The sequence below is a fragment of the Cryptomeria japonica genome, chromosome 9 (assembly GCF_030272615.1).
Source record: "Cryptomeria japonica chromosome 9, Sugi_1.0, whole genome shotgun sequence".
Lineage (NCBI taxonomy): Eukaryota > Viridiplantae > Streptophyta > Pinopsida > Cupressales > Cupressaceae > Cryptomeria > Cryptomeria japonica.
Window position 1 is genome coordinate 402302595 of NC_081413.1, and position 144179 is coordinate 402446773.

The 144179-nt window shown below is 36.1% G+C and overlaps 1 protein-coding gene across 1 annotated transcript; it reads right to left on the minus strand.

Moving 5' to 3' along the window:
• Nucleotides 1–68777: 68777 nt before the first annotated feature.
• On the minus strand, nt 68778–70677 carry LOC131073170 (cytochrome P450 703A2). Its single transcript, XM_058009576.2, has one exon. It carries the CDS (start codon nt 70633–70635, stop codon nt 69121–69123), a length of 1515 nt encoding a protein of 504 aa, XP_057865559.2. The 5' UTR covers nt 70636–70677; the 3' UTR covers nt 68778–69120.
• Between the last annotated feature and the right edge of the window lie 73502 nt (nt 70678–144179).

The window sequence follows — 144179 nt, forward strand, 5'->3', positions numbered from 1 at the left end:
TACTAGATGGTATTAAAATGATTGATTTTAACCAAAATAACAAGATATTAGTTTGCTATGCTAAATGCTCTCTAAAATGCCTATAGGTTAAATGCATACAAGTTTTTCAGGATCTGGATTATGAAGAAATGGGCTCTATTTATAGGAAAAATGGAGCAATGGATGGTTGAGATTGAGCAATCTCAACAAGGGTCAGGATTGAATGATTTCAAATCCATATGGGGGTTTTCAACCCAATCCCAGGATGACAAGTGTCAATGTGAGATAGGTTGAGAGGAGAGGGAATAAGCATTAAATGCTTGATATGACCTTGGGAGTTAAGGTCAAGGTTAGTTGAATGAATAAACTCTTTATTCAAAGAATAAAGCTTTTATCCAGTGGATAAACTCTTGTGCAAAGGGCAAGAGGGATAAACATGGTCAAAGCAATAAATTTTTGGGGAGACAAGTTTGAAATAACCATAAATGGTTATGTAAGAGCCATAAATGGTCATGTAAGAGCCATTAGTGGTTTTGGAAGACTTTGGAGGTTAATTTGTTGAACACACAAAGCATTAAATGATTTTCAAAGACTTTTGAAGTCTTTGAGAAGTGACTTTATTTTGCTTAGGAATGTGACAATAATTAGGGGATGGATTAGGTTAATTAAGAAGGGGTTTAGAAGAATCTAGAAGGGGATTTAGGAATGCAATTGGATTTGGTGGGTGAGGGAAAATAGGATTTTTTAAAAATAAAAATTCATTTATTTCAATAAATGTGTGCAAGTTGCATTTGTAGGAAAATGCAAGTGGGGGGGGGGGATAATGATTTAAAAAAATGTTTTATTTAATTTATTTAAAAGAGGAAAAGGGGGATTTAATTAAATAAATAGATTTTATTCATTTAATTGATTGTGAATTTGGTTTAATGAATTAATTAAAAATAAATTGAATAATTTATTTAATTAATAGGAGAATGTTTGGAGATGAATTAATTAAATATTAATTTAATTAACTGATGGCTAGTGGATTTTTAATCAAATAAATAACAAATATTCATTTAATTAAACTGGACAGATTTATGTGACTACATTTGCCCCTCTTTGAGACGGTGCGGTTTATCGTATCGTTTCAAAGAAAGAAAAAATAGGTGAGAAGAAATGCCCCATAAAATATTAATTTAATGGGTGGTATGCCCCCTCGAGAGATGGGCCGAATTTTTTTGAAAAATCGGGCGATCTCTCAAAAAAGAATGAAAATTGGCAGGGTGTTAGAAGAGAAGAAGTGAGCAATACAGGTGAAAAATAGAAGAAATCGGGAGAAAAATGGAGAAATGTGGGGCTCGGGAAGTTCACGGGGACCACGACGGTGAGCGGGGGGAAGTTATGGTGATGGCGAAGGGTTTAAATGGGGTGAAAGGGATGAAAACAGGATCATTTGTGATTGCGACTAGTGTGAAACCAGAGCTCTTGATAGTGACATTTTGGAGGAGCGAGCAACAATCAGGATGCCCGTACCGATTACAGAGCACAGATTTGAGCGAATCCGTCGGTTCCAGCGGCCAGACGACTACGAACCAGCGGTACGCAAATTTAAATTTTGAATTTTTATGCATTTTTTATAGACTTTTTGCTGAGTCCAAGTTGAGTTGGAGCAATAGCGTTGCAACTATGTTTTGGCGCTATTGCTTAATTAACTAGCGCTACTATGCCGCAATAGCGCTATTGGCCTATTGTTTGAGCGCTTTTGAAATGTTTTAGCACTATTGTATGCATGTTTAGGCGCTATTGATTAATAAGCACTATTGAGTGCTTATTTGAGCACTATTGTTCTGAATTAGCACGATTATGTGGTTGTTTTAGCACGTTTGTAGTTTGAGCATTGTTGGAGAGGTTATTGAGCGCTTTTGTTAGGGGTTTAGTGCTATTGTTGATAAACTAGTGCTTTTGTTTTTAGGATAAATAGATACCCTAGTTTGGATGAAGAAAATCTCCTGATGCCAATGATGGATGGATGGCGATGTGAAGTGGGAGTTGTTTCGAACCATAGCAGCTTGATGAGACTTAGGTCATTTTTAGGATAAATGCCTGTTGAAGTCGAGGTTGCCATGATTGCTTACCTGTTGAGACCCGAAGATACTTGATCAAAGTATCTGTTGATAGTCTAGGTTTAAACTTAAGAAAGTTTGAAACAAAACAACTGATGATGATTGATGAATGTCCATATGCAAGAGGATCTAGGCATGTTGCAGTTATGCGAGAGACATCCGACGACACAGGGGTTGTGGGATCGGTTGACAGAGGCGGAGATAAATTGTATTGCCGTGACTGGATTGTATGAGGTGATGCACATGCCCATGATTTGGATGAATCACGGATTGATTACAGCATTAGCCGAGCGGTGGCACAGTGAGACGTGCACCTTCCATCTGGCATAGGGGGAGATGACAGTGACCCTAGAGGATGTGTGGCGCATCCTGCAGATTATGATTCGGGGGGAGCTGGTCACGTATGACAGATCTTGGGGGACCCTTGCAGTTTAGAGGTTCTTTGATGATGATGTTTTTATTGATGATGGCTCTATTGCCTGGGAGGAGATAGCTGCATTATGTGAGCCTCTACTAGCAGTTCTATTAGGTATCGTGGGAGGACTTCTGTGTCCTGACAGGTGATCACATGGTTTGGCTGTGGGATGGGGGCAGGTGATAGAGATGATGATTACCGAGGGGACCCGATTTGCTTGGGGGCCGTGCGTGCTGGCGCACCTTTACCAGGAGTTGCATGAGGTGGTTTACCGGGGGAGGGGTTCCTTAGCAGTGGGAGTGACGCTGCTTCATATTTGGGCCTGGGAGCACCTACCAGTGACTTGACTAGTGAGTCTGAGGTTCTACGCAGTAGATCAGCGTATATGTTTATGTATAGCGGCATGATGAGTCAGCTGCACCTGGGGAAGTTAGAGTGGTGGCGACGGGCATTAGATGATCTAGATGCAGTCATATGGTGACCATACCTGGAGTGTGAGCCTTGGGATGATGATGTAGAGGCACTGCTCTATGTATTTATGACCCAATTCCTCATTGGGAGGACCTCATACCATGTAGAGAGACAGGTGCCGGGGAGAGTGATGAGGCAGTTTGGACGGCAGCAGGGACTGCCTAGTGGATCAGGAAAGTATGCTCGGGTGATTTAGGAGAGGTACGCATGGGGCCCAATGCTGTCGTATGACCAGGCACTGGCAGAGTTTCAGACGCTACAGGCGAGACCATGGGACATACGACCAAGGGTCGTGGATGCAAGGGTAGCAGATGAGTACACGCAGTACCAGGCGGTGCACCCGATCCTATAGATATTTGATCCAGCAGAGCCAATTCTGAATTTTGAGGATGAGAGGGGATGGAGACGGAGGAGGGCAGGAGGTCGAGGACCGAGGGTAGGTGGAGGAGGTAGAGGAGAGGGTGGAGATGGAGGAGGTGGTGGAGGAGGAGGAGGTGGTGGTGGAGGAGGTGGTGCCTTGGGGATGCGGATTTAGCGGAGGGGTAGAGGTGGACTGCCACTACGGATAGCACAGGGACCACTGATACAAGGAGGAGTTTGACTAGGTGGTAGGGGTATGGAGAGGGAGATCTCGATGGATAGAGGGGAGAGAGCTACTAGAGAGGGTGGTACAGGTGAGGCTACTATGGATACCGGGGAGGGAGCCACTGGAGATCTTTGGGACCACATGATAGCACATTTGCAGACCCGGGTAGAGGATTTGGAGGCGGAGGTGGTGGCTAGGGATGTACAACTATTTGCATGGGAGTCAAAGCTGGCTGTAGTGCTGTAGGAGAGGGATAGTGCAGTGGAGAGATTAGCAGAGCTGCAGGAGAGAGTCCGGGTTGGAGTAGGAGCACAGGGTCCTAAGGGGGAGGTGATGAGGGAGATGCGGCGAGCATAGGCAGAGATAGAGTACTGGCGGGGGTTATATGAGCAGGTAGTACCATCTAGTCAGTGAGCATTGAGCTATTCGTAGATGCGACAGGCTAGATTAGAGCAATCGCAGAGGATGTAGAGTAGTGGGGGTGTGATGGGTCCTCTGTGGAGGGAGAGATTAGGGGATGCAAGAGTGAGTGGGGTTTCGATGAGGCCTCCACAGAGAGATGGATCAGGTGGCATGGGTACCAGTGGGGGAGCAGGTGGTGATGGTGGTACAACATTTGGCCAGAGTGGCATCTGAGAGAGCATTTTTGCATATATATATTGTATCATTGTTTATTTTTGGACTGTATCTTGGATGGCTCTTGGTAGCCGATTTTGTAGACTTCATTGTACTTTGATACATGAGATGATATATATGAGGATATCCCCTATTTTGATGATATGCATTTGATTTATATGGATGTTTATGCAGGATGATGAGTTATTTCTTAGATGGATATGTGTATATGTATGCATTTGATGAGATGTTTCTTATATGCGTGTTTTTATGATGATTTATGATGTTGGATACTGACATATGAATGCAGGTTTATATATGTATGAGTTGTTTGATTTTTGATGTAATGCTTTATGTATGTAATGCCATGATGATGATGTATGTTTATGATGATTTTAGGATTTTGGTATTTCCTATTGTGATATAATGATGAGATAATTTATGCGATGATGTTAAGGCAATGTTTGAATGAATGATGTTTATGTATGGATATGTATCTAGATGTTTTTAAATGAATGGAATATGGATAAACAAAATGTAAAGTACAAATGTTTATATGAAAATGTCTAAATGAATGCATATGTATAATGGATATATAAAATGATATGAACCAATGTTTGGAAACAAATGGATTTATGATTCTAAATGCTTAAATATGATTAAGTAAAAAAATGATAATGTGATGATAATGCAACTCCTGGTTTTAATAACTGCACCTTAATGCAATTAAAAAAGAGGATAATGAATGCAATGTGAATGAATCCTAAAAATGATCATAATAAGATACTTAATAATGGATGAATGAATGCACCTTTTAACTATAAATGAATGTATGTAATGATAAATGATAAAGGATAATGAAATGATGATGGATAATTGACACTAAATGAATGCATAGTAAATGGCTTAATACAATCAAGGACAATTTGATCCCATGAATGAATCTAATTATTTATGATTTATGGAATGATGCAAATGATTAATGAAAACTAATGTCAAAAATGAACTATATGCAATGTTAAGTTTAAAAATGACATGAATGTACTTAATGCAAGATGCAACTAAATGATATGCAAGGTTTTTGAGACTTTGTATGATGCATTGATGATGTATCAGAGTACTCAGTCATGATTGTATCCAAGACCAACTCAATTCTTACATAACTGTTCATACGAACCTTGTTCACTTTTGGCATATAAATCATACATATGAATGAGTGAATGGATGGGTGATATGCAACGGAATGCAAGATATAAACAGATGAGATGAAATGACGATCCATAGTGCTCTATTTTCATCATTGAGCTTTAAAATGTTGGAAGAGAATACAATCATCTTGACATAATGATTCAAGATGACCTGAGTATTCCTTACATGGATTTTATATAGCAAGTTAATACCAACGACTTGATATAAGGGTTAAGTCGACCAGAGTATTGCTTGCGGAACAGACAAGGATTATCTCCGTTCATGCATGACTTGGATTGTCCTCCTTGATCTTAGGCTGATCATATCCTGAGACAAGTGCATACCGTAATAAGAGATAAAACCTTTATCCAAATTGGATGAGGGGGGAAGGAATCAAAGGAAGAGCAATGTTCCTACAAACAAACAGTATATACATAAAGAATAAAGAATAAGGATCCTTGGTAATGGTTCATGCTCATATGGTCGAGGTATACGCTATAGTCAGCAAGTCGTAATGATCTATGACTGCATTTTGCATAAGATCACGTAGCTTGGTGAACTTCCCACGTAGACACCATTAGTACATGCCCTAGTACTTCATCGAAAATAATGCGCAGACGACACACACAAAAAAATAAAAATGCTAAAAGATCCCGATACAGATAAATGAATGATTTTACTCACAAATCAACCAAGTATTTGATAGCTTAACAAAATTTTCTTGTCAAAGAAAACGTCACTTTTGTCTTTGTTTTGGTAAGGAAGGATGCATCCTTGTTAAAGACAGTTTTGATTTGTTGATGTTGATTGTGTGGTTTGATTGATAAGTGGTCATCGTGTGAGTATTTTGTCAATGTTTGTTTTGTATCTATTCGGATGAGTATGTACAAGGTGTTGCCATGGTTTTGTGTGATTTTCAATGGTTTTTCGTTGTTTGTGGATTTTGTGAGACATTTTTGAATGTTTTTGGATTTTGTGAGACATTTTGGAATGCTTTTGGATTTTGTGAGACATTTTTGAATGTTTTTGGATTTTGTGAGACATTTTGGAATGTTTTTGGATTTTGTGAGACATTTTTGAATGTTTTTGGATTTTGTCAGATATTTTGGAATGTTTTTGGATTTTGTGAGACATTTTGGAATGTTTTACCCAATGAAGCACAAGTAATGTAGAATCCACTACCATCAACTAGATTTTAAGGGCATTGCCCCCAAGTTGGACATGACTATGAAAAAGCAGGATGTCAGACGCATGAAGTACTTTCTTTGATTACAGATCAAATAACAAGCCATGGTTTAGATGGATGGATGTGTGTATGCACTGAATGTGATCGCAACGAGCCTGAAAGATACTGGAGCCATTGTCTTTACGAGTGGCACCTGTTTGCCAGGTTTTCACCATCGCATTTACCCAAGGTGCCACCGGAGTGTTTGTTCACCATTTGGATGCATGATTTTTCCTTACTATTTTGATTTTTTTGTATTTCTTTAGGACATTTTTCTGAATGTTTTTGATATTTTCTGGTATGCAGGGGAGCCTGATGCTCTGTGCAGCTTATGTGTAAAACCGTTTGATGTGCATGCTGTTGATTGGATCTGCGAGTGGTTCTCCTTCTAATGTAGCCAACTGATATGCCCCAAACCCGAATACAATAGTGACAACATATGGGCCCAGCTAGTTTGATTCAAACTTGCCCTGATGTTCTCTATTTGGTTGGTTGCGAGGATTCTCTTGAAGAACAAGATCACCTACCTCAAATGTATGAGGTCTAACTCGGTGATTGCAGCTTCTGCTCATGCGCTGCTGATAGGCTTTGAGATGGTTGTATGCAGCTTGTTGCTTCTCATCAAGTAACTCTAAGTCCTGAAGATGGGATATTCGATAGGCTTCATCATTAATGAGATTATGCAAGGAAACCCGTAGTGATGGTATCTCAACCTCAATAAGCAAGATAGCTTCTGCACCATAGACCAATGAATAAGGAGTTGCACCTGTAGGGGTTCAAATGCTAGTTTGATATGCCCATAGTGCTGGATTCAGTTGAACATGCCAATCACGGCTGGCATCATTGACTGTCTTCTTTAGGATCCTCAATATGTTTTTATTGGATGCTTCAACCTGACCATTGCCTTGTGGGTAATAGGGAGTGGAAAAGTGGTGTTGGATATGAAATTTCTCACAAAGTTCATGGACATCCTGATTTTTGAAAGGAAGACCATTATCTGTGATGATGGACATGGGCACACCATACCAGCAGATGATGTAGTTGAGGATGAATGAGGCGATCTGCTTACTGGTGACTTGGGTAAGTGGAACAACTTTGATCCACTTTGTGAAATATTCGGTGGTGGTAATAATGAATTTATGGCCATTGGATGAAGATGGATGAATCTTACCCACAAGGTCAAGGCCCCATTGACAAAAAGGCCATGGTGTTGTGATTGGTTGCAGTTCTTGGGCTAGTGCATGTATCAGGTCGCCATGAACTTGACATTTCTTGCATTTTCTGACAAAGTAGTAGGAATCTTTTTCCATAGATGGCCAATAGTATCCATTGTGCAGGAGTTTCTTGGCTAGTGATGGACCACTTGAGTGAGTCCCACATATTCCTTCATGTATCTCTTCCAAGGCCTTTGTTATCTCACCTTGTTCCAGACATCGAAGGAGAGTACCATCAAGACCGCGTCAGTATAGGGTTTCAACAATAATGGTATATCAAGCAGTTTGGTGAATGAAGGTTTTACGTTGGTTATTCGATTGGTTGGGAGGAAGGGTGTGATCATGGAGATAGGTGTAGAACTCACCATACCATGGGGATTCAAAACCGACAAGGCGACATATCATTTCGGATTCGGGGATATCATAAGCGGGAATCCAAAGCTGTTCTACCAAGAACTCGTAGCGTGTTGAATTCTATGGAAGATCTAGGAGAGATGCGATGGTAGCCATAGCGTCAGCAACTCGATTCTGATCTCTTGGTATCTGCTCAAAAGTGATAGTAGTAAATGATGTCTTTAGATTGTCCACCATTTGCTTATATGGCATGAGTTTATCATCCTTGGTCTGATATTCATCTGTTGCTTGTCGAATGACCAGTTGGGAGTCGCCATATACTTGTAGTTCTTGTAATTTCCATTGTACGGCTAGCCTGAGTCCTGTGATCAAGGCCTCATACTTTGCTATGTTGTTGGTGCATGGAAATGTGAGCCTGTAAGACTTCGGGATGCTATCACCTTGAGGTGTGATAAACAGAATGCTTGCCCCCGAGCCATGCCTAGTGTATGAACCATGAAAGTATAGTTTCCATGGTTGTGTTGGTGTGATCATGAATATCTCTTCATCTAGAAAATTGGAAATGAGAGGATGATTGCCTATGAGAGGTGCATCGGCCAACTGATCTGCAATAACTTGACCTTTGATAGCTTTACGGTCCATGTACTTGATGTCAAATTCACTTAGAATCATCACCCATTTGGCCAAGCGGCCTGTCAATGCTACTTTGCTGAGTAAATACTTGAGTGGACCAATCTTTGCAATGAGTTGTACTTTGTGTGTTAACAGATAATGCCTCAATTTAGTGGCTGTTAAGATTACTGCTAGGCAAGCTCACTCAATAGGTGTGTAATTGAGTTCATAGCCCACCAGTGTGAGAGAGATGTAGTAAACAGTACACTCTTTTCCTTCTGCATTATGTTGTGCTAGTAGTACACCCAATGCTATACTTGTTGCTGAGATATAGAGTAACAATGGTCTACTTGGATCTGGTGGGATCAATAATGGTGGATTCATGAGATAGTCTTTAAGCGTCTGAAATGCTTGCTGGCATCGGGCATCCCACTGAAAGCGGATGTTCTTGTGTAGCAGGTGTGTGAATGGGTGACACTTATCAGCCAATTATGCAATGAATCTTTGGATGGATTGAAGCCGCCCTTGTAATGTCCTTAGCTGACTGATATTCTTTGGAGGTGGCATGTCCATGATTGCTTTTACCTTTGCTGGGTCGACCTCAATACCTTTGCTTGAGACAATGTATCCTAGAAGCTTCCTGGAGGTTACTCCAAAGACACATTTCTTTGGGTTGAGTCGAATATGGTATTGTTCCAGTCTATCAAATATTTTATCTAATATGTTGAGATGCCCTTCTCTGGTGAGTGATTTTGCTAGTAAGTCATTAACATAATCTTCCATCATAGTATGCATCATGTCATGGAAGATGGTGGTCATTGCTCGTTGTTAGGTTGCTCCTGCATTCTTGAGACCGAAAGGCATTACATTCCACCAATATGTACCCCATGGACATGTGAAGGTTGTCTTATGTTGATCTTCTGGTGCGATCTTTATCTGATTGTATCCTGAAAAGCCATCCATGAGTGAAAGCATGGCATGTCTTGCTGTCAGATCCACTATGATGTTGATATTTGGTAGGGGGAAGTTATCCTTAGGACATGCCTTATTTAGATCTCTGAAGTCAGTACAAATGCGGATGCTCCTTTTAGTTTGCCGACAGGCACAATGTTGGAAATCCATTCTGCATAATCAGTTGGTCTAATGAAACCAACATTTAGGAGTTTCTTGAGTTCTGTTTTGACTAGCACTGCAATTTGAGGATGCATCTTGTGAAGCTTCTACTTGATAGGTTTGGCTCCTTCTGTGATGGTGAGGTGATGCATGACTAAATCAGGATCAAGCCTAGGCATGTCTGCATATGACCATACAAAGTTGATTTGAAGCTGTTGAAAGAACTCTATAAATTTTGGTTGTTCCTCTGGAGTGAGAAGAGATGCCAGATGTATGAGGTGAGGATTTTCAGGAGTCCCCACATTGTATTCTTTGGTTTACTTGATGAGAATTGTTGATTGTTCCTATTGTGTACTAGCAGGGAGGATGTCAAACCCTTCATCCTCAGGCGCGTCAGAGAGGTTTTCACCGTTGGATACGCTCTTTCTTTTTACTTTTGTCTGATCAAACAGTACCACAGTGTGGTTTTCACTGTAAGATCCATGTTTTATCCTTATATTTTTGCAGCTGAAGGGTTTGGCATCTGCCCCAAAGTACGCTGCACTATTAAGTTTAATGGCAAATCCAGCTTTGTGATCCCCACTTGGTAGGTTATCCCTTAATTCCAAAAAGTCAATGATGGCCTCATCATTTTGGAAGAAGTCGAGACATGGGGGATTGGGTTGGTTCCATTTGATGAGTTCAGGGTTGAATAAGGGGCATTACTTTATCAATTAGGTTAAGTGTGTTAGATGTATCGAAGAGGGTTAAGACGTTGTGGTGAAGGTCGTTAATGGTACTCTCCCTGTCAGAATCAGGCATAGGATGAGACGTAGGGTCTGTGGAAGATGTTTCCAATTCAGGAACCCAAGTGGTCTTTATCTGTGCTTCTCCGTAAATAGGGATGTCTTTGCGTGGTGGAGGTAGTGATGTATCTTCCTCATCTGAAGTGTTAAGCTGTACATAATCAAATTCCCACTCATGTGAGTCAGTCTCTGAGTCACTTTCCAGCACTCGATTACTATACCATACTGGGATGTCCTTTGAGTTAAATACTGCAGGTGTGATTGGTTGATGTACCTTTGTAGTGATCGGTACTATAGGAAGGTCGATGGGGATTAAAGAATCTGGTACGGGGAGTATCGGTAGTGTTGACTCAGTGGCTTCTGCTAGAACTGCCGGTGCCATAGATGCTACTGCGGGTTCTGATACAGTTGCTGCTACTAATGGTGCTGCTGATGGGATTACTGGTTCACTTGCTAGGATGAGTGACATTGGTGATGGTTGTGTTGGGATTTTGAGCCTCAGTGGGGCAGTTGTGATGGTGCTCGATGTTGCTTTGATAATGAAAGGTGTCCTTTTTGCAGTAGGCTAACATAATGGTTTGCTGGGTTTTCCTTTGAATTTGAGTTTAGGAAAGATCTCTTTTTCAAAGCCTAGGCCTACATTACCTTTGGGTTTTAATTCCAGCAGCAGAGGTTCATGTCATCCTTATTTGCAATATCCCAAAGCACTCTGACCATCATACCCCATTCTTTGCATAATGAGGAGACCTTTGCCATACTGATCCGTAGGAAGTTTAACTTGCAGTATATCAGTGGTGATGGGATCTTTATAGATCCATTCCGCTAAGTCCTCATCTTGGGTTTCTTCTTCTTGACTCTTTCCAAGGATGAAAGGTGTCAAAGCACATGCTTGCATGATTAGTGGTTGCTGGAGTAACTGCTGTGGTTTACCATGTGTTCTAGGAGAAGTGGGCATTTGTCCCACACAAAAGAGTTGACTCAAGTTGTATTCCCTAGGACCTTCCTCTGCTATTTTCATCTTAAGCTTTTCTTGCTTTGGTATAGTGGTGTTCAAACTGGCAAGAGAGGTGAGACTTATATATGATGTGGAGGAAATGGCTTCTCTATTATTAGGAATGGTAATCTCTAGTTGATGGCTGATATTATGGCAATACGCAAAGGGATTTGCATCACCCAAGATTGGGATCTCTACACCGTTATGTGGGAACTTGATACATTGATGGTAGGTAGATGGAACGGCTTGCATGACATGTATCCAAGGTCTTCCTAACAATAGATTGTATGGCAGAGGAAGGTCCAGAACTTGACAAATGATGTGCTTTACCACAGGGCCCACTCGGATTGGTAGTACCACAACTCCTTTGGATGAACGCTCCGCATCATCATAGGCTTTGATTGTGATCTTCTTGCGAGGATCCACTAATTCTATGGCATATCCCAATGCTATGACCAACTGTAGTGTACAAATATTCAGGCCTGCTCCATTATCAATCAAGACTCACTTGATCCTATGCTGGTTGATAAAGCCTTCAATGTGTAGTGAAGCGTTATGAGGTTGTTGGAAGGAAGAGTTGTCACTTTTGGAAAAAGTGAGACAAGGTGATGACTTTAGACTTCCAACCATGGATTGAAATTGGTCTGTATTCAGGTTTGCAGGGACTGACGCCTCTTGGAGTGCTTGATCCAATATATGAGATGGCGATAGGCACAATAGTTCTAAAATGGATATAAGCGCAGGCGTTTTGTCTAATTGTTCCACAAGATTGTACTACTTTGGGATGGAGGTGGTGCCTTGTGGAGCTGCTTTTATGGTAACCTTGTCGTGACGTGTAACAACATTGCAATTTGAGTTGGGATTTTTGAAGGTTATAGTTGTAACTTGTTCACTAGCATCATACAGATGATTTACAATGTAATTATATGCAGCCTGTGTATAATCAGTGGTATCAGTGCCTCACCTGGAAGTGGAAGGACCCCTTTGATCTTGTGATGGAAGTGGATTTTTGAACATCAGATGATCATTATTTGTTTTTTTTGGGTCATGTCCTTCTATTTCAATTTCTCCTCAGTCAATAAGATCCTGAATAAGATCTTTTAATCGGTGACAATTACTTGTCTTGTGTCCTCTCCCTTGGTGGAAATCACAGTGTTCAGTATCTCTCCACCATGCAGGTTTGACTTGAGGTTCATAGTTTGATGTTTTAGGGAGAGTGACCAAATTTTGAGAAATGAGTTGTCGCAATACTATTTCAATGGGTTCCCCTAAGGGAGTGTATGTGCGTTTTTGTTTTTTCTGACGAGGTCTTGGTTCATCGTGAGATGTGATGCGACCTTGATTGGAAGGAACATTTGTGTTATTCTGAGGTGGAGGATTCTGTCCTGCAAACTGAACCACAGGTTGTGCACTTTTTATAGTCCTGGCATCCACAACCCCATCGTTGACGATATTCTTGTTTTTGTTCCAGAAGCTTGGTTTATCACTATTGAAGCATGGGCAAGGACCATCCTTTGGTTCATTATAGATTTTGATGAGTCCTTGCTTGATGAGGGCCCGTTCACATTTCAAACCCTTGGTGATCATATCATTAAAAGAGTCTATGTCTTTGACATCCAGGTGAAATTCCATTTCTTCGTTTAAGTTGGAAATGAATATTTCCACTAGTTCTCATTTAGGTAACTAAAGAGAACATCTGCTAGACATTTGACGCCATCGTTGCAGGAATACTAAGAAAAGTTCACCTGGTTTTTATTTAGTGTTGCACAAATCAGCCATGGTGATGTCGCGTTCAATGTTATGAGAGTAATGAGCGAGGAATTTCTAGATAAGTTCCTCAAATGTTCTAATGCCACTTGATAGTCGGGAAAACCATGATGTGGTTGTTCCTCCCAAGCTTTGGGGAAAAAGGTGCATTAGGTATGTGTCTTCATATGCTACTTCGAGACAAGCGGAATGAAATTCTCTGACATGATCACGAGGATCTCCCTTTCCTCTATATTTTTCAAATTTGGGTGTTTCGAATCCTCATGGAAAGGGTGGCATATAAAGATTCCGATCAAAAGGATAGGGAAAAATGTCATTGAGTGAGAATTGGTTAGTTTTGACACCACTATGAAGTTGTTGGGTGAGATTCTTGACTTGTTGCCGCAACATCTCCATTTCATTTGGAGGAGGAGGTGGTGGGTTACCTCGAGGAATGTTATATCTGATGGGATCTCTACCTCTTTCCTCTTCATGGTGACTTTGTCATTTTGATGCTTGTCTTAATTGGGCAAGATCAAAGTCAGAGGGGAGTTTTGCTCCTTCTTGAGTGAGCTTTAAAAAGTGAGCATTCACATTGCTCCTGAGTATTTCGTCAAAAAGTCTGCTAAAGAGAGGGTTATGCTGGGCCCTTTCTATTGTTGCAGGAGTGGGAGTACTTGGGTTTTCGTCATTTGCATTTCCTCCAAGTGCTTCTTGAAACTCATTGAGATTTTCCTCTTCTTCTTCTTCCATTTCTATTTCTCGTTGCCTTGACTGTGATTGGGTTTGGGCCATTTTGCTTGCAAGCTTTTGAAGTTGTGTGAAAATGATGATGAGTTTCTGATGAAATGAGAGATTGAGGGTTGGTGAATTGTGTTGCATGTAGATCTCTTAGCACTTTTTAAGGTAGATATGACTGAAATTATTTCTTTGAATTGCTTGTTTGTTTGATAAGATTTGATGTGATAAGGTGTAGAGAAATCTGAGATGTGTTATAGATTTAACTACCTAGTAATGAGAGGATTCACTCATGAACTAGTTTTAACCTGCGTAGATGTGTCTCTTAGGATGAGTTTATCCTAGATGTAGAAACAATCTAAAAAGGGATGTGATGCATTTGATTCAAGCAATATCCAAAAAGAAGAGAACTTGGGGCAAGAACCTCTTAATGTTTTGAGAGTTGGAACAGATTGATGATGAAGTGATGATGTATGAATAAGATGATGGATGAAAATGTTTTCAACTTCAATAAAAACTGTGTCACAAATGGGACAAACTCTACCTCTTCCCTTTCGGGTGTTGGTGGTATTTCTCGAGCTACGTTGTATGTGATACAGACGTGTGGGAAAAAGTTGGGATTAATCTTACCTCGGTTTTTGTGATAACTTAGAGCTCTATATTGCATAAAAGCTCTGTGGTTTAATGATTTTGAATCAAATTCGTTTGTTTTGCCTTGAAGGTAGAGACGCATGTGACGCAGAAAAACTCTATGGGAGACAAAGATTTGTCTATTTAGATAGAAGAATTTCCTCCTTTTGATTAAAGCTTTTGAGCTCAATGGTCTTCTTTTCAAGTTGATATTCTGATGACGCTTCTTCTTTTGCAAGATGTGAAGAATGGTCATAAAATTTGACTCTTTGTTGTTTGTACTTTGTTTTTGATATTTTTGGTTTTTTCGAAAGGTGTTTGGTTGGATGAATACTTTGTTTTTGGAAGTGATTTTCTTTTTGATGTTTCTTTGACAAGAAAACAAAGCAAGCACACAAACACAAGAATGTAGCCTCAAAGGCACAAATGAGTATGGGTCTAGATCAACCCAATCCTTGGACTTTTTATATGACCCTTCCTTTAGATGTATTTTAAGGTGTATTTCCAAAGCTTGAAGTCGGCTGAATTTGTACTTGGTCTTGACTAAAATGAACACACTTCAAACACTTTTTATCCCTAAGGTCAAATGGCCAGTTGTGATAAATTTAGCCCACATCTTGATATTTCTTCGACTTTGGTACTACATACCTTATGAATCCCGCCTTGGCAGGTAAGGATGTGATATACTAAGTCTTGCATAAGCATAACAAATAGATGATCCCTATGATGGGGGAGTCACCACTTTTATCAAGCCACAAGTGACTTTTCAAAAAGCTATGTTTCTACTCAAGGAAATATGTATGGTGAGTATCTTGGGAGCAAAACCATCTATGCTCTTGCACTAAATTATATCACAAATATCCTCAATCAATAGAATGGGTGGGCTACTACTTAAAGGTGTTTAGTCATGTTTGATGTTTTTGGACATAAGTTCATTCTGCAGTGACTCACTTAAGAGCCTTGTAACTAGTGGTGGGGCCCATATGTCCTTTCGGCTAGTTAAACTGTAGGAACAACTATACCCAAGGCTACAACTGTCGCTCTCACCTGATTTCTATAGCGGCTCAAAGGATTTACCGTGTGAGGTCATTCCCAAGAGTGATGTGTCTCTTGGTAGGCCTCTCTTAAAAAGATAAAAAAATTTGAGTGTTGCTAACACTTTTCTCTTGCACCTAGGACCATGAAAGCCAAGGGAGAGGATAGTGTGTGTTAGAAGTGGGACCACTTGACCGCCTTTTTGCACAAGTGTGCCAAGCATGAAAAACACTTGTTCTTTTTAATCTACCATTACAATGTGATCTAACTATTTGGAGATGTTGCTCCAATAGTCATGGTGTTCTTTTTATCCTTCAATGGCAAAATGTGTTGTCATCTAGAAATTGGAAATCCTGGTCAGTTGAACTTGAAGCACGTATGCATGAAAAAAATCGCTTTGCAAAAAGTTTTAAACAAGTTGATTGTGTATTTTATGTGCACCAAAAATAGAAGTGTGGATTGTAAATTCTTTTGATGCAAGAAAAATGGAAGTGTTGATTTTAAGCACCAAATGAAGTGTGTTTCCTAACTTGCAAGAAAACAAATGTTTGTTTTGTTCAGTTTTAATGCACCAAAGAAACAAGTGACCCTAACTAGAAAGAAAGGAAAGTTTGTTTGTTCAAGTTTTAAAACACCAAAATAAAGTTTGTGATTTTAAAGGGTGAGTTTTTAAACCTGCACAAACAACAAGCGGTTAGTAAAATCCATGTCTAAGGGGGGCTTCCACAAGCCTAAAAACTTTCACTTTTTCGGTTACAAGGTCCTTTTTACAACGTTCTGTTACAATAGCACTAGTTTGTGTTTGAACAGAAGCACTATTTAACACAAACGCGCTAAAAGAAAAAGAAAGATAGAGAAGGCAAAAGCGCTGAAACAGGATCAATAGCGCCAAAACAGGGTCAAAAGTGCCAAAACAGTGTCAAAAGTGCTAATCTTGATACAATAGCACTATTGTAAGAACAATAGCGCTAGAACAACAAGTATCAATAGCGCTATAACGCGATCAATAGCGCTAAAGCGCAACCTATGTGACAATTTCAACATTCAAACATGTTATTGGTTTAAAAAAAATGATCTCTTGGGTGTTTGGATTCACGTCGGGTTCACCAAATGATGCACTGTGAAATGGACAAGGTTAGCAAATGACAAACAACACAAGACACAAGAAATCGTTAGTGTTAGTCAATCAAAAACTAATGTAAATAGGCATATCAAAAGAGATACTAAAATCATGCTAATATATCTAACAAATGAAACAAAGATAATAAGGCATCCCCAAATGCCTCTTAGCATGCTCTTAGCTCCTTCTCCCTTGTTCCTCTCCTCTCCAAGTTCCAAAATAGTGTAGCTCTCAGTAGCTTTTTGCACTATGGATGCTTATGGAGGATTGAGATTTTAGTATTTTGCTCCAAATGTAAAATGAAAAGCTAAAATACTAGATGCTATTAAAATGATTGATTTTAACCAAAATAACAAGATATTAGTTTGCTATGCTAAATTCTCTCTAAAATGCCCATAGGTTAAATGCATACAAGTTTTTAGGATCTGGATTATGAAGAAATGGGCTCTATTTATAGGAAAAATGGAGCAATGGATGGTTGAGATTGAGCAATCTCAACAAGGGTCAGGATTGAATGATTTCAAATCCATGTGAGGGCTTTCAACCCAATCCCAGGATGACAAGTGTCAATGTGAGATAGGTTGAGAGGAGAGGGAATAAGCATTAAATGCTTGATATGACCTTGGGAGTTAAGGTCAAGGTTAGTTGAATGAATAAACTCTTTATTCAAAGAATAAAGCTTTTATCCAATGGATAAACTCTTGTGCAAAGGGCAAGAGGGATAAACATGGTCAAAACAATAAATGTTTGGGGAGACAAGTTTGAAATAACCATAAATGGTTATGTAAGAGCCATAAATGGTCATGTAAGAGCCATTAGTGGTTTTGGAAGACTTTGGAGGTTAATTTGTTGAACACACAAAGCATTAAATGCTTTTCAAAGACTTTTGAAGTCTTTGAGAAGTGACTTCATTTTGCTTAGGAATGTGACAATAATTAGGGGATGGATTAAGTTAATTAGGAAGGGGTTTAGAAGAATCTAGAAGGGGATTTAGGAATGCAATTGGATTTGGTGGGTGAGGGAAAATAGGATTTAAAAAAAATAAAAATTCATTTATTTCAATAAATGTGTGCAAGTTGCATTTGTAGGAAAATGCAAGTGGGGGGGATAATGATTTAAATAAATGTTTTATTTAATTTATTTAAAAGAGGAAAAGGGGGATTTAATTAAATAAATAGATTTTATTCATTTAATTGATTGTGAATTTGGTTTAATGAATTAATTAAAAATAAATTGAATAATTTATTTAATTAATAGGAGAATGTTTGGAGATGAATTAATTAAATATTAATTTAATTAACTGATGGCTAGTGGATTTTTAATCAAATAAATAGCAAATATTTATTTAATTAAATTGGACAGATTTATGTGACTACACTTAGTATTGCGATCCAATTCCAAAAGCCAATTAACTCTAGATTTTTGTTGCCAAGGAATCTCCTCCATTATAAGGACTCTTTCTTGCTGACTCAACTGGGCCTACTCTTTCTCCTTATACTCCCGCCCATAGCCTTCATTTGCAACATTCTTCTCTAATATCTTGAGTTCCTCACCAATTCTGATTTTCTCCTCAAACAAATTCCCAATAACCATTTTATTTCATCGCTTAACTTGTATCTAAACTTTTGCTATCTTTTGAAGCAAAATATACCTCTTATTCCCTTTAAAATCCTTTTTCCACCAATTTTGAAGAGTGTTACCAAAATCTGGGTTCTCATACACAAATGGTTCCATATTAAATGGAATCCCTAAAGACTTAACAATACTTCCAAATTCCAAGGATACATGCTAGTATCCACTTACAACCTATTCCTTCTTATCATAAATACTTCTCATATCTCTAATTTAATCCCAATTCCTTGCTCTATCATGAAATAGATTAGGGTCATAGACATTTAAAACCAATAATCTCCCACCATCTCTAAATTTTTCTAAATCCACAAAAGGAAAACATGGAGAGTCATCAATCAATTTACTAACCAAAATACTAATATCTCACAAAACAAAAAGGCTACCAGTTATGCCATTCAATTCCACAACAATACCATCGCCCCACTTGCATATTCCAACCAAAACTTCTTTCAATTTCAATGCATTTACCATCATTTCCTTAATGAACACTACATCTCAAGCTTCCATCATAATTAACCACTTCAATAAGTGGCACTTATTTAAGGCATTAATCCCCCTAATATTCTAAATTATTGTTTTCATAAATTCTCCCATGAAAGGAGGCGCTTGCCTCAAAATTTCACAAAGCTCTTAAAGGATCTCTAAGAACCATTTTCCAAATTTTCTAGAGCCCGCAATTTAGCTTTGGTTGCATTTGATTTTCTCCCTTTAAAGTTTGGACCTCCAACATCCATGATAGGTTTGCCATCCATCTTCTTAGCCCTTTTGGTAACTATGCTCCAAGAATATTTTTTCTTCATAGACTTAAACCCACTATATTCTTGATTAGCAACATGAAGGGTGGCATTAATTGGAGATGACAACCCATAATCAACCTCCAAAATTGTCTCAACCACATTCTAGAGTTCTTGAAGGACCTCTTTCTATTTCTAACTACCAATCTCCCCTTGCTTCAACTATTTAGTCCCTTAGTTGGATTCCAAATTTTTACTCCTAGAGTTGTTCTCCATACCTTGTGTAGGCAAATATTTCCCAGAAGCATCCAAGATAGGAGTGAATTATCTTGGCTGAATTATGTCCAAACATTGCCTTGCAATGTGCCCAATTCTGCCACATTTGAGGCATTTGATATGAAAACCCTCATCCCCACCTCCATAATTGCATCTCCTAGTACATAATTAATCTTTATGGAGTGTAACAACGACTTTCCAAAATTAATTTTAATGCATATCCATGTTGAGTGATCCATCAGACATCCATTAGATGCATGCCCACTGTACAAAAACTTCTCTAATAAATTCCTAATAATTCATAGAATATCCAAAGTTCAATTGGTATCTTATGCAATTTGATCCAAATTGGAACATCTTTAATCACCTCACCATGATGATCGAAGCCTAGAGTTTAAGAGAACATGAACAACTCAACACTCCCTAGAAACCATGAACCTTCATTCAGAATTTTGTCACACTCTACCTCAGAAGAAAAAATAAAAATCACATAAACCCTATTGCCTAATAACTCATTTCAGGATTGCATCCTTTCCATTGATATCCTATCCAATTATTCACCCTTTCCAATGATGAAAAAAACCCTACAAATTTTGTTATCACCACTTGCTTCTTCAACATCTCCACCTCCAGATTAAGCTAGCAATCAAGAATATGGATGGAAAGGATATCTTTTGTCATCTTCAAAATAGATTTTGTTGAATGAGCACATGAAATGGGGCCTTGACCATTATATCAATTCTTAATTACTACTTTGGGCGGTGCTTGAGACCCTTCCTGCTCCTGCTCACATGCAACCCCATTTTCCTCGACTTCTTGTGCACATAGACTGCTCATGATTGCCTCTTTTTGTGGTTGAATTCTAAATTATTGTAAAGAAAGATATTTTTTCAATTAAATAAAATAATGTAAATAAAATATTTCTTAAATAATCATTAAATTAAACTAAATTAAATTTATATCTTTTAATTTTTTTTAAATAAATATATTAAAAATTAAATTATTTTTATAATTTATATTTAATTAATTAACTTAAAAATTATTTTTATTTTAATAATCACCATTTTATTATACTAGAAATATTAAATAAATTTTAATATGAGTACAAAGTAAATCAATTAAAATATAAAAAAATAAAGATAATACCCCTCCTTGAAATGACCAATGTCTAATATTATTGATAAACTTTACACACACTAAATATTTGCCTAACTTTATTCAAAGCGTTCATCTATCCTCAAGTCTTTAAAATTGAATTGTAATTTCAGAACACCAACCATATGAAGGATAAACCATATTTTGAGGATGATTATTAATATAAGACACACATTCAGGATCTCTAAGGAAAAGTTTTCTTCTAAAGTCATTCAAGGGTGAGGATATCCTTCCTTAACAACAATATCACATAATCACTTTGATTCACAATAGTAAAATCCTGCTTCTAGTAAGAGTCATTATCAATTTGAACTAAACCAAGTCAATTTAATCATTATATATATAAAAAATTCTTTATTGTAGCAATAATAGCATTCTTAGCCTTTGATTTGGTTTTAGAAACATTAACAGTACGCAAGTCTAATCTTTTACATATTCACAAGTGATACTTAAAGTTATAGAACTCTTTGTGTAGAACATCTGTTCAGTTTCATCGCTTCAAATCAAGCTGAACATCTCGCTTTTCATCGGTTTGTGATCCATCAAGTTCAGAACTGATATCTATTTGACATCAACTATTCTTTGAACCAACACGCTACTCACACATTAATTCAAAGAGGGGCAAATGTAATACCCTAAAAATGGTCTCCTAAACCATGGGCCCCTAATATTGACAACATCCCCAAGATCCTAACCAAAGCCAATTAAATCAACCTTGAGCATCTAATTAATTAATTCTTCAATCATTAATGTTACATGGCAAGTTAATCACTCTATATTAATTAAAAATTTATTTAATTAATTAAATATTTCAAGTAAATCATTTTAATCAATATCCTATTTATTTAATTAAATATCCTAGCATATTTAATTAATAAATAAATTTGTCATTTAATCACAAAAAGAGGAATTAATTTACAAAAAGAGATTAATCACAAAAAGAGGAATCAATTTACAAAGAGAGATTTATCACAAAAAGAGGAATTAATCTGCAAAAGAAAGAGTGAAATTGAAAACAAAAGAAAATAATTAAATTGAGAGAAGAAATCAAACTTAAGATATTTCTTTTTCTAAAATTGAGATAACTTGATAAATTAGAAAAGCAATTAAATTGAATTAATCATTTTCTCTAAAAATAAAACTCAACTTTTCTTGAGGAAAGAGGTCCAGTTGCATTGAAAAGGCTTTTTCTAAATAAAAAATCTTGAGCAAATTAAAGAAAAGTGCATGGAATCACCTATTTTTATCTCAAGTGCATGGAATCAACTAAATCTTATCTCCAATGCAGACTTAGACTTATAATCTAAATGCATTCAATCAAGCTATAATTGGAATCTATCTCAAGATTAACTTAATCTGATCTCTCAATTATTTCAATTATCCTGAATTGTGCTTTTTCTTGAGGAATCTCAACCGCTCATTGTTAATCGACCTTGACCATTGGTCTCTCTTTTGAGTCTCTATAAATTCAACCTTCATCTCTCATTCAAAACACCCTGGAGATTCACTGTTATTATGCAGCTTTTTCTCTAGAGTCATTGAAGATATTGTGCTTTGAGATTATTGTATCTTAGTTTAGCTTTTTGTATATTTTGTTTAATCATGATTGCTTGAATTCATCTAGCTTATTATTCATTCATGTAGCTTATTATTCATTCATGTAGCTTAATATTCATTCATCTAGCTTAATATTCATTCATCTAGCTTAATCTTGCATTCATCTAGCTTAATCTTCCATCCATTTAGCTTAATCTTGTGTGCATATAGATTAAATCCGTCGTCTTGGTGTAGTCTAGTCATTGGTATTGCTTATACAAATCTGAGAGCAAGTCTATACTTGCATATTTTCGAAGGCAATAGCTCGATTTGTTATGGTTTTTAAATTTATGATTATATCTGTCTAACCATGCATGCAATAACTTAATTGAAGTGTTGTGTCTTACAACTTGCAGATAGTTATCCACTTTTCACATACACATTTTTGGTGCCCACTGTGGGGCAGAAGACTACATCTTTTGGCCTTGCAGATTAGCTTACTTTTATTTTTTAGATTTATTTTTTGGATTTTTTCTGTACAGTTTTTGCAAAAACTCATACAAGTTTTCACAGAGGCTCGAATGAGAAACTGCAGGTATCATACGGTCTATTGCAAATTATCGTACGACTCGGTGAGAATACTCTAATGCTATTATGGATTTTGGTATTAAAACATACTGCATTTGTTAGGATTTTTTGTTGAATTTTTATGGTACTAATGCTGACCCTGGCTTATTGTCTGTCTGCCTGAGATATTTTCACAACCTAACCAAATTTTTTTATAATGCTTGTCGAAGAACACGCCCGTTGCACAAAAATAATATGATTTTTGATTCATTGTTTTTGCAGGTTGTCTGAGGAGATTCAACTGAACATCGTGTATTCTTTAAATTCATTTTTAGGCACTTCAATTTCTATTTGGTTAATGAAAAAATCTATCTTTTGTGTTTTAAGAAAAATCTAAGAGGTAGGAGAGTATGCTCTTGTTTGCACAGACAATCAAAAATCTAGACCCTCTAAGCTTTTTCTAAATTTGAGATTTGTGTACCTTTAGCAGGCCTGTCATAGTGGGAAAAAGTAATCACCCTGTGAGAATGACCCAAGTGAGTACAACTGGACCTGGGCATTCCAACTCACTATAATAAATAGGCCTCTGGTGATTAAAGTCTCAGAGGATGAGATTATTTGAGTTTTCTCTTTGAGATCTCTCATATTGAACATTTTGTAGGGCCTCATGGTCTTAATCATGTTTACATGACTACAACTTGTTTCGATACCTTGTCGGGCTATAGGCCTCAATCATGCTTGTATGACTTCTAGGGGTAATTTCGAATAGAATTCCTGACTAAGAACTATAAGATAGAGGCTACCTGATTCACCTCCAAAAGAGGGATAATCTTTGTGTAAGAGAGATAGTAACTCTCCCAAGATACTTGCCATTTCGTGCCCCCATTAGTGTTTGGAGTCGACTAATACAATGTTGAGAATCCATTGCATGAGACTCAACATCCATATTCTGATTAGCTATTGGGTGTGTACCTGAGTTTGCAAGCAAAGGTTTTCTTCTCTAAGACAACTTCCATAGGGTTAGCGTGTTGTTCTTGAAAGTCATTATACATCTTGCATGTTTTCATCCTTAAAACTAAAACTGAAATATTGAAACTGGAGAAAACAAATCAACAACGTCAAAAACTCAATGATCAAAAACTCTGTCCTAGTCAAAATTTGGTCTCTGTCAGTCATCAAAACTCTGTTTGTGTCAAAAACTAGTCTTTGTTAGTCATCAAAATTGTCTGTCTGTGTCATAATCTTGTCTCTGTCTAGTCCCTCTGTCATACAAGTCTATTGAATTATCATCTGGCCATATACTTGTTGTCGTACAAGTTTTAATTGGTCCATTCAGTTTATCGTCTGGTCCTGTCAGAATTGTCGTCCGGGTCTACAAAATTATTGTTTTGTTCCTAGAGAATTGTCGTCTGGTCTTAGGTAAACTATCGTATGAATAATCATAATCCTCATTAGATTGTCATCTGAAGAGCACTAAACTTTCATGCAAGTTTAGGCAGCAACTCGTATGAGAAACTTTATGTCATCTAGGAACTATTAAATTATTGTCTGGGTTTGAATACTCTGTCGTATGAATTTCTAATTTTGTCAGTTCAGAAACTTGTCTGTTTACACACTTTTCCAAAACTGTCATAATTGCCTAATCAGTCTACAACGAGCGTAAATATGGTCATCATAATCCTGAGCATAAATAATCTCGATAGTGTACCCCTGTCATTGTGTTGCACGACTTTGTCGATTATCTCCCAGCTAGTTCAAATCAATCTATTATCAAACTTATCAAATTGCTTATCAATCGCTTATCAAACTTAATCAACCTAGGTTGCTTAGATTACATCTTATACAGGATAGATCGTTCCTGAAACTAGACTAGGTCTTAGTCACCTTTCTCAATAACTACGTTAAACGCGTAACTAGCTCTGATTTAATCTTGACTTTTGCATCACATCTACCTCGTGGTCCCATTGGTTGTAAATGCCTATTCAAACTAGGAGCTCTCCTAAAATTTTTGATGAAAGTAAGAAGCCCATGACTACCCCGGCCCATCAAATTCAAGATCTCAAGAAATAAATATATGACATTCAAGCCCAACAAAAAGATTCAATGACACCTCTTGAGATAAAATTTCATGATATTAAGACCACTAGACTTCAAGAAATGCTAAAACAATTACATAAGGTGGAACAAAAAGTAATTGAAAATCAAAAGCCAAATCTCATACAAGATCACAAGACATCTTCACCAAGATAAAAATACATCTATCCCCTAGATAGACAGTTTACACCTTTGGGGCAATCTATTGAATCAGCTTTGGAAGAGCTTCTTAAGCACAATTTTATCATATTTCCTAAAAAGACCACATGGGGATGTGAAATTTTGAGTTATTACTGTGCATACCATAGGAATAACAAACATAATACTTCAATGTGTATGAAATTAAAACATAAAATTCAAGACCTCCTTGATGATGGTGTTATTGAAATTGAAGATCAAAAAAATTCACCTAAGGAGAAACCAGATGTCATTACCAAGCATGATCAAAATTATGAACCTGTGTCTAGAAATGGCCCACATGTAGCCTCCATCTCTTCCATGATTCCTTCATCGCCTAAGGCTTCTCAACAACATTTTATACCATATCACTCAAATGATGAACTTAATGATGAATCTTCTCATGTTGATCCGCAAGGGCTATCTCAAGGGCCATCCCATCCAATGGTTGAAAATGATCTTACCTCCATAGAATCCCATGATGATCCCATTATACCTTTCCATTTCTTCCAAGATGACCCCCTTCCATCTCAAGAGCAAAGCATCCTTCCTAAGAAAGATCTTGATGCCTCTTCCACCTTTTCAAACAATCCTATTCAAAATGAAGAGTCAAACACCCTTCCTACTCTATTCAATGGTCCTCTTGGATGTCAAGATCAAAGTATACCTTCATTTCCTTGTCATAATCCTCCATGTTCACCTCAAGGATCCATCATGTCTACAAAGCCCTCTCATGATCCTACAAGTCAAAATATTTATAAACGCAAAGGGGTAGACCTTCACAAGCAAGAATCCCTCCATGTTAAAGAAACTATTAAGAGTCATGGTCTTAGTGACATTCCTCGAAATGTTGGTACCCTTACTAAACCAAAATCCAAGTACACGCCTTCCCCTTCATCTCTTCCATCCATTTTAGGACCCTATATTCCTCCATCCCTTGTGCAGGATCAACAAAGACGTACATCTTCACCTACCTTCCATCCATCTAGAAGGACACAAAGGCTCGCTGAGCAAAAGAAAGAAAAATCAAAATCTATATGGGTTCCTAAGGCACTTGTAGAAGTAGTGTGTTCCAAGAAAGTGCAAAAGCATAAAAAATTAGAAACCATGTGGATTCCTAAGCATCTCCTTGAAGCACAACAGTCTAAAGAAAAATCCAAATCAACATCCCTGGTTGTTCCTCCATCCAAACCTTCCAAATCTATTTCTCCATCACCTCCTTCATCCATTTTGGATCCTTATGTCCCAAAATCCCTGGTTGTTCCTCCATCCAAATCTCAAAATCTGAGATCCACTTTTCCTCCATCAATCCACCATCCCTCAAGATGTGTGCCAATGGTGATCCCGCAGATGTTTCCATTCACTCATGCACCAAAATTTCAATATTTGGTCCATTATCCAACACCTCTTTTTCATCTTTCCATACCCGTTATTTGATCCTTTGCATAAGACTTTACCCTATTTTCATCACCAAATCCAAAAACTAAGGAAATCAACATTGGAGATGCTGAACATGTATACTTAGCCGAGTCCTTATATCCTATGGGAAAAGACATCTTTATTCGACTCTTCAAATAATGACCAATGAACTACCTACACAAAAGTCCCTGACCCTATGAACAACATGGATCTTAAACGATATTATATCTAAGGGATGGGTTAGTTTAGGTTTTTCTTTTTGCATTGTATATCATTTTATTCAAAGCACTTCATCACATATAGTTTCTTTTTAAATGCATCACATTCACAAAGTTTCTGTATTAGCACATAACAACATTAATTAAACAAGGCAATTGTCCAAGTTTATCATTTGTTTGCTTTCAAGGCAACTAAGGGTCATCTCCTTTCTTAGATATTCAGACATGAAGTCCTTAAGGTCATTCATTTTCAACACTACCCTATGATGATGCTTTACTTATGGTTTGGTAGTGATTTCACTATTTGAGACTTGTTAACCCAAAATCTATCAATTGTTGTATCTCAAACACATTGACAAAATCTCTAATTCACTCTAGACACCTAGCTGATCATATGACTAGTAAAAAATCTAAAATACTTCAGCGCTGCTATAATTGTCACATCCAAGTAGGTTTCATTACTTAAGGGTCAAGGCAAGAAAAATAAGATAAAATAAAAAGTCTTATGCCAAATATTCATCTCAAGGCAAAAGAGAAATGATATATAACTACAATATCACGCATACAAGTGTGACAAAAAGCTTGACTATGGGAACATACGAGTAACTCCATCAAGGCTATGAACGTTTGTTGGCAATGCAACAATATTTGATAAATTATAGTCTATAACCTCGTCGGAGCTCTAAAAGCTTGCTGGTAGCGAGGCTCTATTCGGGATGCTTTTGAAGTTAGGATAATCCACATAGCTAGTCATATAGGATCCTAAAGATCTTTAGTGAACACAAGAGAAGGAATTAACTCATTTGCACTCACATGGGCAGAAGAAGATCAAATTTTCAAGACTCAATGGGGAAGTTCTCTGCATCTCTATTTGTAAATTCTAGTCACTAAGTGTGTTAATTTAGATGTTCCAAGGGACCTTATGGATCGATTGACTGCTTATCTATGAAATGTTTTTACCTCCAATTTAATTGGTGTATTACAAAATGTTGAACAAACATGGTCATCCTTGTTCGAATAGGAAATGCATCTTCATCATACATATTGCATTAACATAGGTCATATCAAAAATTCATTGTCTCCACATGCATTTTGCAGATCATCATGTCATATAGGTTTTCATACTGGGGGCATAGCTGAGCAAACTCCTAAAAATCATAAAATGTCCTGAACAAAATCCTAAAAATTAAAAACTTGCAAAATAAAAAACTGAAAAATCAAAGCGAGAAAGCATAGACCATCCATAAAACTAAATCAACAACAAACAAACTCTTAAGGTCTACAATCAAACTTATTGCATGCCTTGTTAGTCAATCTAGAAAACTCTATCAAACATCAACATGTCTTATACAAGGAAGGGTACACTCGAAAGCAGATAGATTGGTCTTATACGAGGTACTTACTCTTTGAAACCAGATATTCCTATCAATGATCAAATAAAAAAAATGACATAGATTAGTATGGCTGCTGGATTTTGTCCAAGTTGGTCTTATCTCTTGTACTGAAGTGCTGCATATTTTCTTTATCTTTTAGTCACTTTTGTGACATCCTGGTTCTTTTGGAACCCTCATGGCTTGAAATCGATTAATGTCCTAGTCTTAGGGTAATCCACTGATCAATCAAAATATCCTAAGAAGTATCAACCAAGTCATCTTTCTATCAGTAGTACTAGGTCATCCACTTTGAGTCAGTCACCTGCCTCCAAACTACTGAAGAGTTTTATCAGGGAGTAAACAAGCAAAACAAGACTACTGAAAACAATCACTACATTGTTTGAGATATGATTGAAATTCTCTTTGTGTGTTGTCTTTTGCATTGGTTTTTGATTATTATTCCCTTTGAGTAACTTGAGGAAGTCTATCTTGATTAAGAGGAGCAAGGATTGGGGGCATAATACTTTTCTTTACTTTCTGCTTGTAAGAGTGATTCCAATAATCTGGAAACATCTATTAAGCTAGGTGTCTATGATAAGTGCCTTCACATCAAGGTGAAATTGTCACACATACCTTGACTCTGCTTATTTGTATGCTACAAGGAGGTTGGAGTCATTTCTTTATCTGTTTTGATGGAATTTATTTAATGTGCAATCCAGATGCATGCATAATTTGTCCAAGGATATGAACAATAAAAGGGTCATTGTGGACAAAATAATTAATATTGCATATGAAAAGAAAGGAACTCTATTTTGCCTATTGTGTTTGTAAAATGCCCAGTGATGAAAATTAAGCATACCAAATCCAGTGACTAAGTTTAGGTTGCATTCATTCTAAATTTTATGCATTTTAAGTGATTTCGGCATGATAACAATGATCTCTTTATCTTTTGAATTAGAGTCTGAAATAGTTGTTATTTCTCACCTAAGTGGTCTCTTTTTCATCATCGTTTCTCTGATTGAGTATTTGTGTATTGAGATGTTAGCTACATACATGAGCATCTTATATAGATCCATACATTTTATTATATATTTAAAAGCATTCATATTACCGCATTAAAAAAAAACTAAACATTTGCATTACTAGTTACTCATTTTCATCATTTATTTGCATATGAAAAAAAACATCCATAGTCATTTGCATTACATACATCCATACTGAAAATACAACAATAACAATGAAGCAAGCAGACTCGGATTCATAGCTAGCAACATACCTTCCATTTCTAGAGCCTGAACTAGAGTTGCACCCCTTCTTCCAAGGAAGTAAGAGCAGGAGCCGGGGAGCAGGAGAGCAGTCAGTGCCCTGCCCTTCCCAGAGAATAAATCTATCCAGTAAAGCCAACAACCTTGAAAGACATCTCATAATCAATCAACACAAGTATGATGAAATTAAATCAAGAGCTCGTATATCTCGTCATAATCTCAGTGTCTAATAGTACAAATGATATCAACTGTCAAATACAATGTCTCATCGGAGAAAGAATCGTATAGGCTACAAAAATGGGCTATATAACAAAATCTAGGAGATGTAATAAATCTAGCTCTCTGCCTCTCCCTCATTGTCAGGTGGAGGAGGTGGTGCCTACTGATCGATGTCCTGTCTGGGTGCCCTAGCTCCCTCAGATCAAGCCATATACTGAGAATACAGAACAACCTGTTGTGCTACTGGGACCGCTACACTGTAAGCTACAACGTAATAAGCTGCATGACTTATCTGATGCAAAACCTCTCACTGAAGAGCATCTTTCTTTTCTCTCACCTCTACAAGTTGTTGATCACACTCTGCTCTGACCTCTGCAAGCTATCGGTCTCACTTTACCACTTGTGTCTGCACCACTGTCAACTGTCACTACAAACCTATCAACCTCAACCTCAAAGACTGTACTACATCTGGTACTCGTGGCTCTCTCCCAACATCCCCCTCTCCACCTCCCTTCTCATCTCTCTATTGCCTAACCTGCCTAGGAGCCACTCTCTCCTCCTCACCTCCAACCTCTGCTTCCCTAGAACTGCCAGCCTCAACCCCAATAGCTCCTAAGGATCCACCCTCCCCTCTCTATCACTATCGACCTCCCGCTGCTGCCCTGCCACTACTAGCACCAGGATCACCTCCTGTCCACCTAGGTACATCCGCTCTCTTTTTCTTGTACCTGCCCTCATCCCTATACTTGACCTGATACCTATGCCTGTGTTGGTGTATCCTCCTCAACCTCCTCTATAAGCGGCACATACTCTCTTGGATCTATAAATCGAGGAAAATTATGTCTCTGAAACCAATCTCTATACTGGGGAAATATCCCCGCGTCTGCCACATCCTCTAGATAATCCCATCTCTGCGGCTATAAAACCACTAACTCCTGCATGCTTAGCGCATATGACAATCTCAGTGCCCACCCTCATCTCTCCTCCTCCCCATATCGAGCATAGGCCGTGAACTACTAGGATATACTTTGTTGTCTCCCATACTATCTCATCACCCTAGATACTACAAATCACTCAATAATAGACACCAATCTGCCAATGAGAGGTCGATTCATAAACATATCCTTCCTTTGTTCTCTCTAATCATCCCATAGCTCAAGACCCCTATACGGTCTCCATACTACAACTATCAAGTCATCCAACTTCCTCCTCCAATAATCAGTCTTTCCCAGGTGGGGTTGTGTAACATAACTTGAATAACAACATACAATAGGCTAGTGCACCTCCCATGAATCATCTACAATAGGTCTGCACATCGAGATATGCTCCCATGCCCATATTGGCAAAACTAACACACCTGTTACCATGCTCTTGCCCTCCCGATACACAATCTTATGCATCACATGATACATATGAGCGAGTAAACATGATCCCCACCCTAATCTCACTGGATGAGTTAATAGACTCTCAAGCATTCTTCCCCAACCACATTGAAATCCTTGTTTTTGCCTATCAGGCATCACAAAACAACCAATCATACTGGCCAAACCACAAACCAAGGGGTACTGCGCACCATATCTGCTCATCAAATCATCCCATGTAATAGCATGATCAAGGATAGTCTCATCATGGAATATCCATCTCAAAGCCAAAATACCCAGTCGAGGAGTAGCATCATAATCAACCTTATCTCTAGCAAATGATATCCTCAATATCCTTAATATATCCTTCAACATGATGGTCATCTCTCCAACCGGTAAATGAAAGGTTTATGTTCATAATGAAAACACTCAACTAAAGTAGTCAACATACCATGATTCACACAGATATCAGGTATCTGAATCCACACAAACCAATATGAACTCTCTCTGCATTTGATAAATCTTGCACTAGCCTCATCGTCGGCAAAAATGTACACCGAAATTGAATATCTGGAAACTGAATCTGCAAAATCAAACACACAAATCGTCAGTACGTGATCAAATGTATGCTAAGAATGTGATAAACATGCTATAGAATCCAAATATACAACATTAAAAATAAAAAATTGTTGTTTACACTCTTAAAAATGATTGTTGTTTTTTATACGAGTTTCCACAGACAAGCAGAAACTCGTACGAGCAAAAATTACAAGTGGAACAATTAAACAGTCTCATACGACAAACAATATCCTATCGCACGACTAAATGGTATTTTAAGAACACTCTCGTACGATACCAGGGTAGACATCAAAAGACAAACCCTATATGTCAATATGACAAAATACAAAAGGACAGAAACTCGTACAACAAACAGTAAACCCTCGCATGATAAAATGACATAAACGACTTCAAATAAATTAAAAATGCAAAAAATCAACAAAAATTCAAAATTTGAGAAATGCAAAGGCTAAAGATCGATCACTTACTGTTGAGGCATAGTTCTGCGGTCGATTATGTCGTCTGATGCTTGAATCGATGCTCTTGAATCAGAATGGCCATTTTTCTTCGCATGAGGTTTTTCAAATTTTAAACTTTGAGAGGTAAAAATGAATTGACAATGACACATTGAACCCCTTATATAGCCTAAACTCTAATTTTTAAACTTGCTTTGATGGACGTAAAACTTGTACCCTAAGCTAAATTGACTGTCCTGAGTCTATTTTCGGGATCGAAATCAAAATCTGACGTCAATTATCTAGTCAAAATTTCACAACGTTGACCACTTAGCACTTTCATCCTCAAGACCATTTTTGAATCAATTTGGTGCTCAAATCATCTCTAAATCTCAATTTAATTCTCAAATCCACTATGCTTTTAATATTCTTAAATCAATCTTCGTGCTCAAAATTATCATCGCTAAAAAATGCCTCAAATCGTTGTACCCTCACTATCTTTTGATTTCACTCCTGAGGGGGCATACTCATGACATCTATTCAGTGATTATCATTATTCAAAAGTCGACAAAATTTTTCAAATCTCCATCCAAAGTCGAGCAAAAATCTTTTCAAACAAAGAAAATCAACTAAACCTTGTTACTAGGGGCATCTTAACTAAATCACATCGTATCAAGTTGAGATTCTTCGATGTCAAATAAAGCAATCTCTAGGGACATATCAATCTTTGTCCTTATGTGAATCAATCTTCAAATCGATGTTTAGTTTCATCATATCAAATAAAGCTGGACATTCTCGCTTTGCTCAATCAAGTTCAGAATCGGTTTTATCTCTCACTCAGTCGATTCTTGTTCAATCAAGTTCGGAATTGGTTTTTTGTCTCTTCGCTCAATCAAGTTCTAGATCGATGCTTGTTTCTTGATCAATCAAGCTCAAGAATGGTATCTCGCTCTGCATCGGTCCTAGTTCAATCAAGTTCAGGATGGGTATCGCTTTAATCAATTTGTTCAGTTTCATCGCTTCAAATCAAGTTGAACATCTCTCTCTTCATCAGTTTGTGATCCATCAAGTTCAGAACTGATATCTATTTGACATCAACTATTGTTTTGAACCAATGCACTACTCACACATTAATTCAAAGAGGGGCAAATGTAATACCCTAAAAATGGTCACCTAAACCATGGGCCCCTAATATCGACAACATCACCAAGATCCTAACCAAAGCCAATTAAATCAACCTTGAGCACCTAATTAATTAATTCTTCAATCATTAATGTTACATGGCAAGTTAATCACTTTATATTAATTAAATCATTCCTAGTAAATCATTTTAATCAATTATCCTATTTATTTAATTAAATATCCTAGCATATTTAATTAATAAATAAATTTGCCATTTAATCACAAAAAGAGGAATTAATTTACAAAAAGAGATTAATCACAAAAAGAGGAATCAATTTACGAAGAGAGATTTATCACAAAAAGAGGAATTAATCTGCAAAAGAAAGAGTTAAATTGAAAACAAAACAAAAGAACTAAATTGAGAGAAGAAATCAAACTTAAGATATTTCTTTTTCTAAAATTGAGATAACTTGAGAAATCAAAAAAGCAATTAAATTGAATTAATCATTTTCTCTAAAAATAAAACTCAAGGCTTTTTCTAAATGTGGGACATTTGTAGCTTACTGTTTCTGTCATACTTCAATTATTCATGGTTTTGCCTTAATTTTATAATTACATTACAAATTCAACTAAGAAAAAATGATAATCAACCCTAACCAATTGAATCCAATTAGAATCTTAGACCTTTCCCCATTGGAATTGAGCCTAGATCTATTAGGTTCAACCCTCTTTCAATTTAATGGTGTTAATTGGGTTATTTAGTGGATTTACTTAGTGAAACCCTATTTCTTACTTTTCTATCCTCTACACTATCCTCAAGCAAATGTGGTTCTTGGGTGAGATACTTGACTCCCCAACATAATATACACACAACAATATTTGTTAAAAGAGGATTTTTTAGAAAGGCTTTAGAAACTTTCAAGTCATTGTTATGGGCTGGCATAATCCCAAATCTCACAAAATTTGCCTGCATACTCTCTACCTACACCCATATTAGATCTTTAGATACTATCTTTGCTACTTCCCTGGTAGACATGTACATAGGGTGTGGAAGCATATACAGGGCATGTGTACTGTTAAACAAAAGGCCTGAAGGAAATGCAGTTTCAAGAAGTGAAATAATTTCAAGAAAAACACAAAATAGATCTATTTAAAAAGGCCTTAAAAAATCATTAGTAAAAACAATGGAAGTGATGCCATGAATATAGTTTAGGGACCAAAAATAGATATGTTGAAATGGCTTCCCAAAAACTTTCAAGAAAATGCAAATGACAGGTGCAAAGCCAAAGTCCACAACCTGCAGACATGATCCACCTATTTTAGGGATGCCATCCATTTTTATTGCGGTATGATATCATATTTTCTACAAATTATGGTACACTGCACATCTTAATGCCCTGTCACCCCTCTATGAATTGCCACCCTTTAGCCCATTCCTCCTTACATTTGAAAAAAAAGCTTTATTTTCGATTAATGCAACCACCTTTTTTAACCTTTCTAACATAGAACACATATAAATCTCCTATAGAATCTTTTTTTGAACATAGATATATATATTTTTCTTATTTACGAAGGGTTATAATACAAGCTATGCAAACTCCAATTAAATTCATCAACTTTTGTAGATGTTTGAGGGTCTCTGGTTGGTGGAAGTACTGAGGTGGATTTAATCACATACATAAATACATCTTTACCACATTTTCGTGGTCTTGACAATAGCATAATATACTAATATAATAAAATATTCTAATGGCTCAATAGTCGACTCAAATTGGTGTTCAACATATTTGCTAAAATTAGAGACAAGTCCAAAAAAACCATGCTTGCAAATATGGCTAGAGAACACAAATAATTTTGAACAAGTTTGTTTCTTTAATTTTATCTCTCAAGTGGTCTCCTCCAAAGCATAGAACAATTCTCTTAAGAGATACTGGATATTTGAAGAATAAAGGAAAGATAGGGAGAGTAAAGAACACTGACTACATAGGATCATTTACAAATAGCACATGATGGACCGTTGGATGCATAATTGAAATGGGTTTTATTTGTAATTTCTATTTATAAACTCACCCTATCAAATTAAGATCAAATATTCAAATGTATCTATTGCTTACTATTTTTAATAACTACAATATTCATAACTCTTATTTTCACTACAAAAAGCTCTCTTTTATGAAGGGGAAATGTTGATATTATCTATTAATTTAAAATCCATTTAAAACATATTAGAAATTTGTGAATACATTGAAATAAAAGAGTCACCATCCATCCAATAATCTATAAAAAAGGTTTACCAAATTCCTAAAGTAAATTGCGAGTCTTTCCAAGTTATAGGTTTGATATCAATATCTATATCATAATAACTACAAAATTTATACATGCATTCAACATACCTCTTTTCTTGATTATCTAATTGTGATGCTAGAGGTTTGTTGATGGGGCACCTCTCATGGAATCATGGCCCCTAATACTAAACACAAATCAAATGTTTCAACTAGTGTTAGCTTGCTATATAAGATCAAATGTCTCACAAATTCTCAACAATGGTTCACTTAAATAGGCAATGTTATTATTTAGAAGCAATCATATTAAGAATGTGAATAGTTCATTGAAATCCAACTACTGAAAGTATTATTATACTCAATCACAAGTTGCTCATGTATCTTCCATGTATAAGATATTTTGAACCCATTACTATGTCACATTAAAAATTAATCTACCCATCACTATACTCAATTCAAATATGGACAACCAAAAGCATATACTATGAACTAAGAAGTAAACTATGAATTTGTGTAAATTTCTTATCAAAGCTCAAATGAGGATTCATATTTGATAGTTTTAGAAATATATAAAGGATATTAAACACTTAAAGCATGACCACTATTTCTCATAAAACATATCTTGAGACAATATTTTCAATTCAACAATCATAATAATAATGTAGTACTAGAGATAAGATTAAACCCATTAAAAGATATCAGAATTTTGTGGTGATATGAAATCAATGAGACATCAAGAATACAAGAATCTATACAAGTGAAATTGAGCTATTATACAAATGTGATGTAGTCAAGGTAGGGAGATCCAATGAAGGACAACCCATCCTTGCAGCCTAACATAAACACCATGCAAAGTATACCGATAACCGGTATCACAACACCAGATAAAGAAAAAAGAATAACTAGTAACATCACATAATACATAACCGGTAAACAATATGAATAAATATTATAACAACTTGAAGAATTACATATGCCACATGCTGGATCGCAGTCCAGAATACAAAAAATGCTTACAACATAAATTTCAGATCCGTAGATCATCTACACATCAAATCGGCCTCCGAAAATAGTTTGTCAGTTCAACCCTAATCCAGACCTCAGCCCTTCCAGCTTCAGTCCACTGGACCAAAATCTCACTGGTTCTACATCTTCGCTCAATCTCTAAACTCTGTCTTCTATCTTCTGTCTTCTCAAATGATTCACAAACTTCTATTTAAACTATCCGCAAATAATAATACCTTGATCATGTTGGCCCAAAGACCAACCGGTTCATGAAATGTGTAAACAATAACAAGTCGACTCAAATCACTAAGAACAACTTCCAATGCACAAAACATCATGCAATTATCTGAGAACATCAGACATGACATAAGAAACATAACTCAATGATCCTCAAGTCACAGGAATCAACTGCAACCCAATCCAACTTCGCTCAACACACTGCAAGACTAATCGTTAAGAACATATCAACCGGGCTAATATCAGAATCGATATCTCACCGAAAATAAATCCAAACACCATGAAACTCGAACACGACAAAGACCACAAACACAAAGGAATAAACCTAAAACCACAACGCTAAACTCTCAAATATGAAGGAATGCCACGATCTCCAAGCAATTCCACTGCTAACTGATCAACTAGTAAGAACTACACCGATGCTCCTGCATTAGACTCTCGGGGTTAATTGAAAAGTGAGTCCCATCACTTGATCTCAACTTCCTCTCCAACCAACCGATGCATAACTGGGTCTTCCTCCAACAACAGGTTCACAAACCAGCTCTGATACCACTTGATGCAGTCAAGGTAGGGAGATCTAATGAAGGAAAAACCATCCTTGTAGCCTAAAACAAACACCATGAAAAGTATACTGGTAACCAGTATCACAACACCAGATAAAGTAGAAAGAACAATTGGTAACATCACAAAATACATAATCGGTAAACAGTATGAATAAATATTATAACAACTTGAAGAATTACATATGCCACATGCTAGATCGCAGTCCAGAATACAAAAAATTCTTACAACACAAATTTAAAATCCACAGATCATCTACACATCAAATCGGCCTCCGAAAATAGTCTGTCGGTTCAACCCTAATTCGAGCCTCAGCGCTTCCAACTCCAGTTCACCAGACCAGAATTTCGCCGGTTTTACATCTTCGCTCGATCTCTAAACTTTGTCTTCTATCTTTTTTCTTCTCAAATGTTTCATAAACTTCTATTTATACCATCCGCAAATAATAATAACTTGATCAAGTGGGCTCAAAGACCAACCGGTTCATGAAATGTGTAAACAATAACAAGTTGGCTCAAATCACTAAGAACAACTTCCAATGCACAAAACATCATGTGGTTCTCTGAGAACATCGGACAAGGCATAAGAAACATAACTCAATGATTTGTAAGTCATGGGAATCAACCGCAACCCGATTTAACTTCGCTCAACACACTACAAGACTAATCAGTAAGAACATATCAACCGAGCCAATACCAGAATCGATATCTCATAGGAAATAAATCCAAACACCATGAAACTCAAACATGATAAAGACCACGAACATAAGGGAATAAACCCAAAATTGCAACGCTAAACTCTCAAACATGAAGGAATGCCACGATCTCCAAGCAATTCCACTGCTAACTGCTCAATCAACAAGAACTACACAGGTGCTCCTTCATCAAAATGCATCATAAGCACAGTCAAGATCCAATCATAAAATGGATGTCCACATCATTAGAATCAAGTAAAGTACATCAAAGTAGCACCATAATAAGCATTATCAATGTCCATATATAGGTGGGGCCTCACATATTCTTAGAACACATCACACATCAGACGTTGCATGGAATTGAGGGGAATTGCATAGTGAGAAAGCCATTAAGGCTTGAGGCAGTATGTTCTATAAGTAAATTTTGTTGTGTTGTCAACAATATTGAGGATTAAAAAGTGGAAAAAAACAACAAGGAAAATTAGTGTAGTGACAACTTCAAAAAAGGAAACCAAATTAAATTATTTAAGGAGTAAAAAATGCATCGACTAAATTGTGGGTGCTATTTGCAGTTGGTGTCATAAGATGACACTCAAATATTCAATAATTTTAAAAATGCCAGTTAAATTTAGGCTTATTGGCTTTCTTTCTGATGTTTACTCAATGAAAGAGGAAATTTTAAAAAATGCACTCAAGAATAACATGGGTTTAGGAAAACTTGATAGATTGTGCCAAAGACTTGAAAGAATGACCGATGACTTGAAAGATAGATTGATAGGTATGTAAAATAAATTTTAAGATAAAGGTTTGGTAATCTCCATCTCATTTTTTGGCTAAACTCATGGCATCCTCCATGGATTACATTATCTCCAACTTGAATTTAGAACCTACTTTAATATAAAATAATTTTAAAATAAAATTAAAACTCTTAAATAAAGAAAATAAAATAATTATTAAATTAAAGATAATGTTTTTTCAATTAAATTAAATAATGTAATTAAAACAAGTCTTATTTAAAATAAGTTTTTCAATTAAGTCTTATAATGTATTAAATAAAAAAATAAATATATTACAAATTAAATTATTTTTGTAATTTATATTTAAAAAATTAACTTAATTTTTTTTTCCTTTTAAAAAGTATAAAAATACTCATCGTTTTATTATATTAAAAATATTTAAAAAGTTTTAATACGAATACAAAGTAAATGAAGAAAAATATAAAATAATAAAAATAATGCCCCACCATGAAATGACTAATGACCAATATCATTTATGAACTTTATGCACACTAAATATTTGCCTACCTTTATTCAAAGAGTTCATCCATCCTTGAGTCTTTGAAATTTAACCTTTTTAGAGCACATCACATATTAGACATCACATGGAAATGAGGGGAATGGCATAGTAGGAGATCCATTAAGGCCTAAGGTGGTATGTACTGAAAGTAAATTTTGTCATGTTGTCAACAATGTTGAGGATAAAAAAAGGCAAAAAAATGGCAAGGAAAATCAATGCAATGACTACTTCTAAAAAGGAAACCAAATTAAATTATTTAAGAAGTAAGAAAAATGAATTGACCAAATTGTGGGTGATATTTATGGTTGATGTCATAAGATTGCAAGCAAATCTTTGATGATGTCACAATTACCATTTAAATTTAGGGTGATTAGATTTATTTTCCTAATCTTGACATTTAGTCAATGAAATAGGAAAGTTTGAAAAATGCACTCAAGATTAACATGGGCTCAAGTGGACTTTGACAGACTATGGCAGAGCAACGCACATGACTGATGACTTGAAAGAATGGCCAATGACTTGAAAGATAGATTGATAGGTATGTAAAAAAAATAAAAAAATAAAGGTTTGATCATCCCAATCTCATTTTTGGCTACACGAGTGACATCCTCCATGGATTAGATTACCTCACACTTTAATTTAGAACTAATTTTTTTTTTATCAATCAAAAACAACTAAGAGGTTGCGCCTATTTATATTGAATTTACAAAATTTTATACACGTGTTTGCAGTATATCAAAATTTACTAGTAGTCTATCCTCATACTCTAATCTAATTAAAATGTCTCAAAATATTTCTATAGCATAAACAATCTATACCCTCTAACAATTAAAAGCTTCTAAAGCCATCCTAATTACTATACGCACTAACATCACTAACTATAAAAAAAGAAACAACAAAGAGAGCAACTACCCCTTCCACAACTCCGATTTGAATGCCAACCTCACCTTTATTGGGCATGAAGGACCTCGGTCATCATGCGATTCCTGCTTCACCAAACCATCTGGATGTCCCTCGTTCCTAGACACAAAAGATGTCACCTTCACTCACCATGCTTCCCTCCATCAACCCCTCATCCAACAAATATTTGTGAACCCACCCATTTTCCTCCTTTGGAACCAGGTTCAACAATTGCTTCAAAAACAAAATGCTCCCTTCCACCGCTAGTTTCCTATGAGAGAGAGAAGTAGGATTTTCCAAAGAGAAGAGGAAATTTATCGCCCTCCTTTCCCTACTTCCAAATTAAGTAGTAACCCCTTAGAAGAGGAACCCTAACCCCAATCACCACATTCTCTAAACATCACCAATTCCACCCAAGAATTTCTTCCTTATCACTCCTTGACAAATTGATTTTTTCATTTATGTGGATTCACCCACATTGAGTAGGGTAGCCAAGAACATGGATGAAATATTAGTGTTGACACTGTAGCATTGATCTATCCAGAGAAATTTGTCCCCTAAAATCATTTGAACTACATGGGCTGCCAATTCATGCTTCGATTTGATCAACCTTTTCAGTATTTTCTCAGTCATCTCTGCAAGAAAGACCATCTATCATTGATGAAGGGTACTCCCCTTACAAACCCAAATACACAACAACATAAAGTAACCATAAAATGCAAGAAAGAAACACACGCCTTCTATTATCTCAATGAAATGAATTACAACATTCAGAAAATAACATGCTACAACCACATGGCCATTTCCATTACAATAATCTGCAAGCCAGAGTGACAATCTGCACTACTGGAACTGTCTTCTATAAACCTCATTCACCCCTTTATATAGCGCCTATAACTTCCTTAGAATGTTTTGGAAAGTGTAACTTTTCCCCTTTTTGGCGCCTAATGGTCCATCGGTTCATTTTTCCTACCTAGGTGGAATATAATCAAAACTTGAGTTTTGGTGGCACAACTTCTAGGAGCCATAAATTTTGACCTGGGTATCTAATTCGCTATTATAGCATATCATTATAAAGCTCGCGAAGAGATCTACAACAAAAAACATATCAAAGATATATTTGTTTGGGTTTCAAACATTTTTAGGGCCTCTAAGGTTTTCAATTTTGAGTTTTAAGTTTCATTGGAGAAATTGCTCGGGACAAAAACTTTGATATATTTCAAACTGCTCAAGATATCGAGATGATTCTTTTACCAGTCATCTTATTTTCAATTTTGCTCCTTGGGTCTAGTTTCATGTCCATATGACTAAAAATGAGCAAAAGTCCTGAAAAATAGTGTGTGACTATTTTTGGCTATTTTTAGTTGAGCCCATACATCTTATATAGTGCAACCAACATGATGGGTTCTAGTACAAGAACTAAAGAGAAACCACAAAACAAAAGGAAAATACAATATTTCTTTTTTTTGGGTGATGAAAGATTGCTCCTACACCTCGGATGCTCCTGCATCAATCGTTTTTTACACACCAATTGAATTGGGGCATCCATTGCTCACACACACCTAATTTAGAACCAACTTTAATTTAATTAATTTTAAAATTAAATAAAAACTCTTAAATGAAATAAATAAATTATCATATTAAAGAAAAATTGTTTTTCAATTAAAGCAAATAATGTCTAATATTATCATTCTTTGTACAATATCAAGTGCAATAATTCTTTGTCTATGGTAGCAACATAATAATCCTAGTGTAGTTATCCTCACATATACATTGGGGGGACAAGGACAATCTTTCTTGGAGGTGCGTGTCCTTCTTGAGGATCCCCCTTTTTTTCATTCCTTAAATATCAACAGTAATACACTAATATTTTAAGGGGGTGGCATATGGAATCCTTGGTCTTTGATTCATTGATGTGCCCTTTATATAGTGGTCTTGCTTCCATGATGTAACTTGAGGCATGGCTATCAATCTATCTCTTGCAGTATTGGTGGTCTATGGATCACCTTGCATAACATAACCTGTTGGAAAATGAAATTCATATGACTTACCTTGATCAATTAGCATAATGCAGCTTGATAGTTTGTGATATTTTGTTATTTATGCTCCTTGAGGTGTTGGTGGTCTATGAATCACCTAGGATAACACAACTTCTTGGTTAGTCATATGACCCACCTTGATCACCTAGCATAACACATCTTTCTATTTTGTGACCTTTTTGGCATTTCTTTGAGGTGTTGGTAGCCTATGAATCACCTAAAATACCACAACTTGTTGTCTAGTAGAATTCACATGAATTAACAATACACATTCACCTAGGGGTATGTGCACCAATCTATGGTACCAAAAAGGTGCCAGTTTTTATATTTTCATAAAAATATTTCATTAACATAAAATAGTCATCCAACCCTTTAGGTTCAATACCCAAGGGAAATCCAACCCAAAGGGCTAGTGTTTTCTAATGCAAAAAATTTGGAGAGTGCCAAATATGATGCTTGCTAAATGTTGTACATTGGAAAATTCCATGAGATGTTGCAATTTGGAAAATATTCTTATTTGGATAGAAGTTATGCCCATTCCTTTAAAAGGAATATATACATGAAATATAACATTTAAGTCACATTTCAATAGCTTTAAGTTATATTTGATGTATATATTGGCTATATGTTTGATAGTGGTTTCAAATCTGTAGGAGTTATAATGTAGATTCTAGGTTTTAGAAGATCATATAATTTTTAGATTTAGTCAAATTTAAGTAATCAACATGCTCATATCAACATTCTTTCACTCTCTTTATCTCCCTCAAACTCTAGATGTATAGGTCCCTCTTCATCACTCTTTCTGACCACTTTCTACCCCTTTCTGTCTCACTCTCTTCCCTCTCCCCCAAGATCTAGCACTACCTCTCTCTTGCCCTTCACTTACTACTATATGTATCCTCTCTTTTTATATACCTCTCCCTCACTCTCTCCCTACCTCTATTCCTCTAGGTCTCTCCCACCCTCTCCCACTTTGTACCCGCCTTCCCTCCTAACCCCCATCTCTATCCCTCCCTCCCTCTCTCTTTTTCTCTCTATATCTCTTATTGTTTCTCTCCCCCCTCTCTATAATCTCAATTACTACCTCTCCCTCCCACCCTCTCTCCCCATCCCCAAGTCACTCCTTCCCTCCATCTTTACATTTATACCTCTCCCTCCCTATCTCATTACCCAACCCTCTCTCTCTCTCTCTATCTCTCTCTCTCTCCCTCCCTCTCTCTCTCTCTCACTCTATCTCTTCCCCTAAGTCTCTCACCCCTCTCTTCCTAGGCTCTAGGACTCACCTCTATATCTCTCCCCTCTCTATTTATTTGCATCCCTCTCCACCTCTCTCCCTACCCTCTTACCCCTCTTTCTCTATTTGTAAATTTCTCTCTCCCTCAGCTCTCTACCTCTCCCCTCTCTAGGTCTCTCAGTCACTCCTTGTATACCTCTCCCTCCCTCCCTTGTATAGGGTTAGGGAATAGAGAGTATGATATAGATTTTATGTATACGGTTATTGTTGGCATTATGTGAATAGGTATGAGGACATAATAACATTGTATGTTGTCATTGATGTCAATATGCTGAAGAGGTGAAAACTAGCATATGTGAGAACCGGTATAACACTGTGAAGCGGTATGTTTGTTCAAGGCGAACCAGCATATGGTTATGAGAACCGGCACATGGACGCATTGTATGACTACCAGTTGGTAGTCTCAACTTCAGGGTTTCCGGTTGAAGTGCTTCAAGCCTATGTGGCTCAACCGGTGACTTTGTGTGATGAGTTTGCATGGTAACGAAGAATAGATCATGTTGCCATGTAAGCCTTGTGCGCGTGAAGGATCTTGCATGAAGGAGATTGTTCCTATCTACCTCAGGAATGTGCGAAGTCTGTAAAACGGTGATAATGTGTGATGGGTTATCAACCACCATGAAATCGGTGGAAATGGACGATGGAGAATGTCTTGAGATTGGATCAAGAATTGTTGCATTTAATGCAGTGTGCTCAACGGTCAGGATTGAACCATTTGAATTCTTTAACCTAACAGGTTTAGGGTTTAGGGTTTATGCTACCGACCTATCTGTTTTCCTATAAGGTTGATATTGTGTCTCTTTCTGAGGTTGTTGGCAAAAGTTGTGTGTGTGTATCGAAGAGAAGGGATACGTGATTCTTGCCAGACCAAAAGGAGAGAAGTGATACCTGCAGAGTGTAAGTATAGAAGGTGAAGAGGAGCTTAAGCGGATCTGCATTGGCATTGAGTGTTGTTACTAGATCATTGTAATACCTATTGATCTCTAACAACTTCAACAGTTGAGAAATCCCTTAACAGGGTAGCTTTAACAGGCTTGCTGTAAATCCTTTAACAGGGTGACTCAAAACCATTGAGTTCTTGAAATCCTCTAACAAGGTAACCTTTAACAAGGTTTAACCCTTAACTAGGTATTCTAGCCATCCCTTAACCAAGTGATCCCTAACAGGATCAGTTCCTAACAGAACCTATTGTTTCAGTCTTTAACCAGACAAGGCTCCTAACAGAGCGGAATTCTAAAGAGTTCAAAAATAAGCTTGTGGGTATTCATCCCTGTCGTGGTTTTTCCCTGTTGGGTTTCCACGTGAAAAATATGTGTGTTATGTGTGATGTCTTCTTCATGTGATGCTTTGTTGTTTTATGTCAAGCGGTGAATCTTGTTGATCTAGTTTCTCATATGTATATCTTTGATGGTAGATTACCTATTCATGCATTAGGGTGAAAAGGAAATGAAGTGTTAGATTGTATGAGAAGATAAGTGTTAGCCGGTTTATGCCCATCTCAGTTATTCTGGGTTTTGCTGGTTGTACTCTATTTGAGGATTGGTGTCACTGTTTGTCTGTCAATGCACAGTGTCTGCAAACAAAATGGTTCAAGAGTGTGTTTTTGCCTGTACTGATTCACCCCCCCCCTCTCAGTACCGGCTGGGTACTACTCATTCATCATTGTGTTATCAATTGGTATCAGAGCATCCTCTAGGTCCTCTATGTTATAAGCTTAACCGCTTGAGGTAAAGATCTCAGTCTAATGATGAAGAGGGAAGGTCCAAAGTTTAACAAAGAAAATTTTAGTATATGGAAAGACAGAATGAAGATATACATTAGAAGCATGGGTGCTCAACACTGGAGCTATGTTGAGAATGCCTATGGTTCCCCTACCGGTACTATCACCAATGACCAGAAGAGAGAGATACAGGAGAATGGGCAAGTCATGGAAGCCCTAATTAGTAGTTTATCTGACATTGAGTTTATTGATGTCCGAGATAAGGAAAATCCCAAAGAGGTATGGGATACTCTTGAAAATATCTATGGTGGTGATGAGCATGTAAAACAAGATAAGGAAGAAAGCCTTAGAGGGAAGTTTGAAGATATGCGGATGGTTGAAGGTGAGACCATTCAACAGTATGGAGTAAGAATCAAAACCGTTGTTGGAGATATCAAGAGTGCAGGTGGTAAAATAGAAGATTCCACTGTGGTAAGCAAAGTCCTGAGATCCCTATTATCGGTCTATGCAATAAGGGTTGCTGCTATTCAGGAGTTGAGATCAATAGACAAGACTAAGGTATCCCTAGACTCCATCATTGCAAAGTTGATAGCCTATGAGCTAAATAGTTTTGATGGCAATGTATAAAAGACTGAATCAACTTTTAAAGCTTCTGCAGTACCATCTAGAAAAGGAAAAGAAGCTAGCACTAGTGGTGAACCAAGACAAAGCAGAGAAATGGATGACGAGGAGATTCTGATGGCATTTGAAGCTCTTCTTGCCAGGAAACTTCCTAAAGGAACCAGCAAATACAGAGGTAAGCTACCTTTGGAATGCTTTTCCTGTAACCGGATAGGACATATTGCTGTAAACTGTCCTAATGGTGACAACAAGGAAAAACTGGAAAGGTTCAAGAAATTCAAAGGAGGAAACCAGAGAAACTATTTTGTGGCAGTTGATGAAGGTGTCACAGATGAGGAATCGGAGGATGAAGAAAATGAAGATATTGTGTTTGTTGCGGTCAAGGAAGATGTATCAGACAAGAAGGCTCTTGTCTCCCGGTTTGATAATTCCAATGAGTGGATCATTGACATTGGCTATTCTCACCATATGACTAGTGACCGGAGCAAGTTTTTATCCTTGAAAGAGTATGATGGTGGTGTGGTTCACTTTGGCAATGATGCACCATGCATGGTCAAAGGCAGAGGGTCTATCTCTGAATGGAAAGAGTAGTGCTAACAATGTGTATTGGGTTGATGGTCTCAGACACAACCTTCTGAGTGTTGCCCAACTAAATGACAGTGGCCTCACTTTGGAATTCAAGAATGGAGTTTGTAGAATCAAAGGAAAGAATGGTGAATTGGTGGCCACCGACATGTAGACCAAAGGTAACCTATTTCAGATAAATGCAAATATAAGTACATGTCTTATGGCTAAATTTGATGATAGCTGGATATGGCATAGGAGACTCTGCCATGTAAACTTTGATAGCATTGTGAAGGCTAGTAAGATCAAGGTAGTTAGAGGGTTGTTGATGCTAAGCAAACTGGATAATACCTTGTGCAGAGAGTGTCAATTGGGGAAAATGTCTTCCTCAACCTTTAAAGGTAAATCTTTCACTGCTGACAACTTGCTTGATCTTGTGCATACTAATTTGTGTGGTCCTATGAAAACTAGAAGTGTGCAGGGTGACAGGTACTTCATGATTCTCACCAATGACTGCTCAAGAATGATGTGGGTCACATTCTTGAAAGACAAGTCTGAAGCCTTTGTAAAGTTCAAAGCTTTGAGAGCATTAGTGGAGAAGGAAAGCGGTAAAAGGATCAAGTGTCTGAGAATTGATCAAGGAGGGGAATTCACTTCCGGTGAATTCAACAAGTACTATGAAGAACATGGCATCAAGAGGCAACTGTCTACCCCCCAAAATCCACATCAGAATGGCCTAGCAGAGAGGAATAACCAAATTGTAGTTGAAGCAGCTAGAACCATGTTGATTCAAGGAAAGGTAGTTCACACCTTTTGGAGAGAAGCGGTGAGCACTGTAGTCTACACAATGAACCGAGTACTCATCAAGAAAGGTAAGGATAAAACTCCTTATGAGTATTGGACCGGTAAGACACCTATGGTTAGCTACTTTAGAGTGTTTGGTAGCAAATGTTACATCAAGAGGAGTGAACACCAGAGCAAATTTGATGCGAAATGTGATGAGGGAATATTCCTAGGATATTCCACCAAGAGCAAAGCTCTCAAGTGTCTCAACAATAGGACTCAAAGAATTATAGAAAGCATCAATATAAGAGTTGATGAAACCTCTGAGAAAACTGAGGAAATCGGCAGTGAGCAAGCGGTAAATGAACCGATCATAACATTTTAGGAACCGATTGTCAATCAACCAAGTACCAATAAAAATGTTCCTACACCGGTAGATGTAGATGATGATACTGATGGAGATGAGGATGAAGAAGAAAAACAAGAGGAATCCATTAAGACCATTCATCGGTATGTCAAGCTGAATCATGATCCTACGCAGATCATAGGAGATAAGGATGCAAGAATCCTTACAAGAAGAAAGGTCAGAGAAAACTCATGTACGATCTCTGAATTTGAGCCTAAATCATTCAAAGAGGCTCATAAAGATGAAGACTGGATCAAGGCAATGGAAGAAGAACTTGACCGGATAGAGAAAAATGGTACATGGTCTTTGGTACCCAAACCGGAGCATAAAAATGTCATTGGTACCAAATGGGTTTTTAGAAATAAGCTGAATGAGGATGGCATAGTGATTAGGAACAAAGCCAGATTGGTATGCAAAGGATATGCTCAAGAAGAAGGAGAAGACTATGGAGAAACCTTTTCTCCTGTAGCCAGATTGGAAGGAGTCTGTATGCTTCTTGCATATGCAGCTTTTAAAGGTTTCAAAGCATATCAAATGGATGTAAAATCTACACTCCTAAATGGTGTACTTGAAGAGGAGGTGTATATTGAGCAACCAGATGGGTTTTCCCTATCTGAAGATAGTGACATGGTATGTAGGCTACATAAAGCCTTATATGGTCTAAAGCAGGCACCTAGAGAATGGTATGAGCGTCTGCATTCCCATCTTGTGAAGATTGGATTTGGGAGAACAAGTGAAGATAGCAATATCTACTTGAAGTTTGAAGGAGATTAGATCCTGATCTGTGAGGTATTTGTTGATGACATTATCTTTGGTGGAGATGACAAGATGAGTCATGAGTTTGTTGATGAGATGAAGAAAGAGTTTGAGATGTCACTCATAGGGGAGATTAAATTCTTCATTGGACTGCAGATCTAGCAGATGAAAGATGGAATCTTTATCACTCAGTCCAAGTATGTCAAAGAGGTGTTGAAGACCTTTGGCATGGAAGATAGCAAACCAGTTGGTACTCTGATGGTGACCGGTTGTAAACTATCCAAAGAAGATGACTCAACATTAGTCGATGAGAAGGAATATTGATCAATGATTAGTAAGTTGCATTATGTAGTGTATAGCAGACTGGATATTGCACATGCATTTGGAATTACTACAAGATTCTAGAAAAGCCCAAGGGAATCCCACTTGATTGCAGTCAAGTGGATTCTTAGGTATCTGAAGGGAACTATTGACTATTGATTGTGGTATCCATATAGCAAGGATTTCAACTTGAAAGTATAAATAGATGCTGATTGGGCAGGCAATATAGATGACCGGAAAAGCACAACTGGTGGTGCATTCTTTCTCGGTGGTAGACTGATCTCATGGATGAGTAAGAAGCATAGCTGTATCTCTCAGTCTATAGTAGAAGCAGAGTATGTTGCAGCTTTCATGAACTGCACTCAAACAATTTGGATGAAGCATGTATTAAATTGCTTCAAAGTTCCTGTATCTGAACCAGTAAGTATATTTTGTGAGAATACTAGTGCAATTAATATCTCCAAGAATCCGGTTTTACATTCTAGAACCAAGCACTTTGAGTATCATTTCTTGAGGGAAAAGGTTCAAAACAAAGAGATTACACTGGAACATGTTTCCAGTCAGGAGCAATTAGTAGACATATTCACCAAGCCTCTCCCAAAGCTACATTTATGTACTTAAGAGGTGAATTAGGGGTGTTGCCCCTTCAGGAGATAAACTAAAGGTATATGCTCCACATCAGTCAGGTATTGCATAGTCAAATTTTTCTTCAGGATTGATGTGTTGAAGGATGCTACTCCTCGGGGGGAGCAGCATAATGGAACAGGGAAGCTTGTGCCTCCACTTTGGCATTGTTGTCAAAGGGGGAGAAGATTTGAAGTGGAGAAGATATTTGCAGAAATTGGGGGAGAAGATGTGAAGCAGAGAGATATCTTTGTATATTGCCATCAATGCCAAAGGGGGAGATTGTTGGCATTATGTGAACCGGTATGAGGACATAATAACATTGTATGTTGTCATTGATGTCAATATGCTGAAGAGGTGAGAACTGGCATATGTGAGAACCAGTATAACACTGTGAAGCGGTATGTTTGTTCAAGGCGAACCGGCATATGGTTATGGGAACCAGCACATGGACGCATTGTATGACTACTGGTTGGTAGTCTCAACTTCAAGGTTTTCGGTTGAAGTGATTCAAGCCTGTGTGGCTCAATCGGTGACTTTGTGTGATGAGTTTGCATGGTAACGAAGAACAGATCATGTTGCCATGTAAGCCTTGTGTGCGTGAAGGATCTTTCATGAAGGAGATTGTTCCTATCTACCTCAGGAATGTGCGAAGTCTGTAAAATGGTGATAATGTGTGATGGGTTATCAACCGCCATGAAATCGGTGGAAATGGACAATGGAGAATGTCTTGAGATTGGATCAAGAACTGTTGCATTTAATGCAGCATGTTCAATGGTCAGGATTGAACCGTTTGAATTCCTTAACCTAACAGTTTAGGGTTTATGCTACCAACCTATCTATTTTCCTATAAGGTCGATATCGTGTCTCTTTCTGAGGTTGTTGGAAAAAGTTATGTGTGTGTATCCAAGAGAAGGGATACGTGATTCTTTCCAGACCAAAAGGAGAGAAGTGATACCTACAGAGTGTAAGTGCAAAAGGTGAAGAGGAGCTTAAGCGGATCTGCATTGGCATTGAGTGTTGTTACCAGATCATTGTAATACCTGTTGATCTCTAACCACTTTAACAGTTGAGAAATCCCTTAATAGGGTAGCTTTAACAGGTTTGTTGTAAATCCTTTAACAAGGTGACTCAAAACCATTGAGTTCTTGAAATCCTCTAACAAGGTAACCTTTAACAGGGTTTAACCCTTAATCGGGTATTCTAGCCATCCCTTAACCGGGTGATCCCTAACAGAACTTATTGTTTCAGTCTTTAACCGGACAAGGCTCGTAACAGAGTGGACTTCTAAAGAGTTCAAAAACAAGCTTGTGGGTATTCATCCCCACCGTGGTTTTTCTCTGTTGGGTTTCCACGTGAAAAATATGTGTTATGTGTGATGTCTTCTTCATGTGATGCTTTGTTGTTTTCTGTCAAGCGGTGAATCGTGTTGATCTAGTTGCTCATATGTATATCTTTGATGGTAGATTACCTATTCATGCATTAGGGTGAAAAGGAAATGAAGTGTTAGATTGTATGAGAAGATAAGTGTTAGCCAGTTTATGTCTATCTCAGTTATTCTGGGTTTTGCCAGTTGTACTCTATTTGAGAACCAGTGTCACTGTTTGTATGTCAATGCATAGTGTCTACAGACAAACTAGTTCAAGTGTGTGTTTTTGCCTATACTGATTCACCCCCCCCCTCTCAGTACCGGTTGGGTACTACTTGTTCATCATTGTGTTATTAGTTAAGGTTTTGGTATAGGGTTTAGTGTACAATATTGATGGTACAAGGTTTAGGGTACATAGGGTTTGAGGGTATTTCCCATATTGATACTTTCTTCTCTCTCTCTCTCTCTCTCTCTCTCACCCATCTCCCCTGTCCAAGTATCTCCCTCCCTCTATCTCCCCTTCCTTCACCCCCACATCTATCTTTCTATCCTATACTCTCTCCCTCTCTATTATCTCTGTCCATTGTCTAGGTCATCACCTCTCCCTCCTACCTCCCCCCCCCCCTCTCTCTCTCTCTCTCTCTCTCTCTCTCTCTCTCTCTACTTTTTGGGTTTCTCCCTCCCTCCCTCTTTACCTTTATACCTCTCTCTCTATCCCCTTCTATATATATATCTCCCCCCTCTCTCTCCCCATCTAGGTATTTGAACTCTCTCTCTCACCCTCTACGTATCTCACCTCTCTCTTTGCCCCCTCTCTATTTATCTCCCTCCCTCTCCACCTCTCCATCACCCCTTACCCCTATACCTTTATCAACTCTCTCCTTTGCTTCTCTCTCCCCCTCGACTCTTTATCTCCCCCAAACTATCTCTCTCCTCTCTAGTTCTTTCCCACCCTCTCCACCTCTCTCCACCTCCTTACTCCTCTTTCTCTCTTTGTGAACTTCTCTCTCTCACCCTCACCTCTCTACCTCTTCCCTCTCTAGGTCTCTCAATCACTCCCTGTCCACCTCTTCCTCACTCCTTATCCCTCTTTTTCTCTTTATTCTTCCATCTCTCCTCTTGTCTCTCCCTCACCTCTCTATGTCATCACATTTCCCTCCCTTGTATAGGGTTTAGGTAATAGGTTGTAGGAAATAAGGTTTAGGGTACATAAGGTCAAGGGCATTGCTTGCATTAATTTCCTCTATCTCTCCATATTCCTTTCTCTTTCTCTATCTTATATCTCACCTTTCTCTTCGCTCTTTACATATCTCCCTCTATATCTCCCCCTCCTTACTTCGCCCCCTCTCTCTCTCTTTAGGTATCTTCCTTCCTCCCTATTTACCTCTCTACTTCTCCACACTTGTATCATTACCCACCTCTCTCTATCCCCCACTATCTATCTCTTTTATCTCTCTCCCTATCTAGGTCCCTCACCTCTCTCCCCCCTGTAGGTATCTCACCCACATCCTCCCTCTCCCTCTCTCTCTTTCCACCTTCCATAGGTCTCTCACTCCTTCAATGTCTTCCTCTCCCTTCATCCCCCCTTCCTCTCTATCTCTATTGTCCTCCTTGTCTCCATCCTTCCATATATAGGTCATTACCTCTCCCTCTACTTTATATGGTATAGGTTTTAGGGAATAGGGTGGAGGGAGTGAGAGACTTAGGAAAGGAGGAGATAGAGATGTGAGGGAAGATAGAGAAGAAAATGAGAGAGTTCATAAAGGGAGAGTAGTAAGGGGGGAGGGAGGGAACTAGAGAGGGGATAGATAGAGAGGTGAGATACCTAGATGGGGGGAGAGAGGTGAGAGACCTAGATGAGGAGAAAGATGGGTGAGATAGATAGAGGAGGATAGAAGGGGAGATAGATTATTACCTAGAGTGAAGAGTGAGAGAGAAAATGAGAGAGTTAACAAAGAGAAAGAGAGGGTTAGAGAGGAAGGAGGAGATATGTAGATAAGTGAGAGAAAGAGAGGGTTAGAGATGGAGGAAGAGAGGTGTAGATAAGTGAGAGAAAGAGAAGAAAATGAGATAGAAATTTACAAATAGAGAGAGGGGTATGGAGGAGAGAGGTGGATAGGGAGGTAAATAACTAGAGATGGGATACATATAGAGGTGAGAGGCCTAGATAATAGGGAGAGAGAGGTGAGAGAGATAGAGGGTGAGGGATAGATGTGAGAGAGATAAAGGGGTGAGAGAGGTTTGTGAGTAGACAGGGATGGAGAGGTAGATAGGTAAAGAGGGAGGAAGGGAAAGAACTAGAGAGGGGGGAAGAGAGAGGGTGGGAGGGAAAGGTAGTTATTGAGAGAATGGAGAGAAAGGGGAGAAAAATAATAAGAGAGAGAGACATACAGAGAGAGAGGAAGAAGAGAGAGGGAGATATGCAAGGATAAATATGGCACTAAGGAGGAAAGGTGGAGTAGAGAGGGGAGTAGGTAGGGAGGAAGTGAGAGGTTAAACCTCAACTATCCATCATTAATCATAAAATCTATAATGCCCGCCAAAATACCCTAGAGAAATAAACCAAAATCTACTAACAAAAGGAGATAATTTTTTTTTCTTTAAGGTATCTATCACTTCTATGCTATTTCTAACATTCCATTAATTCAACATTACTGCCAATATTCATCAATTCACCATTAAAAATTTACATGAATGCATAAATCAACATGAACATATCCATATAATCATATTACGCAAGCGGAATGACCATTTAATCATTAACACAATCTCTATATAAACTCACACAATTCAAATCCATTCCCTAGGGTATCCCAACATCATTACTTGACAAAATCCTAACACATCATATATCCATCTTATAACATCATATTCTATTATCCATCTATCCATTTACTTTTCATACAACTATAATAAATCCTTAACACATTTGTATAACTTAGTCACTTAGCATACTCTTTAGATTCTTTTGGAAACTACCAAATCAAATACTCCTAATATCCATTCTTTCATTCATCATAAAAGCATCATAGTTTGTATAGCCATTCTCTTCTATAGGACTAGATTATTCTTTCAAGATTCATTACATACCTCGAAGATAACTAGCTCATTTACCTATATAACGTATTCCATTTCATCTAGATAACTTCCATTTCTTAAACAAGATCTATAACAACAACTACTATCCTTCCAGCTTAATTTCCATAAGATTATACATACAATCCCATCTTAAAATTTCAATACAATACAAATGCATACACGCTAACTCTTTCTTATCCACATAGAACTCATATTCTAATATTACATAATGAATATCCAATACTTCAATTAATGTACCATAAAAACTTCACCTAACTATTACATCATCCCTTTCTCAATTACATCGACATCCATATGAAGATACATAGCATAAGGGTACATAATCTCTTTTACAAATACAAAGCATCATGATACAATGTTTCTTTTTCCAAGTGCATAGAAATCAGCTCCAATGAACATTCACATGAGGAAGAATTCAAGAATCCAATCCACACATGCTAACATCCAGGAAGAGGAATATCCCAATGGAAGAAGGCATCAAACACCCAACCATGTGGAACCAATAGGAACCACCCCCGTGATAGGAGATTACATAAGGTTCCAACTCACACTCAAGACCTAAGCTGACACCTAACAACCATAGGATACAACATGACCCATAAGACTCCAACATAAGAGTACAACATCAAAATAAATCAAAGCAATCAACCTCTAGAGGCACGAATAACAAATCAAGGCATATGGATAATGGAAAAAATGTGGGGTAGAGTTTCATCACATGCTAACCTCATGTGGCATCCATCTCCACCTTGGAGTCACTCAAGGGAGATTAGGTATACTACTCCAACGATCTTCCCAATCTAGGATCCCAAAACCACATCCCTAGGTCCGTCCAATTAGAGCATACAATTTTATATTCTTTATCTTGATTAGGTGAATTCCTAAATACCCAACCCACTAATCAATTATTAATAATGTTATCTCTTGCACGTTAATCCATAAACTCTTCATGTGGTTCCATAGGTCTAGACCCCCTTCCTAGAGATCTAGTGCTCATAACCTAGGTCCTACACATGCAAGAGCCCACTCTCCCAACCATGGACCAAGACCATAGGGTAAATACATAACAAGATGCATCACAATAACAACATGAAACTCATCAAGGAAAGCATCCAAAAGTCATTACAAATCTGACAGAAACTGAAACATAAGGGATGGCTGTGAACATACAAACAAATGCCATATAACAAGAATCATGCCATAAGGTCAAATCATCATAACACAATAATAAAGAGAGCCTCAAGAGTGATATAAACACATAAATAGGGAAAGAATATGAATCCAATGATACCACATTATCCTCAACAACGAGGCACAACACAACCTCTCGTTGGAGCTGCATATACTCATCCTCAACGACAAGGGATGCATACATCTTGCTAGAGCAACATTTCAAACCTCAACAAACAAGTGAAAAAATACTTTCTAGAGCCCAAATATGATTCAAACATACCACAAAAGCATGGAACAATGCCCAAAAATTATCAATACAACAAACCCTAGCCTCTGGAGTCCAAAATCAACAAGAAAAGTCATCCAGAAAGTCAAAACTCAACCCAAAAATATATTGATATTGTTTTGGCACTATTGTTACTATTTTGGTGCCATTGAATCCTAGTTTGGTGCTATTGTTTCCTATTTTAGCTCTTTTGTATTGGGTTGCAATTTTTGGGAAATCGAGAACATGAAGCAATCAATCATGCCCAGATTCGGGCAGAGGCATAATCATGGTCTAAAATTGACCCAAAACACACAAGGGACCTCCAAAAATGAAAAATAGGGTTTACACAAGCCTAATGAGGTCATAGAAACAAGAAATTGATCACAAACGATGAACATATGCACAAAAATGCACCATAGTGACATCCATACAAGTGCATATCATAACAAATGATCTCTAAACACTAAGAGAACCTGAAATAGGGTTTACAAGAGAAATAAAACCACCATAAATCAAATACAATATCATAGAATAATCACAGGACAATAAAACCAGAAAACTACATCTCCCAAACACCCATTTCCAGCCAAAACCAAATTTAGAATCACAAATTACAACTTTAAGCATTCCCATTGAAATTTTCTCTTCAATAAACAAAATAAATAACTGAAATCAAATCCATATTTTCCCCAAGCAATCTTTTAGCAGTCACAAAGGAAAAAACTATTTTCAAAGATCAAAATGCAAGAATGGAAAAAGATCTCCAACTTGGAAGTAGAGTGATGGTAATGCAATCATAGAAGAGCAAAATCCCAAACCAACAAGCTTTCCAAAATCCAATCCAACCAAGCAATGCGAAAATTCAAAAGCCACAGAAAGATATCCAGAAGCACACCCAAAAAAATGCTCACCAAGCCAATAAATAAGATCTCATTCAAAACTACAGAAGAATATCCGCCAATCAAAATATTCCAATAAAATATATTCTATACCAACCCCTCCTTCCAAAAATTGAGGTAAGAATATAAAATAATATTATTTACTTACTTTCAAATCTCAACCAATAAAATAATAAGGTAGGTATAAACATAATATTTAATTACTCAATTAGTAACAAGGGAATGTAATAATAATATAATAAACAATAATAATAAATTAAAGCCTAATAAAATAAATCAAAGGCATTATAAATAAATGATCCAATTAAATATAAACCATAAATAATATAAATAAATAAACAAACAATTAAATAATAATATCCTCACAATCACAACTCCCAAGAGGGCCAATCATAATAAGGGGTAGGTACATAATAACAAATAAATAAATAATCAAAACAATAAATAATTAGATAAACAATAAATAACCCAACAATATAAAATAAATAAACAATAAATAAGATAAATAAATAAGCAATAAAGAAGATAAATAAATAAATAAATGTATAGATAGGCGTAAATACTCAACCAATAGTTAATATATAAATAAATAATAATTCAATAAATCAAAAGCTCATATAATAAATATTCAATTAAACATTAGACCATAAAATAATTATAATATAAAATCATCAAGTAAATACAAATTCATGAAATAAACATCAATAAATAATAAATCTCTAAAAATAATAATTCACACATTAATATCAAATATTAATGCCATCCATTAATTAAATTTAATACAAAAGAAATATATAAATCGATTAATTATTAATTAATAAATAATTGCAAATTCACAAGGCAACCCAACATAAGGTTGAACAACATATCACATGACACAGACCAACGACTCAAGCCAAGATACTAATTGACAAGGGTATCAACTTAAGCCTAAAGTATGAGAGGGAAACACATGCCATCTGTTGGCATATGCACACTCCAATGAGACATTGTAGGTGATAGAAGGTTTTGTCATTGATGGAAACCTTACAATCTTATGGCACTAGCAAGATCAGACTCTACATCGGCACTTAGACCACTGGCACCGACACAGAGAAAGGAAGCATACTGGCACAGAGGCCAACATGATTTTTGATATATTATATTTTGTTTATTATTGTAAAAACTTTGTAAGCCGACTTGGCAAGTTGTAAAATGACTCATATATATAAGAGAGATCATTGTAGACATTTTGTAAGTGATGAGAAAAAAAGATATTAGGTAGACCTATTATGCGAAATATAGGTTAAAGGTTTTATGTAAAGAACAGAGCAGAAACCGATACTGGATCTGGCATTATAGATGCTATTGTAAAGTAGTACAAGATACTAGATTTGTATAATCCACATTGTAAGTTAGTGAGACTTCCCATTGAGCAGTGAGCTCTAGGCAATTGGCCTTCCTGCATGTGCAGGCTCCTCTTGTAAGTAATATTCTCTTATTGGCCAGTAAGTGAATATTGTGGGTCACAAATCCCACCGAGGTTTTTCCCACACCGGGTTTCCTCGTTAAAATATTGTGTTATGGTGTGTTTCTTATGTGGTTACTTTCATTTCTATTTATTGCATTATTTCTTGCATATCGGTACACTGTTATAATATGTTCTACATGTTTTAAGTTAAGAAATTCAATTCACCGGTTAGATACTGATTCACCTCCCCCTCTCAGTATCTGTGGGAATCCTAACAATTGGTATCAGAGCTTGGTTCTCTATTTTCAGAAGCCTAACAACTTGAGGAAGATCTTGACACCGATAGGTATGGAAAATCTGATGAAGCAACTTGAAGCAGCTCTTTCAGACTATGATACAGAGAAATTGAAAAATATCAAACTAGAAGATGATCTAAAAGCAGCTCAGGATATCATTCAAGCAATTCAAGAGAATCTTACTATTGCAAGAAATAAGAGAAGAGAACTTTGTGAAAAGATGCAAAATGAGAATGATGAAAAGGAATCACTTAATGATATGATAAACAAGTTGAAACAAGAGAACATGACAATAAAGAATGAGATGCAGGATATGACTATGAGATTTTGTAAGGAAATTGAAGATAGAAAGAAGAATGAAAAGGAATTGACCAGAAGACTAAGTGATGCAACAAATGAGAACACAAGACTTAGCTATGAAAATGATTTATTGAAGACAGATCTAATGCACACTCAGAATGACTCCAATGAACTGATGAGGCAGAAAGAAGTCTTAGAAAGAGAACTAGAAACTGCAAATCAACATAAAGAAAAATTCAAGAAAAGCTCATAGGAACTTGGTAACTTGCTGAAAAATCAAAAACCTAAAGGTGACACTTCTAGAATTGGCTTTGAAGTTGGTGAAAGCTCCGGTACTGCAAACACACAGGATCACAACAAACCGGTAAGGCAACCTAATGCTTATAAATTTAATGGAAAATGCTTTAACTGTAATAAGTATGGTCATAGAGAAAATGAATGTAGATCTAGAAATTATCAGAATATCAACACACCCACCGGTGAATGTTCAAAATGCAACAAAGTTGGTCACAACTCTGAAAATTGCAGAATGAATGTGAGATGTTATGTTTGTGGATGATTTGGACATTTATCTAATCAATGCAGAACAGAAACCAGCATAGGTTATGGGAAAGCTATTCAAAAGAATAATGTGACTTGTTATGCATGTAACAAGATTGGGCATATTGCAAAATTATGTAGAAGTAAAGGATCACCGGTAGACAACAAAATTTCTAGCTTGAAAGGTAAAGAAAAAGTTGAAGAGGTTAAGCAAGAATTCTCAAAACAATGGATTAGAAAAGATGATCTAAATGTTGGGAATACTCCTCCACCGGTAGAACCAATCAATGCTTCACCGGCAGGACAGAGTGATGCTTCACCGGCAGGACAGAGTGATGCTTCACCGGCAGGACAGAGTAGTGCTCCACCGGCAGGAAGTTCTTCATCAAATTGAAGAAAGTTTCCTTGAGGGTTTGGCAATCTAATGAAACATGTGCTATTATTCCCTCGGTTAGAGATGAGAAGTTGGAAATTACTTCATTACCGACAGACAATGTTAAGTGACTACTTAACTGACATGCATGAAATGTGGTAGATGACAAATAAACATTATAAATTTGTGGTTTTGGCTCCATTTCACTTCACTAAAATTTCAAACATTCGAAGAGCGCGATATTTGCAGAGCTAAGGGATATCGAGCAAAGAGGCGAAGCACTTCAAGCAATCAATCCATCCAAAGGCAGAAAAAGGTATTTATCATCATGGCATCCACCTTTGCACTTGAATATATAGCAAACCCTAGTGTAGTTGAGGTTATAAAATGCCCTAGGCCTATATTTCAACTAGTTCCCGAGGTAGCAAAGAAAGATGACAATATAGGTGCTTTCTCTCAAATACCAAAAGGAGTTGTTTATGCAGAAGACCCCAAAATTTACATTCACTATAACATAGAGGAATTGGGAGATGAAGAGATCAAAACAATGTATAAATCTGTCATATGTGATAATTTTGAAAATGTAAAACCGGAACATAGAATCATTGAAACCCTAGGATTTACTGAAATCCTCTGCATTCCTAAATTTCCTAAGGATGTGATTAGGATAGTCTTAAGCATGGTACATGGTGAATTTTTATGGTTAGATGCAATTCACAAAATTACCAAGGAAGCTGTGAAAGCTATCACAGGATTACCTTCCACCGGTAAAAGACCAGACAAGACTAAGAAAGTCTCAAATGACCTAGTAACTAAACTAACTGGTGCAACATCCAACAGAAGGTCCTTGAGGGTAAATGATGTAACAGATACAAATGTGAGATTTGTTAGCATGATTTTAGGGTATAAAGCTACTCATGCAAATAGACTTAACTCAGTTTCAAGTTTATGCATTAAGAGTGCTTATGATATGGTTACAGACAATGTGAAAATTGACATATGTGAATGGTTAAAAGATGAGTTAATTGACAACTTAGGCAAGATAAAGAAAGATAAGAAAGGAACTTTTAGATTTGGTAATCTGCTTGTATGCTTGATGCTACACATAACCAAACAGGTTCCCGATATAGGCTATAAAGAACTTGGATTTGATATACCGGTAGGAAAACAATTAACAAAACTATTGAATAACATGGGTGAAGACAAGGAAAAGAATATCTATGAATACTTTCAAGCACTTAAGGCCAAAATGAAGAAGAGAATCAGATTATCACAGAAGATTGTTGACAAATACAAGGATGATATATGTTTTGTAATAAAAAAGGATGAGATCTGGATGGAAGCAGTCATCCCAAGAACAATCTGGGTAACAGAGATGGGTTATGAGACTGGTGATCATATAATTGAGACTTATGCTAAAGCACTTCTGGAAGCACCAAATGAACCTAAGGAAGAAGTATTTGGTAGTGCTGAAACTATAGAAAGTCAAATACAATCTAAGAAGAGAGTGAAAAAGGTTGAGGCAGTTGTGAGAAGAGGTTCCAGACAGGCAAAGGCTATTAAAGAAGATGTATTAAAGCAAACTGGTATCACTGAGGATGAGTTAGGAACTCTACAGCCTGAGACTCACCTATCACCGGTAGGCACTTTTTCGGAGAGTGACATGCCTGCAGCTTTCAAAAGAGTTGTAAGGAAAAGAGATCCTTCATCGGCAACCACACCCTCACCTAGGAGAACTAGACAAAAACAACAAGCAGTGAGATCTTCGGTTAAAAAGACTACACCAAAGAAGAAACTGACACCCAAGAAGAAGAAGAAAACAAAACAAAACTTGGCCCCTCTTGACATATTGCTAAATGAAATTACAGAGGAAGGGAAACTAAAAATTATAGGAAAGGTCTATGACACTTTGACATCAGATGAAAAAGAACAAGTGGAAAACAATGTTATTTTGCACATGGACATGTATAAGAAATTTTTGATGGAATTGATAAGTGAAGTACTAGATGAACTGTTCAAAAGACTGGAAGCAAGAAGACAAGTTGTTATAGAGCTTGATAAGTAAATCAAAATTGAAAAGTTACTAGCTGTTTATCTAGTAAACTCACCTAAGGAGATAGATGACTTAATTGTTGAAGCCAACCGGTCAGTATTCTCTACTGCACACCAACATATTGTTTTAATGGTTGGAAGAGTTAATGAGGTAACTGAAGAAACAAAAAATGCATGGGACATATTTCTTGTTGAGAAAGAAAAACATGAAGAATACAGGAACCCCAAACCAATAAAGGTATTTCAGAAGGAGAGAGACAAAGGAAAAAGAAAGGTTGGTGGACCTCCGAGTATCAAAGTTAAAGATAACTTATCCCCACCACCTCAAATTACATCACCGGTAAAAACTACAGAAGATCAACCGGCAGATGAGAGTATGGACATAAGGAATACTAATCCTAATCCTGAGGTACTATACATAGTAGATGTTGATACACAAAAGATCAACATTGTGGTAGATAAAGATACAACTGGTAAGACAGACATGGCTAGTGAGCCATCGGTAACTAAGCAAACTAATCAAACACAAGAGAAACTAACAGATGATAACACAGGAGAACAGACAGAGAAACAAGAAGAGTAAAAGGCTCCGTAACAGGTACAGGAACAGAGTCATGAGGAAACAGTGCAACCGGAAATAGGAGAAGTACACAAACCATTGCTTAAGGAAATGCAAACACAAACAGACCTACCAGAGGTCACAACAAGCTTGGTTACTTCCTCCACCGATGGAATTCAGAATGTTGGTTCCTCCTCAGCAGGCCACAAATCAACAAATGTAACTGAAGTACTCTTAGATTCAATCAAAAGGATAGCAGATTGTAGTTCACAGGCTTATAAAGCTATAGATGACACAATCCCAATTTTGAAGGTAATTGCTCCTAACTGTAACTTAGACAATAAGGATTCTTTATAACAACTTGATACTTTGTGTAAATACATCACTGAGAACACAGTGACTATTGAGCAAATAAAGGAAGAGACATTGAAGAATAAGTTAGAAATTGAAAAGCAAAAATTCTTTGAAGATCAGATAAAGAAGTGTACTAGGGAATTTGACACAATTCTATCGGAACTATGCATCTTATTGAAAGAATACAAAACTCTGTACAAAGACATCTGCAAGACAAACTTTTTGACAGTAGACATAGATAAGAAAATGAGCAAGGTACAGGATGAAATCAATAAACTTGCTGATAATTTTGTTAACTCACCTGATACATTATCAGTTTTTGAGCAAAGGATAACAAATTTTGAGGAAGAGTTACTTAAGTTAGAAAGAGAAAAGGAGAGAATAGTAAATAAGGCAAAGAATTTGAGACTAAAACTGAGTCCAAGATTGGACTATCTAGCATCATTACGGAAGGAAATATCTGAAGCACTGGTACAAGGACAGAAAACACCAACAGAGCATTTGCAGCACCTCACCGATACAGTTAAAAGAACAGAGACAACAATAAGAGACAATAAGAAGTTTATGGAGAGTATAAACTTGATTTTGGCAGATCTATTTCAAATTGTAACTACCCAGTTACAAGGTTGAGGCTACAACTCTACTGACATCTTGACAACCTTTGTCATTGATGCCAAAGGGGGAGTAGTAGTATGAGAAAATAACCGAAAAAAGACTTATCTACTCAGGGGGAGTTCTTATATTTTTGGTAACATATTTTTGGAAACATTTTTGGATTACAGTTTTGAATACACTTTTGAATAGAAAAGGTGTTAAGAACCTTTATAGGATTTTAATGCAAAAGTGGGTATGGAATTTGGAAATGTGGAATGAAGTACACGTCCACTTAAAATTTAGCATGAAAATAGATGAAGGAAAGAAGGATAAACATATGGGAATGAATGGAGGAATCAAATTCTAGTCTAAAAGTATGGAAGGTGAAGGAAATGATGTTCCATGGGAATTTGGTGTGAAAAGGGATAAAGGATGTGGATAAAATGCTAAAGGAAAAGGGTCTAAATCCACATTGAGATCTTGTAAATGGGTCAAGTGAAGTGAAATGAATGGATAAAAGGGCCTCAAGAATCATGCAAAACCTTTATGTAGGATTGGACATTGAAACTAGATATTGAACACACATGAAATGCCCAATAGTTCGTGAAAATTCAACAACTTCACAAGAATAGTGGAAAATGACTAGAACACTCCCATTGACACTAGCTAAGGACATGGAAGATGGTGAAAAATCACTTATATTCAAACTTGACCAAGGGAGACTCATTTGGAGTTTTTGTAACAGTTATATGTAATGGGTTTAATGAGGCCAAATACACAAAGGGGCATGAGATGAAGCAAAATTTAGAGCTATAAAGTTGGACATCAAATATATTGATGCTCATGAGTTAACCAATTTCTATGAATTAATCAGTTAAATCATAACCACCTCAATTGACACTAATTACATTAATTAGACAATATTTATTACATATTTTCATAATATAAAAATTTATCGTCAAATGATATTAAACTTTGAAATTTGTTCAATATTTTTTTTCCAAACTACCTATATATTTTTAAAAAAAATAGAACTAAATTACAAGCCTAAACTTTGTTATATTTTGATGTTTGTTGACATATACTTTGTTTGTAACCCTTCTCATTCAATTTTGGACAATTTATTCAAATCATTCTTCACCAATACTCCTTATATTCTTTACATAATAATTGAATGATCAAGTTCAACACAATAGTGGACTATAATGATGAATATATATTTAAAACATATATAAAAATAAATAAATGGAAAGTTGTTTACCTAAAAACAATGGAAACCATCCAAGGATCATGTGAGATATTGTCACATAGGTGCAAAAAATTATTAATAATTTTCTACCAAAAAAAGTAGTCCATAAAGTATAGCCACCCAATTCATTGCCCTCATGCATTGTGTTCCATGCTTATTTGCTTGTTTTTGGGGCATCTTATTCACTATTTAGTGCACTAAATTCCACCACTAGTAATTTTTTTATTTTTTTTCAAGTCACCAACAACTTGTAGGTATAAGATTATGGCTATGATTCACTAGGAATGCATCCTCTATTTATTTTTTCCTATTCTTTGCACTAAACTCCACAGTTGATTGCTTATTCTAGTACATAATAACTACTTCCACGTTCCTAGAAATATTTTTAACACATAATGGACATGAAGTTTCATAGCTAGAATGAATATTTTAGTATAACAATGGGTTTCTTTGGGAAAGCATCTCATAACTTTTGGTACACCAAGGCAAATTCATAGTTTGACTCATACCTAACAAATATTTTAGAGCCAACCCACTGATGTGTCAAAACATTGGTACAAAATCATCAAGAACATGATTAGTTAGATCCACAAAAGTTATCTATTTTAGGTAAATATAAAGGATCCACAAAAGTTATCTGTTTTACAAAAAAATAAAAATCATGTTCAATTTTATTCTAATTCTCATTAACCTTTTGGGGTATTGGATTTAATCCATTCTAATGTATTTGGTCTTTTTTATATTCCTTTGATTTCCAAATCCGCATATCATATTTATTTCATTGATGGCTAGAGTAGAAAATTGTTGTTTTTGTTTTATGGATTTCAACTGTTTAGTTTTTTTTACATCAGATGTTGAAGATGTTGATTCTCCTACTTGCATTTAATAATTTCTAAAGATTTATTAGATCTTATCCTCAAAACTATAGAGAAGCTAGTCAATTCAAATAGATAATACAGTCCATAAATATTTCTAGATGGTCTTCGCCAAGATAACATACATCATACAAATAATCCACCAAGGAAGCCCATGGAACCACCCCACAATACTCATGGAGGGATAAACACTCCATTGGCAATCAAACCCCTCAAATTTGTAGCGACCTTTCATAGTCCTCATGGACAAGTTGAAGAAGTTGTTATAATTTCTCATGATTTAAATTCCTCTAGTTACCAACATTCCATCCTTGAACTCCTTCGTAGGACCACTTAGCAAGATAGTCAACTGCTTTATTCTATTCCCTCAATATATGCACAAGAGAAAAGTCTGCCTTAAATTTTATAGCCAAACAAATAATTTGCTTAGCCACTGACGTGTGGGAAAAGTGATCCTAGACTAACATATGCATTAACCTAGGTCAATCCTTCACCCATACAAGATTAGATATGCGAGTGGGCTTGGCTTGTTGTCCACAAGGAAGAGAAAAGCTATCTTGGACTTACAACTTTGTTGATATTGCATGTGATAGGGAATGGTGGGATGTGTGCAATAAACTAGGCTAAAGAAGGTTAAATTGAACAAGTTTAATTGATTACAAAAGATATAGAATATAAACATGGAAAAGGAAAGAAGCTCTAGAAATGAGATACAAAGAGGAACTTGATTGAAATCTAGAGCTGATTGGGTAGGAGTAAAATGTTAGGCACTAGTGTCCCAGTGTTGTTTTGACAAGAGTTAGTGATAAAAATGTCTGACCATGCATTTAGGTTTTGTCCTAAAAAATTGGGGAAAAAGTGTTCAAACACTAGTGTCCTAAGTTTTTTCATTGTCTAAAGTTTTTAAATATCTATTGTCATTTCCTCTATTCATATGTGTCGTTATTGCAATTTGAAACCATTGGATTTGTACCTACACACATGAAGAGAGTAAAATATTGTATTGTATAGGGGCTTGCCTTGGTCAAACCTTGTGTTGGTGTTCCCACCTCTGCAATAGCTCTCGTGCAAACAATTTAGTGAGTGTAGAATATGGTGCTCACCAAATGTGAAAAATTGCACTTTTCACATTTGACAAGCATCAAATGCTTTGCATTCACAAATTCCATGAGATGTCATGAATTGTCAAATGTTCTAGTTTGGACACACATTATACCCAATCCCTAAAGAAGAATATATACATGAAATATAATATTTTAAGTATAAGTTTCTTATACTTTAAGTTATATTTTATGTATATATTGGTAGGATTTTTGAGAGTGGTTTAAGATCTCCAACATTTATAATGTAGATTCTATATTTTAGAAGATCATATAAATTTTCAAACTTAGTCAAATTTTAGTAATCAACTGCTCCTATTGGCATTCTTTAACTCTCTATCTCACTCTTTCTATCTTCCCCAAAATCTAGACCTATCTCTCTCTCTTCTCTCTCTCACATCTCTCTCCCCTCTCTAGGTCTCTCCCACCCTCTCTATCTTTCCTTCACTCCTTACCTACATCTATGTCACAGCCTCCCTCCCCCTCTTTTCTTCTCTCCCTTTGTTATTGTTTCTCTTCCGTCCCTCTCCATTATCACGATCACTACCTATCCCTTCCACTATCTCTCTCTCATCTCTAAGTCTCTCCATCACTCCCTCTTTACCTCACTGCCTCTCCCTCCTTGTCTCATAACCCACATCTCTCTCCCATTCTAGGTCACTGGCCTATTTATCTATCCCCTCTCTAGTTCTCTCCCTCCCTCCTTACCCCTGTCCCTTTATGAACTCTCTCCTTCTCTTCTCTCTCTCCCCTCACCTCTTTATCTCCTCCTTCCCTAGGTATCTCACTCCCTCCATGTCCATATATCCATCCATCTCTTACTCGTTATCTCTTTTTTCTTCTATCTCTCCTCTTCTCCCTCCCTCCCCTCTCTAGGTATCTCCCTCCCTTTCTTCCCCTCGCCCTTTGTATCCCCCCTCCTTACCCTCATATCTATCTCCCTCCCCCTTTCTCTATTATTCTATCTTCCTCTATTATTCTCTCTCTCTCTCTCTCTCTATTGTCTAGGTTTTCACCTCTCCCCCCCTCTCTAGGTTTCTCCCTCGCTTCCTCTACACTTATCAACCTTTGCATCCAAGTCTCATTACCCAGCTCTCTTTATCCCTTTCTATCTATCTCAACCCTCTCTCACCATCTAGGTCTCTCACCTCTCTTTACCCATGTAGGTCCCTCACCTATCTATCTATCCCCTCGCTAGTTCTCTCCCTCCCCCCTTACCCTTATCCCTTTATGAAGTCCCTCCTCTTCTCTCTCTCCGCTTACCTCTTTATCTTCTCCTTCCATAGGTCTCTCACTCCCTCCATGTATATCTCTCCATCCATTCCCCCATACTCCTCCCTTTCTTTCCCTCTCCCTCTCTATCTTCCCATCCATACCTACCCCTGTCTCTATTTCTCCATTTTCTAGGTCGTCACCACTCCCTCACATCCTCTCTATTCCCTATCTAATTTTATCCGTCCCTCCCACTCCACCTCTCTACCTCTCCATCCATATATCATTACCCACCTCTCTCTATTCCCATCCAACTCACTCACTCCTCTCTCTCAAGTCTCTCAGCTCTCTCTCCCCCTCTAGGTATCTTATATCTCTATCTAACCCCTCTCTAGTTCTTTCCCTTCCTCTCCACCTCTCTCTATTTCATATCTCATATCTATATTAAGGATTAGAGATTAGGTTTTGTAGAATTCAAATTCAATATTACAATCATTTAACCCCTTAAGGTTTTTATTTTTTAAGGTCCTTAAACCCTTCTCACCTATATGACCCATCATTTGGTGCAATAACATTGTTTTTCACTACTGGAGACTTAGATGGACATTTTTTTGAATTGACCTAACATATATTTGCATTGATTTGTGTGCTTAGTTGTTGTATTTAAATAAATTCATGGTTATTTAAAATCACTAAAAGAGACTAATCAAAGAATTGCTAGGAAGAAACTATGATAGCATCATGGAAGAGATATATGAGCATTACAACAACATACATCATTCTAGGCCCATTGCATGGTTGCTTGTTGTCCACATGATCTGTATTAAAAATTTGTTGAATTGGTCCAATTGGGGGTTTGACCAAGGAAAACACGACCCTTATAATTTAGCTAATTCCTAAATGCATTTATCCACATTGCTAGTCCTTATGAAGATTCAAATATTAGAAGATAAAAGTAAGTGAATCTTGATAGTCCATTTTTGCGAGGTTAGATCATGCATCCTATTCAAGTCAATAATTGCATATGTAAACTAGAATAGAGCTCAAACAATTTAATTTCTTGAGAATCTAATAATATGACAAATCAATTTTTAACATCTTTGAGGCATCACTTTTTTTTGTTTCAAAATCCTTATTGAAAATTTGTATATATTCTAATTATATAATGTTAATATCAATTCATTATTCAAAACATTTTTTTTTACCATTGTGATTTAATTAATTCTTCTAAGATATATAGAATATGTTTACAATATGTTAAGTTTGTATCAAGATAATAATTTATAATTGACATTTGATGAAGAGTGAAAATGGAAATAAATCATTGAGTAGTCCATGGTATCAAGTAATCTGTTTTTTGGTCTGTAAATGGTTTATAGAATATAGGACTACCCTATACTTAGAAGGCACCTAATTGTTTTACAAATAAGACGTACATACCTACACCTTGCTTGATTTGAACTTATTACCTCTATTTCAAGAGTACAAATCTGCACTATAGAATAAATTATATATATTTATTCTAATAATCTAATGTTAATCTCAATTGATTATTTAAAATAGCTTTATAATCATAATTCAAATAATTATTCTAAGATTCCTAGAATATGTTTATAACATGTTAAATTTGTATTAATAATAATTTATAGTTGACACTTGAGGAAGAGTGGAAATGAAAATGGATACTTTTATAGTCCACAATAGAGTGATTTGTTTGTGGTCTATAGATGGCTTATAGTAAATGAAACTATCTTGTACTTCATGCAAAAGGTACCTAACTATTTTACAAAGAAGCATACATATAATAATTTATAATTGACACTTGATGAAGAATAAAAATGAAAATAGATTCTTTTATAGTCCACAATATCAAGTGATCTTATTTTAGTATATAGATGACTTATTGTATATGAAATTATCTTCTATTTCTCTTGTACTTCATGCAAAAGGTACCTTACTCTTTTACAAAGAAGTATACATACCCTACCCTCCACAATTTGAATACATGACCTCTATTTCAGAAATACAAACTCTCTACTATTAGACCAACCCCAAAATACTTAAAAAATAAAAAGTTATGAAATAGTGAAGACAAAAAATCCCAAAAACACTAGACTAAAAACCCACTAATCCATAAAGAACCCAACCCTCTCAAAGCTATAACCTTACCTAGGTATATAAATGAGGGGGTAAACGAGGAGTGGGGATGGCAAGAAGAGGACAAACCTTAGGCATGGTTATACCATAGACCTCAGTGGTATCAATATCATCCCCAGGAGGAGCAGACCAATGGAAGGCATGGAAGAGTCTAGCAAGGGCAAGCAAAACAAAACACACCCCAAGTGGAGCCCCAGGGCACTTCCTCTTCCCTGCACTAAAAGGCAGAATCTTGAAATCCGTGCCATGACTAATCTCCACCCTAGAGCTGGTCATATGGCGCTCAGGCAAAAACTCCTCCACCCTCTCCCAAATCTTAGTATTCCGTCCAAGACCATAGGTATTAATGAACACCCTTGTGTTAGCAGGAATATGGAAGCCCCCAAGAGTGGTATCCATGACAGATTGGTGAGGAATGAGAAAAGGCCCCGCTGGGTGCATTCTGAAAGTCTCACGGACCACGCAACGCAGGTATTGAAGCTCACCCAGATCAGATTCCTCCACCATCCTCTCACGCCCCACTACTCTATCAAGCTCCTCCTGAATTTTCCTCTGTATGCGAGGCTGCTTTATCACTTCCGCCATCGCCCACTCGTTCGTCACCGATGACGTGTCGGTCGCCGCCGCAATCATGTCCTGAACCAGCGCCTTGATTTCCACGTCGTCCAGGTGGGGGTTACCGTCTAGGCCCGGTAAAGACAGCAGGACGTGGATGAAGTCCGGTGAAGTGTCTGCGGCGGCGGCGGCGGCGCGGTGTTGGTGGAGGATGCGGCTGTGGAATGCGTCCATGCGACGCTCAAGGCGGCGCATCCTTTTCTCGTATGCTTGCGGATCGATCCATCTCCAGAAAGGCACGTAGTCGCCGAGATAAAGAATTCCCAGCAGCCAGAAGAGCTCGTGCGTTATGTCCATGAAGTCCGCCGCCTCGGCGGCATCGCCGCCGAAGTAGCGTTTCCCGAGCAGCATTCTCGTGACGTTGTTCATTGAGAAGGCGCCGAGCACCTGGCGGAGGTTGAAGACGTGGTCGCCGTTTTTGGCATAAGAGTCCATCACGTAGCGCACCATGCAAGCCGCCTCCTCGCGGCGGTGGTCGACGAAGGATTCGAGGCGGCGGGTGGTGAGGAGGTGCTCCATGCAGATGCGCCGCATTTGTTTCCAGTGTGGGCCCAGCGGAGCGAATGCCACGTCACGGCTGCCGTAGGCCAGGTGGGCCGCCGCCACCGTGGCGGGCCTAGAGGCGAAGGCGTCGTCTTGCTTCACCAGGATTTCTTTTATTATTTCTGGATCGTCTGTTGTTATGGCGTCTATGCTGCCTAGGCGGAGGTAAACTAGAGGGCCGTATTTGTTGCAGAGGGCCGCCATGTCTCTGTGAGGGAGAGAGCTTAATTGCATTAGGTTTCCTAGTATTGGCCAACCGGCTGGCCCCGGTGGCAATTTCAGCCTTTGACGACGAAGTGTCGTTAGTGTTGTGATCACCATGGTCACTAAAATGATCACCATGGCTGCTACGTAATGATGTGTGTCCATTGTAGGGAAGGGAATGGAATTGGGTGGTGCTAGGTGATGGAGTGCTTATTTATGAATTTTTTTTGTCAGGGGTCCTTGCCAAATGTTCATGCAAATGATGTGATGATCAGTTGTGGCTTGTCACAGTCTTTGCGTGGGCATAGGTTGTTTCAAAGTCAAATATGAGAGAGTTGGTAGAAGGAAATTGGGAAGAGATCACGACTCATGCAAAATGCACCTCAAAGAGGTTTGAGACGACTCTACCACATCATCAATGGTAGCAATTTTGTGATGAGAAATAAACATGCCATGTGATAGCAACACCAATTTAAAGAAAGATAAAGGAGCTTTAAATTATATTTATAAATATTTTAAATTTTAATTTTAATTTGTTTGTTTTCTTTCATTACTTTTGAGTTCTTTGTGTCACTGTTTTTCAACATCAATTGAAAAAACCTTAAACATTTAAAATTCAAATTCCAACTTTTTTACTTCCTTTTATTAGTTTTGAGTTTTATTGTCACATATTTTTTAAATTAAAGAAAGATAAGGAGCTTTAAACTAAATCTTTAAATATTTTAAATTCAAATTTCTAATTTGTTTGTTCCCTTTCATTAGTTTTGAGTTCTTTCATGTCACCTTTTTTCAACATCAATTGAAAAAACGTTAAACATTTAAAATTCTAATTTCAATTTGTTTACTTCCTTTTATTAGTTTTGAGTTTTATTGTTACATATTTTATAAAAAAATTGATAACTTGATATTTAAAGGTATTCAATGTGCAATAAATTATATAAGATAAGAAGGATAAATCATTCACACACACTTAAATATCTAAAGGACAAAAGAATTAAAATTAATGTCACAATTATATAGGTCACTTAAACATCTACAAATGATGTCTAGGATAATTTTCTCAAATATAGAAATCCAATTCACAAAAGAGGTTGACCTAGGAGAACTTAAGCCCCACAATCCATGTAATGTCCCTTTCTTGCACCTAATTAGTTTGGGAGCCAATTGGCCTATTATAGAGTTCTCGTAGGCTAAGCGGAGTTGGTTGGGGGACTCAAGGCCTGCGCAGGGCTTGGTGGTGGTTTTCAGTGCTTTCTAGCAAGGGTTACTACTTTTAGCAATAGCTATTTTTAGCACTTATTATTTATAGTAAGTTTTAGTGCATCTCAAATTGGGCATATTTGGTGTTTGGACACACTATTTTTTACAGTTGCTATTTTTAGAAGTGTCTATTTTTAGTAGTTGGGTTAGCCTCTGTTTCTCCAGTAGTGTAATATTTCATACTTGGACATTGGGTGAAGTTTTATCATGTTTATAGAAATATATTTTGTTTTTTATCACCTAAGTCTTTAATATTGTTGTTTTATGACTTAAGTGATTTGTACCCCTTGGCCTAGTTGCACAACATTGTTTTTTTTAAAAAGGGCCTTTTATGTCTTAATGGGATGCTAAGAATTAAGAGATTTATCTTTTTCTAAGGCTAAATTTTAGCCTCCAAAAGTTAATGCCTAAGGAGGAGGAGAAAATTAATATTTTAAAAAGGTTTATTATATGTTTCAAAAATGGAGATGTCTAGGGATCATATAAGGAGACAAACGTAAATTGAAATGTTTTATTTGAGAGCTCTTAAAAAGATGTAACTTTTTGGGGAATTTGAATTTTTTGATTTTGGAGGGAAAATGGTTGAAATTGAAAAAAAGGCCTATTAATTCATGTTTGAGCTCCCTTTTTTTGTATCTTTCTTTTGACAACATAACAGGATGCTACTGGGTTGCTTCCAAGGTTTTAATTTCTACTAGTTGAGGACGAAAGCCCTCATCTTTGCTTGTTGGTTTTAGTGGTGAGAGATCCACCCTAGCTAGAAGGAGTAATTCGACTTTAGGTGTCACATTGGTTTTCACAAAGTTCATGATTTCTATCATTTCGGTGAAGTTAGAATGAAGACCTAAAGTTTTTTTGAAGTGGTTTTGTAACTTTTGGTGTGGTGTGTTTTATTTTGATGTGTGGAATGAGTTTGGAGAATATTAGATTCTTTTTTTGGAGTGTTGGAACAAGTATACTGAGTTCTGGAAGTGCATTTCTGAGTAGCTGGGAATCAAATATTTACTCATACATTTGAAGATTGAAAACAAACTTTCTGGGTTTTTTTCCATTGTGTTTCTCTTGGCTGGGATCTAACCTTTGAGCTATTATTTGTGAGATTTGAAGAAGAAATGATTTATTGTTCCAAATCCCACCTTGAGCTAGTTGTCATCTCCTTGCTAGCATGTGGGTTTTGGTGAATATTGTCATCAGCATATTAGTGATTCAATCTTCTCTTGAAAGTGGAGTTTTCTAAGTTAAAAATATTCATATGATCACTTGTTTTCAAAGATATTTAAAGATATCATCTAAACGGGGGATGATGTTGACAGGGAATGGACCAAAAAGAGAGCTAACTTAGGCTACCACACATGATTTGCGATATAGAAATAGACCTCTGGGCCAACTCTAGGAGTAATATCCCATCTTGGGAGATGTATATAATAACATTGTAATTGATATCCAGAAGACATGATAGAACATATAGGAGATTAATAGAGCTATCTGATGATAGATATCTAATAGGAGAATAAAGATTGAGATCTGGAACATGTAATGCATTTCAGAGATAAAAAGAAATATAATATAATGATGTTGTTACTAGGATATAAAGACTACAATAAGATATACTTGGAGTACAAATCTTTGGATTTTAGTCTCCCCATTCCTCTTGCTAACAATTATTTTTATCATCATTTTGTGGGAAAAAGAGAAGCGCTCAACTAGAAAGTAGTGGGAAGAATAATATTGCAGACTTGAAAAGACAAAAAAAAATGTTTTGAAACATCAGTAGAATGGTAAGAAGCTGAAGAGGATCCAAAATAGATCTTTTAAAATAAAAAGATAGAAGTGGAGTGTGTGGGAGAAGAGAGAGTGCAACAAAGAGGCACCTCATTTTGAGAGAAATAATTTCAAGTTTATAATAATGAATTCCTTCAATAATTGTTGGACAAGGAGGGAAAAGTAAGAGGAATATGAGCATATTTAAAAAAGGAGATTGCATTTAGTAAGAAAGGGATGTAGCAATGATTTTGATAAGAGGTTGCAATGAATATATCAAAATAGGACACAAAGTATCTACACAAAGGAGAAATATTGCACAAAAACAAGTTTTTTGGGTGTAAGATTTTCCTTGCTTACATGGGCACAAAATATAATGAAAGACTTTGAGTTGCACATTAAAAGAGATGTGTAGAGAATAAGGAAGTATGCATGAGTGGAAAAGAGGTGTGTTTAAGAAAAATAATTTGCTTTGAGTTGGCAGACCATGATTGGTCATTGCATATATTATGTTATTATATATGTATAATATGTTTATAGATTTGTGAAATTTGTGTTGAAATGAAATTTCAATTGTTTGAGAATTCAATAAAATATTGTGCATGTTGAATAGGCTTCTTGTTTGGGCTTATCCCTAGACTTATGTGCATCAAAAACCAATAAATTTAAATACACTTGTTGCATTTCTTCAAGTGATTCTCGATCAACAAATATTGCCAAGAAATACTGATCCCCTTTACTCTAAGAAGTTACATCCATATGGTGGCATTGTAATGCCCGCCAAAATGCCCTAGATAGATTAACCAACTTACATACAAATATAGATAATTTTTTAAAAACATCTTCTAATACAACATGTAAAATTAACTACTAATATGCATTGAACATCCATATGCAAGACATACACATATCCATTATGGACATAATCATAAAAGCTCATTATGCAAGTGGAAATTAACACAACTCTACAATTAAAATTTCCCTAGGGTATCTCAATGTCATTACCTAATCTATCCATAGAGAATAACCACATCAAGAATATATCATCATAAGCATAACATCATCATGATTACTACCATCATCTAATGCATTCTAACACATCTAGCATTATCTCTTCTCATGCATACATAAGATTCTTTGCTAGACTAACTATCAAGATTCCATTCCTAATAATGCAAATGTCAATAACCCCTTAGATTCATTTTAAAGCACCAATTCCAAATATTCCTAATCCCAATAACTTATTCAACATCCTAGCATCATTATTCCATTTCCAATACTAATTACCACATTACTAATCCATTTCCTTAATCATCATAAACATTCTCATCATACTAAATGCACATGATCAATAGCTTAATTACATTGTTTCCTTCAATGAATCATTATCCAAGATACAACAGGGTGAATTCACAAAACTGGTTCCCACTTTTGCCAACGAAAGAATTTGGCGAAAGTGGGAATTTCGGATTTGACAATGTTCGAGCGAAACATAAATGTTCGCTCGGACTACCAACCAAACGGTTCAGCAGGGTTCGAGCGAACACGGTGGTTCGAGCGAACCCATTAAAATATCGATATTTAATGGGTTCGCTCGAACCCCCCGTTCGCTCGAACCCTTGGCAGTTAGGGTTTTTTTTAAAATTTTATAAATATCGAAAATGACAGTTAAAAGGTCATTGTTACATTTGACTTTTTCTGTCTGGTGGGGGTTAGATCGAACCAGTCGTCAGCATCACGTCATCGAGCATTGTCTGCAGCAGTTAGCATCTTTCTTATTTCAGTTTTCGACCCTTGTTATATCAGGTGCACAAAATAACCCTTTGTTTGGTTTAATAATGTCTTTTTTTATTAAATTTGTAAATAATTTATTTGTTAATTTAATTTTTTAATTAAATAATTATATATAGTTATTGGTTTTGAACATTTTAGAAAAATGTTTGATAATTTATTGTTTTTCATTATTTTAGAAAAATGTTTGATAATTTATTGTTTTTCATTATTTTAGAAAAATGTTTGATAATTTAATATTTTGATTGAAATGTGTAAATTTGTTTTTAAAATTACGTAATTGTATCTAGATGTATATTTTTTTCAACATTTTAAAAAATTGTTATGAAAAACATAGAAAACTACCCTGTAGTAAATCAGATCTTAGAAAAACATTAGCAAAAAAAGAAAAACGTTAAAAAAATTAATTTAAATAAACATTAGAAAATTTAGATACCAAATTTAAACAAATTAGACAAAATAAATTTCCTCTACAATGTGACCTATTTTCACATCCTATTACACGCACAACATGACCCCTTGAGACCACATATGACACTATACGTTCTCTTAGGAGGTCATAGAGGATCACATATAATATAATAGTGTACATGTATGACATTCCCTTTAGGATCACATCTAGTGTCCTAAGGGGTCATACGTGGTTCTAAGGTGTCACACGTGTTATAACACATGCGGGACCCCTTAGAATCGCATATGACCCCTTATAAAATTGTAGGGTGAATGACATACCCCTTAGTCCATCAAATAGTGTCTTAACACATACGTGACCCATTAAAATCGCATATGACCCTTTATAAAATCAATCTTAGTGTGAACGACATATCCCAAAAGCCATCACATAGCGTCTTAAGGGGTCGTATGTGGTCCTAAGGGGTCACACATGCTTTAACACATGCGTGACACCTTAGTAGGTCACATAGGACCCCTTATAACATCCTACTATACATATGACATTCCCCTTAGGATCACATAGTGTCATAAGGGGTCATATGTGGTTCTGAGGGGTCATGCATTTGTTATAACATATGCATGACCCCTTAGAACTACATATGACCCCTTATAAAATCCTAGTGTGAACGACATACCCCTTAGTCCATCACATAGTGTCTTAAGGGGTCCTATGTTGTCCTAAGGGGTCACGCATGCATTAACACATGTGTGACCCCTTAGTAGGTCACATATGACCCCTTAGTAGGTCACATATGACCCCTTATAACATCCTACTATACATATGACATTCCCCTTAGGATCATATAGTGTCCTAACATACATATGACGTGTTAGATCTCTCTATTCTTGAATTTTTTATGTATGTCAAAGATTTAAATATGTACATGTACATTAGATCTCTCTATCTCTTTGAAATATATGTTATCTCTAGATCTGAAATATATGAACTCTCTCTCTCTCTCACTGAAATATTTGAAATTTTTACATGTATTTTTTGAAAATGAAAATGATCTCTCTCTCTCTCTGTCATGAAGATTTATATGTATATGATCTCTCTCTCTCTCTGTCATGAAGATTTATATGTATATAATCTCTCTCTCTCTCTCTCATGAAAATGATCTCTCTCTCTCTCTCTCATGAAAATGATCTCTCTCTCTCTCTCATGAAAATGATCTCTCTCTCTCTGCTTACGTATTTATTTTAACTTTATGACATGTACCTAGATAGATGGCATCCCAGGATATACCTTCGCACGCTCCTGATCAGGATCCACCTTTGCAGGCTCCTGATCAGGATCCACCTTCACAGGCTCCTGATCAGGATCCACCTGCGCAGGCTCCACATCAGGAGCCACCACAGCAGGATCCTCCACAGCAGGATCCCCCCTTGCCCGATATTGCCACTATTTTTCATTATAGTGATCGAGAGCTGCATAGGTTGAGGGCCATACTAGATGACCCTCGTACTGATGGCGTGTACAAGAGTACGTGCACGTCCATTTTTGACAGTTTGCAGACATTGAGGGATCGCTTAGTATCTCATACCTCATTCTCACCTGAGGTTATAGAGGATATATATAGACAGTTGAGGAGTGAGGTGAGGGGTCCTCATTCTTTTGCTGATGTGGTGGGGGTGGTCTCGAAGGAGACCATCAAGGAGAGATGCTTCCCACAATATCAGGAGAAGAGTAAGGTGAGGGGATATCAGGTTACCAGATGTATTGACCCACAGGTTGCGTCACTGATTTACCCACGATTCTTAGCAGCCCATGGTCGTTATCCTAATAACGACCAAATTCCATTATACTTTGCACAGCAGGTATTTGTTGAGGTTCATTGTCAGATGAAACCAAACTACCTTGATATTCCGGGATATTATGGACAGGGGAGGGGCAGGATTGCTGATAGAGATGCATACCGTAGGCGTGATAGAGCTCCGCCTAGACACAGGGACCTTGTTGGCCAGAGATTTCCTGTAGTAGTCCCAGCCATGGCACCCATAGCAGATCACGTTGTGATTGCTTCTCAGAGAGAAGCAATTGATAGGATTGGACATATTGCATCAGCAGCAGCCACCATATCTTCTGACAGGGTGGGCAGATATATGATGACTCGACCACGTTCGCGATCATCCATAGATCATGCATCTTCTAGTCATGGGGGGGCTTCAGATTCAGATGATCGGTATATTTCTGCTGGCATCCCCTCCCCAGATGAGGTAGCAGCTATAGTCGGAGGTAGTAGACATGTACAGATGTCGCAGTATTTAGTCGAGGACCTACTACATGCTTATAGTTTTATTTCATCTCGACTTGGGATACCATTGGGTGATGTTAGAGAGGAGATTCTCAGAGATGTTCAGGCTACAGCGGCATCGACGCATACCCCGAGGCAGTCACAGCATTCTCATCACTCTACGCATGCTCCAGGCACTGACCCACCTACAGATCACTCTGTTGCTGCAGAGGAGGAGCTACGAGCTGATGAGCTCCATATCACAGATGAGGGCCGGTTGGATTCATGTGAGGAGATACGAGCTGATCAGGTACATATCACAGATGAGGGTTTGGACTCATTTGAGGATCAGCTGAGAGATTTGAGCCATACTGGATTTATGGACATGCTACTACAGTCAGACACTTCATCCACGATGCCCACTCATCTAGTTAGCCCCTTGCACTCCTCAGTGATACGTACAGCTAGAGAGAGATATACTGGCACGAGTGATGTTGTTGATATGATTACAGGACAGGATCAGTCTACTATACAGCCTACTCCAGGTGATACACAGGTATGTACATGTACATGTGCGTTTAAAATTTTAGAAGATATGTATACTTACATTGCAAATTTGTACCTAATAAATCTATATATATATATAGATCTCATGTTTAATTTAAATAATCTAGAACTTTCTAAGTTTTAATTTGTAGATCATTTAAATTGATTGTGGACTAATCCTTAAATTGACAGTTAGCTCATGTCACTCCTTCCTTGAGCTCTGAGCATGTGCGTAGGAGAGATTCTTTAGATGCTGACATTAGTGTACAGGTTAGTTATGGTTTTTGGTATATATATATTTGATGTACATGCACGTCTAGAGAGATCTATATATATTATATTTAATATTTAAATAAATTCTACTTTTGCAGGACTCCCCCTCAGATGGTCGCTCAGTTCGTAGCCGACATGATGATCCCCAGTGTTGATTTGCTCCAGACTTTATAGCTCATTTACATTTATCTTTTTATATACTTTCATATTATATATATATTCATGCACGTACATGGAGTTTAGACTCTAGATTATACTTTATACCTGGTTTATGTTTGACTCTAGATTATACTTTATACTTTATACATGGAGTTTAGACTCTAGATTATACTTTATACCTGGTTTGTGTTTGACTAGAGCTAGATTATACTTTATACATGGAGTTTAGACTATAGATTATACATGTTATAAGTTTTATACATGTTTGATTATATTATATTTATACACATGTTTGATTATATTCTAGATTTATGTACATGATGTTTGATTAAATTAGATTTAAATACATGATTGATTAGATTGTATATTTCATGCATGTGTACAACGACTTGTTTAGACTCTAGATTATACTTTATACCTGGTTTGTGTTTGATCAAGATCTATTATACATGTTTGATTATATTAGATTTATACACATGTTTGATTAAAGATTAGATTTAAATTCATGTTCAAGATTAGATTGTATATTTCATGCATGTACAATGACTTGTTTAGACTCTAGATTATACTTTATACCTGGTTTGTGTTTGATTCAATCTATTATACATGTTTGATTATATTAGATTTATACACATGTTTGATTAAAGATTAGATTTAAATTCATGTTTGATTAGATTGTATATTTCATGCATGTACAACGACTTATTTAGACTCTAGATTATTCTGTATACCTGGTTTGTGTTTGATCATCTATTATACATGTTTGATTATATTAGATTTATACATGTTTGATTAGATTAGATTTAAATACATGTTTGATTTTCAAACAAACTTGATTTAAATGTATTCAATTATAAATGTTTGATTTTCAAACAAAAGAGTATGTATGAAATGAACAAACTAAACTAAGATAGGTCATGTATTGAATAGTTCACATCCAGTACATGTATATTACATAGGTATGTATATTTGTAGGTATGTGAGCTTCTAGGTATGTATATTGTAGTTAAATAGTTCACAACATGTACATGTCCTAATTCCATATTAAATATATCAATTTTACAAATGTACATATTATGTATTCTAATTTAAATATGCATTTTTTAATTAAATACAAATACAATTACATACAATTAAACACGTGCACATTTAAATACATCCTAATTTGATATAATGTATAAATAAACTTAAAAAAATATTTATCCTAAATAGTTTCAAAACAAGTTACTTGAGATCTAGAATTTATAGATTGAACTTTTACATTAAAATTCAATTCAAGTGGATTACTAAATTATGTATATATAGTTCATACCACATCAAGTGGTTCACAACGCTCTTCAATAACACTTAATATTTTGTCATGATCTTCACTATCTAGTCTCCACTTTTGAGTCCGCCCTCGACGTGGAACTGTTTGAAGAATTAGGCCAACAGCAATGACCAAGTGACTATACTGATATACCTTGTTATCAATTTGGTATTCAGTGAAATGAATCCCATGTTGAACAATTTTAACTTGTTTGAAATATGTCCCTTGCACTACAACTGATCCTGCATGTACATGTATATAAGAAACATGAGAAATTAAAAAAATTCACACAAGCGATTTGTATGTATGTACATATTCAAATCAGAACTCAAACCTGTGGGAAATGACATTCCATCACTCATCTCAGATTTTGATAACTTCTTTCTCTCTTCTGTGCAACGCAATAAATAATAACTAACACCTTCTATATTTCCATCTTCTGCTATGACTGCAAAAATATCTCCTGCAATTTGACACAATTTAAATAAATTCTAAGTTATATGTCATTTTTAAGGAAATGTTTACATGTGTACGTCATGTACATACATACCTTTTTTAATCAATCCTGAAATATGATCGTAATCACCAGAAATCAAAGGAATGTCTTCAAAGTTTTCATCCTCATTTGAATCCTCGTATGTGTCAGAAACATCTAGTGGCACCATTTTCCATTCACTAACATATCCAAGCTCTTGGTTCTTGCAATCAACATAGTTTTCGAAAATGCATTCAGAACAAAAACATGAATAATCTCTAGTGTATAATGTCCATGGGCGATTATCTGTACTCATGACACAATGCAAAGATCTTGTCCTCTCCACACTCTTGCATCCATGCATTGATTTTCTATCCACATCTGTAAAATGTACATGTGTACAAGAATACATACATGTAGATCAAGTTGTTAAATTAAAAAAAAATAGAATAAAATACTAAAAGAGAACACGTACCGGTTATCTCCCAAAACACTCTATATGGAATGGGCTTATATGTTCTTGATGATGATTCCCCAGGATAATTAGGTTGTTCAAAGTGTTTCTTACACCATTCAACAACATCATGTGCATTTTCTATACGTTCTCCTGTGTACTTTATTTGATGCTTTCTTATAGCACGTTTGATACAAGCTCCTGCACCATCATGTTCACCCTTTCCATGACCACTCTCAAAAAAACTCCAAACATGTGGTATTTTGTCATTTCGATGATATCTACATAGTGCATAAAATGGCCTCGAAGATTTGAATTGTGCCGCACATCCATCAGACCAAACAAAATGTTTAACTATTGTTATGCCTCTATCTTTCAAATATTCAAAAAACTTCTTAAAGCAATGTTGTACAAAAAGTGTGTCATGCTCCTTATCATCACTGATATAGAAGTGGTACTCTTTCTTAATGACACGATTTTCAAATGTACTATCAACACCATCTAAATTCATCTGTGCATGTCGATAACACACATGCACGAAAATAGTGATTTGCTTTGAAAAATAATACTCTGATTGAATCTCTTTTTGATGCACAAAAGAGTAATTCTCTGCGAAGTCAACTACAGATAAAATAGTTCCAAGTGGGAAAGTGTCTCTTAATCTTTTAAATTGTTCTGCTTGCCACTTGGCAAAAAAACCATGGCATATGTATGGTTTTATCAACTTACGAAAATTTTCCATAAATGTTCCAATAGGTATTTCTTCTTCTACATAATCTAGTCTTGTAGATTCCTTTCCAAATTTTGTTTCAATTTTTTTGTACTTATAACTCTTGCAATTTACCATCTTCCTCATGTCAGTATCTTCATCTCTCAAAGGCAATTTAGCCAAGTCCCCGCATGTTCCACAAATTCCTCTTATGCAATTTATTTGACCGGTTGCATTATCATCTGATTTATCACATAAGATGGATGCTATAAATTGACTTGTTCGTTTAGGAGGATCATTTTCATAACCATCATTATCTTCTCTAATCTTTCGAAACACCTGATAGTACAAGTCAAATTCGATGTGATAACGACAACAACAAGTTTCGAAAACTTTGTTTAACTTCACATAATATGGCCTTAACCGTTCAAACATGGTTTGTCCAATCTTTATATGAGGGTTTGTTTTAGTAAACAATACATACAATTCATGTTTTGTTGTGTCTAGCCAATGTTTTACATGGAGATCATAACGATCAGGACCAATCCTTTGCTTGATAACATCTCTACTATTTGATGAAGGGCGAGTATTATCATTCCAAAAACTTGTCACAAAGTTCCTAACAACATCTTCAATTCTATCAGAACGAGGAGCTCTACACATAATTGCCCAATTCCCTTCTGAGGTAGTATCATCCAAAATCTTTCTCCTTTTAACATATTTAGATATTGTCCTTCTACTAAAACCAAACTCAGATGACAGTGAAGAGATTTGTCTTTTTTGAGGCAATTTTTCATTTACTAAAGATGTCAACATCACTCTTCTTGAAATGGTCTTATCTAGTTTTCGAGATTTTTTACCAATGTTCACCAAACCTTTCTTAACATTATCAACAATAGATTTTTGTAGCTGAGAATATTTCCTCTTTTGATTTGTTGTATCTATACCCAACAATTTCATTGGATCTATTAAGTCTTTATGAGTAAGTACAATTGATAACAATTGAGCTTTTTCTAGTGTAGTATCAAGATTGTTGAAATGCGACATTATTTCTTTTGCACTTTTATTCATTGATCTCCTTTTAGTATGTCTAGGTTCTTCACTGAGACGTTTCAACTCATCCACATCCATTTCAAGTAAATGATCTAAATTTTTATAAGAAATATTTCTCTTCACCTGTTTAGCTAGATCCACAATATGCTCATCCATATCAGTGGTAGGAGGTAAGGAGCCTGACCCCTCTCCTTCAAAGGTCTCCATTGGTTCAACTTGGACAATCTCCTCCCTATGTTCATCAACTATATTGTGTTCTTCAACAGGTTCATTTGCCCGTTCTGCACATAATTTAAGAGTTTGTGTAAGGTTCTTGAATTAATCAGAGATTATTCAATTAGGATTAAGAATAGGGGTGAATTTGGCTTAAAGCTTTACATGTTAAAATTAAAGCCCATTCAATTTGGTTTATTAAATTTAAATACTTTTTTAAGACCTTATTGTTATAACTCTAATTAAATTACTTGTTTAGGTTTAAAGTTCAATTTGTTCTCAGGTTAGGATTAAAGTTCAATCTCTAATTTTGAGCACTAATTTAACACATAAAATAAAATTTTGATAAATTAGAAATTCCAATTTTGAAAATTAAAAGTACAAATATTTTGATGCATGCATACGATAACTTAGGTGACCTCATATTAATTTGTTATGGACCATAATGTAAGTGGACTATAATTTGTCACATGTGAGTATATTTAAGACCTATTATTGCATAATAGACCTCCTAATCTGAAATGTTTTTGCATGTACGTGAAGTTGAATATAAATAGTTCACCTAAATTATTCAACATGTTTAATAGGAGAAAAATGCAATTACACAACAAGCAAGTTGATGGAAATTGAAATTTGCAAATACACATGTATTATCTCAAATTAATTATGTTTTCCAATTAAAACAAAATTATTTTTAATCCTATTAAAAATATTAGATAAAAAATATTGAATTCTAATTAATTGATACGTAATACATATTAAATTAAATATCTTCTTTGTTATAAATTTATGTCACATTTAAGAACTATAATCAATGTAATAGTCCTAATAGGCCTTATTATTAAAATCAATATGACCACATTTGAAAAAACATTTCACAAAATTAATATGCTTAACTACCCTTAAGACAAATATATTATGTGATATTAAAGGACCTATCACATGAAATTACTTGTACATGTAGATTAAATATTCAATATATATAATTTAGAACCTAAAAATTATGACATAATAGGTCTTATCTATTATAAATGAACTTAATTATATAGGAGAAAAATGCAATTACACAACAAGCAAGTTGATGGAAATTGAAATTTGCAAATACACATGTATTATCTCAAATTAATTATGTTTTCCAATTAAAACAAAATTATTTTTAATCCTATTAAAAATATTAGATAAAAAATATTGAATTCTAATTAATTGATACGTAATACATATTAAATTAAATAGAAATAAAATTAAAAATACATACTTGCATCATGATATCTTTGTCTTCTTTGTTCTCGATATCTTTCTTCCGTTTCGGGAGAATAATTCCTTGCAGTCTTATTTTGCCTTCTCTTCTTGTTCCCCATGCTTTTACAAAAAACCTTCAAATTATTCGCTTTCAAAATAATTTTCAAATATCTTCTCTCATCCAAAAGTGCGAATTATTTTAATCATTTGAGTGATAAAAAGCGAAAAAAAATTATAGATATTTATACGATTCCACAAATGAAAAAAAAAACAAAAAATGCGTCGGCCCGTGTTCGAACGAAAGCCGACAGTTAAAAATTGTTGGGTTCGCTCGAACATGGCAGTTACCAAAAAATGCGTGCCGAAATTTAGCTCGGGGGTTCGAGCAAATGGGGGTTCGCTCGAACCCACTTTGGTTCGAGCGAACCCAATCCGATCGAACATGTGTTCGATCGAAACCTCAAAATTGGAAGTTTCTCCCAAAAAATTTCAGAGTTTTGAAGAATTAATGACTTCGGAGCTCTGGTTCAGTACACGAATGAAATAATCTTCATAACCCAAAAATATTAGATGGTAGTACTCGAAACAAGCTTTCCAACGGATATAATTTTGTTATATTTTGAATTTATTATGTTCTTGATTTTTTAATTTTATTAAAAGTTGGTTTTTAAATGAACATGAACTTCTCTGTTCAACGCATTGGGAAAAATAAGAAACTAATTCAAAATTTTTTTGAAAAATATCTATGCCCTTGGTATTGATGTCTTCTTTCTAACAAAAAAAAAAAAATTGAATTTCGATTTATATAGAACAAGTTATGTGTTCAAACGTAAACCTATGTTTGAATTATGACTAGTCGGACTTCAAAACTTTATAAAATGAAAAATATTGAACATATCACTATAAAACCAAATGCATGCCCTGGATATTGATGTTACAAACCAAAATTCGAAAGAATTGAGTTTTTATCATTTATAGAAAAAAAGTTATGCGTTACGGAAGGCACATCACTCTTAAAAAATGTAGTTTGTTGTAAAAAACTACTTTTCGAGGGAGATGGAAATTTTTTTTAAAAATCTTTCAAAAAAAATTGAAAAAAATGTATATAGAATCTACAAACAAAATGCTAGAAATCACTAATTTACATCATCTTCAAATTTTTAATAGTTTAAAAGTTATAGTTCTCGGAAGTTGAAGATTATTTTAAAAATGTACATCTCAGTGTCAAAAGTGGCAAAAAAGTGGGAACCATTATTGTGAGTTCACCCAACATGATACATCAATATGTTCTCTTACAAGTACTATGATCATGACCTACTACATCATCTACCATTACATATACATCAACCATTTTACATCAAGGAGCATAGCTCTCAACTACCAAAAGAATTACATCATGAATTCTACACATACATATGCCATATGAATCCTATACATCAATCTGCTCCAAGAATCTATTTATAGTTGAAGTGATAAAGGAATTCATATCCACACACCAGAGAATCCAATGAAGAACATCCCAATGGAAGAAGGCATCAAACCACCCGACCATGTGGAAACATAAGGAACCACCCCCCAAGCTAGGATATGACACAAGATCCCACACACACTCTAGATCTAGGTTGAAACCTAACAACCAAGGGATACAACCAAAACCACATAAAAATACTACAATCACAACACAAGGCTAGCTCAAGGCACAAGACACCAACACAAGATATCTAGAGGCTACTCACCAAATCAAGACACAAGGTGTTAGGGCCTATGTGTAGGGAAAGAGTTTCATCGCATGCAATCATAATGGGAACTTGAGCACCTGTCCCGACATCCATAATGCTCATGCAGAGCCATCTCAACCTTGACAGAGTGAGGGAGAATAGCTTACCTTGGTCACCAAGGCCTTCCCAATCCTATCTTGGATTACCACCTTGGGCAAGGCATTGGGGCCACAATGTCCATTCTTTATCTTATTAAGATGAATTAATTCTATTACCCAACCCTTCTACAATTAATTAATTAAATTATCACTTGATTACAAGGTAAACTCCCAATGAGTTATTCTGGTGGTCTAGAACCCGGATAACCTAGTTGTCTACTCCTCATGACCCTAATCACTCACTTCGAAACCCACTCCTTCTAGCATGTACCTAAACCTTAGGGTAACAACATGCTCAAATACAAGAACAAGGGCTCACAAAACATAATTCGGATGACCAAGGTATGAAAATCAACATTCAATACAAACAATACCAATATCATTGCCTCATTGGAAACATGAAAACATATAGCTTCCAATATCCACAAATATCGATATATCTAAAAGAGCCCAATACAACAACAAGGCATTTTTCCTCTTTCTTAACACATAAGATTGAAAATAATCAATCTCAATCAATAAACCAATTCCCATAACACCTTAGGAACTTAAAAATATCAAAACATAGCCTCTAGATAAACAAAATCCAAAAAAAAAAATCAAAAAAGACTCAGAAAAGCTTGAACAACAATACAACACATTCATAGAATCAAACAACACATATATTAACCAGAGCAACGCATGTATAAAATATATTAGTGCATATACTTCACAGTCTAGCACTTCTACACTGCTTTGTAGCGCATATAACCCTTAGGTTAATGCATGTATGACCCTCAGGTTAGCGCATATGTGGGACAGATAAACACATTTAGAGAGTAGTGTAGTGCATATACACCATACTCTAGCACATACGACTAACACACCAACACATATAACAAGTACAATAGCACATAAGCAAAATCATTTAGTGCATAAAAAAAAGGAAATAACGCATATAACACAGAACGCAAAAAGACTTAGAAACTTTCCAGAAACATTCGACCAAGTCCGAAAAATAAATTAAACACATAAACCAAAGTTGGACTTAACAAAAAAAGGTATAAATAAGCCACAAGTATAAAATAGATCAAATTAGCCAAGCAACTAATGCATGGGAACCAACAACAAAATACAACATTCGCTTCCGACAATGTCATAGAATATATCCACCCTGGTGATTTCCCAACAATGCCCAACCACATAAATACTCAGAGGGACTATAGGGTTGGAGCAAAATGATAAAATGAAAACACTAAGGACATATTCAAACACGACAACTAATAATTTCTAGACTTCCAAAATAGCCAAAACCATTATATTGCAATACACAGAAAATACAACCAGAGAGCCATTCACGACAATTTACAAAAATAAAGACCCGCAAATATATTCTCAGAAATGTAAAACATAGAATACAAAATTTTCCCCAACCATTTATATGGAATGGATATATATATATATATATATATATATATATATATATATATATATATATATATATATATATATATATATATATATATATATATATATATATATATAATAAAATCCCAAATCTACCTACAAATAATCTTTTCGAAACAACCATTAAAATCAAAATGCAAAAATAACAGAGGTTTACGATCTCCAACTTGGGAATAGAAGATATTGAATGACAATAATTTTGTTGAAGCACAATCCCAATCCAAGCAAATCCAACCAAGTCAAGCTCTAAATCAAAATCTTCAGAAAATGCAAAGTTTATGTAGCAAGCCAACCCCCGACAAAACTCAAAAAACTCATAAATAGAATTTCGTTCAAAAACTATATAATATGCCAGCCAATGAAAATAATGTATTAAAACATATTTCATACCAACCCTCTCAAAGACCAGGGTGAGAATATAAAATATTGTTTAATTAACTTACCCCAATATACTCACAACCAATAGTAAAATAGGGTGGGTAGAATTAATAATATATTAATTAACCCAAAAGGGTAAAAAGGGATATAATAATATAATCAACCAATTAAATAAAAAAACCAAGCCACAATAAAATATAAAGGCTCAATTAAATAATTAAACCATAGAACCCAAATAATCATTAAAGCCACAACTATATAAATAAATAATAATTAGCAATAATATTAATTCATTAATTAAATATAGTTTCAAAGGATAAACATTAGTAAACTCCAAATAATAATCTCTCATTAATATTAAATATTAATGTCAACCTTTAATTTAATTTATTATTATAAACTATATGAGTCAATTAATTAATTAATAATTTATTTAACCAATAATCACAACTCCTCAAGGCAACCAAAAAGAGGCAACACAAAATACCACATGACGCTATATGACGACTCAACTCAAGAGACTAGACTAACAAGGATATCAACTTAAACCTAGAGTGTACAATGGGATTTTATGTCACCTTCGATCAACTTGCCATTGGGATGAAGACACACTCAAACTTGTGGAGCCAGGTGGAGTCGATGTCTAGTACTTGCAAACTTGTCACCACCAATACACGTACAACAACATATACAATAACATATATCATGAAATAGGCAGACAAGTGAAGGGGATTTGCAATGCCATATCGTGCTCATGAATGAGTGGTATGGCATCGTCCCTTTCACAAACATAGTAGAAGACAGTCACGACAACCAAGCACTATCATAATCATCATATCCAATATAATCATGAAATAGGGTTAGTACATAATATGATACCATCAAATCACCATAAAGTAGACTAGGCTATATCAATATGGTCTATTGATGTACAAAAAGGCAAGATGAATCAGGGAGGGACACTATAGGCACTTCTTAAACAATCTACCATATTAAGTGAGAATCTAGCTCAAGATAGAAAGATTTCTCCAATATTATATTTGACCCACTCAAATCTTAATAAATAAATTTCCCATCACTATCTTGGTAAAAGTCTCAATTATGTATTGCAAATTCACAGTCTTCCTTTTCATTTTCAACGAATCAAAGACATATAGTATTCAACTTGCTATGAGATCCTTAGAACATTGAATACAATTCACCTAGACATGTCTATTTTTGTTGCAATAATAGTAACTAACATCATTCTAAACAAGGAAATGATATACTTATTAACAAGAAAAGTAGTTTATGCAGTATTTGATTATTTTTTCTTGACTCAATTTTCTTCGACAGTCAAGGAAGAGATCACAACTTCCAAACTCAAATTAAGTTTATTTAAGTTAAATATAAAAATTAAAATCTTTGTAGACATAGTAAATAAAATTGCTTGTGTCATCATCTTTAGGTTTAGAATTAATTTCAATAAGTCAATTGAGAGGATATCAAAATACACATACATTGAACAACACTTCTAGTTTTTTCTTAATTGACATCTTGACACTAGAAATTTAAGAATCAAATAACATATTAAGATCATCCTAGATTTGTTTTGAGATCTTTGAAAGATCAATATGATCTATGTATACATCAAATAATCCAACATAATAGCTTTATAATCTGTAATTATCCATTTGTTTTGTTTCTTTAGTTTTTTAACCACAACATCCTATAGGTAAATCGTTATCAATTAAAAGCAAGCAGAACAAAAATCATACCCTCAAACTTAACAATGACACATGTCTATGTTTGTATATAGAGTACTTTTACCAACCACTTCACACATTCCTTACACCCATCTCTAGTAGTCGCACCATGTGGTTTTCTTTTCTTTCCAATATGCTTTTATCTGATATTTTCAGACAAGTGGAATAAGTTGAAAATTAAAAGCTAAATGATGCGCCTATCTTTTCAATCTGCTATTATACGATATTTTGTAAGAAATGGAATACGATGATGATGCATGTTTATCTCTACATGTGCTTCTTATACGTGGGACTCGGGATCACTTAACATTCCTCTTATATTAATCTTCATTCAAGGTTTTCAGAAACTATCGAACCTTCATATGATACTATTCACTTAACAAAGAGCCATTCAATCTCCACACAACATGATTCTATTCTAATGCCCATCTCATGTTGTTCTAATATCATATTATGATTGGGATTGTAGTTATTATAAACAAAATATTGTATGGTATTGAGTTCTTCGGAATTAATTTTATATTGATTTCGTTTGATTTGATAAAAGCTTCTTTTATCAAGTATCTTAAGAAACATTCATATAAGAAAGTAATTTTGGAACATCCAATCTAATATTAATTACTAATAACACTTTTTTTTTTTCAAATGTGTCTTGTAAACTTTTTATAATGACTGATGATGTTGGCACAACATGCCCTCTAGCTCCACGTGAAACACTTTTGACTCGGAGCTATGAACTAGTGAGATCACAAAAGATCAACAAAGGTACAATCCTAGTTCCAGAATTAGCTATGAGGTAGCTTAACATAAAAATGAAGCTATGAACTAGCTATAAACAATTGTAAGACTCAAACCCACAAGCACATTAGATCAACAAAGGTACAATCCTTGTGATCACAATGACCCATCGAGGGTTTGAACCTTGGTGGTCACAACAACAACACCATCACTTAACCAAAACACTATGGGAAGAACCCGTAATTACTAATAACACTTATTAACAAACATTACTAAGGCATTTATTTATTTAGAAACTATACTTGCCTAAATTTAGATGTAATATAAAAATCTATCATTGAGATGAGAACAAAATGTGTGCACTAAATGATACAACTTAAGCTCTTATAGGGTCTCAAGTTTAGTCCAATTACATTTACCAAATCAAAGAAAAGGGTAACGAAGAGAAACCTAAATCTACTCAAGTGGGACCAAATCTTCAAAATCTTTTTATAAGATGTGCTTATTAAGAGTTCGAAAGTAGAAGTACCTTATCCTTTGGTGGAAATCCAAAGAATCAATGAGCCAAACATGCACCCTAGAAGCCATAATCTCCCATGCCTCTCAATATGACAGAATAGATGAAGAAGGTGCGAACAAAAATTTAATTGTGGGAAGAAATTTATATTTCTAGACAGGTAATTTTTTTAAAAGACGCATTGAAGCACCATGATAGAACTATCAAGTTGAGAGAACAAAATGTTGAACCCAAAGGGACCATATAAGACAAGCATTTGACTATCCTCCAAATATCTAATGTGAAGATTTAAGTAAAACACACCTTCATATTTTTGTGTATTACTATTAGTGGACAAATATCTACTTCATAATTGCATAATTCACTCAAGTGCTAGCAATATAGTTATGGCCAAAAAGTAGCTAATGCATTATAATTGAGTTGAATTCTAGTAGAGAAAAGAGTTACCTAATTAAAAATGGAACCCTTGTCAAGACAATAGGGATTATTAAAGACCTTCCTCTTACTCTATATTCATGCCTTAGTCTTATTTCTATCAAAAGATTGTTGTTATGGACCCCCTTGCTATATTTGGGCTCAACTATACAAAATGTAGTCTAAAATGTAAATGTGCATGTAGGATATTATTTGAATAGACTAATCCACCCATCTTGTTGTTATTTCCCACCATTTTACTTTTAAAGGTTGAATTCTATTTAGGAAAATACCTCCTCTACCATTTTAATTCCTTAATCAATTCTATTAGTGGTTGGGCATATTTGTGGGGCCTTAGTAACTAGTTCAAAAGAGTCAAACATCAAGTATTGCAAATTAGTTATGCTAGTAGGTGAAACATACTGATCTTGGATATGTATAGTTTCTTGAATTGGATGTTTAATCATGCCACTTTAAGAGGTTTTAAACATATATATGAATGATCTTTCCCCTATTACCCTAGTGTTGTAGGCCTATATAGGATAATGTAGAGAATATAGAAGATTTGGTTCTATGAAGTTGAGGTGTTTCTGTGTTTCAACACATGATGCATCACATGCGAACCATTAGAAGTATTGAAACCTATCATATCAATAAATGTGTGCCAACTTAGCTACTTAAGTTATGCAATTACTTTTCTGGGAATCCTTGAAAGCACATCATATGGAATTAGTTAAGAAATGACTTAACCATAACATAAGTGGGGCCTACTAATACCTTTGTTGTATATTTTTTATTTATAATTTGTCAGATCTACTACTCATTGAGGCTTATTAAGAGACAATATTCTACTATCTTTGAAAAGTCCCATGAACCATTATATTAGATGTAAACTTGTAAAGCGGAAAAATCGAACCCTAGTTGTTCTCCCCTCCCCAACTCCAAAGAGAGAGAAGGGAGAGTCACTAGGGTTGATGGTTTTCACTTAGGAGAGACTTTACATTCAAAAGAGGGGTTGAAACCCACAAGATCCAATCCCACGCAATGCAAGATTGGATTCTAAATGAGTTTCAAGGGTTAAAACATCAAGGATACCCTCTTTTGTAAAGAAATGTAGATAGAATGATTGAACTAGGAATGCATGTAAAGTAGGAAAGATTCGCTTATAAACAGAGATAGGGATATGGGATGAAGCTGCGGACCTGGAATTAGCAGTAAAATGTCGAGATGGTGTTGTTCTGCAAATTTGAGCGAAAGTTGACGGGACGATGGCACCTGGCGTGCACACGGTCCTCCGAAAAATCCGCGAAACGAAGGGGGATCTGTTCGTCTCTGCACAAGGATTCCAGATCTTCAATTACAGCCGCGTACCTGCAACCTACACACAAAAAAGAGAGGACGATTGGGGGGTTAGGGATGAGGGGATTGCCTTTAGGTCAAACCCCGGTTTTGGAATTAACCAAGAAATGAGAATGTTGTAAATGTAAATGTTTGTAATGTAAACAAGTATTGATACCTTGTTGTAAGAATGGTTCTATTCTTACATGCGAAGGTGTAATGTATGTAGTATGTTGTATGTTGTATGTGATCTCCTCTTCAATGGTTGAATCGTTGTCTTGAATGCAACACTTAGCCTTGAATGGAGACTTAGAATGCTCAATTGCTTGAAGGAATGCTTGAATGCTTGAATGTTTGAATATCGCTTTCGCATCTTGCTCACATATGTCCTCCTCCCTTTTTGAGAGAGGAAATGTAGTTTATATACTTGTCAATTAGGGTTGATAGACTGATTTTCCCGACCTTGGGCCGACCAGGAAACATTATTTTCCAATTGCAAACTTAAAGACCCGATGCCCCAAAAGAGACCGGGCCCAAAATAGGGCCAGGGACCAGGGCGCTGGGCGCCATGGTCCTGGGGGACCAGGGTGCTAGGCGCTTTAGTCTTGAAGGACCAGGGCGCTGGGTGCCATGGTCCCACCTCCAGGGACAACGGGGTGCAAGGAGGATCAGGCCAGGGTGCTGAAAAATGCAGTTTTTGATGTCATGAACAAGTTTCGGGGTCTCCATTCAGGTTCCGTGTTGCATCGCCATCGTGAAGACCCAAATGCAGTCAAAATTGCAAGTGTCACAATTTTAGGACGCTACATTTAGCCCCCACTTTAGCGGGAGTATAAGCGTATGCTCATACTTTCGGTAAAGTACAAGGAAACAACATTGAAAAAATTTCACCACGTCAAGGAGGCAAGATAGACCAAGCCCCCAGTGGACTAAGGATCTTATGACTTCGATTGACAAAGTAAAAGGGAAGATCACGAGGGAGAACCATGATTGTCAGTAGTAAGGTTCCCTCACTATGAGTCATGCAAGAAAGATATCAAAAATTTTCAAGGCAAAGCTAAATTTGTCAAGAAATTTTCAAGTATCTTGAAAAGATATAAACGGGATGTATGCCCCCCTACGTTAAAGCGATCGCACACGCCTCACCGAGGGTGATTGCTTTAAGGTAGTGATACATATAAGAAATGAGAAAGGAGCACGTTATCACAAGGATTTAGCCCCCAAGTGTGAGATAAGCCCAAGGATAATAGACACAAAACACAAAGCACAAGGTGACTTTGCTTTCCTCGGGGTCAGTATGCTGTATGATAATTCATGCATATCATATGTATGTATGCATAATTGTTCTTCATTCCCCAATCAAGGAAGGTCACCTAGAAGAAGGGAACACATGTGTCTTTTGAGTCAACATGAGAGAGACCAAAAGAGATCTCAATGTTTTGCATCGTCCTCAAGTAGACAACACTAAGGACAACAAATAGAAGAATGAGAATAACACATAGAAGAAGTAACAAAAGAGATCAAGAGAGGAGGAGAGAGTCTGCTATGCTAATGAAACTAGTCTAGCACGTCATCTACCCCCCCGATCTTGCTGATCAATATTTCGGGAAGGTAGGAAACACGCTAGAGGAGGAACATCCAACACAGCAGATGGAGCTATCACCAGATCCAAACAAGGGCTATGTCCATGTTCCGAGCCACGTTGTTCTTGTCTAGGAGCTAGGATAAGTGCTTTAGAAAATTTGTTAGATAAATGGTTATCAACATCAACATATTCATATTCACTATCAGAATGAATAGAAGTAACATTTTCATCATGAATAACATTTTCATCTATATCATCATCAAGATTTATAAAAATAGGATCTTTAACTCGCACAGGATCAAGACCATCATGCATCTTATGTTTAGGAGATTTTGGCTCAATCTTCGGCTGAGGAGAAAATGGAATAATACTCGTTGAAGGTGTTTTTGGGGATTGCAAAGTTTGAGAAGCAGCTGCCTGAGCTCTAAGACGACGCTTTCGTCGGCGTTCACGTGCAGAACGATTTCGTCTAGTCTTAGTAGGAAGTTGAGAAGATTGAGGAGGAGGAATGTTCTCATCCTTATCACTTGGGTGTTTAGGTTGTGGTCTCTTAGGTTGAATAATAGGAGAAGAGGAAGGTCTCTTCTCTCCATAAGAGGAAGGAGGAGGAACTGCTCCATATAAAGGAGGAATATTTGGTTTAGGAAGGAGACCAAGTCCATCATGACGAGGAGGTATAGGTCTACTTTTAGAAAGTTTATTAGATATAGGCATAATCACATTCATAGGGATGGGTTGGGAATCTTCTTGAGGAAAGACATTAGTTTTATCTTTCAAGGGAAGAACTTCCTTCTCAAGAACGACAGGAATGTCAAGTTTGGGTGTTCTAGGTTCACTTAGAGATAGGATCATATCTTTTTTCCACTTTTGATAAGATTTGAAAAGATGATCACTTCGCGGAGGATGAGATTGGAATTGTTTAGGCCAAAAGTAATCAATAGGAACGCTAGAAGTTCTTTCAGCTGGTTTAAAGAGACTATGATTGACAGTAACAACTTCACCATTATGGGGAAATTTCAAACACTTGTGAATAGGAGAATCAATAGCTTTCATGGAAGATAGCCAAGGATAGCCTAGCTTCACACGAAATTGTTCAGATGATGGAATAATAGCAAAGTCCACATCAAGGGATTTGTTATGGACCTCAATAGTTAATGTAATAGAACCAATTGCAGGAGAAGAAAATGCATCAAATAGTTTCACAACCACATTTGTTTCATCATAGATCACTTGATTCAATTGCAAAGTAAAAAGAAATTCTTCAGTAATGACATTAATCATACAAGAAGGATCAACAAGCACTCCACGACAAGGTGTGTTCTTGACTTTTGCAACTATATATAAAGGACCATCAGGTGCCCTGATAGTTTCACTGGAATCAAATGTGATGGAAGGTTCTTTAGGGATTTTCTGCTGTTCCACAAAGTTAATCACATTCGGAGTCATAGACACAAGATCATCAGGTGAGACAGAGGAATCAGTAGTATTAATCGCATTAGAGGTATGAGAAGGCAATGGATCAGTAAAGATCTTAAGATTTTGGTTAGGAGGAGCTACAGATGTGTTGCCTTTATCATTCACACCAGAAACAGAGATAGTATTATTATCAATCAAATCTTGAATTTTACCCTTTAAAGCAAAACATTTTTCAGTATCATGCCCAGGTTGACGATGAAATTGACAAAAAGATTTGTTATCAAAATAGGGTGAATTAATCTTTGCAGGATCTATTTGCCTTATAGGAGGAAGAGTAAGCACATTTTGTTCCAATAACTTATTCATAATACTATGCAATGATTCATTCAAAGGAGTAAACTTTCTTTCTTTCTTGAAAAACTTAGAAATAGGAGGCACACCTGATGCTGCATTCACATTGTTGTTGATGATGTTTTCATTGAATTTAATGGACTCTCTGTTCGGTTTAAACTTCCTAAATGGTTGTTGACTACTATCACCCTTATCACTCAGAGCCATAGGATTTGCTTGTTCCATTTGACTCACAGTCAGTTGATAATTGTGAAGAGTTGCGCACAACTGTTGGAAAGAAGTAAACTCAGAAAACAGAAGTTTTTCTCTAATATCTTTTTGTAAATTAGAAATAAAGATTCTTTGAATATCATTGTCAGGTACTGGAAAAGAAATTTGAGTATACAAATGCTTATATCTACCAATGAAATCAGTCACTTTTTCTTTAACACCTTGTTTACAATGCATTAAATCAATCAAAGTAACTTTAGGACTTATATTGTTTTGAAATTGTTGAATAAAAGCATTTGCAAGTTGTTCGAAAGAAGTAATAGAATAGGAAGGTAATGAGCAATACCATTGTAGGGCTTTATCTCTTAATGTTTTAGTAAACAGTTTTGCAAGCAACCTTTGGTCATAAGCAAAATCGGTACATATTGTTTGAAATGTCTTAACATGTGTTAGAGGATCACCCTTACCATTATAAAGCTCCAAATGTGGAATTTCAACATGTTTAGGGGGGATAGCTCGAACAATGTCAAGAGAAAGTGGGCTCGCAACATCAAATGTGGGCACACTAGTCTTAGATTGATTCATAGAGGCAATTTGTTGCTGTAAAGAAGAGACAGTTTGTGCAAGATTGTTAATGGTCGCTTTAGTCGAAGAGTTCATATTAGACGTGTTAGATTGTGATGGAGGTGTTATGTTATTGAAAGAAGGTATTGATTGAGAGTAAGGTGGTGGGACACTATGATAGTTAGTCATAGGAGATGATTGGAAAGGAGGAAAACTACAAGGAGGAATGGAATGGTTAAATGAATTGCCCCCTTGCGTCATGTTCATTTGTGGAGATATAATAGGAACACTTATTGAAGGAATGAATGAAGAAGTTGGATTGAATGAAGGAAGAGGGTTGATTGAAGAAGAGGGATTGCCCCCATGACTAGTGATCATAGGTGGAATGTCTTGTATTGAAGTAGTCATTATGTTTGATGTAAAAGTAGGTATACTAGCAATAGGAGTTGTCAAAGGAATAGAATGATTAACTTGAGTAGGAGGTTGTGTATAACCTAAAGTTTCGGCACAACTCTTCATGGGCATCACATTCGAATCCACAATGTGTGCAATACCACGCAAAATATCAATTCCATTCTTATCACTTTGAACCATACGTTTTAGACCCTCAATTAATGAAAGAGCTTGACTATCAGGGTATTCTTGAGACATCCATTGTCGAAAATCATCAAATTGGTTATCCAATTTTGAAAGTTGTTCTACAGAAACCTCATGGAGAGCTTCTTCATCATTAAGAGGATTAGAGGAATTACCCATGTCCTCGTTAAAAAGGCCATTCAAATTAGGTTCCATCTCCTCAGTAATTAAACCTTGGAAGGACTTAATTCTAAGGCTTCGTCTAATGGGAATAGTGTAAGTAGGGCTTATTGTTGTAAAACTCATGCACTAAAGAGAGAGAAGATTTTGAATTTTAGAGGAAGCAAATTTCAATAAAATCAGCCAATCTCCTAGATTTAAGTTGTTAAATGCAATCAGGACAATCTCCCGAAATTTCGGAAAAAATGTCAGGGATCGTGGCGAACGGAGTGCACACGGTCCTCGCAACTTTTATTGAAATTTTCAAGGATGAAAGTTATGATGATTTTAAAGCTAATCTGAAAAAATTGAGTGATTTTACGATCTGGAGATAGGCCAAATTAAAGTTGCAATCTCAAAATTGAACCCTACCAAGATTGTTGAAAAATGCAAAATTTGAATTTTTGAAAAAGAGAGGGAAACTGAAATTTTGAATTTTATGATTTTAGATGGAATACTGAAAGCAATGCAAGCTTTGAAATTTAAAAGTTGACTCGATTTCATGCAAAATTCAAATTTGAAAGCGGAAATCAAAGTTGTTGCAATTAAACACTTAATTTCAAAAGTCACAAATTGTAAAAATTTGAATAAAGCACTGAAATTTCGAATGAATGCTAACACACTTTTCAGATTTAGGACAATAAGGAACACAATTTTGATACAAATTTCAATTTCAACAATATTTGAATGATTATAAGCCTTTATCCGAGCAATCACTAGACCAACTTTGACTTTAATTTTGAAAGTGTTGGAATTGATAAAATCAGCCAAAATTCTGGATTTTAGCAGAAAAATACAGTAAGATCTAGCTCCCGAAATTTCAGAAAAAATGTCAGGGACGATGGCGCTCGGGGTGCACACGGTCCTCACAAATTTTTTCCAAATTTTTAGGGATGAAAGATATTGTGATTTTATTGCGGAATCCAAAGTTACAGCCGATTTGGAGGTGTTTTGATTAGTGAAATTATCAGTCAAAGGTTGAATCAAGAAGGTTTTAAAAATTAGGGTTTTGACATTTAACCACTTAATTTTCAGAATTAAAGCACAAATATGAACTGACAATTTGCAATAGAAGGATAGATCTGAAACAAGCATTAACAATTAAACATTTCACAAGCTTAATTACTAAAAAGAAAATTTTAGGGTTTTTATGCAATTAACCTCTAAAATTTGCAAAAGATCAAACATGGAAATGTAATTAAGGAAGCAAATTTTTCAGATCTAACCATGAATAATTAGAATTAGGATGTTTCACGTCGGGTTCACCAAAATGTAAAGCGGAAAAATCGAACCCTAGTCGTTCTCCCCTCCCCAACTCCAAAGAGAGAGAAGGGAGAGTCACTAGGGTTGATGGTTTTCACTTAGGAGAGACTTTACATTCAAAAGAGGGGTTGAAACCCACAAGATCCAATCCCACGCAATGCAAGATTGGATTCTAAATGAGTTTCAAGGGTTAAGACATCAAGGATACCCTCTTTTGTAAAGAAATGTAGATAGAATGATTGAACTAGGAATGCATGTAAAGTAGGAAAGATTCGCTTATAAACAGAGATAGGGATATGGGATGAAGCTGCGGACCTGGAATTAGCAGTAAAATGTCGAGACGGTGCTGTTCTGCAAATTTGAGCGAAAGTTGACGGGACGATGGCACCCGGCGTGCACACGGTCCTCCGAAAAATCCGCGAAACGAAGGGGGATCTGTTCGTCTCTGCACAAGGATTCCAGATCTTCAATTACAGCCGCGTACCTGCAACCTACACACAGAAAAGAGAGGACGATTGGGGGGTTAGGGATGAGGGGATTGCCTTTAGGTCAAACCTCAGTTTTGGAATTAACCAAGAAATGAGAATGTTGTAAATGTAAATGTTTGTAATGTAAACAAGTACTGATACCTTGTTGTAAGAATGGTTCTATTCTTACATGCGAAGGTGTAATGTATGTAGTATGTTGTATGTTGTATGTGATCTCCTCTTCAATGGTTGAATCGTTGTCTTGAATGCAACACTTAGCCTTGAATGGAGACTTAGAATGCTCAATTGCTTGAAGGAATGCTTGAATGCTTGAATGTTTGAATATCACTTTCGCATCTTGCTCACATATGTCCTCCTCCCTTTTTGAGAGAGGAAATGTAGTTTATATACTTGTCAATTAGGGTTGATAGACTGATTTTCCCGACCTTGGGCCGACCAGGAAACATTATTTTCCAATTGCAAACTTAAAGACCCGATGCCCCAAAAGAGACCGGGCCCAAAATAGGGCCAGGGACCAGGGCGCTGGGCGCCATGGTCCTAGGGGTCCAGGGCACTGGGCGCCCTAGTCCTGAAGGACCAGGGTGCTGGGTGCCATGGTCCCACCTCCAGGGACAACGAGGTGCAAGGAGGATCAGGCCAGGGTGCTGAAAAATGCAGTTTTTGATGTCATGAACAAGTTTCAGGGTCTCCATTCAGGTTCCGTGTTGCATGCCATAGTGAAGACCCAAATGCAATCAAAATTGCAAGTGTCGCAATTTTAGGACGCTACAAAACTATATAGCACCAAATAATTCACACTCAATGAGAGTAAGAATATCTTCAAACTATGCCAAAACTCAAAGTTGGTGAAATGAAAAGAGATTAGGCAAGTCGATAAGTGTTGTGATGAATATTTATTGGTTGAACTCAAAGGTGGGATGGGTCTACTACTTGTAGTGAAATATTCACTATACTTTTAGTGACCCTTGGGGTTATTTTTATTATGAAATGAAACAATCCTATACATACTTATCCATTGTGCATAAACTCAAAAATACTTAAACTTTCAAAATTTTAAAATGCCTTAGATAATTCATGATATTTCTATAACCTTTGTCCTTTAGCACGCCAATCTCAGTGAGAATCCTATAAATCTACTTCATCATCAACATGTATTCATATGATACATGTTATGACTATAATATAGAGGTTTATACTAGGCTATACAATTTGATATTCAACTTGATCATGACCAACATTTTCTCCATTATTGATGTAGGGAATAATACATTTAATTTTGATTTATAAGATCTCTACTCTTTATACTCTCTTAGAAGGAACCTAGAGATAGTACTTCATTGTTTGCGTCCATGGAAGATGGGAGGCCATGCTTGACCAACAAATTTGTATATCCTCAATCTCTATTATTGCATTTTCCATGACCATAGGTTGTACCTTACAATGTCACAATACTTTTTTCCTTATTGAGGACATCATTGATTTTATAGGTAACATCCAACTGACTTTGGATTTTAATGATAACCAATTTGATTTTATCCATGTTGTAGATCCATTTATGGTAACTGGGTATAATTAAGAACTTTTATAGTGGAGTTGATTCTATTGCATCTATCTCATTTGCGTCATAGAATGGAAAGCCTAAGTATAATAAAAAATTGAGTGCCTAAGTGAAGGAAAATGTCATTTGCTCAATTTCCTTACAGTAAGCTATGTTGAGTGAAAAAGTAAGCTCAAGAAATCCTATGGAGAACTTGAGATTTTTCATTTTATGTTAAGCTACAAGATTTATTCTTTTGTGACCTTTATCCTCTACTCTAGGTTTCCTTTTGATATATTTGATGGTCTATTTATATGTCTCTCTTTGGGTCTCAAGATAGCAATCTATTTGTCTTGTGTAATTAGCTTTAACTTCATATCTCTTAAAATCATCTACTAATACTTACATCAACATTGTTGTGTCGCTTGATTCTTTAGCTCATTGGCCTACTTGGTAAGGAATTCAATGGTGGCCTATTTGGTTACATTCTCTCCTTTAAAAACAACAACTAGATCCAATCTAGCTTTGGTGAGCCCTATTTTGCCTCCAAGATGTGACTCTCCACATCTTGAGCTTATACATATTCTTCCTCAATTTCCTTGCTAGACATGATAGTACTTGTCCTTTAAGGACCCCTTAATCTTACCTTTAAGTATTCTATTGTATGCCTATCTTGTTTAGCTCTTCCTCACTCTTTTTCAATTTATTCCCTAAACTAATGTGACGCAAAGAAACTATCTTAGATCCCTCCAAGAGTAATTTAACTCTATCTTACACCTTATCATCTTTGACGTTTATGTTTATTGCCTCCATTTGGTAGTATTTGGGGTGTATTTATCCTTTAGTCTTATCCACCAAAAGAAAAAATGAGAAAAGTAGATAAAATATTACACATGATCATAATCTCTATACACTTTTCTAGATGTTAGGATGACATATTGTTTGGCCTTTACTTTGGTTAGCTTTTGCTAAGACACAATCTTTATTTAATCCATTTTTTGTTGGTACAAAGAAAGATCCCACTTGACTATGATTTATTATGAAGGCTAGGTATTTCTCAAGTAAGGTGTGACAATGGATGGGGCTACTAAATGTGCATTTATGGATGGAGTAATAGTTTGGGAGGAAGGTACATGCATAGTGTGAGATGAAGGTGAGGATAGTAACAATTCTTGCAAGTTAAAGGTTTTTTGGAAGGGGGTGGAAGATGGTTGGAAGGTTGAGAGGTGGCAATTACCAACTAGTGGTTGGAAATTTCTAGTGAGATAATGATATTAAGGGTAGTAATATAGATGGTAGGGGAGTTAGAGAGGAAGCTACAATTATTGTTTTTACATTTGGGAAGCAACTAAATTGAAAATGTGAGGGGGTGAAAATGGAGGTGAGAGGAACTAGGTATATGGTAATGATGGAGATAGAGGAGAGACATGTAAGGATGATATAGTCACTCTTGGAGGTAAGGGAGGGAATGATTGGTTTGAAGTTGAATTGTAATATGTTGTACTTGAAATTGGTACAATATGGGAAGTGGGAGTAGAAATAGAGGAAATAAGTGGATAAGAGATGAATAATTATCTAAAGAGTCATGAGATCTTGTTGAATTGAGCTACGTTGAACACCATTTGATCCTTAGTTTTGTCTTCTCTAGCATCTTTTTTTATGATAAGCTTTTTGTCTACCTTTTCTATCTTTGGCTTATTTTGGTTCTCTAGTTCATCACGCACTCTAGCAATAATTTGTAATAAGTTTTTTTGCATCACTGTTGAGATTCTTGACCCATGACCTTAGCCTTTCCTTGTATCCTAAAAAATATTTTTTAATTCCTATTAAATTGCATGTCCCATTATTTTATGGTTGATAGTAGAATCTTTTTTGTCTTGTTTCAGTTCTACTAGGACCTAGACAAAATTTTAAACACATGTGTAGTTATTATCTATGATCTTGCACCAATAGAGGATGCAACTTATTTCTCAATAACATGAGATGCCATTTTTATTCTAAAGCTAAGTGCATCTATTTCCATTCTTTCAATTCCCATGAAAGGGGGCTATTGGTCTTGTTGGCTTTCTAGTATCTTGTGTGTGGAGATTGGCCTTTCATGAACCTTATCATATATGTGATCCTAGATGTAATCCTTAAGGATTTTGTTTTGATTCTTATTTTCGTGACCTCTCACTTGGTAGAAGTTCCACCAAGCCTTATTTTCTCATTATTCTCCATTTTTTTGTGCCTAAGTGTAGAGACATAATCATTAAGCATCTTAGGATTACATTTATTCATCTTTTTGTAAAATGTCTCCTATGAATGTTGGGGTTCCTACACCACTATAGGCTACTCAATGAATTTTTTATCACTTTATTTAGTACTTTCTTTTGTACTTAAAATCTTTGGCCAAGGTTGGTATACACACTTAGCAACTTCACTATCATTTATTTTCTTGATTCATGTTGTCAAAAAACTAATTAGATTAAAATATTACTTTTTATAAACCTTTTTGAGTTGTATCTCCCTCAATTTTATATTTTTGGAATCTATAGTCATCTTCCTAGTGATTGTGACATCATATTAAGCCTACGAGATGATGTAGAAAAAATATTTTCTCCTTTCATCATCAAATTGTAGGTTTGTTGTATCTACCTACCTCAGGCTGATGTATGAATATTTTGGATGGGAATAGCCTTATAAGCCTATACATAGATATAATGTACTCATAGACCCTTATGACTATATGGTCAACATAGTAGAAATAATCTCCATTGTGTAGAGGCTATAGAGTGGTCATATAGGCTTTGTTGAGCTTGAGTATTTCTTTTTTCACTAGGAGTGAGAGGGTAGAGAAACTGCTCAACAAAGATGTGATATAATCATAATTTAAGAAGATGGTAGGGATCTAGATAGTGATTGTGCCACTTCCCTTAAGAGAATGGTAAATTTTGGGATTGATGTTTCTGTAGATCTAATAGCATAAGTGAAGCATATTATGTGCAATCATGGATCTAGGTATTTGAAAGTCTAGGTGACTTATAAGTTTCTTAATTGAGTATTTATTTGATCCTTTATATGTTAGGAGAAGTCCAACCAAAGGGCATTTGTGGGAGAGGTTCTAGTGAAATGATGGGTGATAATTAACTTCTCAAGATAGATTGTTTTATCATCATACATCTTGAGTGTTTGATATGAAATAATTAAGTGAGAGTGATAATTTTATGGGTTTTGCATAGTAGGGATCACACTATCGATGGACTTGTGGCATAAGTTATTTGCAAAGGAAAATTAGTCAAGAATGTTATCCCAAAGGCTAGAAAGGGAATTGATATTGAATTTTAATAATCCGTAAGTGGTTCTCAACATTTTTGTTATTATCTCAATAGAGATAACATGTCTAAACTAGTTGGCTTGGTCATTGCATTTAATGGTGCTAGAGGTGAACATTTTAGAACAAGATATAATCTAACCTCCAATCAAGGGTGGTGTAGTATCATAAAATTGTGGTTTGGTCCTCACGCATGTGAGATCGAATCCCCTAGCCTGATCGGAGACCAGAGACTTCTCAACTCTCAAAATTTGTTTCTCTGCACCACCCTATCTGCACTCTTCCCTGGAGAAAGGGGTAGGAAAGGGGTGTGGCGCCCCTATCCCTGCCCTATTTTAGGTCAGGATCCTTTCCTAAGCATGCAACATTGCAGGTTGTGCAATAAGCGGGAAAAAATCCCTGATGTTGACCTGTGACGAAAATCAGTTTCATTAACCCTAATTGACAAGTATTTAAGTTGCATTTTCTCTCTCATTTGCAAAAAAAAGATAAGTTCAAGAAGTTGGATAAGTCGGATGAGTGGGAAGTTTACATTAGATCAAGCATTCAAGCGTTCCTTTCCAGCATTGAGCATTTTCAAGTCTCCCTTCAAGGCTAGGTGTTGCATTCAAGTCAAGGATTCAACCATTGAAGAGGAGATTGATTCCAACATTCAATTCCACACAAGCATTTCTATCAACATTGCTATCACAACCTCCCTTGAGGTGATTTACATTTCAATCTTTCATTTACATCTACTTGCAAGTACTTTCTTTCATTACTTGGTTAATTCCAAAATTGGGGTTTGACCTGAAGGCAAACCCCCAATCCCAACCCATTTTCCTCTCTTTTATGTGTGTAGGTTGCAAGTGCACAAATTTACTTTCGGATTCGGGCTCCATTTGCAGAGGCAGAAACCCTTTTCGTTTCGTAGATTTTTCGGAGGACCGTGTACATTCCCGCCACGGTCTAGGCAACTTTTCCTCAAATTCGCAGGGCGACTTCATCTCGACATATTACTGCTAGATCTAGGTGCACAACTTCATCCCATACTCCAATCTCAAGTTATAATCAGTTCTTTGTCACTTTTGCACTACATAATTCAATCAATTCCTTTCCATTTCAAATAGGAAGAGGGGATTATCTTATCATTCCCATTCCACTCAGAATTCTATCTTCTTCTTTGGAGATTGAATCTAGTGAATTTTCCTCTCCTCTTCCAATATAATTAGGTGAAAAGTGTTTGAAGGGAAATGCGTAGTGAAACTCTCATCTCTCCTTGGAGGGAAAGGGTAGTTTTCCTCTTGATCTCTCATTCACACATTTTTCACCCACCAATACACTTTGGTGCCATTACAGGTGGATAGAAGGGACCATGTATTTTATATGATACAAGGTCCATATCTTGTTACAATAACTATTTACAACATACCTAGGGTCTTTTTTCAAATGTGGTTTATGTGCAAAGGGATTTCCTTGACCTAATGAGGTAGGATAGGTGGAAAGATGTCACTCACAAATAAAGTTAGCATCATCTTGAATTGAATCAATTGTAGTGGTTTGGGAATATAAAATAGGGGAATTAGGTTTGACAATAGGATCATTAGGATACATACCTATAAATAAAGTGCAGCTTAAGCTAGGTTCTAGGAATAACTTATCCCTTTGTTAATGTAGAATTAAAATGGAAGCCTTTTCTTACTTTTTCTTTTCCACTTTTTATCACCATTATATCACCCTCTTTGTTTCTTCCGCTCTTGTTCAAAATGGGAGACAACTAGAAACTATTGGCTTGGGTTCTAAGTGGAGAACTGATGTCAACTACTTGATCCTTCTATGATAATTGTTAGGTTTTCTTGGTGGTCACTACTCATAAGAGGTATTGCCAGATTTGAATACATAGGATGCCATATAGTTAATTGTCCATGACACCTCTATTTACATTAGCCCTTTTCAAAATTTCAATTGCTTATTTGCCATGGCATGCCTGGTCATTGATTACACTACAAAATAGGTAGCTCATATTAATTTCTCAAAATTTGAAACAATGCCTTGATATTGGCTAGAGTTGATAATGTGGGAATTAATCGACATTGGTAAGGAGTCATTAGATGTTAGTTGTGCATTTTCAACACATGTCAACTTGATGTGACCTTTTGAAACATGACTACAAATTATCATTTTGTAATGGATGATTCACATTTGGTGGGACAACTTGATTTGAAGGTGCAAGAGATTTTTGGCTTTATGACATGTGTGAAATTTTGACATCTAACAGGGATTGTTAGATGAATAAAGTATTGAGGGATCAATGGATTGCACTCATTACATGACTCTTATCAAAGTAAAATATGACTATTGTTAGTAGGTGACTATGATTAAAATATCCTAGAGAATGGATGATTGGTGGGATTTTGAGCAAAGCTTCATAAAATTCTCTTGGAAGAATTGACCACTATTGCCAAATGAAAGCCAATGGGGTGGGATCAATGGCCCATGCTCTTTTTTTAGGGACATGCTAAATTTTAGATTTATTTCATTGCTAGAATAAAGGTTTTGGCTTTGCTAAAGAATTCTCATGAGGATTAGGAGAGATGATGTTGGGATTTTATTTCTATCTCATGTTTGGAATGGGGAGAGTGAAAAAGGGGACATGGGAGCAACTATGTATAAGGATGGAATCATAGGAGAAACTAAAATGTCAGGGAGAGAAACTATATAAAAGAAAAAATATGATACATAGGATGTTTGACAAGAAGGAAATACAATTACTAGTTTGGCTTAAGATGAATCTCATTGATAGAATTAACTATGGTGTCACCAAGTGTTGATATATTGAACACACTAGCCTACTTTCAACTAGTAATGATATATGACGTACTCTATAGGGACCTTAATTTGTCATGATGTATAGGATTTTCTCTATTCTTATCCCATTTGAGCATGAAATCTCTTTTCTTAAGGTTCTATCTTATGGCATGCTTATTGAACCATCTCTTTATTGTACTTTGGTGTCTAGTCTCTTTTTTCTTGTTTGGTGGCTACTTTTCCTTCAAACTTGAGTAGTTCAACCTATAGACAAATACTTCCCCTATGATTAAATATGTTACTCTATTGGAAACCATTCCCCTTGACTAAATTTCATTGTGTATTGTATGTCTTATTGTTGTTTTTGAATAGCCGGTTTTTGTAGGTTCTTGCATGTTATATAGATCCAACAAAGAAAAGTATTAGAAAAAAAAAAAGAATTGATGTGCTTGTAAAGTCTACAATTTCTATTTGAGTTTTGATCTTATAACCATTCACTCCTTGCACACCCAACCCCACAATTACTAGGGGAAGAGCACTAGTAACCATTATAGCTAACTTCACACACCCACAAATTTTAAATGGTACATCGGATTTCGATGATTTTTTTTGTTGTCACTTTATGCAACTTAGCTGCTCTGGCCATTGTTCTGACTTCTGGGTAGTAACGACACACGTTGTGGGATCCATTATGCGCACTATGGTAAAAAAGTACACATTTCAAAGTTTCATCCAAGACCTACTTAAAGATGTCCCAATAATCATGCACTTAAAAATTGCCAATACTTATGCACAAATGCCCTAGTAGTGGTGCACAAATGCTAAAAAGTGGGTAGCTATTGGTACATGTGAAATTTATTAATGGGCTTTTAGTTATCATTTTTTTGGTTTCTTTAAAGTTAGTAATTGGGGGGTTGGGTGCACACTCGGTTATTAGAACTATAACGACGACTAGTGCTCTTTCCAACTTTAAAGAAACAAAAAAAAAAAAAGCCTAAAAGCCCATTAATAAATTTCACATGTACCAATGGCTTCCCAATTTTTTGCATTTTTGAACTACAATTGGCCCATTTGTGCACCATTATTGGTACCCATAGCACACAAATACTAGGACATTTGTGCATAAATATTGACAATTTTAAGTGCATGGTTATTGGGGCATCTTTAAGTAGGCATCTAGCGACACTTTGAAATGTGTACTTTTTTAACCCTTGCACTCATGATGGATAACACAACATACATTGTTACTACCTAGAACCGAAAATGATAGCTATAAGAAGTTAAGTTACATGCGGAGGCAACCAAAACAAATCGTCAAAATCCGATACATCGTTTAGAATCTGTAGATGTATAAAAATAACTTTAAGGACTACTGATATATGTACCTTCCTTTTAAGTACAATTATTATATATTTAGTAACAACCGACAGAGCTAGAACAGATGATAATAGCTCCCCTGACTAAAACAACAGAAAAGTCCATTTCATCTGACACTTGGGTTGTCTCTGTTTACAGTTGGTGGGGCCCTTTTTTAGAGGCGTTGTTCACAAGTTTCTCTTTTTCAAATCATCTCGACCTACCTGTCGTTTCATTCATCTGATTATTTCGTAATCCTGCCCTGGAGAATATCCTCAGTCTCACCTACAATGAAATTTTTGAATGTTGGGCTGTATAACGACATAATTGCCTGTAATCATCAAGCTCTGGTTAAATCATTCTCTCACAACTTTTGCATGGATACCCCGCATTACAATGCATCCCGTTTACAGACTTTTTGGTCAATTCGGTCAAACAGAAATTGTTGGGATATAGAGCGCCTTTTGAGTTATATTTGCTTATAAATTCCGCTTCTCCTTTTGAGTTGTCTACTTTCCTATTGCCCCTATAAATTCAAGGGATATGACATATAGCATGATATTTATGCTAATAGACCAATCATATTATAGAATTAAATTTTTTAAATGAAATTTCTTTTGTTTATATTTATTTTCTATTTTAAATGATTATATAAATTTTATTTTTCTTCTTTTTTATTGGTCTATATTATCAATAGTGAATAAAAAATTCAATTTTCTATTTTTTTATTATATATTTCAAACAAATTTCAAATCAGATTAATTTTTTTGTGGTAACTTCAGCCATAAATAATTTCTACTTTATTAATTACCCTCCTTCCTGAGTGAAACTTCAAGCAATTCTATGCATGTACTTCGTGAAAATAATTATATTGTGTTGTAAACGTGCAAGTTCTTAATTATTATCCTATCATCAAAGCATGTATTGAATGCATCCATTGGATGATATAAAACGTGTTTTTTTCTAATGAGTTTTATTGAATTAATTGAGTTGTATCTACCTAACTTGACTTAGAAAATGAAAGACGTGCCATGCATCTCTCATCCAACCTAGATGAACTTACTTGTGGTCTAGCACAAATCTTCTGGTCATTCCCACTTCTATTTTTGCAATCCATCCATCTGATATTTGACAAGACTACTTATCTATTTCATAAGAGCATTCATTTCATATGCCAAGTAATATAGCAATGAAATACTATCTAAATTTAATAGCAATCCCGTTACCACCATCATGTATGAAATACTAATAATGTTATATGTATAACTGTTTGATAATATTTAGTGGCAACTTTAGAATTATGAATGATTTTTTTAAAAATTATATGTAGTTATATGTTGGAAATGACACCCACGTCACCACCTACTTCGGACCACATGAACTTAGACTTCCACAAGATATGCAACTATCCCTAACATATTTGATGTTTAAAGATAAAACACTATAGGTAGGCATACTGTATTAAATGATATTGTAAATACATAATTGACACATTCACATGTTTATTGGACCTTTTCTAATAACTAAGTTAAATCAAGATCATAAAAATTAAAACACACACACATGCGCACACACACACGTACACACACACACATAACATGGATTGCCAAACCTTATATTATTTAAGTGAAGAGTTGAATTTTATGAGTGCTCAATAATAATATAAATAAAGACTTTATAATGTTTAAGATTAAGTTGTAAGAAAGTTAAGTTTATAGACAATATACATTTGATATTATGATTCAAAATCAAATAATTTAAGTTAGTCAAGTGGATTAATTTGGTCACTTCACATTGTTTTAAATTATTTTTTTATATTTCTACACAACTTGAAAGTTCATTCTTGAATTTTTTTGACAAGGGTAATTGTACACTTTTCATTTAAATAGAGCTATATGTTTGATAAACAAATTTGGGATGTGTACATGGCTATTTGCAACAGACCTCTACTTAGTAGCTCTCCTAACAATTTTCAAACATGTATTCTACTCCTAATTACTTGAAAACAATTGGACTAATTGACTAAATACCTACTCATTCCTTCTAATTGTTGCTTGTGAGCCGAATTCTATCAACTAATCAAGCATATTCAGGTGCGGCAATGTGTATACATCAGCATACTTAAGGAGATTACACTGTTGGAGGTTAAGGGGGTAAACTAGGGTTTGAAGAAATCAGCACTACCCTCCACAACTCTACCAAATCCGATCTTAAGAGCTCAATCAACTCCAGATCTCAGATCCGCCAGCATCAGAGAACATCCCTAGGGTTTAGAAAAGGTTGTGAGACTGTAGTGGTGCCAAATTAGCAAACCTTGCACTACACTATACAAGAAATAAGGAGGTTGCAGTTTTGAAGCATTGTTGGATCCACACAGCATAAGTCGTCTTCAAATTGATCTACGTCTGGACCAAACATCTACAGGGGACTCACTGTTCAAATCAGCAATCCATAAGTCAAGAAAATATTCAGCATACTACAGTTGTGAAGACGCTATCATTTGGTTTGGAGATCAACATTTGGGAGGAGGTTTTCAGACTGTTAGTAGTAGATAACTTTGTCATACTCAGACTTGTTTGTGATAGTAGCAAAGGACGACACCTGCCAATCATCTTGAGGTTCATTGTTAGTAAAAGTTTGCTTGCATTGTCATCACCACAGTTGGGGTAACATCAAATCAACATAATACAGTGATCGGATAATACAGTGATCAGACATGGCTGATAGAGGACATTTGGGTTCATGGGCGGATGTGGGCTAGGAAGACCCGCCTCATGTTCCACAGTGGGTCTACACGAAAGGCAGATGGAAGGACATGGCGATACAGGCAAACCAGAGCGGAAATAACAAGGTTTTTCAGCCAACTTCAAAATACTTTCAAGGCTTCTTTGGGAACTGACGCAGTGTGGCATGGAGGCAGAATAACAATGGAAGGAGATTCACTCAAGGGCGTTTTAATAATGGTGCGAATCATGGGTATTCTAAGAAGCAATTCAAGGGATTTTCAAGGAAATGGTCTTTGGATTTGGGCAATCAGCGAACGTTTGCTAGGGTTGTTGGCTTGGCAAATAAGGAGACTGCGGCTAGGGTTTCTATTTCTTCATAGCAGGTGGGAAATAAGGTAAATGTGAACCTCAAGGAAGCTAGTTCGGAAAAGGTAAGTAAGATACCTTCTGATCCTATTCTGCCCGAGGTTTCTTCATCGTAGGTTTGGGCTCCTATCCCTTGTATCGATCTTTTAGGTTCCTATGTTGATAAGAAAGCGAATTGTTTGCATACGAATGCTATTTCTGGGGAAATTTGGGGTGATCAAATTAGTTTGTTAAAGCTTTATCATAAATTGCAGAAAAGATAGGGGGATATGCATTATTTTCAATTATTGTCTGCGAATGCTTTTATTATTGTCTTTGATTCTCCTTCTTTCAGAGATGAGGTATTAAGAACTTCAGATCATTGGTTTGGAAAACATTTAATTTCAATTGCGGCTTGGAAACCTTTTTTTGTTCCTTCTTGGTCTATTTCAAAACTTATTCCTTTCTGGTTTGGTTTACCTAAAATTCCTTTTGAATTTATGGATCCAGATGTTCTTGAGAAAATTGGAAATACTATTGGAACTTTTTTAACATCTAAAATGGACTTTGTGGAGGGGGAGGTTCTGGTAAAAATTTGTGTTCTTATTAACCCTAACAATGTTTATCCCCGTACTTGTAATATCAAGTCTCATGACGGTATTTGGCACCAGTCAATTGAGAAATTAGATAAGGAGCTTCTTAAGTCTCCTTTACTTTTGGATGCTCCTTTACTTATGGATTTTAAGAGAAACCAGCAGGTTGTTGACACTGTCCCTAAATCCCTTAATAAAGATAGTTTGTCGGCGGGACCTTCGATTGAAGGATGTGGAAATGTCTCTTAGCATAAATTGGTAGAAACAGGTCACATTAATCTTAAAAATAATCCATTGTGTCATAGTTCTGGGAAACCAAATGATCACACTTCGGGTTCGGTCTCACTTTCATCTTTACTGAAGACATTTTCTAATAACGGGGGTATAGTGGATGGTAATCCCCCGATGAATGGAGTAGACCACCCATTGATGATAGATTGCCCTAAGATGCCAAATAATCACACAAAGGGTAAGGACGACAATTTGTCTTCATGCACTCAAAAGGAGGTTTTGGTTTCTTCAAAGAATGTGAATCTAGATAAAAATACAGTGGTTGATATGGAAACTATTAAACAAGTATCCGCCATAGGTTTTCCTAATGATGCTTCTTTAGTTCAGGAAATTAAGAATTTGGTGTCTAATAATTCCCCTCTGAATGTTGAAATCAATATGGCTAATGAATCTTCCTTAGGGAATAGTAATCTGTCAGAGGTTGTCCCTATTATTATGCCAGATGAGAATCTGGTTCAACAAGTACATGATATTTTGAACAATCATGCACATCAAATGGATGAGGGTATTACTGATAGAGTTGTTTGTTCAATTGAGAATGATTTGGGGGGTATAAACTTGACCCTTCCAATTTCTCCATCTGCTAATCCTTTTGCGGTTTTGGCTACAACAGAGTTGGGTTTTGAAGATAATCCATTTCTCCTGGCTTCTCCAAAGTCATGCAAGAGTTTACCAATTGTCCAAACAACTCCAGTTTTTTCACCATCAGTGGTTTCTCCTAGAAGAGGTAGGTCTCCAAATAATCTTAAGACTCAAATGGAAATTGATACTAGAATTCAAAAGACTTTGTCCCTTTCTCTTGCTGGTGGGAAAGGGAGGCATTTGGTATCTCTTAGTAGGCCTAAGAAACATGCCTAACTCCTGTAAGTGTAAAAAGGAAGAGGAGTAAAATATTTGTGACTGGTCCACTTGTGACAAGATCAGGGGCTGTGAAACGTAATTTGCAAGGTTGCTTTGGGGAAAGCAAAAATTCTCTGATTAATGGGGAGAGGGGAGCTTCGCCCTCCCCTCGAGGAAAGTGAGAATTATTTCTTGGAATGTTAGGGGCTTAAATGCCCCTAACAAGAGACGCTTAATTAAGTCCCAAATGGACTTAATTAAGTGTGATATTTTTATGTTGCAAGAAACAAAGTTGTCAAAGGAGTCTGCTGATTTGGTTTTTTCATCTTGGAGAAGGTGGAATTTTCTTTCTTCTCCGACTTGTGCTTCAAGAGGTTTGGCACTGCTTTGGAATAATTATAATATTGAGGTACAGTTAGTGGCATCTACTACAAATTGGATGTTGGCTTTAGTTATAAGCAAGATTTCGAAGGTTAAATTATGGATTTTTAACATTTATGCTCCGTCAAGAATTCAAGGGAAGAGTAAGTTATGGGGTGAATTAAAGAGGATTTCTTCTCCCTTAAAACATGGTTCTTTTATTATCTTCGGGGGTGATTTTAATGCTATCACTGATTTAGATGAGAAAAGAGGAGGTGTTTTCCCTAATAAAAGGATTATGGATGACTTTGGGGATTTTATTTCTGATATGAGCCTTTTTTATTGTAAGTCTCAGAATGGGGTTTTCACATGGACAAACATGAGAAGGGATTTTTCTCAGATTGCTGAGAGATTAGATCGGTTTTTGTTATTTGAGAATTGGATTGATTCAAATTTTGAATTCTTTTCCCCTATTCTACCGGTCTCAGGTTCTGATCATTTTCCAATTTCCCTTTCAGTTATTGAGGATAGGGCTTCTTTTAAGTCTCCATTTAAATTTGAGCCCATGTGGTTTAGGGATTCTTCCTTTTTGCCTCTGCTTATGAAATGGTGGAATTCTACTCCTTTTTGTTCTGGGTCCCGTATGTTTCAGATTCCTAAGAAGTTAAGTTATTTGAAATTGAATATTAGGGAATGGAATATCTCACATTTTAAGAACATTTTTCAGGAGAAACAAAGGATTCAAGATACGATTGAGTGTTTTAATACTCATGTGATTCAACATGGTATGGTGCCACAAGTTTTTGATGAATTGAAGTCACTAAAATTACAGCTTGAGGAGGTGTTAGCTAGAGAGGAAATCTATTGGAGACAAAAATCTAGAGAGTTGAGGCTTTCAGATGGTGACAGGAACACAAAATTTTTTCATTCTTCAACTAAGATTAAAAGATGCAAGAATAGGATATCTTGTATTCAGTGTCAGAATGGGAATTTATTGACAGAGCCAAAGGACATTGCTTCAGAGGCAGTTAGGTTTTTTAAATCATTATTATCTTTGAAAAATGGAAATCTCAACAATGATATTATATCTAATATTCCTCCTTTAGTATCTTTGGAAGACAATAAGATGTTGATGTCTCCCTTTTCCTTAGAAGAAGTTAAGAGTGTTGTCTTTTCCATGAATTCGGATAAAGCCCCGGGACTAGATGGTTTTACTCCTTTATTTTTTCAGAAATGTTGGGATTTTGTGGGAAATGATGTTTTATTGGCTCTCGAGGAATCTAGGAGAAATAGGTCCATTTTAAAAGAACTTAATACTACAATGATTGCAATTATTCCTAAAAAAAAGGATACTAAGACTTTTGTTGACTTCCACCCCATTGCTTTATGTAACACTTTGTATAGATATTTACAAAGGCAATTTCCCTTAGGTTGGCAAAAATTCTACCTAGGATCATTTCATTAGAGCAAGGTGGTTTTGTTCCCCGAAGGGAGATGATAGAGGGTGCAATTGTAGCACATGAGGTGCTGCATTATTTTTCCACCCAAAGAACCCCAGCCATGATACTTAAACTAGACTTGATGAAGGCTTATGATAGAGTAGAGTGCGGGGCTTTATGTGTTGTTCTTGAGAAGTTAGGTTTTTCCAAGGCCTGGGTCAAATGGATTCGTGCATGTATTTCTTCTGCAAGATTCTCGGTTTTAATTAATGGTTTTCCTTGTGGTTTTTTCACTTCCTCTAGGGGTTTGAGACAGGGAGATCCCCTTTCTCCCTTTTTGTTTATTCTCCTAGCTGAAACCTTTAGTTGGGATATTAGGGCTGCTAAAGTGGGGGGGCTTTGGAAAGGTATAAGGATTCAGAATATTCCCCAAAGTATTTCTCATTGTCTCTTTGCAGATGATACTCTATTATTTGCACATGCTTCGTTAGTTGAGGCAAAAGTGATTAAAGGAATAATACAAAATTATGCATCGTTTTCTGGATAGAAAGTGAATGGTGATAAATCAAAGATTTTTTTCCTTAATACATCACAACTGGTTCAACATAGGTTGCAATCCTTTTGGGTATTTGAGACTAGAAATCTTCCATGTACTTACCTTGGGATTCCTTTCTTTGTTAAACAGGATAAGATTGGTTTTTGGGATAAGATTTCAGTCATTTCTAAAAGAATTCTCTAATGGAATCATAGATGGTTAACTTTGGCGAGCAAAATTGTTCTCATCAAGTCTATTTTGAAGTATCCAAAAGTAGACATTGTTAGTTTACATGATACTCTTAGAGATTTTCTTTGGAACAATAATAAAGATGGCAAGAAGAAACTCCCTTTAGTTGCATGGGATAAGGTATGTTTGCCTAAGGAACTTGGGGGAACAGGAATTCGGAGTCTAGAGAATCAGAATTTAGCCTTAGGTGCTAAGTTGGTTTGGAAATTATATGACAAGCCTAGCTCCTTATGGGCACAGATTATGTTTGCCAAATATTTAAATAATGGACCGAGAGAGTACATTTTTAAAGTCTCAAATTTGCCTTCGGGTTCTGCTATTTGGAATTTCCTTTGTAAATGTAGATCAGTTATTTTGCCTCATCTCTCATGGATTGTTCATAATGGTAGAAAGGTCAGATTCTGGGATGAAGTATGGAATGGACACACACCTTTGGTGAATATTAGGGATTGGTCTCCTCTGATCACTGTTCTTTCCTCCCTTTGGGGTGTTTTTGTAGCAGATTATTTTGAAATTGTGACTAGTGGACCCCTTAAGCTAGCTAGATGGAAGTCGATTGATTTCTTAGATGTTGATCAAGGCATTAAATTAGATTTTGAAAAGATTTTGGGGGATAGAATTGTATTTCTTTCTGATTCCGAGGATGAACTTATTTGGACAAAGAATATTTCTGGTAAGTACACTGTTAAAGATGGTTACAACTCTCTTATGGTTGCTAAAGATTTATCTTCTTGGCCTTATAAGTTGTTTTGGCATTCGGCTTGTCTTCCCAAAGCTGGAGCCTTTGCTTGGTTGGCAGTTCAGGACAGATTCCTTACAGGTATGAGACTAGATAGGCTTGGTATTATTGCTGTTTTCCCTTGTGTCCTTTGTAACAAAAATTTGGAATCTTCTTCACACCTGTTCCTACATTGTGATTATGCTTATGAATGTTGGCAGTGGTTGTTTGAGAAGTTAAATATATCCTTTGTTATTGGTAAGGATCTCATTTCCCATTTTAGATCTTGGCCCTTTAAGTTTGCCTCATCTTTTTATGCATGCCTTTGGATCATATCTCCATCTATTGTGATTTGGAATGTTTGGCTAGAGAGAAACAACAGGATATTTAAAAAAACAAGGTCTCTTGTGTCTGAGGTTCTATTAAAAATTGAGTCTTCAATCTCTGAGGTTGCTTTGTCATTTATTTATAAGAATCTGGAAAATCTTACTTCTTTTTTGCACTGGGATAGTAGAGTTACTAGAGTTTGGAAGCTGCTGTCAGTTTTACCCTCTCATGGTTCAATTTTAAAAAAGAATGATGCAATAGGTAAGACATGCTCTGCTAGATGGAAACCTCCTCTGCAAGGGCACTTTAAATTGAATTTTGATGGGGCCTCTCATGGTAACCCTGGGCCGGCTGGGGTAGGCATGGTAATTTATGATCACAATGCAAATTTTATTCAAGCTAAGTGTCATGCTATTGGTTTTAAAACTAACAATTATGCGGAATTTCATGCTTTGTCTTTTGGATTGGATATGACAATCTCTTTGGGAATTAAGGACTTAATAATTGAAGGTGATTCTATGGTGATTATTCAATGTGTTATGAAAAAGAAATTGAATTGTTGGAATTTGCAGTATATACTTGATCCCATTTTACAAAAATTAGAATTGTTTGAATCTTTCTTGGTATCCCATTGTTACAGAGAAATTAATAAGATTGTAGATTATTTGGCAAATTTAGCCATTGATAGCAATGCTAATCAGCGAGAGGTGGGTTTTGAGGAAATTCCTTCTAGGGTATGGGAAGGTTTGCAACAATAGTCATATGATTTTGTTGAGTAACGTCGATGTAAAATTTTATGATGATAATTATTCACGCTTTCCCTTTTCATTTCAAGTATTCATGTTCGTTCTCTGGAGAAGAGTTCGAGGTCATGGTATTTGATATAATAGTGTTTTTTCAAAGGTTTTTTGATACTTTCTTTTTTGGCAGGAAGGTTTTTGGCTCATGGGATTTGGCACAGGGCTTTGGAAAATTTTGTCTTCTTCCATTGATAGTAGCTATGGAGTCTACATTTGAAAATTATTCGATGGGTTTTTTTTTTTTTGGCAAATTGTCATATGGGCTGTATGCAAAACTGATATTATATGTGTTGTGACCGCATTTTGTATGTGGTTTTGGGCGGGGTGTATAAATTGATCCATTAGATACTATAGGTTTATTTTATGAGCTGTGACCGGAGGTTTTCTTCCCAGGGTTCTTTCCTTTGGTATGCTCTTTGAATCCTGTGTAAAAAAAAATAAAAAATATTAATAAAAAAGTTTAGTGGAATAATCCACTTTTATTGAAAAAAAAACAAAAACTATTGCTAAAAATCAAATTAATTTAAGGAATTTGCAATGATAATAGAAAATGTAATTTGAATAAGAACCTAATACATCATTAAATTTCATTCGTTAGTTGATACAAACACACAAAAAAAATGTGGATGTTAGGATATGAAAGTTTTTATTAAGAATTCTATGAACACAAATAATATTTAGTATAGTATAACTCATATTATTATTGTAGACATATAAATCTGACCATCTAGTTAAATTAAATATTTAATATTTATTTAAACTGCACCCCCCTATTAATTAAATCTTATATAATTAATTTCTCCATTTTTCATCTATTTGATTAAATGAATTATTCAATTTATTTTATTAAATTCATTTAACCCCTTTCTAGCCTTTAATTAAATAAATCACTTTATTTAATTAAATCCCCTTTCACCATTTTAATTAAATTATCCTTGCATATAAATAAATAAAATTTATTTATAAACCCCCCCCCGCCCCCCCAACTTGCATTTTCCTACAATGCAAGTTGCATCTATTTTAGTTGAAATAAAACATTTTTATTTTAATTAAAATCCTATTTTTCTCCCACTTGCACTTTCCTACATTTCCCACTTGCCTCCTAACATTCTTCTAGAACCTCTCTAATCTCAATCAATTAGCCTTAATTATTCCAATCATATCACATCCCTAAATTTGGGGAGGTCACTTCTCAAATTTGGAAGAAAGTCTCCTAAATGCATTAAAGACTTTATTCCTTCAACAAGTTAATTTGCTAAGTTCCCCAAATTTGTAAGGCTCTTACAAATTTGTCCCCAAAGTCTTTTTAACCATTAATGGTTAATCCAACCTTCCCTCATGGTTAGAGAAATTATCTCTAACTTAACCCTCATCTAACTTGGGGGTCTCATCAAGTACTCATGACTTTGACCCTAGTTATCTTATTTACCCTTGCACAAGAGTTTACCCTTTGGGTAAAAGATTTATCCACTGGTTAACCCTAACCTAACCCTAACCACATCCTCCTAGGGTGACCCTCATGTCTTCTCAGGCATTTAATGCCTCTTACATCCCCTCTCAAGCCACCTCTTGTTGCCAATTGTCACCATTTCATTGGTGAAAATTGTAAACATGGATTGAGTAACTTTCAATCCTAGTCATTTATAAGATTATTGAATCTTAACCATCCATTTCCCTATTTCCTCTATAAATAGAGCTCACTTTCTTCATTCTCCATAGCCAAGTTTTATGCATCCACATTATAGTCTAATTATGTCATGCATTTTAGCCTCTCTTTGTTAGAATAACATTTTAGCATTTAGAAGCATTTCATATCATAGCGTATCCCTGTTAGTATACCATGTTAGGATAGTTTGTTAACGTCTTTATTATATTATTATCTTCATCCTAGATTAATATCATAGCTTAAACATATCATATAGATCTTAGATTGCATTCATGCATATAGATCACAATATCACTCATTCTTGGAGTTGTCATTCGTAAAGTCATTTGCTCAATGATTTGAGAGCAAAACATTGGCTTTAGGGATCCTATGAGATAGAGAACAATGAAACACATATTGGGAAGTTAACTTGTTTAAACTAGTTTAAATTAGTTAATCTTTATACTCAAAAGTTTCATTGGTATGCTGGTCCTTTGATCTCAATGTTAATATTCTGATCACCACAGATTCCAGCACACAATTATTATATCTTGTATTTTGTATAATGTAAATTTATTTTAAAATATATTATAATTATATATTATATTTTATAATATATATATATATATATATATATATATATAGCATCCTAAATTATACTCGTTTACAATTTTTTCCTCATTTGGGCCCTCACCTTGGTGTTCATGTCTTGAGGCTTGATTGGAGCTCTAATTCTGCTGACACCATGCAATAAGTTCATCTTTTTCAACATGCACGCTTTTTGCCCCCCATTTCTTGGTTCCTGATTGGTCAGGACTAGGGCGCTAGTGCTCTGGTTGACAAGGACCAGTGCGCCTAATGCTCTAGTCCTCCTAATCAGGGTCCATTTTGGGTCCCCTTAACGATTACATCATTTTGGCGGGGAACTAGATCCCTTGTCAGCTCACGTTGGAAAATTAATTTGTTTTTCAACAAGAATGTATAAAAGGATGTCTACCCCTCTCATTTTCATATCAATTCAAATCATATCTACTCAATAGAGAAAACTTGAGATCTACATTCAGGTGAGAAAGCAATCGGTCTTCCTTCAAGCATTAAAGTAGAACTAAGGTCAAGATTCAAGCATTGGAGTTGACATTCATGTTCTATGTTTATGAAGACTTCATGAAACCCTAATTCCTTGTGGAGATAAACAAAACTCCATTAAAAGGTACATCATTAGTGTTTCAAACTTTATTCAGCATTTCCCTCGAAAGGAAATCACTTTCCATTATAGTAATTTAATTACATTTTATTTATTTTTCATGGTTAATTCTGAAATTGGGGTTTGACCTAAGGAGAACCCCTAATTCCAACCATTTTCCCTTCTCTACTGTGCACAAGAATATGTACGATCTTCATAATTGGCTTTATTTATAGAGATGAACAGGTCCCCCTTTGGACGACAAAAAGTGTGGAGGACCAGAGCAACGAGAATTCTAGCCTCGACATTTTAGGAGCTCCTTCTAGGAATTGATCCGAGCACTCACATATGACTCAAATTTAGGTTCGTGGCTTTATTCAATGACTATAGCTCATTGTTTATGCATTTTTACTTCAATTCCAACACATTTACCCTAATTTCAATATTTTCACAATTCAACTTAAAAGAGGGTATCGATTTCCAATCCAGCGAATCCAATAGAATTCTCAGCCCCATCCTTGCTAATTTGTGACTAGATCTATTGGGTTCACTCTTCTTTAATGTAGTGGTACCTAAGTAAAAATCAAGGGTTTTACTTCATCATTGGGTGAAACCCTAATATTTTCACTATTACATTTTGGTGAATCCGACATCTTACACTTTCATTTTCTGATTTATGTTCTAAGATCTGATTGTTTATTCATTTCAAATTCAACTTTACATTTACAATTTTAATTTTCAATTGAATTTAAATAATTTATAGGTTAAATTCATAAAAAACCCTAATTTTTAATTCTAAAATTGAGCTTTTGGGTTCTCTAATTTGGATTAATTATTTTAGATATGATTATTCATTTAATTTAAAATTCAAATTTTCCCTCCTAGATCTAATTTTCAAATTAAATTACATAAATTTAGTGGTTGAATTTATTAAAACCCTAATTTATAATTCTAAATTTACTTTTGGCTTGCATAATTTTTCAAATCTATTTTCAAATCTAATTTTTATGTTATGCTATTCTATGATTTAGATGCATTTATGTTTCAAATTCACAAATCAAATTTCTCAATTAATTGGTTAATCAATCAATTTTACAAAATTTTGTATTATTTAATCATAATTTTCAAATTCAAATTTCCCTCCTTTGTGCACTAGTTTTACTACCATTAGTCCTACCTACAATATTCTTGTGAGAACAAGTTGTAGAATTAAGGCTTCCCAAGGTTTAATTACTAAGGATATGGAGCCTAATTTGGATAACTTATTTCATGAGAATGTTGGTGGTTCCTCTAATCCAACAAATGATATCATTTATCCTCATTCTTTTCATAATTCTCATGATTTGGATGAATCACTAACTAGGGTTTCCATTGATCACTTAGAGAAGATTAAAAATGAATTTGAAAATCTTCAACAATGGATGAGTCAACAATACCCGAAAAGTGAGGCAATCCCATTGATTAAAGGATTAAAAAGAATGGTTAAAAGTGATAAAATTGGTGTTGATTTGTTGCATGGCCTTTCTCATATTGTTGACACTAATATTATGCCTATGAAAATTTGTGTTGAAGTCCTTGGTTACACCAAATCTCCTAGTCAAGTCAATCATTCTATTCCTATGCCTACATCCTTGCCTAGTGTGCCTACATTCACATCTTCTATTATTACTACTTCCACACAAAATGTTAATACTACACATGTTAGTCAAGAGGGAAACTTTGTTAGTCAAATTTTTTTTAGCTCCTTCTATGAGTCTTCCATTTGTGACCCAATCATCTCCCATACCTATGTCTAAAAGTGTTCCACATCCTTACTCTCAGCCTCAACCTATATACAACAATTTTACTCCTCCATCACAATATAATATGTCCAATTTCAATCCATCCACTGAAGCAACCATCAACAACAACCCAAATTGTGTCATCCTTACAACAACAACTAGCTTCCTTGCCCAATCCAAGTTTAATGTGCCCACATTTGATATGGAGAGCCCATTATCTGATGACATTTTTCATGTTGTCCCTCCTAAACACTTGGAAATCCCTCAATTGGAGATTTATAATGGAAAAGGTGATCCCTTGACTCATGTGAAGACATTTCAAACTTTGTGTAGTGATTTTGCTCATGATCAAAGACTTTTGGCAAATTGCTTTACTAGAAATTTTAGGGATAAAGCATTGCAATGATATTGTCCTTTGCCTCCTTATTCTATTACATTATTTCAACAATTAGCTAATGCTTTCATTCAACAATTTGACAATAATATTTTCCCTAAAATTACTTTGACTGATTTGATTGATTGTAAGAAAGGTGATAAAGAAAAGTGACTAATTTTATTGGTAGATATAAACATTTGTATTCTTAAATTGCTTATCTTATGCCTGATCAAGATGTTCAAAGAATTTTTACTTCTAATTTACAAAAAGACATTAGGGATAAGATTCTCTTTTTGAGTTTACTTCCTTTACATAGTTGTGTGCAACTACTTCATAATTATCAGCTTCAAGTGAGCCAATTTGATTCATCTCCTTCAATGGCTCTATTTGATAAGAATAAAAATGCTCAACAATCTTTTGTGAATTTTAAACTGAACAAGGGATACATCAAGTTCAATGACAATATCAATACCCAAGTAGTAGCCGCAACATCAGATGTGCCTCCTTTATCTAAATACTTTAGAAAATAATTTACTCCTCTTTCTGAGTCTTTACATAGCATTATGACACAATTGTTGAATAAAAATGTGTTGAAACTTCCTCCCATCAAACCAATTGATACACCCAAAACTTTTCCACCCTATCATGATCCCAAAACCTTTTGCCAATATCATTGTCAACCCGATCATGAAACTGAAAAGTGTTATTCGTTAAGGAGTATAATTCAATACTTTATTGATAATAATACCATATCTATAGCTAGTGTGAATGACAAAGGAAACAAATCCGTAGTTCCTCCAAATCAAAATATTCAAATTTTTACTAGTCCTTTGCCTTCCCATTCTACTAATGTGGTTGAGTATGAGCATCTTGCATTTTCTCTGAATGAATTTGGCCTTGAGTCTAATAATGTGGTGAATCTTGTTGATAAACCTATACTTCCTAAGGACCTATGGATTACATTTGATCCTAGCGAGACTATTGATGCACCTGATGGCCCACTATATATCACTGTGAAGATCAAATACAAATTCTCAGGAGGGGTGCTCATTAATCCAATGTGTTTGGTGAATGTGATAACTTAATAATATCTTTATACTCTATAATTGCATCAAGTAACATATGATAAATCTGATGTAGTGGTTAAGGTGTATGATGGTTTCTCTTGTCCTACTATTGGTTCTATTACTCTTCCTGTTGAGGTTGGTACTGAGTACTTGGAAGTCATTTTTGCTATCATTCCTACAACGGATCAATTTTGTGTGAATTTGGGACATCCTTGGCTCTCCTCCATGAAAGTGATCCCTTCTACTATTCATAAATGCTTAAAACTTCCTCAAAATGACAAAATCATAACAATTAATTATAGCATGTATGAACCCATGGTGAGGCATGGAAATATTAATCTTGATTAATTTTGGTCTACACAATTTGAACCTCTTAAACCTTGTAGTGATTCTCTTTTTCAATATAATCAAAAGTGGAAGAATGATATGATTTTATCTTTTAGTAAGCCTAGAGATCCTAGACCTATTCTTCCTCCTCATGATAGACCCGATCTCCTTCCTACACCTTCTATTCCTCTTTTATATGATGCAATTATACCCCCTACATCTTACAAAATGAAGCATCTGGAATCTCCTATCTTTATACCTAGTAGACCTTCTCCTATTCATCATCCTTTAAAGGAAGAGAAGAAGCCCATGTCAATTGATCTTTCACAACCCTCGGCTAAAACTAAAAGAAACTGTTGTGCAAGAGAATGCCAATGTAGACGTTGTGCTAAGGCTCATGAACTTGCTTCTCAACCTATTTCCTCTCCGAAGACATAAAATGTTGAAATGATCCCATTTGTCTAGCCTTCACCTAACCCTAGCAAGGAAACTCAACCTAAATATCCAAGATTAAAAATGCTTAAGAAAGACTATGGCTCATGTTCTATATGTGTTAAAGATCCTATTTTATTAATCTTGATGAATAAATGGATGAAAATAATGTTCATGATAACAATGTTGATGCTAATGATCTCAATGATTAATATGAGCTTGTTGATGTTGACAATGATTTATCTAAACAATTTTCAAAATCATTAATCCTAGCTCCTAGTAACATACAAAGTGACTCATCATTAAAGAATGTTCCTTATTTGGAACTTGGAGTAGCTCCATATACCATGCTCAAAGTTTCTCCTCTTGCATATTGTCCACCTTCCCAAAATAATGTTCAATAAGATTGGGAGGGAGATGATTTACTTGATTAGCTTCATTCATGTCGTAGATTCTCTCTCTCTCTCTCTCTCTCTCTCTCCTTTCTTGCTTGTTTGTGACATTTCTCTATTTGTTTCTCAATTCTTCTATTTGTTTCCCCTAATTTTGTCTACTTGAGGATGATGCAAAGCATTGAGATCTCTTTTGGTCTCTCCCATGTTGACTCAAAAGACACATGTGCCCTTCTTCCATTGTGGTTCTACTTCCTTTGGGGGATGAGGTAAATTAAATGCAAATAAATTTTATGATATACATTATTTATCATAAGAGAATAATGACCCTAGAATTAATTAGAAACCTTATGTGTTTTGTGTTTTGTGACCATTATCCTTTGATTTGTCCTTTCTTGGGGGCATATCATTGTGATAACGTGCTTGTCTTTTGTATACATGTATGGTGCCTTAAAGAAATTGCTCCCATTGAAGCGTATGAAATTGCTTTAATATGAGGGCATACACTTTGCTCAATGTTTCACTTTATGCACACACTATCACATATCTTGATACTCAAGTTACTTTACAAATTGAGCCTTTTGCTTTGTAATTTTGGTATTTTTCTTTTTTCATGAGTCATAGTAAGCGAAATTTACTAGGCTTGTAGTCATGATTCTCTCTCTCTCTTTTATTATGTCCCTTTTATCTTGATATTGTAGTAAGATCCTAAAGTCCTTTAGGGGATTAGTGTGTCTTGTATCTTTGATGTCTTGATGAAATATTTTCAATGTAAACCTTTGTACTTTACCAAGAGTTTTCTTAGTCTTATATTCCTACTAAAGTGGTGACTAAATGGAGCATCCTAAATTATAATCCCTTACAATTTTTTCCTCATTTGGGCCCTCACCTTGGCGTTCATGTCTCGAGGCTTGATCAAAGCCCTGATTTTGCTCAGACCATGCAATAAGTTCATCTTTTTCAACACGTACACTTTCTGCCCTCCATTTCTTGGTTCTTGATTGGATAGAACTAGGGCACTGACACTTTAGTCCTCAGGGATCAAAGCACCTAGTTCTCTGGTCCTCCATATTAGGGCTCATTTTGGGGCCCCTTAACGATAACATTATTTTTGGTAGGGACCTAGATCCCATGTCAGCTCAAGTTGGAAAATTAATTTGTTTTTCGACAAGCATGTATAAAAGGAGGTCTACCTTTCTCATTTTGACATCAATTCTAATTCATATCTACTCAAGAGAGAAAAATTGAGATCTACATTCAAGTGAGCAAGCACTCAATCTTCTTTCAAGTATTGGAGTAGAAGTAAGGTCAAGATTCAAGCATTAGAGTTGATATTATTGTTCTATGTTTATGAAGACTTCATGAAACCCTAATTCCTTGTGGAAACTAAAAAAAATTCATTAAAAGGTACATGATTAGTGTTTCAGACTTTATTCAACATTTCCCTCAAAAGGAAATCACTTTCTATTATAACAATTCAATTACATTTAATTTATATTTCATGGTTAATTCCAAAACTGGGGTTTGACCTAAAGAAAACCCCTAATCCCAATCATTTTCCCTTCTCTAATGTGTGTAGGAACAAGTAGGAAGCTGCAATATTTAGAATTAGCTTTATTTACAGAGACGAACAAGTTCCCCTTTAGATGACGAAAAGTGCAGAGGACTAGAGCGACATGCATTATGATCTTGACATTTCAGGAGCTCCTTCTGGGAGCAAATCTGAGCACTCACATATTACTAAAATCCAGGTTTGTGGCTCGATTCGATGACTGTAGCTCACTATTTATCCATTTTTTCTTCAATTTCAACACATTTACCCTAATTTCAGCATTTTCACAATTCAACTTAAAAGAGGGCATCTATTTCCAATTCAATGAATCCAATAGAATTCTCAGCCCCATCCTTGCTAATTTGTGGCTAGATATAGTGGGTTCACCCTTCTTTAATGTAGTAATACCTAAGAAAAATGTTAGCAATTTTACTACATCACTGGGTGAAACCCTAATATTTTCACCATTACAATATATAAAATAAAAGTGACTGAAGTCACTAAAAGGATTTATATTAAGAAAAAAGATATAGAGAAATAATGATGCATCCTGAAAACAAAGACCAATTCAGGATACATAGAAAGTATAATAAGTTCCAACCATAAGTTTAGAAGCACCCCAAGTAAGAAATAACCACCCACCACCCCCAAGCTGAAAAGACCAATTGTATATACAAATTACAAAATTGATGAAGATATATATAAAAAAATCTATATATCAAAAAATTAGTTGCTGTTGGAAATATGCCTTGAATTCTCTTGCCCAGTGTTTGGGTTGATCGATGTAACTTACCCTGATGTGATCGGCTATCAGGTGAGCAAGTTGAGTAGATCTGATAGTCGGGCGAAAAGATCCAATGACTGTTGCTAGGTCGTGATGGGAAACTGCTCATTGGAACATCCCTCGTGACATGGCAACTAAGTGATGGGTCCTGGCAAGAGAGCACTCAAGCAAAGTTAACTAGTGAGAAAGTCCAGGATGATTAGATGATGATTAAGGTTGATCCAATGGTGATCGCTAGGTTGTGATGGGAAACTGCTTGTTGGAATATCCCTCGCAACATGGCGACCAAGTGGTGGGACCTGATAGGTGAGCGACTCAGGCGAGTTAAAGGCCGAGCAGATCACAGATGATCGAACAACAATCATAGAAGATCCGATGGTGGTCGCTAGGTCGTGATGGAAAATTTCTCGTGAGACTTTCCATCACAACCCAACGATAAAGAAGAATTTTGGGTGGATAGTGAGGCTATGCGAAGATGTCATAGCATGAACCCGGAACCAATCAGGGGGTGCCACATGGCGGAGCACAGAGAGAAAGATCAAACATTCGAGATAGCTAATTGTTTATCTTCGTGATACTCGATAGAATCGCCTTCGGCGATCGAGTTGATGTCGCCTGGACCAAAGACTAGTAGGCGAACACTTGGAATGTTTCTATCGGTGTATTTGAATACAAATTGACCCATCTTCCGGATGAATGTGCGATAATATGTTTTCCATGAAATCATAAATGAACAAGATGTTACTGGATGGTTATGCTCCAAGGTTGATTGGTTTGGTAGATGGCAATTGCCAGAGATGTAACCAATAGGTAGATGAGTGTGGAAAAATACTGTGGTGGTAGACGAAGAGAAAAGATGGAAGTTGTAAAATTCGCGCTAAGTAGATGTGTCTGTATGTTGTGAGAACAAAGTCCATAAAAGAGGATCTGAGTACTTTATTATAACCCTGTTGTTTACTGAATAAAGGGATATCTTTTTTGGTGGTGGGTTTTTTTCCCGTAAGGGTTTTCCCACATATATTTGATCTCTTTCTCTGGTGCTATTCTGTCTCGTTAATCTTAATCTTCTATCTGTGTTTTATCTTAATGTATTGAAAACTAAAATTGAAATACTTCCTTGCCTGGTAATCCCCTTAGAATTGACGATAGGAGAGCGTTTTCGCACTCTGCTTTCCTTACAAGTTGTATCAGAGGCATTTATTTGTGTTATCCTTTTCGGGTAGGGATTTTTTGTGTCAATTCTATTTTTAGTGGGAGTCTGGCAGAGTATTTTGTTTGTAGATTGAGATGGCACACACTCCTAGATGAGTGGATATTGAGAAGTTCAATGGTTCAAACTTTTAGTTGTGGAACTCAAGATGGAAGATTTGCGAGTTGATCAAGATTTGTCATTTGCTGTGTCTGGACAAAAACCTTCAGGCATGAAGCAAGAAGACTGGGATCTTGCAGATATAAAAGCCAAAGGATTAATCAGACTTTGTTTGGTAGACTGTTCTGTTAAATGTTCATGAGGAAAAGGTTGCACATTTTTTGTGGAAGAAACTTGGAGATATTTATCAGGGGAAATCTCTGGTAAACAAGTTGTTCCTAAGGAAGAAGTTGTATTCTTTGAAGATGGATGAGGGTACATCTGTTGCAGATCATCTGAATGTTTTCAACATGATGGTTGCTTAGCTAACCTTTGTAGGAGTCACAATTGATGACGAGGATCGATGTATGCTTATGTTGTGTTCTCTACCTGACACATGGGATCATCTGGTAATGGCCATTGGGAGTACAACAACCACTTTCAAGATGGAAGAAGTGGTTGCTTCATTGCTGTCAGAAGAAACACGAAGGAAATCTTCTGAGATGATCAAGGAGGCCCTTACTGTTCGTGGCAAGACAACGGACAAGAAGTTTAAATCCAAGTTAGAGGAAAGTTCTTCTCCTGGAAAGAAGTCCAAAGTGAAGTGCTGGAATTATGGAAAGGTTGGTCACATTCAGAAGGATTGCAAAGTGAAGAAGAAGAAAGAAAATAAGAGTTCTTTAGATTTTAGGTCCTCACAGAATGAGGATGGAGATGCCTTTTGAGCCGCTTTGGCAAGTCAGACATCTATTGATGTTTGGTTCAATCTTCATGAAGAATATGTTTATCACGATGTCATGTAAGACTAGGTACCATGGGTCTTTGGTAGTGATGCTTATTCATCATTTGATGCTGGATGATCTTCATATGACTGAAGATGCTAACATCTTGAGGATTCATAAGTCCTTGGTAGAGATGTTGTTTATGTCATATTTTGACATGTTTTCCTTAGTTAGGATGTGTTATATTATGTCTGGGTACACTCTTGAGATGCATTTAGAGTTTTCTGACATAATATGGTTATGTTCATACAAAACATGTAATCTCTTTGGATGAGATGTTTTAGATCATGTGTGTCATGTTTATGTTCCTGATTTTGCAATTGGAACTTTGACATTGATCTTGGTTTTGTTTCTATGTTTTGAGTATGTTAGTCTCAAATACTGATTCCCTCTTATCCCTTGTAAGAAAATGAATAACTCTGTTTGCAAATGAAGAGATCAAGGAAAATGGAATCTTAGAGTAACATATGACAAGGTTTCGAGAACCTTCTACACTTTGAACTTATCCAAAGTTTAGGCGGGTATACCTTTGTGAATAATTTCACACTTCTAAACGAGATCCACAGTAAACCAGTGTACAAAAACCAGTGGATTTTATCACCTCAACACAAACTGAAATAATAAAGGAAAACTTATACTCATTTTCTTCAGTATTGATCCTCAAGATAGAGAAAGAAAACTACAACTGATACCAGCGCCTTATCCAGGCTACAGAGTCATCTAAATTAAGCAAGGATTTCACAATTAAACATCCCCATACATCTCATCACTTCGGCTTATATTAACCCCATACATGCCTGACATATATAAGAGTTCTTTCTTGTTAAACTAAAAAGTGTTTATCAAATTCAAAACTTCAAACAAAGTAACCTACTGACAGAGATATTTCATGCGTATTTAATTCCTCTCCTAAAGAGAAAAGCTAAGAAACATACCCATAAAGATTGCATTACAATCCATTTTCAGTTGAATAACCCTAGATTACTCAAATGAAACCAGTAATTACAGAAAGCACACTAGAAGACAACACGGGTTTAGGCTCGAAAGTTTCTGATATGTATATTGATATTCATTTTTGAAAAAATCTTACATAACTCAAAGTATTCTCTGTAATAACTAGAAAAACCCAGATATATTTCTACAGAGTTTCTTTACAAAATTCTTGTGATCCCTTTTTCACTAGTCCTGGTATCCATTTATATCATTATGGATGCATACAAGCTTCAGACATTCCTAAAAATGTTTGTTACAAACCACAATACTCTCCAAGAAACAATTACAAGTCCTTTTCAACATCTACGACCTCTTCTATTTGTCGTTCTGCTGCAACCTCTTCTAACTGCTCTGGAGTATCTTCCTTTTGTCCAACATATTTGCTCTTCCACTCATGGAACACATCATCACTTGGCCAAGCAAAGCTAACAATCTTCTGTTTCATTCCTTCTAGCCTTTTCCAAGTGACCTTTAACTGCCCAATTTCTGTTTCTATGAAACCATAATGTGATTTCACCTTTTCAATTTCTTCAACTGTTTGGACAAATAAGGATGTGTCATCAGTGTTAATGATTTCATTAACCCTTTGGGATAATTTGTGGTCAAGCTCTTCTAGCCAGGTCTTCTCCTCTTTCAATTGAATTGGACCAACAAAACCTCTTGGAAACAATTCAAATTTATGATCTGAATATTCTTTTCTATATAGTTGGGCTTTTCTTTTTACACCTGCGCTTTCCTCTGAGAGTATATTCATCTCTTTTATAAACTCACTAGTGGACCTAAGATTGTTATTCTCCTCTGCATCTGCATGGGATGAACACATAAGCTCTAACTCCTTACCTCTAGGCATCCACTTATTAAGGATTGGTTCCAAGGTGGCTTCATCCTCTCTGAATTTGATCAAAACATCCAGAATCCTCTTCATATTAAAGTATATAGTAGTGGCCTTGACTGAATTAGCAAACTTCAAGATTATGGCTTTTACCTTTTCTTCATACTTGTTTGCAAACAAAGCTTGAGCTTGTTTCAACTTTTCCAACTCATGTTGGATAGTTTCAGCTGATTGGAAATTAGAAGGCATAGGAGAAGGGGGGTATTCTATAATGGGACTAGTAGGTGGAGGTCTTGCTGGAGAGGAGGCTATCATGAGTGTAGAGGATTCACCTGAATGATGCCGACCTGCCAATTGACTCTGAAGTCTAGTAATAATGCTATCGCTGTTGGCTATTCCCTCTTTGGCCTCATTGTAAGCCTTTGAGATGGTCTCCAATTTCAATTGGAGATTTGCCTTTTCTTTTGCTTTCTTTTCTACTACTACCACACTAAAATTTGAAGTTTCCAAAATTGTGCTTGTAGCTTCCACTACCCTTGTATCTTGGACTCTCTTAACAATCATGCCTCCTAGGAGACTAGAATCTGATACACTTTTCTTCCTTTTGTTCTCATCCTTCTTTAGTGACCACATGACTAAGGCAACATTATCTTTGCTGAAGGTCACTCCTTTCATTGGTTTGGTTTCCTTCCTCACTACTTCAAGAACTAGAGCATCAGCTATATCCCATTCAAGGAGGATTAAAACACCAGCTTTAGACACCATCTCTCTTCCCTTCTCAGGAGTAATAGTCTTAAACTCTTCAGTCATTTCTTGCTTTATTTCTTCTTCCACCTGAGCTACATCTCTGAGAGGTTGTTCACTCTTCCTTTGATCACATCTAACCTTGAATTGTTCTATGTTTTTCTTCCACACAAATTGCATGAAAGCCCTTGTTGTAACAAAATTACTGTCAACAATGAGCTCCTCACTGGCTTTCTTAATAGTAAGGTCTAATTCTTTGCCCCTTAGCTCACCATTAGTCAAGTTCATTTCAGCACTAGGTGGCTCTTCTGGCATCCCCTCTTGGGTCTCCTCATAGGTATAGGCAATCACACTGAGACTCCCTAACTATAATAATTGTTCAACCATCGCTTGCTCATCTCCTACGTGGATAGGGGACTGAGATGGAGAATACTGAGGCTCATCAGTTTCAACTTCCTTTCCTACCCTTTGCCTTTTAGGGGAATCTTGGATGTTGATGACATCCTCAATTGCTCTTTTCCCTCTTGAAGTGGAAGTCTCACCTGTCACTGGCATCATCACAGTGTACTTTGATTTCTTATGCATTACATAGTCACCAGGTGGGATAGCCTTAGCAAAATAAGGCTTAGCTAGGACCAATTTAACATTGTCAGGATCATTTTGCATTATAGCCTCCCTTTTTTCTTTCAAGGTTTGCATGAGGTCTTCAAAATAGAGAATCAAGAATTTGATTTTCTCCTCAAAAGGGTTGAAGCTAGAAAGAGGGTCATAGCTACTATCAAATTGATGGATAAAATCAAGTGCCCTCTTATATGCAACCCACTTCTCCTTCCTTAGTTCCTACTGATCTAAGCTGAATTCATTCCTAATTAAATCTTCAGGGAACTAAAATTGATGAGGCCTACCTTTACACACTGCCCTCTTTTTGAACATGCCATTGAAAAAGTCCTCAGGGTCTACACATCTTGAAACTGCAGTTGACAACCTATACAGCTTAAAGAATTCTTCAAAATATTTCTAGCCACCTTTGGTATTTACAAAATGATGGGCCATGGTGATAGTTGGGAAAATGTTCCCTTTACCCCTATTGGTCAGCTCTGCCTCTTGTACTCCTCCAATTTGTCTCAATACTTCTGCAATTCCTATCTTCAATGGGACTTGATAGGGCAGTAGATAGGGAGTACCTCTAAAACCATACACTTTGAAAACAATAGAAACAGGGTACAAATACATGTCTCCCCAATCGTGAACAATCTTAATACCCTCTACAAACTCTTTAGGTCTAAGGAATTCCAAAAGAGCCTTAGGAATCCTAGGTTTTTTAGTGCATACAAGAATTCTTATCTTAGATGCAAAGCATCTATCAAACTTTAGAAAACTAGCATCCTTTCTATCCCAGGATAAAACAGTGCTCCAAAGTTGAGCAGGCATCTCTTCCTTATCTTTTACCTTAACCAAATCCATCTCTTTTGCAAAATAGTCAGCACCTTTGAACAAAAACATGTGCATTAATAGGGAGTACCATCCAAATGGCCTATCTACCTTACCATTTTTTATCCCTACTAGCCCTACATGAATTGTATCAGTAAGGTATGGGGCATAATCAAATGTTATTGCCAACGAGGGGTTTAGAATTTGTGCAATCATTAGCATGTAATGGGTGGGCATGTTTCTCTCAGCATCTTCTCCAAATATTTGACATAATGCCCAATACATACCCTTAGCTCTCAGAGTAAACAAATTGAGGGAGAATGGTTCCATATTACTGGGGCCTACAACTATTAACCCTCCTATCTTAACAAAGAATTATTTCAATGGGCCACTCCTATGATGATCCCTTTGTGCATTGTATATCTTGGCTAATGACTCAAAGTCAATAGGCTCTAACAATTTTGAAGCCTCACTAAGTTTGAACATATTTTTGAATTCATCATCTTTTATTTCAATCAAGGCTGATCCCTTTACACTCTTGATACATCTGGCTATAGGGTCATAATTTTGTGCAATCAGGGTCAACAAATCTACATCCATGAATACACCAGGGACCACAAGCTTCTCCACATCCAGTTCCCATATGCTATTCAAAGGGGCTGGGGAATGTCTCTGCCCAAAACCTACTTTGAACAGTCCTAAACTTGACATCCCTATTTAAGGGTCCCTTAACCAATTGCCTTTATCATACAGGCCATCCCCAATTCTTAGACGAGGGTTCTTTGGTACTAATTCTTTGGTCTTAGCCCCGACATTAGTAGATATGGATAACTGTTCTAAAAAATCATCACAAATGTTCTTGTCTTGGTAATTCTCTTTTCCTGTCAACTCTCTTCTTGGTGCCTACTTAAATATGCAACTATACCAATTGGAACTAGCACAACCCTCTAATGAAACAATTTACACAGCAAAGACTGAAATTGGACCAAAATTATCGAGAAAAGGCACAAAAACCTATTATTCGCCTAAAGCAATTGCTCCACAACAGACTTTGATGAAATAATGCTAACAATCAAGTTGATGTGGTCTCTAATACGACAAGTTGGCATTGAATTTCAAGAATTAACTCCGCATGCTTCGGCCATCACCTCAAAATTGAATTCACAAATCGAATTCAAAAGTAGGCTCCAACGGGTCATAACTTCTTTGAGTATTTTTCTCTGTTTCACTCTTTCGCTATTTCACAGAACATAAAAGCTTTGTACTTTTCTTTCACAAAGCAATGCTGGGCGTTAGATCACGAGAACTTACACTGTCTTTATCTACGTCTGATCTCTCTGTGTTAGTGTCGAGGCCTACCTTCTTTTCGCTATTTCGCGGGCTTTAACACTAGTGCACTTTTCCTTCACGAAGCCACGCCAGCCATTAGATCAAGCTCTATCTACCCGATCTTTAACTCCAACAACGACTGTCAGTTTCACTAACTAACCGTGCCTCACCTTGACGGCTAATGATTTTTGCCATTTCACAGAGACTAAGCTGCAGGCATCTTCGGGCCATGAAACAATGATGACTATTGGATCAATCACGAGATGAATATCTTTTAATAGGCTTCAGACCCTTCAAGTGGGCCCTTTATCTTGGAGATCACTTATGTCACCTCATCACCGGTTAACAAACACCACGTGGCAGTTGGTCATTTGCCCAAGAAGTTCCATCAAGTTCTATTCTGAATCCGTCACGTGCTTTGCTTCACTATTCTCTACATAACTGTTGGTTGAACCAAGACGGGCCCTCAACTACCCTTTAGAGCCACGTGTACTAGACATGTCACTATTACACTCTATGAAACACACCATCTGTCCTGCCACGTCATGCCTTCGTGTGATTGCCACCTGTCTTTCGCCATTTCGCGGTGACTAACTTGCAATCATCTTGTCTTCACAAATTCACGCGGGTCCTTATATCTCAGGAACTTGCCTGTTGTTTATCCTTTCTATGACCACCTCGCCCGGGCCCACCACCTTTTTGCTACTTCGTGATAGGTAGAACAAGCGCATCTTCTGGCTACGAATCAATGCGAGCCGTTGATCCTTTTTCAACCTGATCACCCTTTAACCAAGGAAAGTCGTTTGTCTCTGGGACTCGCGACGTGTTTTCTCTATTTCACAGAGCTTGTTTCACGTGTATCTCAAGCTAGCGAATCAACGTGAGCCATCGGATTTAAAACAAGATGCGGTTCTTTTATCTGATGGTTGATCCATTTGGTTGGGCCTGCCTAGGCTTTTCACTACTTTGCGAACATTAACCTGCCAGCAACTTCGCTTAACAAAACAACAACAATCACTAGATTAACAAAGAGTTGCACAATACTTACGGGGCCTAACAAACATTAGAACAAGGTAAAGTAAAGATACATAAATTTCAAAAATTAAGGGACCGCCTAGGTAAATAACTAATGGGGGGGACACTTCTCATGACAGACCAAACCTTCTTTAAGTGACAAAAGTAACGCGGAATTAGAACATAAGGGTTTTTTCTGAAAAACTGGAAGGGTTAGAACTCAAACCTTAAACCCTCATCTGGCCTAAGAAAATCAGAGGCAACAAGGCCATACCAGACTCAATTTTTTGTAGACTTTTAGCCAATTATGGAATAAGAATATCCATTTTTTAAACAGTGATAAAATCGGCTCTGACTGGGGATGGTTGATTGCAAGATCAACACAAGAATTTAGAAACTCTCTGGAGAAACAGACCAACCACAAGCCCAAAAACAACAACAAAAACAAACCTAAATATGTACAGACTAAGACCTACTGTGCATGGACATTAAGAGAAGTAATGTTTCAGGAGTTGTCCATGCACTAGAAATTCCTCTACTTCGTCATTCATATTCTGCAAAAAATATGAATCCATTCCATTAAGATCACAAACCACAGAGAGGCCTATCCATAGTGACTCAAATTTTTTGTGTTTTCCCTTATCTTGTCCTTTCGCATTCCACTGAAGAACCATATCACCAATTTGAAATTTTCTCAATGAGGTCCTTTTGTCAAATAGATATTTTGACTATAATTGGATCTTCAAATTCCTCTTGTGAGCCAAAGTTCTAATTTCTTCTATCTCTACCATCTGAATCATCCGATTTTCCATAGGTTCAAATAACTCCATGTCTTTAGCTTGCAGGAACTTATACACTGGAGGAAGATTATTGACTGGCACCCTAGATTGCATACCATAGACCAACTCAAAAGGTGAGACACCAATTGCTCTCTTAACAGTAACCCTATCTGCCCAAAGGGCTAATTTCAACTTCTGGTCCCAAGACCTTTTATTTTCCTCCAAGATTTTCTTAATAATGTTCAAGAGGCTTTTATTACTTGATTCAGCTTGCCCATTACCCCGAGGATGGTAAGGTGAAGAGTAGGACATAACTATTCCATGAGTGGTGCAAAATTCAACAAACTCTTCTAACCTGAAGCTCATGGCATTATCCATCACTGGTTTTACAGGGACTCCGAATCTGGTTATGACATTATCCATCAGAAAGTCAATAACAACCTTACTTGTGGCTCTCCTAGTGGGTATAGCTTCAATCCATTTGGTAAAATAATCAGTAGCCACTATAATCCACCTATGACCTCTTCCTGATTTTTCAGCAATTTCTCCAAAAAAATGAAAGCCCCATTGGACAAAAGGTGCTTCCACTGTGACTGGGTTGAGGGGTAAAGCTCCCTCATACTTCAATTTTGATGAAAACTTCTGGCATGGGTCATATCTCCGGACATGCTCATGAGCATCTTTAAACAAAGAAAGCTAATAATACCTAGCCCGAACAATCTTACCAGTTGTTGTCTTAGCAGAATAATGACCTCCACACACTCCATCATGCATTTCAGTTAACACTCTCTTAGCCTGGGATTTATCCAAACACATTAGCAATGCCCCATCTCTATTTCACCAAAACAGATCACACTGAATGAGGACATATTTCTGTGACTTCAACTTCAGAGTTCTTCTCTGGTTAGGGGTCATTCCTTCTGAAAATGTTGCATCTCTTAAAAAATGTACTATCTCTGAGTACTAGGGCTGTGTCTCAATACTAGGAACCAGGATGTTTTCAACTTCAACATTATTCACTTCAACATCAAGAAGGTTTGATTCAGCCATAATCTTAGCAAGGCCTAAACCTCTCACCAATTTAGTGATCTTAATTTCTAAATCAAACTCCTGAATCCTAGTTATCCATCTGCATCTTTTACCAGTGACTTCGGACTGAGACAAAATATCTTTGACAATCGCATGTGGGACATAAGCAGTTACTTGTGCATTTACAAGATATGGCCTAAAAGCTTTAACAGCCTTGACCAAAGCATATGCTTGCTTCTCCATAATTTCATATTTTAACTCTGTAGCCTGTAGAGATTTGCTATAAAAAGCTATAGGATGTTCATATCCTTCATTATCCTTTTGTAAAAGAACTGCAACCACTGTGTGATATGAAGCAAAATAAAACAAAGAGAAAGGCTTACTGTAGTCAGGGGACTTCAACACTGGTGCGTCCTGAATAGCCTTTTTTATTTCATCAAAAGCCTTTGAAGCTTCTTCATTCTAGTAGAACTTGGTATCCTTCTTAAGTAGTTTAACAATGGGCTTGACTATCTCTGCAAAATTTGCAATAAATCTTCTAACAAAATTTACTTTGCCCAATAAAGATTGGATACATTTAACATTTTTCAGCTTAGGCACATTGTTTATAGCCTCAATTCTTTTAGGATCTATTCTTACCCCTTATTTGGAGATGAGATTCCCTAGCAGCTTCCCTTCGGTAACAACAAAATGACACTTTTTAGGATTTAAGGATACTCCAAATTCCAGAGCTTTATTGAAAACCTATTCTAAGTGTCCACAGTGGTCATCCACCCTTTTGGAGAAGCATGTCAAATCATCTTGATATACTACCATGATAATATTGATGAATTCCTTGAAAGCTACATCCATTGCCCTCTAAAATGTAGCTCTAGCATGCTTCAAACCAAAAGGCATTCTGACATACACGTATGTTCCCCAAGGGGTGGTGAAAGAAGTTTTGAATTGTTCAGATTCTTTTACTAACACCTGGTTATACCCTAAGAACCCATCCATCATAGACAATAGGTCACAACTAGTTACTCTTTGCAACATCGCCTCCATATTAGGAGAAGAGTAATTATCTTTCAAGAAGGCAACATTTAGGTTCCTAAAGTCCACACAGAGTCTAATGTCCCCATTCTTCTTTCTGACCGTGACCAAATTTGAGACCCATGATGGATGTCTTATAGGCTTAATAATTCCCCCTTCCCTTAACTTGGTTAGTTCTTGCTGCATTTTAGATTCTAACAGGGGGTTGATAGGTCTTTGTTTTTGTTTGAAAGGCTTAGCATCTAGAAGCAGAGGGACTTCATGCTGAAAAAGATCTTGTCTATATGCCTTCAGATCTTCATAAGACCAAGCAAAGACATGCTTATATTTCTTTAATAAATTAATAAGATTTATTCTGACATGCAGAGGCAAATTTTTTCCAATATATACCAACTTAGGGGATGATTCTATCTCCAAGTTTACTTCCTCTAGTTCCTCTAACTTAGTGGTTGATTGCTGGTGCAGATGACTGTCACTGTAACTAAACATACCTTCCAGTTCTACTAACCCTTTAGGTATTTCATTAGTTTCTAACTAAACTAAGTCATTTCCAAACACAGTTTCTCTGTTTTCAACCACTTCCACCAAGGCATTGCAATCAATTTTTTGTCCATCATAGTCATCAATGCATTGTATAAACCTGAGAATATCTTCATCATCAGCAAACACTTGCCAATTATATACATTGTCAGGAATGGTAGGCCTAGCTTTTACCTCAACTATGGATATACTGGTTAGTGTTGCATCATCATTCTTTAATGCAACATTTGCTAAGAAATTTGCCATGATATTTTTAGATCTTTCTATCCAATTTATAGAGAATGCACTAAAATGCTCAATCACATCCCATACTGCATGCTTGTATCTTTTCAATCTATCATTCTTAGATGCATACTTAGCTCTAACTTGAGAAACAACCAATTATGAGTCTCCTAACACTTTTAACAATTGAATCCCATGCCTTTTTACAACTTCAAGCCCCAATAGCAAGGCTTCATATTTAGCAGTATTATTTGTACACTGAAAGGCTGACAAGAAGGAATACTTGAAAGTTATACCTGATGGGGATACAAAGAGAACTCCTGCTCCAAATCCTTCTTTTGAAATGGTACCATCAAAATACATGTGCCACAAACTATGCTGTTGGGATTCCAATTCAGTTACAATAGAATCGGTATTCTTCAATTGAGGCAAGATTGGTTGTATTCTAAAATTGTCTAGATCCACATCAGTCATATAATTCAACATACTAGGGTCTACTTTCTCAATCACCCTAGGGGCACATGGTTCTCTATACAATTTAACATGGCTTCCATTAATAGGGATAGTAGCATATGATAGATCCAACTGAACATTTCCACCCACTATTGCAACCCACTATCTAGATAACAACATGCCATAGTGAGGTTTAGTGTCAGTAACAATGACATACATCTTGTATGTTGCTTCAGGGAAGGCTGCTATTTTTACTTCAACATCTTTCATTATACCTATCATAGACACTTCTTTGTTATCCATAACATAACATTTCCCATACATTGTACTCACTGACAATCCTAATTCTTTCATGACACCATAAGGCATTACATTTGCAGCTGCACCAGAATCTATCATACAATTTTTAATTAACCGGTTATTTACTAATAAAGTAACATAGAAAGGATCAACTGGTGAGGGTTCTTGTGTAATAGTTGCTCCAACATATACCTCCGGGGTTTGCAGCTCCTGATCCTTTTCATCCTTAGTTGAACAGGAAGGTAAAGATGTGTTACTGTCAGGTATCTTAGAAAACAAAGATAGAGCAGCTTCTCTATGTTCCTTTATTTTCAATAATTCTATCAATGGGATAGTAACCTTCATCTAGGTGAGAGCCCGAGTCATATCAAGTGTGGAATTATTATTCAACTCAGTAGTAGCTTTAGCTTTCTCTATTTTAGGTTGACTTGCCTTCTTTATTGCAGCCATTCCTTGTATATCACCAGCCTTATCATCCATAGTTTTAGCTGTATCTTTTAATTTGTCATTCCCCTTTTTACTGTCTTGGGGCAAGGTATCTTTACTTGCTACTTTTTTCTGCAATATCTCTTTTATAAACATTGAACCGGGTTCACCTTGGTCCCCATCCTTCTTAGTACTTCTCAAATTGTAGTTGTGCTTGGCTTTGGCTATGGTAGCCTTAGTGAGATTTCTTACTTCTTCATCACTGGGTCTTTTGAGATGAACTTCTTCATCTTCAATTGTTACCACATTCAAAGTGGGATGCCAATCAAGTGACAACTGTCCTTGGTAAGACCTTTTACTATTCAACACATCACATTCACTAAGTTCACTTTTTAATGACTCATCATCACTTTCTATAATAGTTTCAAACATATTTATGTCAGGCTCAGCCTCTTGTCTCGTGGATTCTTCAAGGGCTTGAGCTACAACACACTGATGAGGAGAATGTGGTCCATCACAAGCCATGCACCAAGGAGTATTTTCCATGTTATGAACATTTCCTCCTTTTAAAGGATTAGGGGTATCTTGGTTCTGAGTATTCTTTGGCTTCTCATTTTGAGGCTTGCCATCCTTCCAAGTAGTGTTGTAAGGCATGTCATGCAACCTAGGAGGCCTGTCTTGCCAGTTGTAATGTGGTTTATGATTTTTACTCACCTTGGCAGTAATATCCTTCATGGCAGTTACTAACTTCTCTATTTTGTCTTCTTCCTTAGCAACTTTATTAGGTTGTTGTTTTGATTCCTACCATAGCCTACCATCAGTTCTTCTCCCTAGTTTCCCAGATGCTTTTCTATTGCTCTCTACATTGATGGAAATTCTAAATGCATCTCTTAGGCTATGTGGATTTTTATCCCTCAGAATATAGGCCATTTTAGAATCAAAGACATTGTAATAAGTATTCAGGCACATATTGTCATCTAACCTCATTACCTGATATAGTCTATGCATTGCTTTCTGAAATCTAGCATTAAAATCTGTGACAATTTCATTGTCAAACTTTCTGATGTTGTTGAACTCATTGAGCATGAAGCTCACATTTGTCTTATCACCATACTGTTCTTGAAAACAATTTTTAAAATCTTCCCAAGACCCAATGCTATTCGCAGGAAGACCCCTATACCAATCTCTTGCATCATCTACCAAAGACTGTACAAACAATTTCATGATGACATCTTCATCTACAATTTCATAATCATTTATTAAGTCACCAAAAGACTTCAAGTGTTCTTCCACACTGATTGCATTATTCCCAGCAAATTTGTGAAGTCTATCTCTCAATTCAATAGGAACATGGTTGGGGTACCCTAGGATTCCATAAAAAAAGAGCAGCCTATAAAGTTCTAGGTTAATGGGTCTTCTTTGGAATTGGTTGGGAGCATGGTTATTTCCCATGTTCATTCTTACATTGGGGCTTTGAGTCATAGAGATCTGATTACTTTTGTTAGTAATAGGGGCTTGGTTGGTTGTGGTAGTGCTAATAGGCAGAGTTGGCTGAATTTTAACAGGAGGGAGTGAAACTTGCTGAGGAGCAGGTTTATTTAGATCTACTGAAGGAAACATGATAGGAGGAGCCTTTAGATAACTAATCATTCTCTTAACTTCTTGATTAGCTGCTTCTAATTCAACTTTCTCTAATTCCATTTGCAAATCTTCTTTCTCTTTCCTCATCCTTTCCATCTCTCTTTCATGTGCAGATAACATGTGAGAGATCTCAGCTGTAGACTTAGATCTAGACCCACCTTCCATGCATTTTTGCTTTCCTTTGTCAACATTATCTCTAACAGGTTGTGGGTCACTAAGGACTTCCCTATTTGGTTGCACTATTGACTTGTATGTAGGTTTGGTCTTGGGAACTAAAATTTCCCTAATCAGTGGACCTTCATCCTCAGTCTTGGCCTTTTCTTGGGAAAGTAACTCAAGGTCAGCAATTTGTCTTAGAAGCCTATCTCTCTCCATCAATTTTGCCTTTACTTCTCTCTCTTTATCTGCTTCCTTTTGTGCTCCTAAGGAAATTAAATGATGGACTCTTCTATTCAAGTCCTCTATTTCTTGGGATACCTTATCTTCATCAGGGAAGATTTCTTCAGAGTCTGATATATTGACTTGGTCAATATAAATTAAACTAATGTTTCCATCAATTGTTCTCGATACAGAATCTCTCTTAATGTTTGAACTACTTCTGTCCTTAAGTTTACTAGCATGGGATATCCCCTGATTTGAAACCTGGACATCTTCTATATTCCCAAACAAACCAGAATGGAAACCTAAAATATCATGTTCAGATTCGCGGGAAGAAGAATTAGAATTTGCATTAACTAGTCTCTCAGATGACTTACCCGCATTGATGGTTTTTTGTACCCAAGCAGCATTAGATGGCTCATGTATAACTGATCTTTTCTGACCTCTCTGTGACTGTTCAGGTAGTCCCTCTTGCAATGTCTCATAAGGACGCTTCTTCATGAAAGACCCGGTGTTCCTTACTCTCTGCATTATGCCTGTTTTCTTAAAGAATTTCACTTATTTCAAAAGGACTGGTTATGATTATTAGAGTCGCCACCCACAAAGACTGTGGGAAATAAGAAAACAAGCTTTACACAGGATACTTGCAGATTTTTTTTAAAACAAAAATCACGAAGATTTTTAGAGAGAGAGAGATACAAGACAAATCAAAGATCATGCAAAAAAAATTTCAACACAGATATCCGAACAACATTATGAACCAATTCAAATGTCAATCTGCAACATGGATACACACACACTATGACTCTCCCTAGTAGAGTCGCCAATTTTGTTAGTCTCAAATTCTGATTCCCTCTTATCCCCTGTAAGAAAATGAATAACTTTGTCTGCAAATGAAGAGATCAAGGAAAAAGGAATCTTAGAGTAACATATGACAAGGTTTCGAGAACCTTCTACAGTTTGAACTTATCCAAAGTTTAGGTGGGTATACCTTTTGTGAATAATTTCACACTTTTATATAAGATCCATAGTAAACCAGTGTCCAAAAACTAGTGGATTTTATCGCCTCAACACAAACTAAAATAATAAAGGAAAACTTATGCTCATTATCTTCAGTATTGATCCTCAAGAGATATAGAAAGAAAACTACAACTGATACCAGTACCTTATCCAGGCTACAGAGTCATCTAAATTAAGCAAGGATTTTACAATTAAACATCCCCATACATCTCATCACTTCGACTTATATTAACCCCATACATGCCTTCCATATATAAGAGTTCTTTCTTATTAAACTAAACAATTTTTATCAAATTCAAAGCTTCAAACAAAGTAACCTATTGAAAGAGAAATTCCATGCGTATTTAATTCCTCTCCTGAAGAGAAAAGCTAAGAAACATACCCATAAAGATTGCATTACAATTTTTTTTCAGTTGAATAACCCTAGATTACTCAAATGAAACCAGTAAATTACTGAAAGCACACCAGAAGACAACATAGGTTTAGGCTCGAAAGTTTCTGATCTGTATATTGATATTCATTTTTTGAAAAAATATTACATAACTCAGTATTCTTTGTAATAACTAGAAAAACCCAGATATATTTCTACAGAGTTTCTTTACCAAATT

Excerpts from the sequence above, each read along its gene's own strand:
- LOC131073170 (XM_058009576.2), bottom strand. The coding sequence starts at position 70,635 with ATGGACACACATCATTACGTAGCAGCCATGGTGATCATTTTAGTGACC.